The sequence below is a fragment of the Sorex araneus genome, chromosome 5 (assembly GCF_027595985.1).
Source record: "Sorex araneus isolate mSorAra2 chromosome 5, mSorAra2.pri, whole genome shotgun sequence".
Taxonomy (NCBI): domain Eukaryota; kingdom Metazoa; phylum Chordata; class Mammalia; order Eulipotyphla; family Soricidae; genus Sorex; species Sorex araneus.
Window position 1 is genome coordinate 37,692,777 of NC_073306.1, and position 143,703 is coordinate 37,836,479.

At 44.0% G+C, this 143,703-nt stretch overlaps 4 protein-coding genes and 1 pseudogene across 4 annotated transcripts; 4 read left to right on the plus strand and 1 right to left on the minus strand.

Annotated features, from left to right (window-relative positions):
- Positions 1 to 1,154: 1,154 nt before the first annotated feature.
- Positions 1,155 to 20,365, minus strand: LOC129404866 (protein SET-like; annotated as a pseudogene).
- Positions 20,366 to 20,530: 165 nt separating this feature from the next.
- On the plus strand, positions 20,531 to 66,316 carry RHBDL2 (rhomboid like 2). Its single transcript, XM_004614229.2, has 8 exons — positions 20,531 to 20,697; positions 37,777 to 38,034; positions 39,256 to 39,404; positions 45,751 to 45,863; positions 53,998 to 54,098; positions 57,008 to 57,068; positions 63,823 to 63,884; positions 64,684 to 66,316. The coding sequence occupies exons 2-8, from the start codon at positions 37,777 to 37,779 to the stop codon at positions 64,861 to 64,863; spliced, it is 924 nt and encodes a 307-aa protein (XP_004614286.2). The 5' UTR covers positions 20,531 to 20,697; the 3' UTR covers positions 64,864 to 66,316.
- A 3,483-nt stretch (positions 66,317 to 69,799) lies between these two features.
- On the plus strand, positions 69,800 to 72,549 carry GJA9 (gap junction protein alpha 9). The gene has a single exon (XM_004614230.2). The coding sequence runs from the start codon at positions 70,608 to 70,610 to the stop codon at positions 72,126 to 72,128; it is 1,521 nt and encodes a 506-aa protein (XP_004614287.2). The 5' UTR covers positions 69,800 to 70,607; the 3' UTR covers positions 72,129 to 72,549.
- A 1,047-nt stretch (positions 72,550 to 73,596) lies between these two features.
- Positions 73,597 to 81,610, plus strand: MYCBP (MYC binding protein). Its single transcript, XM_004614232.3, has 5 exons — positions 73,597 to 73,995; positions 74,187 to 74,259; positions 77,582 to 77,630; positions 77,879 to 78,008; positions 79,436 to 81,610. The coding sequence occupies exons 1-5, from the start codon at positions 73,912 to 73,914 to the stop codon at positions 79,478 to 79,480; spliced, it is 381 nt and encodes a 126-aa protein (XP_004614289.3). The 5' UTR covers positions 73,597 to 73,911; the 3' UTR covers positions 79,481 to 81,610.
- Positions 81,611 to 83,862: 2,252 nt separating this feature from the next.
- On the plus strand, positions 83,863 to 108,611 carry RRAGC (Ras related GTP binding C). The gene is made up of 7 exons (XM_004614231.2): positions 83,863 to 84,224; positions 85,808 to 86,011; positions 87,259 to 87,458; positions 92,295 to 92,409; positions 94,193 to 94,335; positions 96,965 to 97,113; positions 107,096 to 108,611. The coding sequence occupies exons 1-7, from the start codon at positions 83,988 to 83,990 to the stop codon at positions 107,245 to 107,247; spliced, it is 1,200 nt and encodes a 399-aa protein (XP_004614288.2). The 5' UTR covers positions 83,863 to 83,987; the 3' UTR covers positions 107,248 to 108,611.
- The last annotated feature ends 35,092 nt before the right edge of the window (positions 108,612 to 143,703 follow it).

Below are 143,703 nucleotides of genomic sequence, written 5' to 3' on the forward strand. Positions count from 1 at the left end.
AATCACAATATTTCAACACTTATCCCGTCACCAGTGTACATTTTCTGCCAGCATTGTCCCCAGTTTCCCCCTCACCCCTCCTCCCACCAGCCTGCCTCTATTAAAGACATTTCTCTGTCTGTATCTCTGTCTCTGTCTCTATCTTTCTGTGTGTGTGTGTGTGTGTGTATGTGTGTGTGTGTATGACTCTCCATTTAGGCACTGTGGTTTGAAATACTGTTATTGATAGATTATCATGTGTATTACTTTACCTCCTTTCAGCACTCAGTTCCTGTCCAGAGTGATCATTCCCAACTATCATCATCATTATCACAGTGGTCCCTTCTGTCCCCACAACTTGTGGCAAACTTCCAGCTGTGGGCTAGTCCTCCTGGATTTTGTTTCTGCTGTCTTTGGGTATTATTCTCATACTATTTCAAAATCTGTATCCTGCAAATGAATGTGATCATTCTATGTCAGTCCCTTTCCCTCTGTCTCCTTTCTTTCTTTTTCTTTCTTTCTTTCTTTCTTTCTTTCTTTCTTTCTTTCTTTCTTTCTTTCTTTCTTTCTTTCTTTCTTTCTTTCTTTCTTTCTTCCTTCCTTCCTTCCTTCCTTCCTTCCTTCCTTCCTTCCTTTCTTTCTTTCTTTCTTTCTTTCTTTCTTTCTTTCTTTCTTTATTTCTTTCTCTCTTTCTTAAGTAGAAGAAACTATAAAACATTTTTGTTTTTTGTTGGGACAGGAAGGTATAAAAATGAATTTGGAACAGAAAGGGGTAGAGATTTTTTCCTAATGTATTATGCTCAAGGTCTTTCCCCCTGAATTAAGTTGAGAACCATGGTGAAAAGAGATAAAAGATGCCTCAAAAACAGCACAAGAACACAAGCACGGGGGCAGCGTGGGAGAAGAGGGAGAGTTATGGAACTCGCTCCAAGGAACTGGAGTAAATTAGAAAAGAAAGATCGAAACACTTCCATGTTTCATTCATTAGTCACCTTCTTCCTTCTCTCCTGCCATTTCCTCCTCCTCATCATCCCATCCCTTTCTTCCTCAATATCTTCTAGTTCCTCCTTTCACTATCAACTTCTGTTCCTTCTCCTTCTTCATCATTGCATGTCAGGAATCAGTCACATTATAATACACATGATAATCTATCAATAACAGTATTTCAAACCACATTATAAAGGGTTTGGCCAGTCTTTGAGCATCTCACCTGAGTCATCTGCCACCAGCATCAGAATGGTAGGGAAGCCAGTAAAGATGCTCTCTGCTTCCTCCTGCTGTCTCTTCCTCTTGGTTTTGTTCTGCATTGGACTTGAACGTTTTGTTACATCCTTTGCAGATTTCCATGCACTTTGAAGATGGATCACTGCTCTTATTCAGACAAAATTTAATGGAGAGAGCTTTATTTTTAAAGTAATATAGGTTTTCCATCAAAATGAAAATCTGTTCTATAGCCTGATTTAAGATCTTCAAGTTCTGTCACTTCTGCTCTTGTTAAATAATGCAGTGCCTCTGTGTTCTCCTTCCTCAGCTGGTAGACACTTGTTTGGGGCTGACAAATGTTGTTACCCCAGAATTTGAGATTTAGAGAGCATATTATACCTCTTCTGAATAAAATGGCTCATGGAATTTGTTAGATTTCTGTTCTACTGTCAGAATCTCCTCACTGACTTGTTCATTAAATCTTTCATTTTGTGTGTCATCAGTATGGTAAGTTGCTTCTTGTTGCTCTTTTTCTCCTCCATCTTGGGGTTGTAGGTAGTTTTGATTTCTTCTTCTGAGTCTTGAGCAAGGCCTGACATTTGGGGGCCACACTGGGGGACAAGTTCAGGTTCAAACCCCAAGGGCATGGGAGTGTCTTCCTGGAAGATAAATATATTTGAAAAACTGGATTTGGGTCATACTTGGTAGTACTCAGGGACTACTTCCAGTTCTCTGTTGAAGAGAGGGGGGGGTCTCAGGGGATGTGGTGCTGGGGATCAAATCTGGGCCTCCCTCATGCAAAACATGCTCTCAGGCCGTGGAGCTATCTCTCTAGACCAGAAAAATAAATTTTAAACATTCTACACATGTGTGCGCATGCACAGACACAGCAGAATAAAAAGTGAAGTGATGTATGTTTTAATTCAATGGATTGTGTTAATCAATTCACAGAATATACAGATGTTGAATCATCATACTGTACCTCCTTAAAAATAATGTTCTATTCTCTAAAAAAATAAAAACTTAAGTTGTAACTCATACCCTCATAAAATTGAAAGGGAAAAAATAGACCTTCCCTGGAAAGGTCCCTATATAAATTGAAGATATCTAGAACATTTCAGCAAAATTTAAACATGTTCATATGATTTAAAGGGGAAACACTTAAAAATAAAAGCAACTGGGGCCAAAGAGGTAGTATAGAAGTTGGGCGTTGCTAACCTTGCACATGGTGGCTGGGTTTGATTCCTGGAACCCCATATGATCTCTTGAGCCCACCAGGAGTGATCTCTGAGTGCAAGTCAGGAATAAGCCCTAAGCACCGCTGGTGTGGTCCCAAAACTAAATAAAATAAAATAAAAGCAATTGTTTGGACTATGTATTTTATATTTTATTACTGTTGTGGTTTTGCAGTGTCAGGAAGGCCATACATGCAAAGTAAGTGCTCTCCTACTCTGCTATATTCCTTGTCTCTTGTGTTTATCTTTTTAAAAGGAAGAAAAATGGTTGGGGGGATAAGGTATCCTATAGCAGGTAGAGCGCTTACCTTGCACATGGTTGACCTGGGTTCAGTCCCTGGCATCCCAGATCATCCCCTGAGCACTACCAAGAATAATTCCTGAGTGCAGAGCCAGGAGTAATCCTGAGCATTGTTGGTTGTGACCCCAAAACCCAAAATATAAAAAAATAACAAAAAGAAGGAAAATATAGGAGACCATATGCATAGTCTAGGTATGAGGTAGACCAAGACAGCAAATTCAGCTAGTAGAGAAGAACTCTTTCACAAAAAAAACCTCTAAAATACATTTATAAATTACTAAAAAAACTGTGAGAGGATACAGTAGTGAATAAAGTTAACATTTGTGATATCAGATTCCTTACTCCTGTAAGGGGAGTAAGAACCCAACAGAAAAAAAAAGTGGACAAAGGAGATGAAGCAGCGATTCATAGAAGAACAAATCTGAATAGACAGAAGTACAGTAGGAGTATTCATCTTCACTAACAGCCAAGGAAATACAAATCTAAGTAACAATAAGAGATAATTTCATACAAAGCTTAAAATGATAATAATGTTCATTGCTCCTGGAAATGCTGAGAAAGAGGCATCACTGTATGTTGCTGTGAATTGTTACAGTCTTTTTGGAAAGGTCTAAAAGGTCTAGCGAAAATACAAATAGGGGATTGATGGTATATTTCAGTGTTTGCACATATGCTTCATATGTATAAGGCCCTAGGAGCCATCCTTGGTGGCCTCCAAATAGACAGTCCCCAATAAATGTGCTCATTTATCTACAAATCCCACTTTGGGTCGGCATCCTAGAAAGGAAAAGCAATGATATATCTGCCTAAGACAACACTGGTCACAGTGGCTGAATACTGACCTTAAAAAATAATCACTCAAATAATGGTTGAGTCGGGGCTAAGAGTGATGTGCCGTGGGCAGAGCACTTGCCTTGCATGCTGCCAACTCAGGTTCAATCTCCAGCACCCCATATAACCCGCTGAGCTCTGCCAGAAGTGATCCTTGTGTGCAGAATCAGGAGTAATCTTAGCACAGCCAGGTGTGCCTCCCTCTCCCATGTAATAAATAATGGTTGAGAGTCTGGTACATTGAGTACAGCTATTAAAAAAAATAGATCAAAAGTATGTAAATTTGTATGTTAGGAATTTTAAATGGAAATCAAGGTAAGAGAAATACATGCAATTCATCTAAAATTGCACAGCTTGAAGAAACAGCTGAAAATGTCTGGGTTCACAGTCCATGAAATTATGTGGCTTTTTGCCTGCCATAGAGGCAGGCTGGGGGTGTGTGGGAGATGGGGGTGTTATGGAAGGACAACTAGGGAGACAGGTGCTGGGAAATGTACACTGGTGGAGACATGGGTGTTGGAACACTCTATGACTGAAGCTTAATCATGAACTGCTTTGTAAAGGTCTATCTCACAGTGAGTCAATAAAACAAACAAACAAAAAAAGAGAGAGAGAGAGAAAAAAAAAGTTTAAAAAAAGGAAAGAAATTGTGTGGCTTTTGAGGGTAAGTGACAAAAAACTGGCAGAGAATGACAAGTAAAAGAAAAAGACAAAGGAAGAATTAAACATCTTGTAAGTCAAAGGAGCACGAAGAACAATAGTCATCTGGTGTCAGGAGTTTGTTCCTTGAGACAGGCCAGGACCCTGCGTGGAGGCAACATGGTCTGCACAAGGAGACTCTTCCCAGGCCACCAGGGGTCACCAGCTTTCTCTGTTGGGTCACTGTTGTGTCTAGGCAACAGTGACCACTGTATCTTGGTTTTGGTTTTCTCCTCCCCTTCCCTTCCCGTTTGCAGTGATGAGGGAGGCTCGCTCTCCTGGCCCTTTCTCACAGGGGCTCACACACCTTCCAGTGTCAGTGGTCTCCCATTTGTGCTGCAGTGCTTGGCGCACACCTGAGCTATGCAGCTAGAGTCAGAGATACCCAGATGCTGCACGCTGGAGATCGCACTCTCTACAAGGAGCCGAGAATCCCAGCAGCCTGTCAGCGGGTCACATGCAACATGGGGGGCAGGGGTGGTAGTGGTGGTGCAGGGGATTGAACTCACAAGGTGGATGCTACCAATTGCGCTCTCCCCAGGCTCTTTGGGGTCCTTTTTGGTCAGGACTCCTGGCATTGCTCTTGTATCTTCTCTTGCCTGCATGCAGGCGACCAGGGTTCAATCCTCAGTCCCACATATGATCCTGATTCCCTGAGCACTGCCAGGAGTGATCCCTGAACACAGAGCCAGGGATAAGCCCTGAGCACAGCAGGGTGTGGCTCCCAAACCAAAATAAATAAATAATAGCCCACAAACCTTCCATCAAGAAGATATGAAGCTCACATCTCAGGTCTGTTAATTGGCCACTGTGAGTGTTGGCCTGGGCATCTCACAGTCCCTCAGTTTCCCCACATGTGGAATAAACAGTCACCACAGGTTAGTGAGAATTCACAGGGCTTATGGATCTCAAATTCTTAGCACCACTCTTATTATTAATAAAGCTGGTACATTTTCCTTGGTGCTGGCACTTGTATTCAACTGTTTTTCCTTTCCTTTTCAATTCACAACCTTTCTTCCCATTATTTGCTCTGGGACTCCAGCACAGAAAAAATGCTAGGCAAGGTGCCAACTGCTTTGCTTGTGTAGTCTCTAATCTAAAATGATCATGAAAAAAATTGTGTATCCTTTTCTATAGGGCTAAGTTGAAATAAAAAATTCTCTTTGCAGAATTAAATATTGCAACGGGCAGTATTTTCAGCATATTGAGAAACACCTCCCCCCCCAACATTGTATAGTTATTTTAAAAAGGTAGAGTAGGATCAAAACTTTGGGAAAGAGTCCAGAATGAGAGAGCTGACAACTAAGGGCACCATCTCAGCTAGTGCTTGAATGGTCCCTACAACCATCCCTTGTGATGTCTGAATGAGAGAAACACTGTAGAAAATTGAAAGAAAAGATACTAAAGGGCCAGAGAACTCAATGGATTGAATATTGCTTTTCATGCAAGAGGTTTGATTGCTGGCCCCAGAAGAGCCCCTGAACACCCAGCCAGGAATAGCCCCTGGGCACCACTGTGTATGGCCCCAAAACTGCGGGGGGTGGGAGAGAGAGAGAGAGAGAGAGAGAGAGAGAGAGAGAGACAGAGACAGAGACAGAGACAGACAGACAGAGAAATAGAGAGACAGAGAGACAGAGAGGAAGCCAGGAGCTAGTAGCATCCAGATGAAACCAGGAAGGAATTGGAAGGATAATAGGAGCTCAGCAGAGACAATTGCGGGAGGTAAGAGCAAGGACAGAGACGAACTGTATCAGGAGAACTGAGTGCGGAGGACAGCAATGGATAACCAACAGAGTGGGGCAGGAATGAAGACTGGTGTGTGTGTGTGTGTGTGTGTGTGTGTGTGTGTGTGTGTGTGTGTGTGTGTGTGTACACTAGAGTCGTCACTGTTTCCTAAATAGGAAAGAACAACAGTTCAGTCCCATAAAGCCTGGTTGTAACACAGAGATGATTTTTTATGCTTCTTTTCTGAGAATTTTAATAACAGTGGAACTCTACTCCTAAAGTAAGCTGGAGAGGCCTTCCCCACTTTGAGCTTGAAAAAATTGATAATGCACACATCAGTTCTGAGGAATGGGGTGGCAAGGAGTAGATCCCCAGAGCTTGTAAAGAAGTGAATGTGGCCAGAGTAAGATGGTGAGTGGGAGAACCTGCTTTCTGGGGCTGAAGCTTTTCTAAGACTTTAGAAAAGCTTCTTTACTTTGTTGGGCCTCAGTTTCATTCATAACTGGGATGGATTCAATTCCCATGACTGCTGAAACCAATTAAAATAAACTTGGCTTGCATAATAGGAAATCATTATCTCAGAGTTGGAAAGGCCAGATATCTGAAATCAATTTCACTGGGCTGAAATCAAGATGTTAGCCAGGTTACTCTTTATCCAGATTCTACAGTATAATTTCTTTTCATTTCTTTTTTTTTTTTGGTGGTAGGTGGGCAGGGTATATCCGGAAAGGCTCAGGTGTTACTCCTGGCTTTGTGCTCAGGGATCACTCCTAGTAGACTTCAGGGACCATATGTGATGCTGGGGTTCAAAGCCAGGTCAACTGTATGCAAGGCAAGTGCCCTGCTCGCTATACTATCTTTCAGGCCCCATCTACAGTAGAATCTCTTTGGTGTTTCTTTTTTTTTTTTTGCTTTTTGGGTCACACCCGGTGATGCACAGGGGTTACTTCTGGTTCTACATTCAGGAATTACTCCTGGTGGTGCTCAGGGGACCATATGGGATGCTGGGATTCGAACCCGGGTTGACCGCGTGCAAGGCAAACAAACTCCCTACCCGCTGTGCTATTGCTCCAGCCCCCTGGTGTTTCTTTTGATGGTGGCTTCAATGTTTTATACCCATGTATGCATCACCCCAGTCTCTGTTTTCATATCATAAGGGTATGTCTTTGAATTTAGGGCCCACCTGGATTAGCTTCAGGATTAAACTCTTCCTATAAATTGTGCCACCTTAAGGGAATATTCTGTTTCTAACACAAGTGTACTATAATAAAACCCTAGCACTAACATCTAGAGTTAGCACAACATCCATAAATTAAAGGCCATGGTTCCCCCTGAAGCTGTTCTCAGCTGCCTACTGTATTTCAGTCATTCCCAGGTCACTTACATTTGTAACTGCTATGGATTTGGGGGTTCCCACCACTCCTTTAGGTTTGATAATTTAGTTGGATGATCCGGAAAGTGTTATACTTACATTTAGTTTTATTATAAAGAATACAAGGGGATGGACTTGGCACATGACCAACCTGGGTGCCATCCTTGGCACCACATAGTGTCTCTGAAGCACTGCCAGGAGTGATCCCTGGTCACAGAGCCAGGAGTCAGCCCCGAGCACCACCAGAGTCAAAACAAAATAAAACAGAGAATATAAATCAGGACTACTCAATGAAGAGTCAGAGGGGGCAGTCCTCAGGGATGACTCCCAGCTCTGTGCTCAGGGATCACTCCTGGCCAGCTTGGGGGAACATATGGGGTGCTGGAAATTGAACCTGGGTCAGTCATGTGCAAGGCAAACACCTTATTTGCTGTACTACCTCTTGAACCCCCCCAAATAAATGGATTTTAAAGTAAATTATTTATCGGTCTCAGGGTGCTAACCTTATTTTCTGATGTTCCAATGGGCAGCTTCCAAGCAATGCTCAGGGCAATGGGGGGGGCCACTCCCAGCATTTACTGGCCAGTGTGGTTGAGTGGCCCAAGGATGAGGTACTTGGGCCTTGTAGTGCTGAGACAACCCCTGGTGGTGCAGGGGGGCCTGCGGTGTCAGGATTCAAACTCAGGTCCTGGCACACCAGCTGGATGTTCCTATGTCCCTGACTACTGAATGTTTTCACCAGCTCCTGCCATTCTAATTTTTAAATTTTGCTTCAACCTGGGATACTCTCAGTAACTTGCTGGGCTCTCTGAGTATCCCGCCTGCGCAGCAGAGCCTTGCAAGCTTCCCATGGCGTATTCAATTAAAAAAAACAAACAGTAACAATGATGGGTCTTATACCCCTGACCCTGAACGAGCCTCTAATATGGCACCATTGGAAAGGACAAGTAAGGAGAGGCTGCTAAAATCTCAGGGCTGGGGGGCTGGAGCAATAGCACAGCGGGTAGGGCTTTTGCCTTGCATGAGGCCAACTCAGGTTCTATTCCCAGCATCCCATATGGTCCCCTGAGCACCACCAGGGGTAATTTCTGAGTGCAGAGTCAGGAGTAACCCCTGTGCATTGCCAGGTGTGACCCAAGAAGCAAAAAAAAAAAAAAAAAAAAAAGAAAGAAAAGAAAAGAAAATCTCAGGGCTGGGATGAATGGAGATGTTACTGGCACCTGCTCGAGCAAATTGATGAACAACGGGATGACTGTGATACAGTGTGACCTGGGATTCCTGAACTAAAACTCCCTCCAGCCTTTTTTTTTTTTCTGTAGAGAAAGTAATGGATTAACCTGAACTTCTTACAATTTTTGACCTTATAAACTTGTTCAAATCAAGTCCTCACTATCTTGCCTTCAGGGCCCACATCATCTCTAGTCTTAGATTCATAGATTATGAACTTCTACAAACAGGATACCAGCAGATTCCAATGGAATCTGAATCAGAATTGTTGGTTGCAACAATAGAAGCCCAAAGAGCTTGCAGTATTGGGTGGAAAAGGAATTTACTCAAAAGACAGGATGTATAGAGCAAGGGAAAATAGGAGGGACAGGTGTGGAAATTAGCAGAAAGCCTTCATATAGTCAGAAATAGCTAGACAGCCGTGATCGTATCTCATAAGAAAAGCAGGATCACACCACCACCACTAGGCATTTGTTCCTGCTACTCTTGGCACAGTTGCTACAGCTCTTAATCATCCCACATTGAGTCTTTATAGGATTCCAGTGTCCCAGATGCCAGTGTTTTATTTCTTGGCAAATCCTTTGTTAATTGGTCTGTGACCAATTAGAGTCAGAGGTTACCACTGTTCTTTGGTCTACAGCCCCCTTTTCAGGAATAAAAGAATACTCAGCATCTTCTTAGAAATCTACCTTCTTTAAGTGGACAAAAGGAAAGTATCCCCAACTGTACCCAAAGCTACTACAGTCCCATTAGATTGGCCCAATGCCCCCAAGGCCATGGTATTGCCAACTGTGAAAAAACTGGCCTAGAAGATAAGGAATAGGTAAAGCAGATGGTCCCCTTAAGCTTCTAGGTTTTTTTTGGGGGGGGGTCACACCTGGCGATGCACAGGGGCTACTCCTGGCTCTGCACTCAGGAATTACTCCTGGCGGTGCTCAGGGGACCATATGGGATGCTGGGAATCGAACCCGGGTTGACCGCGTGCAAGGCAAACGCCCTACCCACTGTGCTATTGCTCCAGCCCCAAGCTTCTAGTTTTTGTTTATTGTTGCCACACATGGCTGTGGTCAGGTCTTACTCCTGGCTCTATACTCAGAGGGTACTCCTGGCAGAATTGGGAGAACCATTTGGGGGTGCCAGGATCAAACCTGGGTCTGCCATATGCAAGGCAAAACACCTTACCCACTATACTATCTCTAGCCCCCTCCTTTTAGCTTCTGTAATACAAATTGGTCTTCTTACTTACAATAAGATTCAAAATGGGGATATTTACTCAAAATAAAAAGGGTCTTCTATCTGAGAGAGCCCAGAGCAACAAGTACTTTACAGAAGTGATAATAAAAGAGTAGATGGCATATATTGAGAATAGTCCATATACAAATTGGACTTGAAGTCTCTGAAGTCTGTTCTATTACTCTCCTGATAGCCTAAATAACAGCCCCCAAAGACACCTACTTCCTAATCTCTGGTGCCCATGAATATGATAAAAGGATGAATATTACCTGCTACAGAATAGAGAATTTCAGTGGCCTTTATCTTTTTCATGTGAATTATATCTTAACAGTCTATTAGAGGGGCCAAAGTGATAGTATAGCAGGTAGGGCACTTGTCTAACATGCAGCTGGCCCAGGTTTGACCCTCAGCACCTCATATAGTCCTCTGATCCTGCCAGAAGTAATCCCTGAGTGCAGAGCCAGGAGTAAACCCTGAGCACAGCTGGAGCCCAAAACCGAAAACAAAAACGAACAACAACAACAAAAAAGCCCCCCAAAAAACCAAAACCCAACCAAACAACAACAACAAACCCCAACTTATTTGATTCGTTAAAGCATGGTAGAATTGCAATGGGACATAGAGTTGATTTGACTGAAAGGTGAATCTGTGGTCATTAACTATTCTCAAAACATAATCACAATTTTTTTTTCTTTTTGGGTCACACCCAGTGTTGCTCAGGGGCTACTCCTGGCTCTGCATTCAGGAATTAATTACCTCTGGCGGTGCTCAGGGGACCATATGGGATGCTGGGAATCCAACCCGGTTTGGCCGCATGCAAGGCAAATGCCCTACTCACTGTGCTATCACTCCAGCCCCAATCACAATTTTTTTTTTCGTTTTGTTTTTGGGTCATACAAAGGGATGCACAGGGGTCACTCCTGGCTCATGCACTCAGGAATTACTCCTGGCGGTGCTTGGGGGACCATATGGGATGCTGGGATTCGAACCTGGGTCTGCCGCGTGCAAGGCAAACACCCTACCTGCTGTGCTATCACTCCAGCCCCCTCCAATAACAATTTTTTTAACCAAAAAAGAAAGAATAAAAATTTTTAATTAAAAAAATCAGTATAATAATACATTCTCTCAAGTCTGCTTTGAAAACCCTCCAGGAAAATGCCTACGAACCTGTTTTAAGTTAGTCTTTCTACCCGCAGGTCACAGGGAGACCACAAATCTGTGACTACAAAAGAGGGAGGAGTCTGAGAGAGCCAGCAAGATGGAGAGTATGTCAGAGGAAACAGCAGGATTTGTCTCGAGAAATTTTAGAGTCTAAGAAGAATCTAGGAACTTGAATCTCAAGAGTCTGCTCTTTGAAGCAGCACATTTCCAGGTAAATCAGGCATATGTTTTGTTGATTTTGTGAAGTCTCAGTAGAGACACAAGATTTAAGGCATTAAGTCTGTAGATAGTGATAGCCTTAGAACTTAGAGGGCTGAGAGGAACATGGATGTGATACCCTAGTCAGTGAAGAACTTGCAACAACATGATGAAAGAATCCAAAGCCACAAAGATTATCTTCCCCCCACATATACAAATATACCCGCACAGATGGATAGATGATAGTGTATATAAACAGACCCTCTCTATGTATGCATATATGTATGATATAGAACCTAATACACATGGATACATATATACATTCATACCCACATATATATGTACATGTATATATGCAAAGTATTCCAGATTTTTTAGTTAAAACATTTTCTTGTTGCTTTTGGTTTGGGGACCACACCCAGTAGTGCTCAGGGCTTACTCCTGGCTCTGCGCTCAGGGATCATCACTCTTGCTGAGGATTGGGGGTGAGGATTGGGGGACCCTATGAGGTGCCGAGGATTGAACCCAAGTCAGCAGTATGCCAGGCAAGCTTCCTACCCACTGTCCTATCTCTCCAATCAACTCAGTCCCTGCCCCCGCTGCCTGCTGAAACAATCAGCATTCCTCAGAGGCGTCCAGGGGGTCAAGTATGCTCACAGTGATACTCAGCACAACTGCAAGGAACTGAAGATTCAGTGCTTGAGCTGGGCTGTGCTGGGGATCACCTGGGCCGTAACTGGACTGTAAGTTTCACCCAGTATTTTGTTTTTGTTTGTTTATTTGTTTTGCTTTGGGGCTATACCCAGAAGTGCTCAGGCTACCTGGGGCTGGGTATTCAGGCAACCATGTGGTGCCAGGGATTACACCCATGGGTCTGGCACACAAAGAATGCATATGCTCCTGCCCCTCTTATCTCCTCAGCCCTTCATTTAGTATTGTTATCTTGATATTTTAAAATACATTTTTATTAAGGTACTGTGATTCACAAAGTTGTTCGTAATAGAGATTAAGAGACATATATTCCAACACCAGCCACACTACCAGGGTGAATTTCCTTCTGTATCAATCCTCAGCCCCACAAATTAGATCTGATTTTTATTCTGAAAATATTTATTTATTTTAATGTATCCACATTTATGGGAGATGTGTGCTGAAAGTAGATTAAGGACCAAACATCACAGCTCTCAGTATCTGTATTGCAAACCCTTATGTCCCAAAGTAAAGAGTAAGAAGGAAGGTTCCTGCCACAGAGGCAGGGGGTGGAATGGGATAGAAGTGGCAGGAGGGATAATGGGAACATTGGTGGTGGAAAATGTGCACTGGTGGAGGGATGGGTGTTCGATCATTGTATGACTGAAAATCAATCATGAGAATTTGTAACTATCTCACAGTGATTAAAAAAAAACAGTGTGGAGGGGCTGGAGCGATAGCACAGCGGGTAGGGCGTTTGCCTTGCACTCGGCCGACCTGGGTTCGATCCCCGGCATCCCATATGGTCCCCCAAGCACTGCCAGGAGCAATTCTGAATGCAAAGCCAGGAGTAACCCCCGAGCATCGCTGGGGTGTGACCCAAAAAGCAAATAAATAAAATAAATTAAAAAAACACTGTGGAAATAAATGTATCCACATTTATTCTTTCTTGAATTCCAGACCTTCATTTTAAAATACTGTTGTACAATGCTTAGTGCTATTTTGATCACCAGTGGACAGCATTCACAAAGGTGGAACCAACAGGCTGTGCCTGGATGGTTAGTAGGCTACACCATCTAAGAATATGCAATTACACTCTGACATTTACACAAGCAAGAACTGCCTAACCATGCATTGCTCAGAACACATCCTGCTCATGAGCAGTTTGTACTGTAATTTCCCCTTATTCAGACACAGTCTTCTTTCTTGATTCTTTTCTTTTTCTTTCTTTCTTTTTCTTTTTCTTTTGTTTTGTCACACCCAGCTGTGTTCAGGGGCTACTCCTGCCATTCTACTCAAGGGTTGTTCTTGGTGGTGTTCAGGTGTTGGGATTGAACCCTCATCTGCATGCAAACCACGGGCCTCAGCTTTTTGAGCTTTCTCTGGCCCTGGAGCGAATTCTTTAGAAGTTCTTTTAGTGAGGATCTGTTGCTAGTAAATTCTCTGTCATTGACTGATAGTGATTATATAAGTTATATTATTAATTCACTATCACTGTCACTGTTGTCCTGTTGTTCATTGATTTGCTCAAGTGGGCACCAGTAACATCTCCATTGTGAGACTTCTTGTTACTGTTTTTGGCATATCGAATAGGCCAGGGGTAGCTTGCCAGGCACTGCCGTGTGGGCAAGATACTCTCAATAGCTTTCCGGGCTCTCCAAGAGGGGCGGAGTCAGTCATGTACAAGGCAAATGTTCTACCCGCTGTGCTATGGCTCCATTAATAATAATTATATTATTAATTATCATATAAAAATAAAAGCTATACCTCTTATTTTTAAAAATGCTATTTAAACAGACTTAGATATAAATTCAAGATCATTTTCTCTCAGCACTTACTGTTTGTTCGGGGGGGTTGGCCTCTCAGGCACTGCTCAGGGGCCTGGGGCTCCTCTTGGGGATTCTCAACCAACTGGAAAGTGGTTCAACGTGAGGGCCTGAGAATGTGGCTCTTCTCAGGCCTTGTCGTGCTAGAGATTACCCAGGCCATGCCGCAGTGCTTGAGGAACCATGTGGTACTAGGGGTAGGACCATGCTGGCCACACAAAAGGCATGCCCCATAACCCTGCACGATCTCTCCGGTTCCCTCTTTCAGTACTTTTAAGGAAGAATTTCACTGAGTTCCAGTTTCTGTAGTTGCTGTTAAGAAGCTCTGTAGTTGCTTTTATCTCCCTCCCTTTCAACTTTTTTTTTTTTTTTTTGCTTTTTGGGTCACACCTGGCGATGCACAGGGGTTACTCCTGGCTCTGCACTCAGGAATTACTCCTGGCAGTGCTCAGGGGACCATATGGGATGCTGGGAATTGAAAATCGAACCCGGATCGGCTGCGTGCAAGGCAAATGCCCTATCCGCTGTGCTATCGCTCCAGCCCCCCCTTTCAACCTTTTTAGCTAAAAGAGTGCCGGTGTCTTTTCTCTTAGCTTGATTCTTTTTTTCCCTTTATCATTAATTACTGAAATATCTTTTCTCTCAATTTGGTCTATGGTTATGGTGGTCATGTCATACATAATTTATTTAATGAATTCTGCCTGATGAAATAATAATCTGCCTTATTTTGTTTGGGATTTATACCGGGCATTAGGATTTACTCTTAGTTCTGTGCTCGGGGATTATTCCTGGTGGTGCTCAGAGGGCCATATGCAGAGCTAAGGGTCAAATTGACTACATACAAGGGAAGCACCTGACCTGCTATTCTACCTCTGTGACTTTTTTTTTTTTTAAGGAAGCACTTCCCCATAGAAGTTGAGGCAAACACTGATACAAGAATAATTTCTACAGACGAAAAAAGAAAACTTACTGGGGCCCCAGAGATGTGACTCAGTGCCAGCACACCTGCTTTTCATGTAGGAGACCCTGAGTTCTATCCCCAGCATGCCCACATGCTGAGTGTGCTCCTTGCAATCCCAAATGAGAGTTCCAGCACCCTGTGTGACCCTGTGTGACCCTAGTGTTCCCTACATTTGAGAGCATTGCAGCCAGGTGTGTGACGCCCTCTGCAACTTCTCCTCACGGCAACAACAACTACAAAAGAAATGCTGCTACTCTGATATACTGAAAGTGAATAGGGTGTTGGGGGAAGTAAAGAGCAATGGCCCTGTCGAGACAAATGACAAGGGATTCCAGAAGTCCTAGAGGATTTTCTTTCTTTCTTTTTTTTTTTGCTTTTTGAGTCACACCTGGCGATGCACAGGGGCTACTCCTGGCTCTTCACTCAGGAATTACCCCTGGCGGTGCTCAGGGGACCATATGGGATGCTGGGAATCGAACCCGGGTCAGCTGCGTGCAAGGCAAACGCCCTACCCGCTGTGCTATCACTCCAGCCCCGAGGATTTTCTTTCTTTTCTTCCCTCCCTCCTTCCCTCCCTTCTCTCCCTCCCTCTTTCTTTCTTTCTTTCTTTCTTTCTTTCTTTCTTTCTTTCTTTCTTTCTTTCTTTCTTTCTTTCTTTCTTTCTTTCTTTCTTTGTCACACCCTGCAATGCACAGGGGTCACTCCTGGCTCTGCACTCAGAAATTACCCCTGGCGGTGCTCAGGGGACCATATGGGATGCTGGGAATTGAACCCAGGTTGGCGCATGCAAGGCAAATGCCCTACCTGCTGTGCTGTCACTCCAGTCCCCAGAGTATTTCTTTCCTTGCTCTGTTTCTGCTTGTTAGGGGCTGCCCCATCTTCAACTTGCTGTTCATCCCCAGCCCCAACTCTCACCAAGCTCAGTTAACACCATTTCTTTACCAAGTCCCCAGGTAGGACAAGGACGCTACCAGTTTCCCCTTGGCGCCAGTCCCTGAATAGTCGTCATTCCTCAATTGCTCCTTCACTCTTTCCAGATATACATAAAGAATCTCTTTGTTACTGTTTCTTCAATCCCACCTGGACATGCCTTCTTCCTCGGGGAGCCTGACACTACCCAGATCTCTCCTTAGGCCTACGACTCATTTAGCTAACTAGCTCCTGGCTTGCACATTGCCCTGACACAAATACAGAACAGAATTCTGTCCCCCCAAACTTGCCCCACTGACAATATGACTAGCTGTCCTTCTTGGAAATCTGGGCATTGTCCTAGGCCTTTCCTGCTTGCTCACTCAGGCCTATCAGTGCAGTTCCTCAGTTCTTGAATCTGTCTTTTCCTCTGTGCTATCCTGATTCTGCCCTGGCTTAAGCTTATGTAATCAAATAATCAGAACATTTTGCAGTTTTGTACCAAATAGGCCAGGAAACTAGCTCAAAGGGCTAGGTATAAGCTTTGTATGTGGGATCCCCAGGTTCAACTTCCAGTACCACATGCTTCTTTGAACACTGAGCTGGGAGTAGCCCCCTGAGCACTGAGAAGTACAGAACAAAAATAAAAAAGAGAGGAGAGAAAGCTGGCATACATCAAAAAGAATAAGACCAACCAGTGCTGGCATGAATGTGGGGAGAAAGGGACTCTCTTTCATTGTTGGTGGGAACGCTGACAGGTCCAGCGTTTTGGAAAACAATATGGGCATTCCTTCGAAAACTAGAAATTGAGCTTCCATATGACCCTGCAGTACCACATCTGGGAATATATCCCGAGCGTGCAAAAAAGCACAGTAGAAATGACATCTGTACCTGTATGTTCATTGCAGCACTGTTCACAATAGCCAGAATCTGGAAACAACCCATTCAAATGCCCGACCGAGAACAGATGACTGGTTAAAGTATCTTTGGTACATCTATACAATGGAATACTATGTAGCTGTTAGGAAAGATGAAGTCAAGAAAATTGCTTATAAGTAGATGATCATAGAAAGTATTATGCTAAATGAAATGAGTCAGGAAAAGAGGGACAGACATAGAATGACTGCACTCAATTGTGGAATATAAAATAAACATAATATGAGACTGACACCCAAGGACAGTAGACACAAGGGCCAGGAATATTGCTCTATACTTGGGAGACTATCTCATGAGCTGGGGAAAAGTCAGCTGAAATAAAGAAGTCAATGATGGTTGGAGGGATCATTTGGGATGGGAGATGTGTGCTGAAAGTAGATAAAGGATCAAACGTGATAGCTTCTTAGTATCTATATTGCAAACCATAATACCCCAAAGTAGAGAGAAAGTATGGGGGAAATTGTCTGCTATAGAGGCAGGGGGAGGGTTGATAATGGGTGGGGGATTCTGGGGACATTGGTTGTGGAAAATGTGCACTGGTGGAGTGATGGGCATTTGATCATGGTATGACTGAAACTCAAACATGAAAGCTTTAAAACTGTTTCCCACGGTGATTCAATAAAATAAATAAATAAATTCTGAGGTCAAGGAGTTAAAAAAAAGAAAGGAGAGAGAGACAGAGACAGAGACAGAGACAGAGAGACAGAGAGAGACAGGGTCAAAGACAGAGACTGAGTCAGAGAAAGGCTAAAACAAAATTGGCTTAACTTGCAGTTTGGAGAATACGACAACCCCTCCCTGGGAGAAGCCTCTTTGCTACATCCTTTTGGCGAGTTTTTATGATTTTTGGTTTTGGGCTACACCTGGTGGTGCTAAGAGCTTATCTGATTCTGCACTCAGGAATCACTCTTAACAGTGCTTGGGGGACCATATGGGGTACTGGCAATCAAATCCAGGTCAGCAGTGTGCAAGGCAAACACTTCACCTGCTGTACTATGGCTCCAGACCCAACAGTTTTTTTTTTTTTGCTCTTTGGGTCACACCTGACTATGCACAGGGGTTACTCCTGGCTCATGCACTCAGGAATCATCCTTGGCGGTGCTCAGGGGACCATATGGAATGCTGGGAGTCAAACCCAGGTCGGGCTGCATGCAAGGCAAATGCCCTACCTGCTGTGCTATTGCTCCAGCCCCCAGCTTTTTGGTTCTGATTGGATCAGGATAGAGCCTCATAAATACCTTTGTACTGATAAGGACCCCAGAACCTGGATTGCATAGTACTAGTCAGCAGACACTGGACAATGAAGCCTCCTCAGGCTAAATCACTTTTGTCCTCATCAGTATCCTAAAAACACACCTCTGTTTTTCCACCATTTTCTCTACACATGATGCAAATCCATTATACGTTTCTTATCTGCGCATGCCTATAATTCCCCTCATAAATAAGCATGAGTTTACTGAAAATCAACTAAATGTATCTAGACTATGTCACTCTAACACCAGCCCAGATCTCTTCTTCCCTTCTTTGTTTTTTTTTGCTTGGTTTTGACCCACATTTGTGGTGTTAGGAAGCTACTATTTTTTTTTCTTTTTGGGTCACACCCAGAGATGCACAGAGGTTACTCATGGCTTTGCACTCAGGAATTACTCCTGGCGGTGCTCAGGGCACCATAAAGGATGCTGGGAATCGAACCCAGGTCAGCCACGTGCAAGGCAAATCCCCTACCTGTACTATTGCTCCAGCCCAGGGGAAGCTACTTTTGGCTCTGTGCTTGGGGTTCACTCCTGACAGTGCTGGGGGGCTATCAGGTGCCCAAGATCAGGCAGCATCTTGCTCAACCTCTCTAGCCTCTCTGAAGCTTGCTCTCCAATCTGCGTTAGCTAAACATCTTTCCCCACCTCTCTGTCTGTCTATTTTTTTTTCTTTTTTTTGGGTCACACCTGGTGATGCACAGGGGTTACTCCTGGCTCTGCATCCAGGAATTACTCCTGGCAGTGCTCAGAGGACCATATGGTATGCTGGGAATTGTGGCATGCAAGGCAAACGCCCTACCTGATGTGCTATCACTCCAGCCCCATTTCTGCTTGCTAATTGATATTTTGATTCATTTCATTTTTATAACAAACAAGTTGGGGAGGGAGGTGTTGGGCCAAACCCAGGAGTGCTCAGGGATCACTCCTAGTGGGGTCTGGGGACTATACACCATGCAGGGGTTTGAAAGAGGGTTAGGCACATGAGGACCAGCACTTCCACAGTGGTACCACCTCTCTAGGCCCTGAAAACCAGTTTTTACCCTTTCCCTGCAACCCCACAAATAATTTTTAAATGTTTAATATTTTTCTTGAGCAAGCATAGTTTGTGACAAATAATCAAGTTTACTTTCTTCTTCCTTTTCTTTTTAAACTATAAATCTAAACCACAGACAGGTATAGTGAAGAAGTTTCCTCTCTTGCTGGCATGCCCCTGATTGAGCCTCTTATACTGGCTGAGCAGCAGGTGTGGGTGCAGAAACAGTCTTAGCAGAAAGTAGCTAGCGGTGGGTGAGGAGGGCAGGGGGCTCACTAGGTTGAGGGCTGGCATCTTGATTTCTATTCATATTTGCCTTTTCTCTTCCATAACTTCTGCTTTTCTCTGCAGATTAAACCCACATTCTCTGTGGTCTGGGCTTGCAGTGGCTTGCAAGTTCTGCTTGTTTTCAGCCTGGGTCCCTGCAAGCATTCTTCCCTGCAGGCTCTTGTCATGGAGTTAAGATACAATCAAGTCATGTCTCTGTTGATCGAAACTTTCTGTGGTTGGGCTGGAGAGATAGCACAGTTTGCATGGTTCGATTCCCAGCATCTCATGTGTTTCCCAGAGCACCGCCAGGATTAATTCCCACGCGCAGAGTCAAGAGCAATCCCTGAGAATACCCTGCCATAGTGGCAGGGTGGGTTGGGGGGAGACGGGACTGGGGAGGGGGGGAGGGATGTTGGGTTTACTGGTGGTGGAGAATGGGCACTGGTGAAGGGATGGGTTATCGAACTTTGTATGGGGGAAACATGAGCACAAAGATGTATGGATCTGTAACTGTACCCTCACGATGACTCTCTAATTAAAAATAAACTAATAAAAAAAAAGAGCAATCCTTGAGCATGACGGGGTGTGGTAACCCCTAAACACCTCCCCCCTCAAAAACAATAACAAACAAACAAAAAACCACACCAACTTTCCCCAGCACCGACCTGTCAAAGGTCAAGTCCTTCCCCCTGGCACCCAAGATCCTTATTGCTTTTTTTTTTCTAAGTCACACCTGGCGATGCACAGGGGTTACTCCTGGCTCTGCACTCAGGAATTACTCCTGGTGGTTCTCAGGGGATCATATGGAATGCTGGGAATCGAACCTGGGTCGGCCGCGTGCAAGGCAAGTGCCCTACCCGCTGTGCTATTGCTCCAGCTCCCTCCTTACTGCTTTCTCTCTCACCCACCTCCTCACAATTCTCAACTCCAGGAGCCCCCTAGGAAACGGGCCATGTCCTGCTCTGCAGTGCGGAGTCTCCCGTTCACTTTCTCCTCTCAGGCCATCCCTTCTGGGATTCTCTGCAGAACTCTCCCACCTGGGGCCAACCCGCTGGGGCCATGGGTGAGCAGCTCCAGGGTGGTGCTCATCCTCAGATCCTCAGGGCCTGCGCTGGGCCCGCTATCCTAAGTGCCAGACACTGATATACACCTTCTCAGACCTGTCCCTTCCCCCGGTGCCCAGTGACAGCCTGGCTTCGCCCCAGAGGGCATCAATCCCCGGAAGAAGAGCGCATCCCCCGCGCTCAGAGCCGAGGGCAGGAGACCAGACGGGCCAGCGGGCAGGAAGGTGGGACGCGGCGGCGGCCCGGAGTTCAGGGCCATGCCAGGAGCAGGAGCAGAGGCCGGGCGGCCCCCTGGCTCCGACCCAGGCGGGCGGAGCGCGCCGACTCATTCATCCCGGGCCAGCCCCGAGCGCTCGCCGAGCTGGCTGGCCCGGCCCCGGCCGCTCCGCAGGGCAGGGCAGGGCGGGGAGTTCCCGGCCGCGTCCCCGAGCGCGCGGGCTGGACGCCGCGGGACGGTTCGAGTTCGGGAGCCCCCGGGAGCGCAGCGTCGGCGCGAGCCGCAGGGCGCGGAGGCAGCCGCTGGGCCACGGCGTCGGGGAGCGCGCGAGTAACCGCTAATAGCGTCGGAGCAGCCTGGGCCTGGACCCTCGAGTAAGCGAGGGCGGGAGCGGGGGACAGGGGGCGTGAGGACAGGGAGCGCGCGGGGAGGCACAAGGAGGGGTGGCGGGACCCGCGGGGGCGAGGCCCCGGGAGGGTGCGGGGGGAAGGAGGCGGAGCGGCCGGTGCTCCCGGTTCACCTCCCTTCCGGAGTGCCCTGCGGAGGGGGCGGTTGGGATGCGGAGACTTTCATCTTAAAAGCTGGCAACAAGTTGGGCCCGGACTCCAGGGGCTGCTCTGCCTTTCCCCCAGAGACGTGGCGGCGAGGCCTTTCCCTTTTTCTGCTCTGCCCTGGTCGGCCACTCACCCTCTCCCCTGTTTTCTTCCACTTCTGCGCCAACCCCAGAGTCCTAGGACTCCCGGGTGCCCGCCCTCCTGTCATGGGCACCCCCCCCCCCCATCCTCACCTCCCACTCCTCCCCAGCCAGGCCCTCTGCACAGGGCTCTTGTTTCCTCCTTCCTGTTCTGGGAACTGAGCGGCCTCCTTCATTGATTCCTTCCTGGGTATTGTTCATCGCTGTTTGACACCTCGTGGGTTCTCGAGGGAAAGGCAGGCACCGTTTGTTCTAGCTGGGGATAAGAAGACCGAGTTTCTCTCCCCCCCATTCAATGATGGTCTGTTGGCTGGTGGGCGGCCTGGCATTGTAAGGAGTTATTTTGGGGTTATAAAGACTGTTCACCTCTCCTTTCACATCCTATTTCCTCTCCTGCAAATGGAACTGTGTAGACGGCAGGAGCTGAGACCAGCTTGGCACCAAATGGGGTGCCAGGAAACATCCTAAGTTTCCGTAAACGTCTGGCTCCTCCCCTTCTATGCTTCCCTCCTGCTATATCGGTCTGTGGGTCCCAGCACCCACTCCCCTTCTGTACTAAAGATAAAAAAAAAAAAAGCTTCTGGCTAGCGAGGGAAGGCTGCTGGTTTGAAGGCTGGAACCCAGGATTGTAGGGAGCCGGCCAGAGCAGGCCATCCTGCTGGGCTTCTGAACAGGAACTCACTCGAGGCCAGAAGGGTGCCAATCAATGCCTAAAAATCAACAGACCTGGCCTCAGGGTACAGGCCTTCTTTCATATTAGTCATATGTCTGTTATATTATTCTTTTTGTTTTGTTTTGTTTGGGGGTCACACCCTACAGAGCTCTGGGCTTACTCCTGACTCTGAGCTCAGGAATAGATTTCTGCTCATAGGACTCAGGGGACCATATGGGATGCTGGGAATCCAACCTGGGTTGGCTTTGTGCAAGACAAACACCCTACTTCCTGTACTATCGCTTTGGCCCTTGTTATTTTATTCTTGTCCCCATTTTACAGACTGTGTGGGGAAATGAAACAGGCTAAGAAATTTTCCTTAGTATAATTAATAAGCAATGGTTTCAGAATTTAAATCTAGGCCAGTCTCTAGACTCTAGAATCCATGCTCATTGTTCAACTCCTTGCCTTCTTCCAAGTTTTTCTATATCAGAAAAGATAAAAGGGCATCGTCATTTTCCCAACTGCTGGGACATGATTTCTCCCTTCCTGTCCTGCTTCTGCTCTGGGCTGTGGGCTGCTTGTTTGTTCTCTCTCCCCACCTCACCTCTCCCTCCCTCCCTCTCCCAGTGGTGCTCAGGGCTTACTCCTAGCTTGGTGCTCAGGGATTTCTCCCGGCAGTGCTTGAGGGGACCATATGGGATGCTGAGAATTGAACTCAGTTGACTGTGTGCAAAAAATAGTGCCCTACTTGTTGTCCTATTGCTCTGGCCCCAAGGGCTGCTTTCTTTAAGTAGGGAGGAACATATGTATTCCCTGATTTATTAGTCTATTTATCCTGTCATACATCATCCATATCCAATCAAGGGTTCTGTGGGTCCCCATTGGGATCACATATATTGGGTTACAATTGTATGACAAACGCCTTTATGTCCTTGATACATAAATGTTCAGTGAAACCTTTGTGAGTAAATGAGTGCAGCAAATAATTATAGATGCATCCAGCAGGCCCTAGGGATTCAGAGAAATAAAACAGAAATACAATCTTGCAGCTTTGTGGAGTAGACAGTGAAAATACAAAGAAGACAGTGGTACTCTGAACAGGTGCAGAGGTTGCTGAGGAATCTAAGAGGGATGTGTTTTATCCTAATATATCTGTGTTTTTTTCCATGATATTCTCAGTGTCTACCCCTCCGCCCTACCCTCCTACTGGGATTGAACCCAGGGTTCCACACATATAAGGCAAACTCTCTACCACAGAGCTACATGATTTATAATACTCTAAAAGGTAGGGTTTAATGCATAACACCATTCTCTCTCCCAGAATGTCCCCTTCTTTCCACCATTGTCCCAGAGCCCCCTCCAATCCAAATCCCCCACATTCCCTCTCCATAGTAAGTTTCCTACCATGACAAATTCTCAGTTTGGGGCATTTTTTCCCCTAAACATTAGCACAGCCGGTAGGGCATTTGTCTTGCATGTGGCCAACCCTGGTTCGATTCCTCTGTCCCTCTCAGAGAGCCCGGCAAGCTACTGAGAGTATCCTGCCCACACGGCAGAGCCTGGCAAGCTATTCGTGGCGTATTTGATATGCCAAGAACAGTAACAACAAGTCTCACAATGGAGATGTTACTGGTGTCTTCTTGAGCAGATCGATGAACAATGGGATGACAGTGCTACAGTGCTACAGTGCTTTGTTTCTTTATCCGAGAGAGATAATTTAGTGTCTGTCCTTATCCCTTTGACTAACTCCACTCAAATGATACTCTCCAGATTCATCCATATACCAGCAAATTGCATGTTTATACCGTTTCTTATAGCAGAATAGTATTCCATTGTGTGTATGTACCATAGTTTCTTTATCCAGTCATCTGTTCTTGGGCACTTGGCCTGTTTTCAGAATTTGGCAATTGTTAATAGTGCTGCAATGAACATGGGAGTGAAAATTGTCTTTTCTGAATAGACTTTTGGGGCCATTGGGGTAGATGCCCAGATTTGAAATTGTCAGATCAATTCCTAGTTCTGTGAGGAATGTCCACATTGCTTTTCCAAAAAGCTGAACCAGTCAACAGTCCCACCAGCAGTGAATGAGGGTTCCTTTTCCCCCACATTCTCACCAGCATTTGTTTTTCATTCTTTGTGATGACAATCTCACTGGTGTGAAATGATATCTTATTGTTGTTTTGATTTGCATGTCCCTGATGACAATTGATGTAGAGCATTTTTTTTGTATATCTCTTGGTCATTTGTATTTCTTCTTTGAGGAAGTGTCCATCTGTCCTCACCCCATCCCCATATCGATGTATCACTGTCGTCCCTTTGCTCATTGTAACATCTCCATTAGTCCTTGTGGCATTCAGAGTCAGGGGAATGAACCCCATTATTGTTATTGTTTTTGGCATATTGAATACTCCACAGGTAGCTTGTCAGGCTCTGCTGTGGCTTGCCAGAGTCTGCCATGTCATCCCATATACACACATTAAATTATTTTTTATTCCTGGGAACTTCTACCAATACTTTATATATATTAGACATTAACCCTTTATCCAATGAGTGATGGGAAAATATCCAGTTGGCGGGGTGTCTGTTGACTCTAGTTGTTGTATCTTTTGCACTGCAAAAGCTTCTTAGTTTTCTATAGCCCCATTTATTTATCCTCTATTTGTTTGACCCGTGTCATTGAATCATTGAAGATCTCTCTAGCTTGTCATGGAGTAGTCTACCTATGTTTTCCTCAATATAATTTTTTGATTCAGCTTGGTTTTAAATAGATTTTGACTAGACTTTTGTGCATCATGTTAGAAAGGGGTTTGTCTGCCTGATATTTTTGCATGTGATTCACCAGTTATCCCAGCACTGTTTGTTGAAGAGACTTTCCTTTCTCCACTTCATACTTTTTGATACATTTAAGCTTATTCTTTTGCAGAGAAAGTTCCTTACAAGTTTCACAAGGTCACAGAGCTGCTCAGTGGTGAAACCAAGGTTTACACTCCAGCACTATTCTCTAGAATTTACACTGGTGGAAAGGATGGGAAAGACAGTAATAGAAGGTTAACTTGCCTTGCATCCTGCAGACCAAATTAAATTTCCAGGCACAGCATCTGGCTCCCCAAGCATTTCTAGAGCCATTCCTAAATACGGAGTCAGGAATAGCTCCTGAGCACCCCGAAATTCAAAACGAACAAAGAATTTGTGCTTAACTACTAGATTACTTTGCCTTAACCTTAAGTGGTTTAGCTTTTTATCTTTATTATGTAAAATCAGAGTTACAACCTGAGTTGGTTGTCATGGGGATGCAAATGAACTCCTTTGTCAAAATAATAAAATTGAATTAATTAATTTTTGTTTTTTGGCTACACATGGTGCTACTCAGGGGCTACTCCCAGTTCTGTGCTCTGGGTTTGCTCCCAGCGGGGCATGAAGAACTGCATAACGTGGAATAAAACCTGGGTCTCCTGAATGCAGAGTATGCACTTTCACCAGCTGAGCTCTCTCTGGCCCTAGAAATGATTTGAAATGCAGGTGGATGTGCTTACAGACAGAATCATTCAGATTCGGCTGCTGAATTTGACAGTGAGGATTCCAATCGACAGTGACTCAGACAACTGGGTTCTGTGGTGGATGTTTTCCATAAGTGGAACCAGCTAACACTGTAGTTCCAAGTTTGGGGTAAAAATATAGCTAAAACAGGTCTCTAACGAAGCCTATGCTGGAAAATTCCATCTTGGAACTGATTTTAACGTGTGACAGTCTTAGTGATTAACTTATTTTTTCGTTTTGTTTTGGTTTTGGGCCACACCCAGCGAGGCTCAGGGGTTACTTCTGGCTCTGCAGTCAGGAATCACTAGTGGTGCTTAGGGATCTCATGAGGTGTGTGGGATCAAACCCAGGTCAGCTGCGTGCAAGGCAAGCTCCCTACCCATGGTACTATTGCTCAGGCTTCTTTAAAATGTTGAAAAGCAAAAAGAAAAAATGTGTTGTGGAGCCAGAGAGATAGTACTGGTATTAAGGCACTGGCCTTGTGAAGTGGCCTTTCTTTTCTTTTCTTTTCTTTTCTTTTCTTTTCTTTTCTTTTCTTTTCTTTTCTTTTCTTTTCTTTTCTTTTTTCTTTTCTTTTCTTTTCTCTTCTTTCCTTTCCTTTTCTTTTCTCTCCTTTTCTCTTTTCTTCCTTCCTTCCTTCCTTCCTTCCTTCCTTCCTTCCCTCCTTCCTTCCCTCCTTTCTTTCTTTCTTTCTTTCTTTCTTTCTTTCTTTCTTTCTTTCTTTCTTTCTTTCTTTCTTTCTTTCTTTCTTTCTTTCTTTCTTTCTTTCTTTCTTTCTTTCTTTCTTTCTTTCTCTCTTTCCTGGCACTACTCAGGGCTTACTTCTAACTCTGCACTCAGGAATCACTCCTGGAGGTGCTCAAGGGACCACAGGGGATGCTGGGGATTGAACCCATGGGCCAGCCATGTACAACGCAAATGCAAACACCTACCCACTATACTATTGCTCTGGCCCCTAAGAAGAAGGATTTTCTGACTAATATGATTTTGATGCTTTATTACTTCAATTTATTCCTGCCTTCTGGCTTCACTCATTGAATGTTTATTCAGCAAGCACTTGCACCTATAGGTGGGGTAAAGAATAAATTTAGCTTACCTTTCTGGAGCTTACAGTCTAGTAGGAAATGCAGAAACAAGTGAAGGGACATATTTGGGTAATGATGAGTCTGGAAGCAGAGCCCAGGACTGTGCTTGAACAGGTAGGATGTGTGAAGCTGGGCTGACTTCAGAGAAGGTGGGCGTCATTGTTCTGAACGAGCTGCCCTTGGAGCTCCTGTTGGGGTGTTTGCTGAGGCTTGGAGAGCAGAGGAGAAAGAGATGGAAGGCCTTGGGACAGTCAAGCCCCTGGGGCAGTGTACAGAAGAATCCCCTGGGTGGGGCCTGGAGTTGGCTCCTGCGTTGGCGTGAGGTCATAAGTTTGATCCCTAACACTACCCACATGCTGAGTGCAGGGCTGGTAGCACTGTTGTTTGGAATCCCTGGGGCTGCAACCAGGCTGTGCCAGTACCAGAACTGACGTGTGCAACCCTCAGCAAGCACTGCAGCTATTTGCTGAGGGCCTCAACCAACTGTGTGACCCTGATCATTGCAGCAACAGAAGCAGCAGCAGCAGCAGCAGCAGCAGCAGCAGCAGCAGTAGCAGCAGCAGAATCCCCTAGGGAGCAGTTCAGTAGGTATGCAGATTCCCCGGTATACCTGAAAACAAATCTCTCTACAAGGAGTGCTGAGTCTTGACTGCACATGCAAAATACCATTTCCAGGGGCATCAGAGATAGTACAGGGGGCTAAGGGGCTTGCCTTACAAATGTAGCTGGCCCTGGTTTGAGCCCCAGACTTCATATTGTTCCCCTAAACTCTGCTAGGAGTGACCCTTGAGCACAGAGCCCTGAGTAGCCCCTGAGCATCACCAGGTATAGCCCAACCCCCACCCCTCCAAAAAATAAAATCCAAAACTGCCCCTCACAAAGTAACCCTGCCAATTATAGCTGCTCACTATCAATTTAAGAAACATTGTAGCTGAGTAGTGAAAGAAAAATATCTAATGAAGTTACTTACAAAGATACTTTCATTAGATAGCTACAAATATCTTATGAAGGCAGTGATTGTTTTCCTTCCACAGCCTGAAGCCTGTTCTGAGACTTGCAAACAAACAGTGCCTGCTCTTGAATGAAGGCGTGTCAAGGGTTTTCCTCTAGCCTGGTGTTCTGGTGTTCTAGGTCTGTACACTCAATGAAGTAGTGTCTGTCTCTGGGAATCTTCCAGATTGTATGTCTTAGAGAGCTTTAATGGCGTTGAAAGCCCAACCACCCACTCAACAACCCCTGATGTGTTGGGGATGGCTGAGATACAGGATGAAGGTCTTATGCCCCTACCTCCATGAGTATCTTTACTATTGCTGCTCCTCTTCCAACAGTGCGCAAAAGTTTCTGAAATAGCTCTGTGGGGAGGTGTAGTGGCGTAGTGGGGAGGACTCAGGATCTAGCTCAGAAAAATGGGACTGGGCTGTGGCTTTGCTGTGCCTGGGTGTCTAATCCCAGGTGCTGTTCTTTCCCTTCATCATGCACGTCTATAAAATGGAAGTGAGAATGACATCTTGATTATCAGGGCAGCTGGAGGGTCTGTCATAATATGTCAATGAAAGTGGCCCCATAGATTGCAAGGGGAGGACTCGTGATGGCCTTTGAAGGGGGAGCCATGAAGCAGTTCTGCTGAGAGGCCCTACCTGTGAGGAGTCCCTTTCCCGCCATCCCCCTTCTCAACCACCGTGGAAAGCAACGTCTGGCAGTGCTTAGGGATTACTCCTGGCTTTGTGCTCAAGGATCACTCCTGGCAGGGCTCAGGGGACCACATGATGTTCCAAGGGTTGAACCCAATTTGGCCGTGTGCAAGGCAAGCACCCCACTCGCTGTCCTATGGCTCCTGTCCGTGGAAAGCAGCTTTTGTTTTGTTTTCTGTTTGAGGGCCACACCTGGCAGTGCTCAGGGTTTAACCCCTGGCTCTGTGATCAGGGGTCAGTCTTGGTGGTGCTCAGGGGACCATATGCCGTGCCAGGGATGAGAGCATGGTGGCCGTACTAGCTCTCTTGGAAGGCTGCTTATAACATGGTGTGAACATTCAGCAAGTCAGAAAGCAGAGTCGCCTGCCCTCATTGCCCTCCCAACAAAGAGTAAGCCTGCTCTGCTTTAGAAAGAAGTAAAACCTTGGTGGAGGCTTTCTTTTTTTTTTTTCTTTTCTTTTTTTGGGGGTGGGGGTGGGGGAGGGTTCTTTTAAAATCTGTTGCCTATTCCAGTGTATCCTCAGAGATGGAGCAAAAAAGTAAACAATCATGGCCACAAACCCATAATATTGAAAGCTGGTTTTCAATTTCTGTAGCTAAAAAAGGAGTCTTGCTGGCTAAAACCCCAGAGAGACGGCTGCAGACTCTGGAATGACTGTGACGATGGTTTGCAGGGGGATGAAGGACGCTGTTAATCGTTGCGGTGCAGAAGCCCAATCTGTGGCTTCTCTAATTAGCCCAGTTGCCAAGAAACACCACCGAAAGCCTGCCCACCAGCTGAGCTGGGCAGCAGTCGGGCACGCCCGCCCAGCCTGCTGTCGCCCAGCCTCCTGGATGCTCAGACCACATCTAGGCTAAACTTTGCCTCAGAGGCCTGACTGCCTTGTCCCCGTGAATAGGTAAGACTAGCTATTAAAAGAAAAAAAAAAGAAACAAACCACAGATGTTTAAAATCTGCTTGTTTGAATAAAGCTAGAAACATCGAGAATGACCAGGAAGTTTTTTTCTTTTTTGGCCTTTTGGATATCGCACAGCAATGCACGGGGGTTACTCCTGGCTCTGCACTCAGAAATTATCTCTGGCAGTACTCAGGGGACCATATGGGATGCCGGGAAATCGAGCCTGGGTCGGCCTCGTGCAAGGCAAATGCCCTACCCGCTGTGCTATTGCTCCAACCCTGACCAAGAGTTTCTTTGGAGGAGGCGCTGTCCTCTGGAGGGTGGCCTAGAATAAGGGAAAGGGTCTGATCCAGTCAGGGCCTGATCCAGTCCTTCAGGTTCCCAGTCCTTCAGGTTCTCAGAGGCAAATCTCTTTTCCTTGCCTGGATGCCTGTGTTCTTGCTGACTTGCTGTGACATGGTGGGGAGTAAGGGATGGGTTGGTGGGGGACAATGCTCCCAGTCTCATTCTTAGGGTCAGTGACTTGTCACTTCTAGTGCTCCCATCTGGGGACTCCCAGGGTATAGTAGGGGTCCACTTAGAAGGAGAGAAGAGGGAGAAAAGATAACAAGCAGAAGAACAAGATGAAAATAGGCTTCTGTGCAGAAACCAGCAGGACTCCAGGTCTCTGCAGGCCAAGATCAGAGACTGTACTCCTCTCCCAGCCTGCCTCTCTTTGGTTAATGGTCTTGAGCAAGTTATTTTGGAAGCCCAAGTTTATCGCTTCCTTCTTTCATTTTTATTTTACTTTAATTTTTTTGCTAGAGGTGGAGAAGGAGCAGGGAGAATCTCCCAAGTAGTGTTCAGGGGGTCTGGGGGGCACCCCTAGAGATACTTGGCTTAGTACTGCTCTAGTTCAGTAGTGCTAGGAGCCACCAGGCCACTCAGAGGTGCTCAAGGAGCCAGTTATGCTGCTAGGCCAGAAACTGAGCCCAGGGCCACAGAGCTGGGCAGAAACTGATCTCCCAGGCCCATCCCTGACTTCTCTCTCTCTCTCTCTCTCTCTCTCTCTCTCTCTCTCTCTCTCTCTCACTCTCTCTCTCCCTCCTCTCTCCTCTCCTTCCTTCCTTCCTTCCTTCCTTCCTTCCTTCCTTCCTTCCTTCCTTCCTTCCTTCCTTCCTTCCTTCCTTCCTTCCTTCCATCCTTCCTTCCTTCCTTCCTTCCTTCCATCCTTCCTTCCTTTTTGGGGGGTGGGTTAGGCCATTGATGTTCAGGGGCTATTCCATCAGGGAACCGTGTGGGAGCAGGGAAAGAACCATGGTTGACCACATGCAAGTCAAGTGTCTAACCCTCTGTACTCTCCTCTAGCCCCCTGAGTTTTCTTATTTATAAAATGTGGATCTCAGGGGGTATGGTGCCACCAGCAGGTCAACCTGTACCTGTGGGGCGAGTGCATCAGCAGCCTGATGATGCCTTCAGACTTCCAGATACCCCAAAATTGCTGCTGTGCCTTTGGCCAGACCCCAACAACTTGGGGACAAGTTTACCAAGAAATTAAACGGTCAAAAGTTAGGTATGTAGGAGACACACCCACAAACCACCTCCAACTCAGCTATATAAGCTCATTTATTGGCCTTATTTCAGAGACCAATAAATCTCAAAAGAGATCAAAAGATGCAGTTAGGGCCTGTAGCACAGAGGTAGGTGGGAACACATGACTGAGAGCTCCAGGCCCACTTGGATTGGGACTGGGCCTCCTCCCCCCAGGTCCCCAGTTTGCCAGCAGCTTGGCAGTCACTTCCGCAAACTGCCCCCGGTGCCATGTAATCTCATCAATGGCCAAGACCCAGGGATATAAACTAAAACTCCTGAAAGAGAGTGCCACAGAATGTCCAGGCTGTCTTCATTCGGGCACCCCAGAGGGGGGCAGGTGAGAGCCCTCCCTGCCCCAAGGGACCCAGCTCCAGCAGCCAAAAACCTTCACGACCCAACTGCCGCCACGCTCAAGGCCACTCCCCACATGCTCAGGCCGAACCTCACGCATGCGTGAAGTCCTATGGAACCCAAGTAATGCGAAACTTTGTGACCCTGGACTCTGCGCTCAACGGGACCAGGAGCAGAGATCCTTTGCCTGCTTCCCCTGGTCCCCGGCGACCCAGGGGTCTTGCCCATAAGTCACCTCCTGCCTCCTGCCTGTGCCAGATAATCTTGCCATCGGCCACCGTCCAGATCACATGGCTGCTTTTCCCGAAAGGGAGCATAACATGAGGCCCCATAACCATGCTGCTGGTCTCCGTGCAAGGCTGTTTCATACAGGGCACCCCAGAGGGGGTAGGTGAGAACCCTCCCAGCCCCAAGGGACCCAGCTCTGGCAGCCAAAAACCTCCACAATCCAACTGCCGCATGCTCAAGGCTGCTCTCCATGCTCTGGGCTGAGCCTCACATATGAGTAAACATATTCCTGGACACGTCATAAAACACTCCCTACCCATTCCCCATATTTACCACACCACATTTGATGGGGTTCAGATAGTAGGCAACAAATCATAGAGGGAAAATATATATGCATGTATACATATTTTCAGATATATCTACTAAAGCTCACATCACCCAAACTTTAACAACATGTTAGTGATATCCTATAGAATGTCTTAATGGCTCCTGCCAAAATAGAACAATCTTCGCACTGTTTCTTATATGAACACTTTTTTGTAAGCATGTTCAGCAATTCTTCATAACAGACAATACAAAATATATTGTTTCGGTTGTGTTTTGGGACAGGGATTGGGAAGTGGGATGGAAACTTCCCGAATTTGGTGGTGGAAAGGTGTAGTGGTGGTGGTATTGGTGTTTGAATATTGAATGTAATCAAACATTGTGAACCAACTTAAAATTTAAAAAATTTAAAAAAAGTAATGTAGAGTTCATGCCAAATTCAATCAGCTTGATCGATGGCTGAATAAATAGCAGTGCTCCTACATTATATTAAAAAAATGTGGATCTCATTATCCTCCTAAAAGAGGCTGTTAGGAAAATAACGAGGATGCTCAGAGATGGTTTAGCATAGAGCTGGTAACTGCTCTCTGGTATGGAAACTCATTGTTTCATTTGATTCTTACAATAGCTCTGTAAGATACTAAGCAGAGGACTGGGCTCTATCTGCAGCTAAGGTAACTGTGATCCAATTTGAGTGAAATTGGTGCAGGTGCTGGGAACAGAACTGGGTCATCTTGGGGTTAAGCACAAGGAACACTTCTCAAAGCTGGTTCCAGGCACTTTCACAACATTCATGGCAAGGAGGCTCCATGATGCTCTGTTCTCATAGCTCAGGAATAGCAGAATAATAATTTTCTCCCTCTTTCTGTGGTGTGTGTGCGTGCGTGCGTGCGTGCGCGCATGCCTGCATATATGCATATGTAGGGAAGGATGTTGGGAAGTGCTTTCCAACATAATACTGTCATGTAAGAGTCTTAGTTCATGTGTCAATGGAATTCCTCCCACCTTCTCTTCTTCCTTCCTAACATATGATTTTATTTTATTTATTTACTTTTTTGTTTGGTGGTCACTCGTTGATGGTGCTCTGTGCTTACTCCCAGCTTGAGACTTGAGGATTGCTCCCAGCAGTGTTTGGGGGATAAGCTTTGCTTAGGACCAAACTCTGGCCTCCCGTGAGCAAGGCGGAGCTCATGCTTTTCCCTGCTGAATGAACTGTCCCCTGTTGAACTACTCTCCAGGCCCAACTCTATTATTTTCAAATATTTTAAATTTTGGAATGATTTTCGATTTTCAGAAAAGTTGAAGAGACTGTTTACTCTTCACTCTGGTCTAAGTTTTTTCTAAACATGTCTGTGGCCAGAAACTTTCTGGGCCTAAGGATTACAGCAGTGAAACTGTCTCTGTCTTCTACTATAAGGTTACAGAGTGGGGACAGAGTGGCCTGGGAGACCCTTAGGCAGTGGTCCTCCAGGTACCACGGCCTGCCCCTTAGCAGTGCCTGTTCAGAGATCTGCCCAATGGATCCAGTTCAGTTCTTTGGGGCGGGCAGAAGGGGTGGGTGGGGGGTCCAGGAGCCTGCACGACAAGTACATGTTGAAAAATGAGCACTGGAGGGGATTCTGATGTGGAGCCACTTTGGGAAAATGCTGCTCCACTGCAGACTGGTCACCAAGCAGGTGAGAAAATGGTGCTTCAACAGCGGGTAAGGCGTTTGCCTTGCACGCGGCCGACCCGGGTTCGATCCCCGGCATCCCATATGGTCCCCCAAGCACCACCAGGAATAATTCCTGAGTGCAAAGCCAGGAGTAACCCCTGAGCATCGCTGGGTGTGACCCAAAAAAGGCAAAAAAGAAAAGAAAAGAAAAGAAAATGGTGCTTCAGCACCAGAAGGTGTTTGTTCCAGGTCTCGTAGTCTGGAGGTGGCAGTCTAGACCCCCAAAGAACCCTCCTGGTTCTGTGCTCTCTTTGAGCTGTGTTTCCCAAATGTGGAAAAAGAGTCAAATTTCACTCATATGAAACCCCAGAGAGGGCTTAAAAGAGTTTCTTGGCTATTAAGGTGTCTTAGGTTCTTGGCCGTAAGAGACAGAAGCAGATTCTGATATATTAAATCAGTAAATGACTTTCATGAAAAGGGCTTTGGGGAGTGAAAAAATAAAACTGTTTCTCTACTACAACAGACACTTCTGGCATCTGGTGTGTGGGTTTTCTCTAACAGTTCCATGCAGGGGCTCAGTCCCACAGAGCTCTCCACTTCAGACATCAGCTACGAAGCTGGACATTCAGTACTTCTGACTGGTTGACTATAAACTGGAGTGTCCTAGGACTGGGGACATAGCTCAGAAATCAGAAGTGCATGCCTTGCATGCGTGAGAACCTGAGTTCAGTCCCCAACACTGAATGGGACCCTTAAGCATCACCTAGTATGTAGCCCTGTGTACAAATAAACACAGAGGAATGGGAGCACTGTGATGGGAGTAACCCAAATAAACCTAAACTCCCTGTGGCAAGGCAGAAAAGACAAATTAATGTTATCCTACAGCCTTGGACACCATTAGAATGACACTGGTGCCTCCCCCTGTCCCCCACCCCCTGGCCTCAGAACTGCTGGGTCTAAACAGTTCTGCATGGCCAGGTCCAAGTATAGAATCTCCCCAACTGGCCAAGTATAACCAGTAATAGCCCCTAGACTCCCTGGGCACTGCTGCCGAGTCTCCTCAAATTGCTGCTGGTGGGGTGGCCGCATGACCCGTCTGCAAGTTTAGTAATTTGTGAAAATGACTCACAGCACTAAGGAGAGTGCTTTACTATTGCCAGTTTGTTGTAAAGGATACAGCTCAGGATAGCCAAATGGAAAAACATGCATTTGATAAGGTATGTGAGAAGAAATCTCTCTCTCTCTCTCTCTTTTTTTTTTTGCTTTTGGATTACACCCGGTGTAACCAGTAGTTACTCCTGGCCCTGCACTCAAGAATTACTCCTGGCGGTGCTTGGGGAAACCATATGGGATTCAGGGAATTGAACCCAGGTTGGCCATGTGCAAGGCCTCCCCACTGTACTATAACTCCAACCCTGAAACCTCTCTTTTTCAACAGAAATCTAGGGGCATTCTCACTGTCTACTCCAACTGGCAGAATGGGAATATTTGTGACTGGAGTGATAGCATAGTTGGTAAGGCGTTTGCCTTGCATGCGGCCAACCCGGGTTTGATTCCCAGCATCCCATATGTCCCCCGAGCACCACCAGGAGTAATTCCTGAGTGCATGAGCCAGGAGTAACCCCTGTGCATTGCTGGGTGTGACCCAGAAGAATGGGAATACTCACAGCAGGATGATGCAGTTTTGATGCCTGAGTACGCATGTGTGGTAGCTCGAAAGTAGATTTGTTCCTGAGCTTGTGGGTTCTTGAGAATTGTATGAAAGGTTTGCATACAGAACTCAGATGTTTAAGAAGTCTTTTATTGGACAGTATAAGTCGATGGGTCTGGGTGCCTCCCCAGTATCCAGGCCTCTCCATTTACCATCTATGACGTTCTCTCTTCCACCTCCACAATATCATGTATGATCTGTGTGATTTGATTTGATGTGGGGAGGGGTGTGGTAGGTGTTTTGGGATTCTAGTCCAGGTCCAGTTCAGGGCTTCAGAGATGAAGTGGTTGTAAACCACAGCTTTATTGCACCTGATACCCAGAACCCAGAGGCTCTGTAGGCCATATCCATGCAAGAACACGCACATCCGTGCACAACCATGGGATCTTAGATCAGATTTGCTTTGTGAAGCCCTAGGGAGGAACACCTTGAGCCCAGGAGAAGATTTTAGCCCTTTGTCAGAAAAAACAACTGATTGTTTGAAACAAATAAGCAAACAGACTTGAAACTTGTACAAGTTTCAGGCTGAAATGGGTCTGCACCAACCATTTTTGCAATATAGTTTCGTGTACTTGTTCAGATTTATTATCTAAGGGCTGGATTTCTAGGAGTAGGGTGGTTCTGTGGGGGGGGAGGGCAGATGTGTTTTATATTCTATAGATGGGTAATTATCTAATTGCCTTCTTTAAAAATTGCATCAGCGGCCTCATGGATTTCCTCATAGCCTGCTCAGGATGGATCAGTCTGTTTCATTGGTGCCCATCTGATCAGTAATGTTTCCCAGGGGGTGGTTGTCCTCAGAAATTGAGGTGTGGGAGCAGAAGAGACACGGAAGTGGGAGGAACAGGGAGGGGCAGACCAGAAGAAGCACCTCTGAGCACCAAGCAGGACATGAGAGGAAAGAGGAACTGGAGAGACCCCTGTCCTCTGGGAGCAGGGCCCAGGGGCAGGTGCCAGGGGCAGTCAGAATGGAGAGAGCAGAGGGGATTAAACAGAAATGCCCCAACCACATGCCGGCAGCATGTCTGTTGCAGGAACATGCCTTCAGTTGCTGGAACACGGCAGGTCCCGTGATGCTGCTCGCCCAGGAAGAAGCAGGCACATGATTCTCAGCAACACTGAGCAGTCACAGGAACTGTCTCACTGAGACCTTGGAAACTGGGGCCAGATGTTGTACAGTTTCTGAAAATTTTGAAATCTGGAGAAGAGAGAAAAATTGGGGGGAAATGTAACTCATTTCTTGCTAGCTCCTTTTAGAGCTGTAAATTTGTATTGCCAACAACATGGAATTTTATTTCCTCATAAAATGACCTTATGTATTATTTAAATTTATAATAGAGCTTATGAATATTGGTCATTCCTAATTGAACTAATTCTGTTTTTGTTTTGGGGCCACACCTGGCGGTGCTCAGTGGCTACGCCCAGCTCAGTGCTTGGAAGCCACTCCTGGCTCTGTGTTTTGGAGGGTGGGTGGTCAACCCTCGGGGACCACGTGATGTCAGGGATTAAACTCGGCACCCTCATGCAAAGCATAAGCTTAGCCCATTGAGCTATTTGATTTGAATTAAAATTTTAATGCTTTAATATGTCTGATCCTAAATGTGGTGTCCTGCCAATTTATGAAGTGACAAAACCTATAAAATTATGACTATTCAGGGGGAAACAGGTGAAATAGATATAACTAAGAACTTAATGTCTGACTCTGGGAGATTGGCTGAGTGGGAGGGAGGAAGCTGTAGGGGAGGGAAAAAATCTTTATTTTTGTTTATTGTTGAATTATACTCAGAGGTGCTCTGGAGCTTGGTACTTGGGGGTCACTCCTTTGTGCTCCAGGGATTGGACCCAGGATTCCCATATGCAAAGCATGTAGGCCAAGCCTACGGTATGATCTCCCCAGCCCAGAAGCCTTTCTGGGGGAAAATTTTTCTGGGGAAAAGAACAAAAGGGGAATTCTCTTCTTCTCTACAGTCAATGAGAAGTAGCACTCTAGCCCTTTGAGCTTGTGGGTCCCCCTCTGGAGTGCTTATGGGGACTTCATTCAGAGGCACAGTGACTAGCTCACTGGCCATTAGCAGTTCACAAGCACCCATTCATCCTACCTCCTAGTCCCACTAGTAACATAATGAGAAACACCTTTATTATTCTCTACAGTTAGGAAACAGCAAAACTTTTGAAAGCTGTGAGCCAGAAACTTTGGATGAGAACTGAAAACAAAGGATATATATATGTGTGTATATATAGGATATATATACATAAATATGTAATTAGTATATATATATACTAATTACAGTGATCAATGAGGTTGTACCTGGAGAATCTACCAGGAATGGCCCCCTCAAGGGTACTACAGAATGGGGCTGCAGTGGTAATTTTGCAAAGACAAAGATAATTTTTTTTCTTTTTAGGTCACACCTGGCGATGCACAAGGGTTACTCCTGGATCTGCACTCAGGAATTACTCCTGGCGGTGCTCAGGGGACCATATGGCATGCTAGGAATCAAACCTGGGTTGGCCATGTGCAAGGCAAATGCCCTATCCACTGTGCTATTGCTCCAGCCCCAGACAGAGATAATTTAAAAAGAGAACATGTAGACTTGAATCTTTTGTGCGTGGTGGTGAGAAGCGCAATTCTTAAAATCCATAAGTGGGTCTTTAAGACCTTCTTTCCTGCTTTGTTGGAGAGGTCCCGAGCATCAGTAGAGCTGCAAGTCTCTAGCACAGTGCCTGGTACACCATAGATGTTCAATAAATATTAAGGGGTATGCTAGGGAGTGTGGTCATTTCAGGCTTCCATCTGTTCCCCCCCCACCCCCGTGGTGGCTGAAAACCCTCTCTGTCATTTGGGAAGAGACCCTAGTACTATGGCACAATTAGACTCTAACGAAGAGGACTGGATATGAAGATTAGTGGCATACCAAGTCATTCGCTGCCCTCTATTAGTTCACATTAAATACCTTGGAAAATGGTGATTGTACCAGAGAGCCCAGGAAATAGCCATGGCTGCCAACTCCAGAGTCATCTGGCTTGCCCTTGACCTTCATGTCCCTTTCAGATGGAGAAAAGAACCAGGACAATGGCAGTTAATTCGGATTTGGAGTTGGAGGAGATGGATTTGGGTATAGGAGAAAGTGCTAAAACAATGATGGACGAAGAGAAACCAGGAACGGAAGGCAAACATCCCATCAAGAAGAAAAAAGTCTATAGGGTTGTCTCAAAATGGATGCTTCCTGAAAGCAAACGAGTGGCATATCTTGAGAGAGCCAACTGCGTGCCACCCCCTTTGTTCATTATTCTCATCAGTATAGTGGAGGTAAGTATGTAGGGTGGTGGGCAAGCAACCCTTTCTGCCTATATACATACCCTGAGCCCCTCTCATTCCCCCTGCCCAAGCTCGCCTTCTCCAGAGCTCCCTTACTGCTTAGCCTGGCAATGCTAGGGCCTCAGGGATTTCTTTTCTTTTTTCTTTCTTTCTTTCTTTCTTTCTTTCTTTCTTTCTTTCTTTCTTTCTTTCTTTCTTTCTTTCTTTCTTTCTTTCTTTCTTTCTTTCTTTCTTTCTTTCTCTCTCTTTCTCTCTTTCTCTCTTTCTTCCTTTCTCTTTATTTCTTTCTCTCTATTTCTTTCTCTCTTTCTCTTTCTTTTTTTTATGACAACACAGGTATTAGGGGTATGGGGGAGCATACCCCAGCAGTGAAATGCCCTTCTTACCTCATCACCTCCTGTCAGGGAGTAGGGAGCCCTACCATGAGATATTTCTGGAGATGTTATCCTTCATCACATGAGGAAGGTCAAACTTTTCAGATTTCTCCACTGGGAAGGTCCCGTTGTCCTCTTTCCCTGCCCTATGCTTTGAAAGTCAGCAGTGACACTATTTTATATTAAGCTGTAAGTGAAAGATCAATTGGGGGAAGATGAGGCCAGTGGATTTCAAGAGGGAAAAGGCTTTAGAAAGAGATTTTTAGGGAAAAAAATGGAAATTTTTTATAGTTTGAGTAACATGGTTACAATATTATAGTTAAAAGTTATGGTTTTGATGTACAAAGTCACTGCACCTTCCCTACCATCGAAGTGCCCAAGACCCTGTCACCTCTAATCAACCACTTCATACCCCCTGTTCCCACTCCCTGTAATGTCAGTTTTTCAGTCCCAGATTAAGGGCTAATCATCGTTTGACACTGTCTATTCCCCTGTGTTTTTTGTTTGTTTTTATACCACAGATAAGTGAGATCATCTGGTTTTGTTCTCCTCACTCTGACTTTCTTCATCTAGCGTGATGCTCTCCAGCTCCATCCACGTTGCAGTGAACTGCCAGCTTCCACCTTCAGAAAGAGTCTTTACAGTTTGGTCTAGGGCTTTCCTTTTCCCAGGAGGAAGTAGGCAATGATGACAGATGCATATGTGTGATAGGAATGTTCATTTCTGTCCTAGAACGTGCCATGGAGTGGCCACTGGAGAGCTAATCATCTGGCACTGATAGGGCCACTCTGATCAGTATTCAAGGTGTGGCTCACCTTCATGACTGTCCCCTTGTCAGCTGGCAGTGTTTGTTTACTATGCTGTGTGGAAGCCCCAGAATCAATGGATCACCTTGGACCTGAGCATCTTGGAGAGTCCCTTCACCTACAACCCTTACAGGAGGCAGGAAGCCTGGAGATTTATCTCATACATGCTGGTACACGCTGGGTAAGATACAGCAGTGAAGTCACTGTTGGTAGAGGTGATGATAAAGAATGGAAACTCTTGGGACCATAGATGTAGCTCAGTGGTAGAGCATTTATTATTATTATTATTATTATTATTTTATTGAATCACAATGAGATACACAGTTACAAAGTTATTCATGATTGGATTTCAGTCTTATAATGTTCCAACACCCATCCCTTCACTACTTCACTGGTGTACATTCCCCACCACCAGTATCCCCAGTTTCCCTCCCGCCTCCTGACCCCCTGCCTGACTGTATGACAGGCACTTTTCTTCTCTCTCTCTCTCTCTCTCTCTCTCTCTCTCTCTCTTTCAGTGATAGAGCACTTGCCTTGATGTAGGAGGGCCTGGGTTTGACCCCAGGTACTGGAGAAAGAAAAAAAGGAATTATAGCACCTCATTTACTTGGTGTTCTATTGTTGCTGAAGAACTTTCATATCCACAGTCTTATCTGATTCTCACAGCAACCTAGGAGGCAGGTGCTACCCAGCTGCTTTATGTCTGAGACTTAGGATATCATCACTGTACCTCGTCATATAGCTCCATTGCAAAAATAGGATTTCAGCTCATTAGTGTTAACTCTAAGTCTGGTGTATTGCATTATAGCTGCCATCATACTGGTCTTTAAATAGATTACTAGTGAGAAGAGACCCAATCGCTACCAAACCTAAAGAATATTTTTCTAGCTGGGTTTTAGTGTGTGTGATACTGAAGATTGAGCCCAGGACCCTGAATACACTCCAGATACATATTCTACTATTGAATCATATCTTGGCCCTCCTCTAATGGTTTAAAGCTGATAAAGATATGAACCTTTAGTCTTCCCTCCCCACTCAACTCTCTTTTTCCCTTCCTTCCTTCCTTCCTTCCTTCCTTCCTTCCTTCCTTCCTTCCTTCCTTCCTTCCTTCCTTCCTTCCTTCCTTCCTTCCTTCCTTCCTTCCTTCCTTCCTTCCTTCCTTCCTTCCTTCCTGCCTTCCTGTCTTCCACATGCCTGGTCTAAATCTTTTCAGCAGTAGGAGATGCGGTGTCTGCTGTTGGTTTTCCTGTTGGTCTCTTACATGCCAATGGTCTGCTTGTTATAGCCTTGCTTAGAATCCTACTTCACCACACCTGCTACTGTGAGCAGCTCCCTGAAGACACCACCTCTATGTTGTACTCCAGGGGGTTTCAGTGGGGCCAACTTTATCTCTGTGACCTGCCCAGTCTGGACCTTAAAGAATGACAAGTTTGACCCATGGCCATTTATGGCAGGACACAGGACTCAGAGATTTCACAAGCCAAGGACAAAATGGCCAATAGTCCAGTTTCTATTGCAATTCCACACTTTGATTTTGATTGAACAGATCTGTCCTGAGAAAATATGGCTTCTGTACTCAAGGCCTTACAACTTACAAAGGAGGGCCTGGGGAGACTGGAGGGCATGCTTTGTATGTGGGAGCACCCTGTTCATGGTCTCTTAAGTTCCACTATGAGGGACCTCTGAGCACCCAGACTGAGAGTAGCTCCTGAGACCTACTGGGTGCTTCCCTAAAACAAAAAATTAATTAAACGAATAAAATTATAAGAAAAAACAATTAGTTAAGTAAAAATGGAAGGTAGTATGACAGTCTAAAATAGTGTCATGATACCTCATCTTCATGCCTCAGTTTCCACAACTGAGGCTTAATTGTACTTACCTCATAAGGTTGCTCAATTAATTGAAATGATGATTATACTCTGTTTTTTATTTTTACTAACAAATTTTATTTTTTGGACTATACCCAACAGTTCTCAGGGGCTTCTCTTGTCTCTGTGCTCTGTGGATTGAACCATGGTTGACTGCATGTAAGACAAGTACCTTAATCCCTGTACTATCTTTCTAGTCCTCTTTAAATGTTTAAGTTGAAATTATATTGCCTTATAGCATTATATAGGTTCAAGTGTGCAGCAGTTGCAAGTCTGCATTGTATAGCATTGTAACCTTCAGTTATACCCTGACAGTCCAATTCTATCCTTTTCCCTTTTGTCCTGATTTGTAAGACTGTGTAGGACTTGTCACTTTATGGGGCTGTAAAAGTAAGGAACACTTTTGGATGCAAGTAATGAAAAAATTTAACAAGGGTTTAAACAGCAAGGAATTAATCTCCCTCCCCCACCGTCAACCCCCAAGGAAGCCCAAAGAGACTTCATCAGTTCAGTGAAGTCAGGACTTTTGGTTCTATGCTGACATTCTGCTTATCCCACACCTGTCTCTCCTGGTTCCAAGTTTGTCCTCACTACACTCAGTGCGGCAGTGGGCTGAGGTTGTACAAGCACTGGGGACATGCATCCCTTTTGCCAAGACTGAAGCTTACTCTTGAATAACATTGTTGCTCATATTCACGTCATCATTGACTGGAAGCATGGCCCTGCGCCCCTATTCAGAGAGGGTGAGAAAGCCAACATCAGTCCTCAGCCTTACTGAAGGAGCCACACCAGGGGCAAAGGAAATGGATACATGATTAACTTCAGTGATTTAAATGGGAAGACGGAGAGAGCAGAATAGCAGTCTCTTCCCAGTAAACTGGATTTAAGCCAGACCTAGAAAGGCGGATAAAATTTGGTTGAAAAAGTTAGAATATCCACTTGGGTCATATCTTTGTGCCACATTTGTGCTTGTGAGCAGCAGAAGAGTGCTCAGGTGATGGCTACCAGTCATCTTGTCCACAAGCTATTCCCAGAGGACTCGGTGAAATGGTTTTCTCTGACTTTGTTCAAATTCACAAGATGTACATTTCTCCAATATCTTTATGTCTGAAGACTCCATGAGGCTAATAGTCCATGAGACTAGTTCTGCTACACTGTACTCTATTAAAAAAAAGTGTGTGTTTTGGGTCACACCCAGCTGTGGTCAGGGCTTATTTCTGGCTTTTTGCTCAGGGATCATTCCCTTTGAGGCGCAGGAGACCATGTGGGGTGCTGGGGATTGAACCTAGGTCAGCTGAGTGCAAGGCAAGTGCATACCTGCTCTACTGTTGCTCTCCTAAGCCCTTCACTGTATCATACTGTACCACTGTCATCCAGTTGCTCATCGATTTGCTCGAGTGTGCACCAGTAATGTCTCCATTGTGAGACTTGTTACTTTTTTTGGCGTATTGAATATGCCATGGGTAGCTTGCCAGGCTCTGCCATGTGGATACTCTCGGTAGCTTGCTGGGCTCTCTGAGAGGGGCAGAGGAATTGAACCTGGGTCAACTGTGTGCAAGGCAAATGCCATACCTGCTGTCCTAAGCCCTTATTTAAAATTTTTAAAAAATTGAATTGCTACGAGATAGACCCTTACAAAGCTGTACATGACATGATTAGGTTCAGTCATAGTGTTCCAACACCCATCCTCAACCAGTGTACATTACCCAGCACCAGTGTCTCCAGTTTCCCTCCCATTACCACCTCCCCACACCCATCACAGCCTGCATCTATGGCAGGTGCTTTCTCTCTTTCTTTCTCTCTCTCTCTCCCCCTCCTTCTTGGACATTTTGGTTTGCAATACAAATACTGAAAGCTTATCAGGTATATCTCTTTTCCTACTTTTAACACTTAGTTCTTGTCCAACGTGATAATTTCCAGCTTTATTGTCATACTGGTCCATTCTCTGTCTTACCTCATCTTACCTCTGCCCTCCACATACTTGTGTTGATTCCAGCCATTGACCACTCCTCCTAGCTCCTGTTTTCCCTGGCCATGTATATTAATCTTCTACTATATCTATATTTTATATGTTACAAAAGAATGTAGTCATTCTGTATCTGTCCCTCTCCTTCTGACTCATTTCACTTGGCATGATATTCTTCATGTCCATCCATTTACAGGCAAATTCTATGACTTCATTTTTCTTAACAGCTGTGTAGTACTCCATCGTGTAGATGTGCTGTAGTTTCTCTATCCATTAGTCTGTTTTAGGCACTCAGGTTGTTTTCAGACTCATACATCTTTAAAGATGGCTTGGAATATGGTAGTTGTGCCCAGATAAGCATGTGACTATATAAAAAAATGTGACTATAAAATGTAATGGTAAGTAATCCACTGGGGAGCTGTGGAGATGATAACTTAAATATGTATAAATCAATTGTAATAGATGGGACATACCCACTTTAGCTATGTTATTGGGTAAGCTTTATTGAGCGGGTGCAATGGTCCATAGATGGTGAGTTTGAGGGCTACCCCTGCCAGGCTCAATGTTCACATGTTCTCCAGCTCTTTGATCTATCTCTCCACCCTGCCCCCAGGTGAACATTTTAAAAAGTTTTCTAGTGTTATACTGGGCATGAAATTTCTCTTGATATTTCTATTTTATTTAATTTTTTCCTGAGATTTCAAGACATCTTGTTTTAAATCTTCTTAAAATTAAACTCAGTACAGGTAAATTAGGATTTTCTCAATACTTTGTAGCCAAAACAAAACAGATACTGGGTCAGGGAGACAGAATTCAGTGGTAATCTGTGTGTCTCACTTTTATGAACTCAGTGTCTCACTGAGTTCAGTCTCTGGAACCATACAGACGGGAAAGGGGCAAAAAAGGAAAGCAGAAAAAGAGAACAAATGTGTGTATGTGTGTGTGTGTGTGTGTGTTTAAACACTTTATATGGTCCCCTGAGCTGTATCAGGGGTGACCTCTGAGCACAGAGCCAGCTCTAAGCATTACTGGATGTGGTCTCCATTCTCACTCTAAGGAAAAAGAAAGAAAAAAGAAACAAAGAAAACAAAAGAATCAGATGCTGAGGCTGGTGTGAGATTGGCAACATCATCCAAAAACCTCATATGTGAAATTCATGTCCAACCTCATTGCTCTGTGTGATGTGGGGTTTTTATAAAGTAAATACATGCCTCAACATACAATTTTATTCAAGCTCCATGTGAGATTTTATTTCTGAAAAAGTTACTTCTAAAAATAGGGGAGAGAGACAGAGAGAGAGAGGGAGAGAGAGAGAGAGAGAGAGAGGGAGGAGAAAAGTGCCTGCCACTTCCCAATACTCCTGGAAGCACTGGCAGCCACGCCCCCCCCCCCCCATGAACCAACTTCAGCACCACCATGTAAGCTCTAATGCCAGCTTTGCTTCATTCAGAGACCCATAAATAAATCTTTTTTTTTTTTGGCTTTTTGGGTCAAACCCGGCAATGCACAGGGGTCACTCCTGGCTTTTCATTCAGGAATTACTCTTGGTAGTGCTCAGGGGACCATATGGGATGCTGGAAATTGGACCCGGGTTGGCCGCGTGCAAGGTAAATGCCCTACCCACTGTACTATCGCTCCAGCCCCTAGAGACCCATAAAGAAATCTTGAAAGAGATCAAAAGCCGCAGTTAATCTTGGACCCGCACAAGGCTGAACAGACTGGGGTAAATCGGAGGTGTGTGGGTCAGCCTGGTTCCTGCCCAAACAGAACCCCCAGCAGCTGCTTGCTCCCACAGTCCAAAATCGCCGCCGTATCCCTGGCCTGACTACATCACCTCAGGACGGATCTCACCCAGACATAACCTGCTGAAAATTCTGTTATATGGATTTTGTGACTTAAATATCTAGGCTTTCTCGAGGTTGGAATGGGCTACCTTCCCCCCACATCACTGTACTTCCAGAAGCCTCAGCAGTCACATCCACACCCACGCTGCCACCCAATTGAAAAGCTACTTCAGCCTTATGTCCTGATAAAAATATTGAATGCCCTGAACAAACACCATGACCTCTTAGCACTATATTGCAAACCATAATGCACAAAAGGAAAAGGAGAGAGAGAGAGAGAGAGAGAGAGAGAGAGAGAGAGAGAGAGAGAGAGAGAGAGAGAGAGAGCATGCAAGAAGGAAAGTGCCTTCATAGAGAGAGGCTGGGGGTGGGGTGGGGGTGTTGGGGGATGGTGGGAGGGAAACAGGGGACATTGGTGGAGGGATAGGTGCTGGATTATTGTTTGACTAAAACCTAATTATGAAGAGCTTTGTAATAGTCTATCTCATGGATATTCAATTTAAAAAATTTTTTAAAAAAGTAATGTGGAGTTCATGCTCAATTCAATCAGCATAATCAATGGTTGAATAAATAGCAGTATTCCTACATTATAAAAGAAAAGAAAAGAAAAGTGCCTGTCACAGAGGCAGGCTGTGGGTGGGGTTGGGGGATTGGGGTGGTGGCGGGAGGGAATCTGGGGACATTGGTGGTGAGAAATGAACTCTGGTGAAGAAATAGGTATTGAAAAAAATATGAGGAAATTTTATTTGAATTAAGGAAGGCCATAACTAGACAACAGTACGTTAATCTCTTATGGAAGTAACTGCCTGACTTTGTCATGAAATTTAACAACTGTGTTTATCTCTGCAGAATTCAGCACATCTTAGGGAATCTTATCATGCAGCTCCTTTTGGGCATCCCCTTGGAAATGGTCCACAAAGGCCTCCGGGTGGGGCTGGTGTACCTGGCGGGAGTGCTTGCAGGTTAGTGTTTGAAGGGTCACACAGAATTAACACCTTTGAACTCTAAGATTAAAAGCAAAGGTAATAAAAGGTTTATAATGGACTTCTTACTAGAGCAAAGACTGATTGCATCCCTAATTTTGCTGGAGAATGGGATCAACATTAGAGGTAAGTATGAGATAAGTATATGGGGTTAAATTATTATGTGGGTCCCCAGGTTATCTCAGTCAGAGCTCTATGCAGCTAGAAGCTTCAAATAATTTCTATCCAGGTATGTACCATACTGAATAAATGCCCAGTGCTAGATCATAAAGGCCACTGTGTGCCAAACTAATGATTTTGAGAACTAACATGACCAGATTCACCTTTTAGAGCATCACTGGGTATGAGCCCCACCCCTCAAAAAAAAAAATGATAACCTGAGCACTTTTCCTGAAACACTACTATCCCTAGCTCTTCTTCAGTGAAGTGTGTTTTATCTTCTCTCCCTATTTTTTGAAGAGTTTAGAGTTTTTTTATTTAGCTATTTATCTGATGTACGCTGAACAATTGTTTTCTCCTATTCAGTAGGGTATCCTTTTATTTTAACTGTAGCTTATTTTGCCATGCAAAATCTTTTTGGTTTGATATAGTCCCATTTTTTTAACTAGTCTTATTTATCTGTTTTTGTTTCTGTTTGGGGGGCCACCCAGTGGTGGCCAGGGGCTACTCCCACTGTGTTGCTGCTAAGACGGTTCTGCGTGGGATTTGTGCTGTGCTGGGAATCCAACCTGAGCCTTCTGCTCTGCGCATCAATGCTTTGAGTTATCCCCCAGCCCCTAACTGCATTTTAACAACTGCACATTTTAAGTCTTCTTCCTAGTACTTTATTGAATATGTAGTTTATAGATATTTTATCTCAGTTTATAGCTTGTTTTTCATCATCTTGACAATTATCTTAAAAAACTTGAAATACCATGATTTACAAAGTTATTCATAATACAGTTGTTATGGGCTTTTGATGTTCCAACACCAATCCCATCATGTGAGTGACCTTCTCTCCATCATTGTCCTCATTTTTCCAGCCACCTTCTAAGCCTGCCCTTTAGCAGGCACACAATAATTTAACAATGGTCTTGTATAGAACAAAAGCTTTTATATTTTTGGGCCATACCTGGCAATGCTTAGGAGTTAGTGCTTTCTCTGTGCTCAGGGGTCAGTCCTGTTGGGACTCAGGAAACCATATTTGGTGGTGGAGATTGAACCCAGTTTGGTCACGTGTAGGGTAGATGCCCTACTTGTACTTTCCCAAACCCCAAAAAGTTTTCATTTCAACTACCATTAATAGTATTATAAATCATGGTACCTCAATAAGGGGGGAGGGAGAAAAATAGTCTTTTTTAAAAAAAATTTTTTATGAGTCACCATGTGGAAAGTTACAAAGTTTTCAGGTTTAAATCTCAGTTATACAATGCTCGAATACCCATCCCTTCACCAGTGCTCATATTCCACCACCAAGAATCCCATTATAGCTCCACCCCGCCCCCTCACACCCCTAACCCCCCCCACGCCCCTAGCCCCCCCACCCTAAGCCCCCCCCCCGCCTGTGTAACTAATAAATTTCACTTTACTTTCACTTTGATTGCATACAATATTTCAACAAAACTCACTGTTATTGTTTGGAGAGTCTCTCCCCTACAGTCAGACCTGCTGAAAAGGAAGCATTAGATAATTTGTTTTCCATTGCTGAGGATGAAGAGGTATGAGGTCGAGTGACCACACTTAGCGGCCTCTCAGTTTTGGGTTTCTGTAATTTAGTATTTTAGTAACTAAGTCCAGAGAGATATCTGCCAGAAGTTGCATCGTTGCCAACTTGTACTTCTCAGTTACATTATATTCCACATATGAGTGCAATCTTTCTATGTCTGTCTCTTTCTTTCTGACTCATTTCACACAACATGATACTTTCCATGTTGATCCATTTATATGCAAATTTCATGACTTCATGAAAAATAGTCTTTTTTTAAACTAAATTTTTTAATTAATTTTTTTGGTTTTTTATCCATTTATCTTTTTGTAAACCAGAAAACCAAAATCAAACCCTAGAAGTTTTTACTTTTGATGAAATTTAATATTATTAATATCTCTTCTTTTGAATCTTGCATTATGTATCTTATCTAGGAATTCTTTACTGAGTCCCAGATCTTAAAAGATTTTCTCTAGTTATTTTGTAATTTGTAGTTTTGCACTTTATACTTAAATATGAAATCCCTGGAGCTGGGGGTATAGATCAGTAATGTAGTTCATTCTCATGTATGAAGTCCTGGGTTCAATGTCCAGAACACACACACACATTAAATGTGTCATCCACTTTGATTTATTTATTTTAATTTTTCATACAGTATGAGCTTTAAGATAAGGGTGTTTTTTTCTACTTTGGATAGCCAATTACTCCATAATAATCTGTAATAAAGACTGTTTTTTCTTCATTGGCTTGCTTTTGCACTTTTGTCAAAAGGTTGACTTATTTGTATGTGATTATTTTGGGGTTTCTTTTTGTTCCATTGACTCAAATGTCTACTTCTCTCCTGATGTCATTTGCCAATACCACTATAGCTGTATAAAGTCTCTAAATCATCAGTTTATCTCATTTTTGGCTCATAGTTGAGATTTATTTTTGTATTTTTCTCACAAATTAATGGTGTCTTATCTTTCTTCCCCTCTGACAATAAGAAGCTTTGATGGGATGCTACCTAACAGATGCAGGAAAAAGAAACATGAATTATGTTCCTTTGAGGCAGAATAGCATGTTTTCCCCCAAAGTCTAGAATGTGGATCTCCTTTCCCAAAATTCTCATTCTTGAAAAGGGCATTTTGAGGGGCTGGAGAGATAGCACAGCGGGTAGGGCGTTTGCCTTGCACACGGCCAACCCGGGTTCGATTCCCAGCATCCCTGAGCACCGCCAGGGGTAATTCCTGAGTGCAGAGCCAGGAGTGGCCCCTGTACATTGCCAGGTGTGAGTCAAAAAAAGCCAAAAAAAAAAAAAAGAAAGAAAAGGGCATTTTGAGAATTGTTGATTGGAGATGATACCACCCTGAGGGGAGTTTGCTGATGGAATGTTTAACTACTCTGAGGTTTTTTTTTTTTTTTGTATTTTTTTGGTGGACACAGTTTGGGTGACCATAAAATTGTGCTGGGGATTGATTGGGACCGACTGCATACAATGCAAGAAACTTAACCCCTGTATTATTTCTCTGGCTGTAACCACTCTTCTATTTTTTATGTTAGATTATTTTTTGTTTTGGGGTCACACCTGGGGTTCTAAGGGCTTAATTCTGACTCTGCTCAGGGAAAACTTCTGGCAATGCATGGGAAACCATACACAGTACATTGAACCAGGGTCGGCCACATTTAAGACAAGATCTATCCACTGTGCTGTCTCTCCAGCCTGCCCATAAGCACTCTTAAAATCATACTTAAAAGCTAGGATGCACTTTCCTATTATTTTAAATTTCTCAGGAGTTTTAGGGATTTTGAACTTATTGTAATATTCTCTTTTTAGTTACAAGAACAAATGACTAACGTTAGGGTTATTGGAAATAAAAGTCTAATTACTATAAAATATTCACATAATTGAAGTAAGCACAGCCCATGAAGCAATTCTTCCACTGTAAATATATATGATTTGTTTAATTTATATCTTGGATATTTAAAATTAATATTAAAATGATTAGAGAAAATATCTGTGGAAAACAACTGAACTAAACAGTATGTTTTTGAATTTCTTTATCATGATATTTGACCAGAACTTAAGAAGTGATTAAACTTAATAACACTGATCACTGAAAAATTAAAGATACATTTAAAGGGATATTTCAGGTTCACAAGAGGAAGAAGCATAGGTTTCCCTTCTATCAGGGCCTCCCACACAGGCACGACTTCCTTGGTTAGCAGTACCCCAGCTAAGCGGTACATTTGTTATGATTGCTCGGTCTATACTGACACGTCATGTTGCCCAGATTCATAGAAATTAGGGTTCACTCCTGTTTTCCATTCTATGCTTTCAGGCAAATGAATAAAGATGGGTGCAGAGTTGAAAGATAGCTCAAATTTCTGGAGTGCCTGCTTTGTATGTGAGAGGTTCTGGGGTTGATCCTGGGTGCTACATGGTCCCTGAGCACTATGGGTGTAGCCCCAAAACTAACAACCCACCCAAACTTAACCCCCCATCCCCCCAAACAGACATATACTACCCATCACTATAGTAGCAAAGAGAGTATTTACTTTGAAAAGTCCTCTGTCCTTTGGGTGGGCACTGATGAACCCGCCCTCACTCCAGCAGCGCCAGGTGCCCAAAGCACCACTAAGCATGGCCCCAGTGACAAAGATAATGACCAAATCAAATCCTTGGTCGGAGAGCTAGCTCAGCAGACTGTCTGCAGGAGGCTTGTGTTGGTTTCCTGGCACTGTATGACTCCTGAGCACCATCAAGAATAACCCCTCTCCTCAGCAACAAGCTGGGAGTAGACCCTCAGCACCGAGTGCATCTCCCCTAACAAAACCAAAAAATAAACCCATCAAATGAAACCAAAACTCTCTGTTCTCTGTCTTTTCCTCCCTCCTCCCCCAGCTGCTGGTAGCACCTTATCTTTCTCATGTCTCCATTGTTGAGCTTTTGTATGTAGGTGCCACAGAGGAAGCCTCATGCTATGTACCCTTTCCAGACTGGCTTCTTTTACTTACATTTCCTCCACATAGTTCCATTGCTTGATAAGATTTTTTACTTGTTTTATTTACTTATAATTTTGATTTCTCAGCCACACCTCATGAAGTCAGGACTGCCTCTCATTCACTGTTTGGGGGTTGTTCCTAGGGATCATAAGGCGCTGGGTTTCAAACATGGGTGTCTTTGAGCTCTTTGACCCTGCTTTGTGAGATTTTTTTTTCCTTCCCAGATGCCTTCCCAAAGATTCTCAGCCAACTGGGTCAGTGGTTCAATGCATGGACCCGAGGATATGATGCAGCTTGAACCCTGTGGTGCTGGGTACTATTTGGGCCACACTCAGTATTTCTTAAGGGTCTCCATTGCTGCACCTAGCAATGCTCAGGGGACTGTGTGATGCTGGGGACAGACAGAACTGCATACAGGCATTTAGCCTACCTCTCTGCTATCTCTCCAGCTGCCCCCCCACCCAATTTGGTAGGACTTTGTATGTTATTGAGAAGTAGAACTATTTTTAAATGTTTTTCAGTCAGTATGTCTCTGTAGGACAAGGACAAGTAAAGAGAGGCTTCTAAAATCTCAGGGTTAGGACGAATTGGAGACGTTACTGAGGCTACTCGAGAAATTCGATGATCAACGGGATGATGATGATGATGATGATGATGTCTCTTTTTTATTTTTTAGTACTTCTCATTTAAAATTCTATTTTTGTATTTATTAAAATTTATTGGTCTAGGGGCTGGAATAATAGCACAGCGGGTAGGGTGTTTGCTTTGCACATGGCCGACCCAGGTTCGATTCCCAGCATCCCATATGGTCCCCTGAGCACCGCCTGGAGTAATTTCTGAGTGCATGAACCAGGAATAACCCTTGTGCATCACCGGGTGTGACCCAAAAAGCCAAAAAAAAAAAAAAACACCAAAAACCAAAACCAAAACAAAACCTATTGGCCTAGTAGTACAGATACATGTTAACTTACAAGTAATAGATAACCCATAGTGCACTGGATGTTCATATTAGGTTTCTCTAGCTGTCATGACTAAGACAAACTGGGTTACTTAAAATGACAGAACTGCATTACTTTAGCTGTTCTGAAAGTTTTGAGTCTACCATCTATGCTTGAGTAGGGCCAAGTTCCCTTTGCAGCCAATGGGGAACTTCAGCCTGCCTCTTTTGAGCTGCTGATAGTGGTGGTCATCATCTTGGGCGTTCCTTGGCTCACAGTTGTCATCTCTAGCTCTGCAATCATTACCACATGGTGTTCTCCTTTTGTGTCCCCTCTTCTAAGGAGAAATTAAGAGCAAGGAGCATTCATGCGTTACGGAGATGGAATCGACAAGCTTTAGTGACACATTCCCCAGCCTACCTCCTTCCTCCTTTTGTGGATCCTGTTTTTCTGCTTTCTGTGTCTGTTCCTGTACACACCTGTTTTTCCGGCCCTGGAAATCCTTTTGTCATGGTCAGGTGCTGCCTGACTCTGGCATCTATACCCCTGCTTCTCCTGTAGCTTGAGTCCAATCTGTGCAGGTCAGTTTCAGACCCAGTCTTCTGATCCAGATTCAGATCAGAAGGAGAGGTTGTGAAGAACCCATTCATGTTTTGTGCAATAGCTTCTTGGTAGGCATCACTGTCATTTCTATTCTTTACACTGACTGCCTGGATCACTGTCCTCAAACAAAAATGTGATCATATTATATCCTTCCTAACACATCTACAGTGGCCAAAAGAGAGTTGACTGGAGCTGGAGAGATTGTAAAGTAGGTAGGACACTTGCCTTGCATGGGGCTGATCCAGATTCCAGCCCTGGCATCCCATAAGGTCTCCAGGAGTGATCTCTGAGCACAGGGCCAGGAGTATGGCCCCAAACCCAAACCCAAACCCAACTGAACAATGAAACCTGACCAAGATTTCTCTCCAGAATTACTCTCCACAGCCTGCTCTATTTCTTCTTCTTCTTCTCTCTCTCTCTCTCTTAAAGGAAACATAGTTCAAAAAAAGAAGCTGCACATGGTTCCTGGAGCATCACCAGAACACTATTGGGTATTATGCATCTCAAGCACTGTAGCACTGTAGCACTGTCATCCTGTTGTTCATAGATTTGCTGGAGCGGGCACCAGTAACGTCTCCATTGTGAGACTTGTTACTGTTTTTGGCATATCAAATATGCCACGGGTAGTTTGCCAGCCTCTGCCGTGAGGGTGGGATATACTCTCGATAGCTTGCTAGGCTCTCCAAGAGGGACAGAGGAATAGAACCCGGGTTGGCCACGTGCAAGGCAAACGCCCTACTCACTGTGCTATGGCTCCAGTCCTCAAAATTATGCACCTCAAAACAACACAAAATAAAATAAATTTCTCAGGCCTTGAGCATCATGCTAGGGGGTAACTAGTGTGTACCCCCACAAAAAATACATTTCTCATATGACTAAGGAGCAACCACCCAGCCCTAGTCTATTTGAGAATATTTGTGAATCACTGCTTTTATCCTGTGGAACTTCTTATCTTTGATCTTCCATCATCCACACCCCTTTGTCCTATGCCTTTGCTATTCCAGCTCCTCTTTGTGTTCCCTTTCCAAGTTTTAAGGATTCTCTACCCTTTACTAAGAAGGCTTTCTCCTCCTTCTAGGCCAAGGGGACTCCTGTGAAGAAAGGTCTTATTTTCTAAGTGCCCCAGTAACTCATTCATTACTTAGTTTTTTTTTTAAATCATATAGTTGCTGAAATTTGCACTATAATGGTAGTTATTTGTTCATTTGTTAATAAGACTGTTAACAGACACTTTATCTTTTTGTACAAAATAGTTGTATCCTAAGGGATGAAGGTAGGGGCTTGAAAGCACAGCAAAGCAAGAAGCAGTACAGAAAGTCTATGTTAGAATTTGTAGGAGTTGGTTTTAGGGCTCATTTTTTGGGGAAGGGCATGTTGCTTGATGAACCTGGCTGAATAGTTAACTGAGGACTCTGAATGCATGAGAAAGTTAGCTACTAGATGTTAAAATGTTCACATCTCTGATACTTTGAGAGTTTGGCTAAACTGTGGGAAATTTAAAAACAATGGCTAATATGTACATGGCACATTCAAGCATCTCTCATATATCTACTAAACTCGCTAGCACCACCATTCACTGAGGACAATTAAGTTCAGATCTCTGTTATGGAGAGGGAAAATAAGGCACAGATAGGTTAACACATCTGTTTAAATCACACTGCTAGTGATTCTGATTGTGGAGTTTTTGTTCTTCACTGTTACACTGGTTGATGGTGAATATTAAATATTTTAGAAAAATGGAGATAGTTATTAGCTTGTATAGCTATACTTCTATAGCTGGAAGGGACAAAGAGAACTTGTTCCAAATATGACTATGATCCAAACCATCAAATTTTACTTTATGTAGATTTACCATTGGTGATCCCAGTATTTATGTTTGATCCTTTGTGTTTTATTTCTCTAGGATCTCTTGCCAGCTCCATCTTTGACCCGCTCAAGTTTCTAGTGGGTGCGTCAGGAGGAGTCTATGCCCTCATGGGAGGCTATTTTATGAACGTTTTAGTGGTAAGAACCTTGGGAATGGAGCGTAGGGATCTTAAAAAAAAAATTGGTGTTTGGTTCAATAAATGTTCATTTTTTCCATATATGCTAAGAACTCCTATTCTTTTGGAGAAACACAGGGCTACCAAAGTTTTGCTTTTATATTTTATACTTGCTTCCCCTGCCCCCCCTCTCAAAAGTACTAAATATTAGATAAACTTTAATTTTTAGTTTAGAGCATTATGTAGGGTTCAAGTGTACATTATCGTTCTATATCTTTATATGCTACATTATGATGATTACCAAAATAAAAATTTAAATTTAACAATAAAAGTGATAATATTTATTTAGTAGTTTGGTATATTTCCTTTCAGGATTTTTTTCCCTTATGTGTATTTAAAATCCTACCAATATTAGTATTACAGAAACAGAACCAGCCTTACATGTTACATTCCCAGACCTACTCTGTGTGTCATAACATAAAGTGTTCTGACCAGCCATTTATGTCGGTACTCAGACAGAAACCTCACCTCAGTTTGTTCAAGTGCTTCATCAGCACCCTCAATACACCCTCAATACAAGATTTATTTAATTCTTTATTGAAACAAACTAGGCGTGGTTTCCAGCTTTTCACACAAATAATGCTATAGGAATGATCTTTCACACATTTGCATTTTGGGGGGATGGGAGAGGGGGTAGGATAATACCTCGAAGGGAATTTACTGGATGAAGGGTTTAAATTGTCATAGATTATGCCAAATTGTCCTCCATAGTTGGCATACCATTTTATACTCCCAAGGTATAATATGTGAGAATGCCAACTGCTTTTTGAAACAGACTAGGTATTGGAAAGATAGCAGGGAAATAGGTAAAGCATTTGCCTTGCATGTGGCTAATCTGGTACAGTTTTTCAGACATCATATGATCCCCTGAACACTTCGAGGAGTGACCCCTGAGCACAGAACCGGTAGTTGCCCCTGAGAACACTACCAGGTGTGACCCCAACCCCTTCCCCCTAAATAAAACAGGCTAAAATCCAGACTAATTGAAATTCTTTATATTTTTGGTGTGGGGAGAGGGGCCACACTTCGCATTGCTCAGGGCTCTGCTCTGGATGAGTTCACGGGACCATGTGCCCAGAGGTTACTCCTGGTTCTGTGCCTGGATCAAACCCAGGGCTATCCAGCGTCCAACCTACTATATTACCATTTGGGTGCCTAGTTTTAACTTCTTTAACCATGAAGAGGTACTTTAAAAATACTGTGAAAAATTATAAAGCTGTCAAAATATAGAAGTAACTCAGACAAATGTTTTTCAAACTTTGGCTTGTAACCGATTAGTGCTTATTACTCATTTTAAGGCACTGTTACCAAAAATTAAACAAAAAGAATGGAAAATTCAGTATGCATCATTAGATGAGTTAAATGGTTTCATTTACATACACTGATTATCATGCTAATTGCTTTTTATACTATAGGTTCAGATTGAAACAACTTGAGAATCTATGATTTACAGTAATCATAGTTAGGACGGGGGATGTGGCTCAGTAATAGATCATATGTCTTGAGTGTGTGAGATCTTAGTTTTGATTCTGGCACCAGAAAAATAAATCTGCTAAACAAACAAACAAACAAACAGTATTGGGAATGAGAGATAGTTTGGGGGTAGGGCACTTGCCTTGCATGTGGCTCACCTCAATCCTCAGCACCCCATATGGTCCTGAGTTCATCAGGAGTAATTCCTGAGCACAGAACCAGGAGTAACCCCTGAGCATCACCAGGTATGGCCCCAAAGCAAAAGCCAGCAAAATAAAAACAAAACAAAACAAACAAACAAAACCCCACAACCTCCCTAACCCCCACCTCAACAAACCCAAAACAACAACAAAAAAAACCTCTAAAAAACAAAACAAACAAAACCAATATCTGTACTAGAGAGATAGTACTTAGGCTAAGGCACTTGCCTTGCATGTGGCTGACCTGGTTTGATCTCTGGCATCACATATGATCCCACATCACAGTTAAAGGTGTTCCCTGAGCATAAAGCCAGGTATAAGCTCTGAGTACAGATGGGTATAGCCCTCTCTAAAGAACCAATAAAGTAAACATGGCTATTTTAATATCATTACTCCCTTGGAAAGAGAGTAAACGATTTGAAAGGGAAGAAAGAAGCAATTCAATAAATTCTAGAATAAGTGCCTTTCTGATCCATTGTTTTCTACCAACAATTGCCCCTCACTACCGGCAGGCAAAGATTCTTCAAAGCTCAACTCAATATGGTTATTTTTTTATAACTAATATTTTTAGGTTTTTTTTTTTCTTTTTGGGTCACACTCAGCAATGCTCAGGAATCACTCCTGGCTCATGCACTCAGGAATTACCCCTGGCCGTGCTCAAGGGACCATATGGGATGCTGGGAATTGAACCAGGTCGACCACGTGCAAGGCAAACGCCCTATCTGCTGTGCTATCACTCCAGCCCCATATTTTTATTTTTTAAAACAATTATCTCCCCAAAAGGGTGGTACTCAAATTTAAGTCTTTTCTAATTCCTACACAGAAATGGAATAGTCTTATCAAATGAATATGGATCAAAAATAACTCTTCAGAAATATTTCATTATAATTCCTCAGAAATATTTCATTAGGCTTATTTTGAAAACACCTATCTTCCCATTAACATTCTATGTATTGATTTAATATTGCTTATATTTAGACTATTTTATGATAATAGTTTTGATCATGAAATTAAGGATTATGGCTCCATTGGGTCTCCAGAGTACACCAGCATTATACTTTCCCCAAACATTTGAAGTATTTGTTACATCAATGATTTGTCTCGCAAATATTTGCTACTGAAATTCTACTTAAACAAAGAAGCAGGTAAAGTTGGCCAGTTGTGTTTGCTAATAGTTTATATCATTTTTCTTTTCAAGAATTTTCGAGAAATGATTCCTGCCTTTGGAATTTTCAGACTACTGATCATCACGTTTATAAGTAGGTTTGTTTGGGGGACACTTCACACAGTCAATTCAATTTTCAGAAAACTCTCTCTTCCTAAGACTAACATATAGGATGATTGCTGTCCTAGAGTCAAAAGGAATTATGGACTCCTTAGCTCTAAGCAGAAAGGTGTCAATGGAGGAGTTGTTATAGACCCTCCTGGGTGATTCGAGAGGTGCCTCGGTAACCTGTCTTTTTTGTTTGTTCATTTCTTTGTCCTTTTGGTTCTTGGGCCATGCCCAGTGGTGCTCAGGGCTTACTCCTGGATCTGTGCTCTGGAAGGACCATATATGGTGTCCAGCATTAAAACAGCGCCCGCTGAGTGCAAGGCAAATACACTCTCTCTTTGTATTATTCCTGCACTGTTTCTCCAGCCCTGCTCTTTGTTTCTCTCCAGAGTAAAGGAATCTGAAGAAAGTAGAGTGTTGGGTACTCCTTCCACTTCAACTATAGTAGAAACAGTAATATTCACACAGGATTGCTTTCTTTCAGTCATGCATTTCATTCTATAAATGGGTTGATCTGGAAGGAAAACATTTGAGAGCCATTAATAAAAATCTATGTTTCTCTCAATGTCTCACATTTCAGGATATAAGCATGGGGCAGTAGCTGGGATGGAAGATGAGAGCAGAGAGAAGGAACGGAGAGACCAGGAAACAAGGAAGAGGACTAATGTGGTTTTGGACATCTTTAAGCACAGGAGAATTACAGGGTCCTGTTGTTGAGAAGAATGTTGATTCTCGGGGGAGATGGTTTAGCTGGGTCTAAAAGTCTGTGCAGATTTTAGGAGGTGACAGGAGACAGACAGAGTCAGGGCTGGTGACGTGTTTTCCTACTTGCTCCTGCCTAAGTAGACCCACATGGAGGGAGAGAAGAGACGGCAGATTTTGGGATTGCACTCCCAGTCAGACTGGGAGGCCACCACAGAGCTGACACGTGATAAAGCCTACGTCTTTGGTTTTATTTGGGGAGGGGATGTTTAGGCCATGTCTGTGTTATTCAGGGCCTGTGTGATGCTGGGGATTAAATCTGGTTCTTCCACATACAAAGTATGCCTAGCCCTTTCAGCAAACTCCCCGAAGCCCTAAAGTCTAAGATTTTTATTGTTTCCATGGTAATAAATACTGATTCTGCCATTCAGTAACAGTTTTTATTATACACAATGGACTGGAGTGATAGCACAGCAGGTAGGGCGTTTGCCTTGCATGCGGCCGACCCGGGTTCAATTCCTCTGTCCCTCTCAGACAGCCCAGCGAACTACTGAGAGTATATTCCACCTGCACGGCAGAGCCTGACAAGCTACCTGTGGTGTATTCGATATACCAAAAACAGTAACAACAAGTCTCACAATGGAGACATTACTGGTGCCCACTCGAGCTAATCGATGAACAATGGGAGGACAGTGCTACAGTGTTATAGCACTATTATATACACAATATGTCTTTATGGCAATAGTCCCAAATAAAATAGGGACTAAATTTCATTCACAAACATTTCAACTGTTAAGGTTTTTCTTTGTTTTCAGTTTTTGGCTCAGTGATAGAGCTCATGCCTCTTCTGTGATTGAGACCACTAAGCAAACAGTATTGTACTCTCAGAGGAAAGAAGCCATTTGTTTATAGTTTATACCACTGTACATCATCTTTCTTCCCAAATAAAATCCCCAAAGTCAGGGAACATTGTGAACTGCAAGAGGAGAGTATGGGTGAGAGAATTAGCTAAGAGAATTGCTGTGGGCCTAAGACAGTACAGCGGGACACCATTCTTGCCTTGCACCTGGGCACCGGGGTTCCAACCTTGCACTGCACATGGTCTCCTGAGCACTACCAGTAGTGATCCCTGAGCATCACCATGGAGTGTGATCCCGGAATACACTCCCCACCCAGAAATCAATCAATCAATCAATCAATCAATCAATCAATCAATGAGACAGAGAATTTCTGTGATCCAGAACTGCCACTTGGGTTGTCACTACCAGAACTTAGGGACCAAGTTTTCTGGCTGAAAAATATTGTCTCACAAGTTACCTGGGCCTTTAGTCAGATTGTTTCTTGTAATTAATTACTGACTTTGTAAAAAAAACCTCAAACCCTTGATGGGAAAATTGTTTCAATACTGTTTAATATTCTTAACTTTATAATAAAAGTCACTTCTTCAGATACAGGGAACATCCAAAAGATAGTTTCTGTAGGGCTGGAGAAAGAGCTCAAAGTGTGAGCCCATGCTCTGCTTGCCGGTGTCCCAGGTTTGATCCCCAGCACACATGAGCCCTTGAGCATGTGTTGGGAGTAGCACCCAGGTGTGGCTCATGAAAAAAAAAACAAACAAAAGATAGTTTGTACAACATCATGTTATCATTGAGTTAAATACCGAGTCCCTGAAAGATTATATTCCACAACACCCACCTTGCAGATCAGAGTACGGCGCCTAGCCTTCTCCATTCTCGGCACAAGTCCTTTCTGAAAGTTCTTGGCCTGGTTTGTTTACTATTCAAAGTGAAAAAAGTTACAATACATTCCAGATGTATAAAATACAATGTTTTAGCTTTAAACACATCTCCTTGGGAAAATGTACACACACACATACACACACATGTATATATACGTATATATATATATATATATATATATATTTGTAATGGTAAATATTATTTTGGGGCAGAGGAAGCCCATGTTCTGAGATACTCAGGGGCCATGTGGTATGGGGGATGGGTCAGACCCAGGCCTCTAACATGGAAAGCATGCACTCTGACCCACTGAGTTGTCTTCCTGATCCAAATTTTATTGGAGATCTGGGGGGGAGGTGTACTGTGCTATACCTGGCTAGTCCTGTACCAGGGACTATTCCTGACTTTGTGCTCAGGAGTGACCCCTGGCAGTACTAGGAGGTGGGGACCATGTATGGTACAGGGCATTTGAACCATGGGGTCAAGGCTGCTGTAGCTACATGCAAGGCAAATATTTTACTGGACTATCATATTGACCCCTAAGAATTTTTCTTTTCTTTTTTTTTTTTTTTTTGCTTTTTGGGTCGAACCTGGCTATGTACAGGGGTCACTCCTGGCTCTGCACTCAGGAACCACCCCTGGCGGGGCTCAGGGGACCATATGGGATACTGGGAATCGAACCCGGGTCGGCCGAGTGCAAGGCAAACGCCCTACCCACTGTGCTAGCGCTCCAGCCCCAGAATTTTTCTTAATTATGAAGGACAACTGGCTTTAAGGACCTCCTCTCATTTAAGCATTATTTGTTAAATATGTTTTCTAACAAAGCAACTGAGTTTCCCTTTTGGGAAAGATTATGGAAATGTCACTCGTTCAATCTTTGAAATATCAACACAAAGATAATTGTTCTTAAAATATAAACATTTTTTAGTGAGGACACTAAAAAAGTTATTTGGTGTATTGCAATAAGGACTTTTTTTTAAAGTTAGTAAGAGAGGTCTTTGTTTAAAGATGTAGACGCAAACTCCTAGAATCAGGATAAGCCAGGCAGATCTCTGGGGTAGGGGACAAGATCAGAGAGAAATGGAATGGAGAACTGATATATTGAGGCTATAAGGGCTTTTCAAGAGCAGGTCTCCATTGTGGAAGACTAAACCACAGGGTTGTCTGTAGCCAGTCCTCTTCCTAAACTCCTCCAGTCCTTTTCTGCACATACTGGAGCTGGAAATGTAAATGCAAAATTCCACAGAGCCACAGAAGTCATGTACAGCAAACTTGTCATATATAACTTGACCTTAATTCCTGCCCTGTAACTTCAGTGTCAATACTGTATTGAAGCTAATCAGGACACACAGACCCACAGCAGTTCTCCCCCTCGGGGAAGGCCTGTCTGGGTCTTTTCCACTCCTAGGACATTGTACTCACTAAGAGGCATCCAGGGAACTGGGGGATGGTGCGGAATGTGACAGCTGCACTAGAGCTTTCCAAGTGCTGGCACATGCAGGGCAGAGTTCTTTGAGGCAAAGAAGCTCCAGAACTGATGCGATTTATTTGGAGAATGCCTAGGTTCTGGCTCTCATCGTTCCACTGGAGAATGTGCATTATTCCCTTTCCTGGCCCATCTTCAGGACTTTCAGTAACAAGGCAATCCATGTGGTGGGTAATGGGGAATCTCCCCACGCCTGACTGCTTACAGCTCAAAATATGTCTCTGACGTTGAACTCTGTGAACCTTAACCTCTGTGTCTTGTGTTATGTCTAAAACACTGCTATCCTCATTTCTTATGAGTATAGTTGTACTAAGATTAGCAATCTTCACTAGAATTGCTGGTCTAGTTCAGTCTTGTAGATCTCTCTGCTCTGATCCTTGCTTTCATAATGTCTATTTCCTATAAAGCATCCAGAAGGATCTTTTAAAACATAGGTTAGCTCATGTTAAGTATGGCCTCCAAGGTATTCTGAGGGGTTCGCAGTAAAAATCATGTAGCCGGGTGGGGAGGGGAACCAACTGGTAGGTTAGATGCCACAGGAAGTGCAGTTGGTGGGCCCCCATGGGTGACTTATGTGAAGTGGAGATGAGAGAGATGACCACTTTCTCCAGAACCACCTCTGCCACCTTGGGAAGACTGGAGGGGAAGGCTAGGACCGATAAAATAGCCAGTCATAGGTCTTAACCCAGGCTTCCAAGTCCTTGTCTTTCTCACAGAAAAGAATTTCAGAATGAGATGAGCGAGCACTAAGGTAAAAACAGATTTGGAGACTTTTTGAGGAATGGGAAGAAGGGAGAGAGAGAGATAGAATATTGCGCTTGAGAGAACACAGGCTTCTCCAAAGGTGGAGCATGTCCCAGTACACATCTCAAGAGGGGAGATGCAGGCAATGCATGTGCTCGGGCACTACATGTGCTTGGTCATGTGGACACAGGCAGCACATGGGTTCAGACAGTATGTGTTCACACTTCCTTTGTTCAGGTTGCTTTTATAGGGTTTTTCTTAAGCTGCCCCACGGCGGGCTTTCTAGCTAGATATGAGTCTGTTGCTGGGGTGGTTGCCAAAGGGGTAGAGTTGGAAGTGGTTGATGATCTTTAAAATTCTTTTTCTTGGGGTGCAGCCTTCTCTGGGTGTGTTGGAGCCAAATGAAGTCTTATCAGATCTTAGTTCCTGTATCTGCAAGGTGGGATTTTTGCAGTCTTGGTTATTGATTAGGAATTCCATTGCCCTGGGGGCCCTTTCCTATCAACCTGCCTACATCAGGAAATAAACAAGGTCAGAGGGGACCAGGGTTGGAAAAAAGTTAGAAAAACTAACTTAGATGATGTAACTCCCAAAGACTTTCCCACCCCCATGTCCTACCCCCAGTCTCCTCCCAGAGGCCTAGAAGGGTTCCACACAAACTGTCTTCTGCAACCTGGTCTATCACTTTATCCCTAACTTGGGTCACAGTCACCTCAGGGTCTTCTTAAACTCCTGAGCTCCACTTCAAGTGCTTTTGGTTTACTGAGTGTGGACTGGACCTGAGAATTTTGATTTCTTAATAAGCTTACAGGTGATAATTCTGCGGCGGCTGCTTTTTTTTTTTTTTTTTTTTTGCTTTTTGGGTCACACCTGGCGATGCACAGGGGTTACTCCTGGCTCTGCACTCAGGAATTACCCCAGGCTGTGCACAGGGGACCATATGGGATGCTGGGATTTGAACCCGGGCCGGCCGCGTGCAAGGCAAACGCCCTACCCGCTGTGCTATCTCTCCAGCCCCTGCTTTTTTTCTTATGGGAGAAGAGAGACAGTGGCAGGGATTATGCTTTGAAAATCACTGATCTAGCTGGAACAATCGCTTTGTTTTTCTCAAAACACACCAGGAATTTTCCTGCTTGAGGAACTTGTAACTTGCTCCTCTTTCTGCCTGCACTAGTGATTCCATGTTAATTTGGCTTATAGCTTTATCTCTATCAAATATCTTGTTCTCAGTGAGATACTCCCTAACTCTAGTAAACTTATACCTACTCCCAGCATACCCCATTTTCTTTAGCATCATTTGTTTGATGTGCTGTATGTTTTATTTATCTTCCCAAACTCTGCCCCCATAATGCAGAGTTGTGTGATCTATTCACTCCTAGGACCTTCACAACCAGTTTTATTAAAATACGTATCTTAAACATGTAAATTATATATACACTGAATAAAAATTTAAAATCTCATTATAAGAGAACTAAACAAGCAAATATTTTTTAACGATCAAAATGCAAAGTTTGCAAAGATTTATAAGACCTAATTTGGCAAAAATTAAGGAATTGTTGCTCTTAAATACTGTCAGTAAGAAAATGGATAGAAGGACAGAGAGATAGTACAGGGACTAGGGCACTGCCCTGCATGGCTCAGCTCAGCCCTATTTGAGCACAAAGCCAGGAGTAGCCCCAAGCACCCTCAGGTATTTTCCAAACACTCCCCCAATGGAGGAAAATACAGACTTTCAAGTAATTATCCATCTTTAAAACCTACCCTTCTTAGACAAATTACTTGATTTTTTTTGTCTTGGGGACCATACCTGGCAGTGCTCACTTTGGGACCATACGTGTCTGGCATGGAAAAAACTAAACACTTTTTGGATGAATAAATCTTCAAAATGGGAGATTGATGATACCTGGTTGCTCAGGTCTTTGTGAGGATGAACAATACAAGGTTAATACATGTAAAGCTCTTAGTAGAGCATCAATCAGCGTGAGCTGCTACCGTGATTAGAGGGGAACTGAAACCATTTGGCACCCTGTTGGGAAGATCCTGGGACTTCATCAGGCTGTTTTTCCTTGCAGTCATGTCAGATATGGGATTCGCTCTCTATAGAAGGTTCTTTATTTCTGGAAAGGAGTCACCGGTAAGTTCAGTTTATCATTTTTAATGAAAATGTGTTTACCTATGATATCAATAGCTGAAAAAGGTTGTTGAATGGGACAACAGTTTTTAAATTCTAGGCAGTGATTTCCATTCAGAAATTTGTTCCTGAGAAACTCAGGAATTTGGATTGACCCCTTTACTTATTGTTCTGACCATTGGCTCGGCTTCTCTGCAGCTGCCATACTGGAAGCTTTTCCAGAGTAATAGAGGAGGGATTTCACTGCTTACAGACAATAAAATGCATACTGGAAACAGCAATGAATTTTTGAGTTCAGAAAAATTTGCAATGTAAATTAAACTAACATTTCCAATTTTATTGGCATTAGTCTTTGAATTTGGCTGTTTCTATTTGAGCATTTATGCATGATGTTTTAATTATGATATTACTTAATGTGGGATCATAATGTGTTTCTACAGAGATCCATTTTGGGAACTCGCAACTCTTACTCCTCTTGATTGAACTATATAGAACCATTCTAAAGATGATGGTGATCAAGAATGAGAGACAATGGCTCCTGTTGTTTGTTCTCAGTTGTACTGAGAACTGAGTACAATTATACTCAGAACCTATGACATAAGATTCTTTTAAGCTTTGCATATGTTTTAGAACATTTTCCTTTTTTTGTGGATATGGAGTTTTCTGTCTCTTGCCTTACTTCCTTGTACTTCAGACTTGTAGGACTTAGGTTGGCTGTGATATTTTTTTAGTAATAGATGAAACTAAGTATGTGGTTAATATACCTATCACTTATTTCCATTTCCCCCTCTTTTCTATACAGGTATCTTTTGCAGCTCACATTGCAGGAGGATTTGCTGGAATGTCCATAGGTTATACTGTATTTAGCTGCTTTGATAAAGCACTGCTGAGAGATCCAAGATTTTGGATAGCAATTGCAGCTTATTTAGCTTTTACTGTATTTGCTGTGTTTTTCAATATTTTTTTATCTCCAGCAAACTGACCTGCTCCTACATAAACCAATGGATTAAAAAGAGCCATCTGAGAGAAAACAATAAAGAACTGAAACAATCTACAAAGAGACAGAAGACCCAGCAAATGCTAGCAATTTTGTAAACAGACAAAATGGTACTGAAACCATCAGTGCTTAAGAGGCTGAAGGAAGTAGCTTCTGGATGCAAAGCAAGGGAAGAACTAAGAAGTGAGAAGTGAAAACCAGACGTTGGGTCTTTCCCAGGTCTATGGTATGCGCTTATGTACAGGTCTGGAAATATTGTTCTCCCTGGAGAATCTGATAGAAATTTCTTGATAGAACCCATGAATTGTACTATTCTGGTAATAAAAACTTTTCATACATTGTGTCAGACTGTTGATAGTCACTTTTGACAACTGTTCCCCAAAATAGAACATTGTTTGAGATGCTTTATATAGTTTATTGCTAATCTTTTTTTAATAACTCAGAAAGGTAGCTATTATTTTATGCTTTAGAGAGCAGGACTTGGAAACTCTTGTCAAAAAATTAAATAACTTGGGGGTCTGGAGCAACAGCACAGTGGGTAGGGCATTTGCCTTGTACGCTGCCGACCCGGGTTTGATTCCCAGCATCCCATATGCTCCCCCGAGCACTGCCAGGGGTAATTCCTGAGTGTATGAGCCAGGAGTAACCCCTGTGCAAAGCCGGGTGTGACCCAAAATGCAAATATAAATAAATAACTTAGGGGCCAGAGAGATAGTATAGGGGTGGTTAAGGCACTTGCTTTACATGTGGCCAACCTGTGATTGATCCTGGGCTCCACGTATGGTCCCCAAATGAGCACAGCCAGGTATGGTCCCCAAAACAAAAAACTTTATCTAGGAAGGGCAGATTCTATAGATGGATAATTACTTGAAAGTCTGTATTCTCCTCCACTGGGGGAGTGTTTAGAAAATACCTGAGGGTGCTTGGGGCTACTCCTGGCTCTGTGCTCAAACAGGGCTGAGCTGAGCCATGCAGGGCAGTGCCTTAGTCCCTGTACTATCTCTCTGTCCTTCTATCCATTTTCTTACTGACAGTATTTAAGAGCAACAATTCCTTACTAAATCTTTGCAAACTTTGCATTTTGATCGTTAAAAAATATTTGCTTGTTTAGTTCTCTTATAATGAGATTTAAAATTTTTATTCAGTGTATGTGTAATTTACATGTTCCAGATATGTGCTTTAATAAAACTGTTTTTTTTTTTCGGGTGGAACACCTGGTGATGCTGAGGTTATTCCTACTCTGTGCTTAGGAATTACTCCTGGCGGTGCATGGGGAACCATAAGGGTTGCTGGGGGTCAAAAGTGGGTTGGCCATATGCAAGGCAAGAGCACTACTCGCAATGCTATCGCTCTGGCCCCAATAAAACTATTTTTTATATAAAATTTGAATAGATGTACAATTTTTAAATAATGAATGCTAATGATTGTCACTGTCACTGTCATCCCGTTGCTCATTGATTTGTTCAAGTGGGCACCAGTAACGTCTAGCATTGTGAGATTTATTGTTACTGTCTTTGGCATATCCAATATGCCACGGGTAGCTTGCCAGGCTCTGCCGTGCGGGCTAGATACCCTCAGTAGCTTGCCGGGCTCTCGAGAGGGGCGGAGGAATCGAACACGGGTCGGTCGCGTGAAAGGCGAATGCCCTATCGCTGTGCTATTGCTACAGCCCAATGATTAATTAACCTGATTAATTAAAGTTGGCAAAAAGGTCCAAGGGAGAAATATTTTTCTGCCAGCTCAGCAGGTTACTGTCACCAAATAGTGAACTTAATGACCATAAGGGCAGTGCAATTATTAATTACAGAAAACTAGACAATCAGGGTTCACTTAATTTTAGATGAAACATAACCTCTACATTATTAAGACTGATGACTAAAGTTATCATTTAGCAAGAAAGCCTATTTGCTACTAGAAATGTTATCCACATCATCAAAAACAATAACCAGGGAAAAATACCATTAATAACCACACAAACATCTGGTGTTTTAAATTTGACATCTCTGAATTACAGAAGAAACATTCATTCAACTCAACTGAATAAATGTAAGTGGTCCTGTACTATCAGAAATATTGAAGTATTCCACCAGTGTTGTTCAATAAAATGGCCACCAGGCAAAAATAGCTGTTAAATATTAATTGATTAAATAAAATTAGAAACTTTGTTCCCCTGTTACATAAGCCACATCACCAGCACTCGATAGCTCTTACGTGGCTACTGGCTTCCTTATTGGGATGTATATGTACCCTCCATATCAACAGCACTGCTAGAAGCAGGAATGAGCAGAATGGGAAGTGGACTTCAGCTGATGGCTGACTCACACTACTGATCTGAACCAAATCTGCTCTGCACCTGCAAAGGGACCCAGAGAACAAGCTAAACAAGTTGACAATGATAGTGTAACTTCTGCACTATTTGCTTCTGATCTACTTAATGAAGAAAGGTTTGTGTCAGTCTCTTTGCTTCTTTATCTAATCACGAGAGTTGTTTGAAATGATTTTACCTTTTGCTTTTGAATTTTCTGGTACTGTATCTGAAGAATACTAATATTCATGTCATTTGCATGGGAGCTTAGAACCTAAGATGAGTAGGTAAATAATAGTGCTGCTTTCAGAAAATATTAAGTAATATCTTTTAAGAAAAAATATTTTTATGTCTATATTTCTATTGTAACTATTACCCGTAGATAATCATAATTAATAGTTTGATAAAGTCTTCTAGGCCTTTTTTTAAACACATCTATTACCAATATATTGACAAGAAGGGGGCATAATGCTCAGTTTATAACCTGGATATCATTGAAGCAATATATGACATACCTTTATATTAGCATATAATTTCATGATAATTATTATTTTGATTTCTGGGCTGCATCCAGCTGTGCTTGGGAATCATTTCTAGTGGTACTTGGGGGACCATGTGGTGCCAGGGATCCAACCTGGGGTTTCTGCATATAGGGCCTGCATTATAACCTTTTGCACTATCTCCCTGGTTCAAAATCACTGTCACTGTCATCCCATTGCTCATCGATTTGTTCAAGTGGGCACCAGTAACGTCTCTCATTGTGAGACTTATTGTTACTGTTTTTGACACATCCAATACTTCACGGGTAGCTTGCCAGGCTCTGCCGTGTGGGCACGATACTCTTGGTAGCTTGCCAGGCTCTCCAAGAGGGGCGGAGGAATCGAACACGGGTCGGCTGCATGAAAGGCATAAAGATCAAAATATTATCTCAGGAATACAACTACATTTTATAAATTGGGCACTTTTTCAAATATTTCCAACTATTAAGTTTTTGAAAAAGAAACAAAGGGCCAGAGAGATAGTATAGTGGGCAGGGTGCTTTCTTTGCACACAGTGGACTGGGGTTTGGTAGCCTATGTGATCCCCTGAGTAACACCAAGAGTGATCCCAAAACATAGAGCCAAGAGTAATCCCTGAGCACTACTGGGTGTGGTCCCAAAGCCAAAGTAAATAAATAAAATAAAAAAGGAACTAAAGGGTTGGGGTAATGACTCAAAGGCTGGAGGGCATGCTTTATCTATAGAAGGTCTGAGTTCTGTCTCTGACCCTGTATGGTTTCCCAAGCACTTCCAAAAGTGGCCCTTGAGCACAGCTTGGTGGCTGACCCCGTCTCCCAAAAGGTGAATCTTACTGAATTAATAAATGAAAAATACCATTTTCCCTTGTGTTTAAATAAGACTTAAAAATAATTGAATTTGAGTCTCATGTTTATATAATCTTAATAGATTCATAAGAGCAAGTCAGTAGTTTAAGGAAATTTCCCAAAAGTTGTTTTAAAAAGTAACATTTTATCTCTTCATTCTCATCAGTGGAAAACTTATTATCAAATATTTCCTTGTTAATAGAGCTGTATTCTTGGGGGATAAATTCCAACAAAAATAGTGAGTCTGTTTTGAAACTCCAACAATAGTGAGTTGTGTGTTGAAATCTGGAATGTAATCAAGGTAAAGAGAAAAGGAAGTGAAATTATCAGTCACGCACGGGGGGGGGGGTTGGGGGGTGAGGGGTGGGATGTATACTGGTTTTTTTGTTTTTGTTTTTGTTTTTATTGGTGGTGGAATATGGGCACTGGTGAAGGGATGGGTGTTTGAGCATTGTATAACTGAGGTATAAGCCTGAGAACTTTGTAACTTTCCACTTGGTGATTCAATAAAATAAATTTTAAAAAAAAGTAACAAATTGGGGCTGGAGTGATAGCACAGCAGATAGGGCGTTTGCCTTGCACGTGGCCGACCTGATTTCCATTCCCAGCATCTCATATAGTCCCCCGAGCACCACCAGGAGTAATTCCTGAGTGCAGAGTCAGGAGTAACCTCTGAACATGACCGGGTGAGACCCAAAAGAAGCAAACAAACAAACAAAAAACAGTAACAAATTTGGGCTGGTGTGACAGTACAGTGGGTAAGTTATTTGTTTTGCACACAACTGACCTGGGTTTAATTACTGGCATCCTCTATGATACCCAGCACTGCCAGAAGTGATTCCTGAGTGCAGAGCCAGGAGTAAGCCCTAAGCATAGCTGGGTGTGGGCTACCCCTGCCTCCCCCTCAAAAAAAAAACACAGATTTCTTCCCTGTGTTTTGGGTCACACCCAGTGATACTCAGGCTCTCCCTGAGATCAGGGGTCAGTCCTGATGGAGCTTAGGGACTATATGTGATGCTGGGGATTCAAACCAGGGTGGACAGCATGCAAAACAAATGCCCCAACTTTTGTACTTGTAGTATCTCTGGTTCCCTAAAATTATTATTATTAAGGTAACATCACAGTAGTGTTAATGTTTATGCTTTTATTGTATAAAAGTATTTTCCTTCCATCACCACCAAAGTGCCCAGGATCCTCAACCATTGTCCTTATGTCCTTTCTAGTCATTCTTCTGTCCTTTGGGTCTCTGTAACCTCAGTTCTGTTGTCAGTTCACAGGCCTGTTTTCATATGCCATTGTCTATTCCCTTTGTTTCTTTATGTATCCCATATGAGTGGGATCATCTGGCATCTTGTCCTTCTCCACCTGATTTATCTTGCTTAACAAGACAAACTCTGATTCCATCCAAGTTGTAGCAAAAGGCAATCATTTCATTGTGTATTTATAACACAAGTGCTTTACCCATTCATCTGTTGTTGATCACTTGTGTTGTTTATAGATCTTTGCTATTTTAAATAGTGCAGCAATGAACAGAGTTGTGCATCTGTTCAAATTAATGTTTTTGTGTTCTTGGGAGGTATGCCAATAGAGGAAATCACTGGGTCATGTGGAAGCTCCATTCTTAATTTTTTGAGAAATTTCCATACTGCTTTCTGTAGAAGCTGAACTAGACAACATTCTCACCATGATTTTTTTCCCTGAATGCTATGATTTAAATATTAATTTAAATATTTTCCAGATATTATATTTTTACTTTACTGAGATCTAAATATGATTTTAAATTTCTAACAATATGTAGTTCCCAGTGGTGCTTGGGGGGCCATGTGCTCAAGGGACCATGTGGTGGTGCAAAGCATTGAGCCGTCTCTTGACCCTTATATTACAGGTAATAGGTTATCACAACTCTCAGAAGGAAAAGTAGAAGAATCAGCTGAACTGAAAGCGATGATTTGTTCATATTTAACCACAGGTTTGCTTGAAGAAATAACACAGCTTTCAGAATGGAGAAATTCATCTGTCCCTCTCTTGGGGTTCAAAGCTAAGATGATGAACTAAATAAATATGGGGAATTGGAATTTCCTTGGAGGCATTCTGGAAGAAGTTCACATCCACTCCACCACGATTGGAAAGATCTGGCTTACCATTTTGTTCATATTTAGAATGCTTGTTCTGGGTGTAGCAGCAGAAGATGTCTGGAACGATGAGCAGACTGGCTTCCTCTGTAACACAGAACAACCTGGCTGCAGAAACGTGTGCTATGACCAGGCTTTTCCTATCTCACTCATTAGATACTGGGTTTTGCAGGTGATATTTGTATCTTCACCATCCCTGGTTTACATGGGCCATGCTTTATATCGCCTGAGCATTTTGGAGAAAGAGAGGCAGAGGAAGAAAGCTCGAATAAGAGCAGAACTGGAGGGAGGAAAGTTCGAAACACCTGGAGAAGAGAGGAAATTGGGGCAAGAAATTTGTCTGCTGAGGGAAGAGAAACTAAATAAAGCTCCCCTGAGAGGAACCTTGCTTTGTACTTATGTGATACACATTTTCACTCTCTCTGTAGTTGAAGTTGGGTTTATGGTTGGACAATATCTTTTATATGGATTTCACCTGCGGCCTTTATTTAGATGTCATGGCTATCCATGTCCAAATATAATTGATTGCTTCATCTCCAGACCAACTGAAAAGACAGTATTCCTGTTATTTATGCAATCCATAGCTGCTGCTTCACTTTTCTTAAATGTTCTAGAAATTTTCTATCTAGGTTTAAAGAAGATTAAAAGAGGGCTCTGGGGACAATATAAATTGAAAGATGGACATAACAAATTCTACCTGAACAAGTCAAAACAAATTTCTGCCAAGTATTCTACACATGCAAGTTCACTGAAGCAACTCTCTTATGTATCTGATTATGGTCAGTTAATGGAAATACAAACACACACAGCAATATCCACTAGTTTGAATTTGCCTGCATTTCAGCCAGATTCTGACAAACATAGTGCAACTGGTAAGAAATGCATTATGAAAGAACAAGAAACGGTAGTGTTTAATGAGAGGTGCACATTTAGTACTAATCTTTCTCAGCATACTGACTCCAGTAATAAAGACAGCACTCATAAAATGTTTGGAATAGAAGGTAACGAGTTTAGGAGAAAAAGGGCAGTTGATGGCAACGACAACAAAAGGAGGCACTACACTAGAGGTTACTGGTCTATGTCAGCAGTTCCTAGAGATCTGGACAAACCTCTGATGCAGTCATCCCAGACTGTTTTCTCTCTGCCCCCTCAGTGCACCTGGAAACCAGAGTGGCTTCCTGCCTCTACAGAACACGAAAACCAGGTGTCTCCTCCTAAAGATAATGCGAAGGGCCAGTTCAGAGAGGGCATGTTCGGAGCACTTCCTCCTTCACAGGTGCATTTCCAACCACTTGATATTCCAGAAACGCCAAATTCTTTGAGAGAATTGTCTTTTGAACCTCAGTTGGTCAGAACCTGCAGGGATTCTACTGCTAACCTTCCAAACCACTTAGCATTGCTGACAAAGAACCATATTGGTAGGCGGGCTCCCTCCGACCTTCAGATCTGAACATCTGTTGACTTTTTGACATTGGGAGACTATTATCATAGAAGCAGGATAGTGGAGCATAGTCAAAGAAGAGTTCTAGGAACTTGTAATTTTTAGGAGGTGGGGGAAAGGGCTATATCCAGCTATGTTCAGGAGCTACTTTCAGCTTGGAGTTGCAGGGGATGTGCATGTGTCAGTAGAGTTATCCAGATGAAATTCCAACCCTCCCTCAGGCAAAGCATGCCTCTGGCCCTTTGAACTATTTCCACCACCTAGGACCAACTGTTAAGAAGAGAGCAAAAGTATTTGAAAAGGGATGAAAAAAGTTTTGATTTCAAACTGTGACAGGGTAGTTGTTTTTTTTTTTTTGGGGGGGGGTCATATCTGGCAATGCACAGGGGTTACTTCTGGCTCTGAACTCTGGAATCACCTCTGGCAGTGCTCAGACGACCATATGGGATGCTGGGAATTGAACCCCAGTCGGCGGCGTGCAAGGCAAATGCCCTACCCGCTGTACTATTGCTCCAGCCCCAAGCGGTAGTTTTTTTTTTTAAAAATAATTTTTAAAGAATCACCGTGAGATACATAGTTACAAAACTTTCAGGATCAGGTTTCAGTCATACAATGTTCCAACATCCATCCCCTGGCCAGTGTAAATTTCTTACCGCCAGTAACCCTTGCCCCTCCCCCCCATGAGAGGCACTTTTCCTCTCTCTCCTTCTTCACCCTCTCTCCTCTCTTCCCTTTGGGTATTATGATGTGCAATACAGATAATGAGAGGCTGTCATGTTTGGTCCTTGAGACAAGGTAGTTTTAATTTAAAAGATACAAACATACCAAATAATACCAGATTACTTCTTTTAGAGTTCCTTCAGAATTCATGAAAACTGATTTTGGAAAAATCACATTCAGAATCGTGGCTAATAGCTTGGAATAAGGTTTTCCTTTGAAAGGACCAAATAATTTAACATTCATGATTCATATAATTTCTGTTTTTAGTTGCTGAGCTTATTTCTGGACACAATTTTGTTTCTGGGATTTAATTTAGGTTTCCTTACAGACAGCAACTAATGTCTATTGATTAGTTTATCTAGTAAATAAAATCTTAAATGACTAATGACTTTATTATTTTATTGTTCCGCGATTTAGTGCCCAGACTGGAGTCTTGAGGCTCTGCAACTCACTGGCCACCCAAGCCGGCCACTTTCCTTATAGTCCCGCCTTTGCTAGGACGGTCTTTCAGAAACGTGTTTCATACAGTGCCTGGCATACTACAAGTATTCAAATGTGCTGTTAACAATCCGGAACCGAATAAGGATGGAGCTCGCCCTCCGGAGGCCCAAATCACAAAACAAGGAGACTCCAAGAGTAAAAGCTGGCCCCAAAGACCACACGTTTTAAACATTCTCCTCAAGCCCTCGAGTCCAGACGGCCGCTCACTTATCACGACTCATGCCCACGTCCCCAGGCAGGACCGGTGGCCCGTCTCCCAACAGGCAGCCCAGCCCTTCGGCCTCTGCAGGCCGAGTCCCCAGGCACCACGCCCACCGCTGGCTCCACGTGAAGCCAATGTTGGGCCCTAAGCTTCTCCCGAGATCCCGAAAGCTCGCCCCAGATCGCGGCGGGGACCGGAAGAGGAAGGATGTTCGCTGTCGCGGGCGCTCGGGGGCGGGCCTACGCAGCCTCCCTCGGGTCGGCCTTCCATGGGGCATTCTGAGCGTCCTGGGAACCATGGAAACAGGCCACACCCCTGCGATTTCGGCCCGAGGCTAGGCAGTGCGCAGGCGCATGCGCCCTTCTGCGCATGAGCAGTGTTGCCCTAAGTCCTCCAGCCACGGTCTCGGGCGCCAGCTCCGCGGCTGCCGCTGTCACTATGGCCCATTACAAAGTGAGGGGGGCGCGGCGTGGCTCGGGGGCTTGCGGGGGGTAGCCAGGCGCTGGGCGGCTCTGAGCGGGGGTGGGCACGCGCGCGCAGGTTTTGGGGGGGCTCAGGCAACGAGGCGAAGGCGGGTGGCCGGATTCCAGCGCCTTCCTGCTCCCGCACCCGGCTTCGACCACTGACCCGCCGTATCTCCCCAGGCCGCAGACTCGAAGCGCGAGCAGTTCCGGAGGTATTTGGAGAAGTCGGGGGTGCTGGACACGCTGACCAAGGGTGAGCATGGGCTAGGAGACAGTTCCTCGTGTCCTCGTCGTGCCACTCGGCGCTGTTTCCCTGACGGGGTCATGGCAGGGGGACGAAAGGGAAACAGGTGGGACCTGTCGCGGGGTTCTTGAAAGGTGGGTGGGCTCTGGGTTTTGAGGGACCCACGGACGTCTGGCTGCTGGTCGCCGCCTGTGTCAGGGGCCACGCTCTTAATGCTAGACTCCTGGCGAGAGTGAAACTTGTAGCTGTTGCAGTCTAACTTCCGTTGCTGCGCCTCTAGCAGCCGGCAGTGGGCAGGTTTGCTAAAGACCCCAGGATCCCAGGTCCACTCGCTTTAATTTTTGTGACGTTTTTCAAAGCCCTGCTAATAGTTTCCCTAGAGCTAAGGGGAAGTTGGAAAAAATGACCAAATTCAGATAGCTAAGTCAGATAAGTGGTTCGTAATCAATTTGTATGGGGCTTTTAACCTCCTTTGGTAGTCTATATAAATTTCTACTTTGTAGATTTTAAAATAAAGTGGAATTCCAGCTTTTAAGAGTTAAAAGGAACTCAAAGTGGTTATATTTTCATTGCTCTTCCACAGGGTTTAATATCTAGATAGATTAATAAGGTGCTTCAAATTGAAGACTTCCAACAGATTGTGATATATTTCATTAGCTCAGCAGCAATAATTTGAATGTTTTGATCATGCCACACACTGTCTGGGACTTTCAGAGGTGTAGAACAGAAGAATTTTGAGGGATGGTGATCTGGGTCCATAGAGGCTTGTTAAGTGTTTGGGAAATAATTGGGCAGCTGCTCTTGGGCCAAACCACAGGTTAAGTGGAAACTGTGGAAGAATAATTCTGGGTCCTAGAAAAGCAGAGCTTTCAGTTTTCAAGCACAAGCTGTTGATTTTAAAATGCTACTTACTTTGGGGAGGGAGTGATAGTACAGCAGGCTTGTAAGTTGCTGACCAGGGTTTGGTCCCACCAGGAATCATCCCTGAGTGCAGAGCAAGGAGTGAGCACAGCTGGTATAGCCCCAAAAACAAGTCCACGAGATCATTTATGAAAAAAGAACCCAACAACTATGATTCAGTTTTCTACCTAGGATAGCAACAGGGTGAATAAAAATTTTTGCTCTACAAGTTTGTACCTTAATTGGGGGAGACATAATAGTTTATGAGCTAGAGGTAACTTATGAATAAAACATAGCCAGGTAAGTGGTGAAGCAGTAAAGAGCTGTGCGTATGCCTTGTATATAGGGTGTGCAGGAAGGACACTCACATGTTACATATGAGTGGAAATTGGAAGAAGTACTCAGTGTTGTCAAGAATTCCAGGAACTGTAGGATAGAGACTGGAGGGTGTGGGTGAAGAAAGATGGAATGTGAAAGGGCAGAGAACTGACACAGTTGTAGGAGGTAAATGAAAATATGTAGCTCTGTGGATATAGGTAGAGGAATCTGTTGGATGCCACTTTTCCCTTGCTCACATCCACTGGTAATTCCTCAATCCTCTTCGATTTCCAGTCTCCTAAATAACATCAGGAGACAACCTTTGAGGTGTTCTATTTAAAATATCATTATTATGGGGCTAGAGAAATAATATAGTGAGTAGGGCGCTTGCTTTGCATGCTGTTGACTTGGGTTTCCCTGACTGCCCATATGTTCTCTGAGCCCCACCAGGAGTGATCCCCGAGGACAGAGCGAGGAGTAATCCCTGAGCATCACCTGGTGTGACCCTCTTTGCTCCCTCCCAAAAATAACCAAAAAAAGTCATTATCGGCCTCAAACATATGTACTTTACATATGATTATAATTTTATTGTTTATTTTACCTTGGGGAGCGGGGTATCTTGAGGATCACTGGCTTTGATACTTAACCAAGCAGGATGGTTCAATGCTAGGGCCCAGTGGTGCTGGGGAAGGTTTATAACTTCTATCTAGTTTTTTTTTCTTTGTTCTTTTTGGTCACACCTGGCAATGCTCAGGGTTTACTCCTAGCTCCCCACTCAGGAATCGCTCCTGGCAGTGCTTAGGGTACCATATGGGATGCTGGAGATGGAACCCTGGTCGGCCTGTGCACGGAGAGTGCCTTACCTGCTGTACTCTCTCTTGACTCATCCATTTAACTTCTGATAACTTAGTTCGGCTTATTTTAGCTTATTTCCAAGAGGATTTGAAATTATTTCTAATATATTCTGTCATAGAGTGTTTTGTTTGCTTTGGTTTGTTTTGGCTGTGCTGTGCTTTCTGGTTGCCTCCTGGCTCTGCACAAGGATCACTTCCTTTTCTTCCCCCTCAAACTGTTTATTTTACTGAATCACAGTGACAAGCCTGGCAAGCTCCCCATGGCGTATTACCAAATACAGTAACAGTAACAGGTCTCATTCCCTTGACCCTGAAAGAGCCTCCAGTCGTTGGGAAAGATGAGTAAGGAGAGGCTGCTAAAATCTCAGAGCTGGGACTAATGCAGACATTACTAGCATCTGCTTGAGTAAATCTATGAACAATAGTATTACAGTGATACAGTGAATCACAGTGAGATATACAGTTACAAAGTTATTCATACAATGTTTCAGTTATACAGTGTTCCAATACTCACCTCTTCACCAGCATACATTTCTCACCACCAATGCCCCCAGTTTCCTTCCCATCACATACGTGTAATTCTTTTGATCAAAGAAATGCAGGTACTCAATTTATGGTGAAGGCCCAGTGAGGGCCTTCAGGGATCACTTCCTCATGGACTTGGGGGACCCTTGGGGTTGCCAGGAATTGAACTGTGGTCGGGCTGCATGCAAGACGATGCTCTACCTGCTGCACTATCACTCTGGCAAACTTTTTAGTTATTTTGAATGCTGTATCAACCTTGGAAAGTCCTTGCTAAGGCAGAAAGGAGAGCACTGAGTATACAGTTCTTACCTGATTTAAAGAAAATATGTTTCACCTACAGGAAAGCACAGGAAACTTGATATTTACAGTATTATGTTTCTACTTTATCAATCTCATAAGTACCAATCACAGAAATTTAGGTGCTTCAAGAGAAGGGGGGCTGAGGAAAGAGTAACTAAGGTAAGAGCTGGCCACTCAGTTATAATCTGAGGCTACAACTACCCCCACTATCCCCGTCATTTCACTTCCCAAGGGAACAGTATTTCCCACTTCAGGAAATACTGTGCAGTAAAGTTCCTTGCAAACAGAGCTCCTACTCTCAGTTTACCATTATATGGACAAGGCCTAGCAATGTGCTTGATGTAAATCAAGCACTTAATATTTGATTTAGGCAATATAATTTCAGTCGTTCATATCAAGATTTTAATTGTTTTTTTCTGCCTTTTGATTTGCAGTGTTGGTAGCCTTATATGAAGAACCAGAGAAACCTAATAGTGCTTTGGAGTATCCTTCTAATTTTTCTCTTAAGTCAGAAAAAGGCCTTCTTATTTTTATCTTTTATTGTTTCACATAGATAATAGCCTTTAAGAAAAGTTTTATTGTTGAAAAAGTTACTTTCTTTTGACTTTTGAATGATGGTCTCTGAGTAAATGCTGGGGGTAGGGTGGTGTGGTTCCGATTGGTGAGATTGTTGCTATTCTGGCTATTGTTTCATTCAGCTCTAAGGAGTAAATTCTTAACTTTAAAAATAGCTTTTTAAAGCATCACTTAGGAGCTGCTACCCCAGAAAATCCAGAAATAGAGCTGCTTCGTCTAGAATTGGCAGAAACGAAAGAGAAATATGAAGCTATTGTAGAAGAAAACAAAAAACTGAAAACAAAGGTAAAGTTCTTAAGAGAATTCATTAAACATCTTTAATGATTCTATAAGTAAAACCTAAATAAGAGGGACAGTAGAGGAGGGAGAAGGGTGAATATTAATCCTGATTTTGTGAGACAGAACTGATACCTACTTAGAAATTCCACAGACAAATTCTAAATAGGACAAGCAAACTGGTCAAGAACACAGAGATGCAGCTTGTAAGTTAATGGTTCCAAGTTTAAAGTCTGGGGCAGCTGGTATAAGAAGGTTAGTATAGGGCCATGGCTTTCTGAGTGGTATTAGTGCCTTTGTAGAGTTGAGCAGTGCCAAGTATGTTTATAGTTTTATATGGTAGCCCTGAGTTAAATGTAGCTCTGTAAATTAGTTTGCACTTCATTTTGTCCAGTGCTGAAGTTTTTCTTCAAACCTTTGTGAGAATTTTAATGAACTTCAAATTAGTCAGGTCTGTGTTGGTGGTTTTACCACATGTTGAATCATATGACGTGTTCTACGTTACTAAAGGCATTTCTCATGTGTTTTATCTTCTCAGGAGCATTGTGAGATAAGTGAAACTGTTTTATAAGTGAAGAAACTAAAAATCATGAAGTCTAATTAGTTTCTTAAATCCAGAGTTGATTGGAAAGGCTTAATCTTAGCGTTGTGTTCTTGCAGGGATGCATGTCACTGTCACTGTCATCCCGTTGCTCAACGATTTCCTTGAGCGGGCACCAGTAACGTTTCCATTGTGAGACTTGTTGTTACTATTTTTGGCATATTGAATATGCCACGGGTAGCTTGCCAGGCTCTGCCGTATGGGCGAGATACTCTCGGTAGCTTGCTAGGCTCTCCGAGAGGGGCGGAAGAATCAGACCCAGGTTGGCCTCATGCAAGTCTAACGCCCTATCCGCTGCGCTATCGCTCCAGCCCTGAGCAGAGATACATAACTTAGCATAAAAGAAAGTGAGCTGTGTGCATGAGGTCCTGGCTTCAATTCCTCCTTTGATACCACAAAAAGCAGTATCTTAGGGATTTCCACAGTGTTCAAGTCCAGTAATCTCTTTGGGACTTTAACATCAAAGACATTAGCTGCTAGATAAACAGGTTGCATAATTTTTCCCCCCTACTTTTTAGAAAATTCAGTAAAGCCATGGCATTTTTTTTGGAAGATAAGATTATTATAGATGAAGTTTCTGAGCAGTACACTCTTGAATTGGCATTAAATTCTGGTTTCCCATTAAGTTTAAACGTTTATGTGAAAAGAGCTTTTATGGGTTTGGTTGTATTATGCCTTAAAGCATGAATGGTTTAAGAAGGATAGGATTTAATAAAATACTGATTCAGTGATTAAAATGAATCTTAATAGTTATGTAGTTTCATAACTTTTAAGTATTTTTTTTAGCCCAGTTTAGAATACAATTCACCTTAACTCCTCTGTCTTTGCCCCATAGCTTGCTCAGTATGAACCACCTCAGGAGGAGAAGCGTGCTGAATAGAATTCTTCTCACTTGAAAAGACAATGAAAAATGGTTTTGTATGACTTGAATAGTTTGTATAGTGTATAATCTTTTCTGAACAGATGCTATAGAACTCTTTTAATATGTTAAAAAAAATCACCTATCACACTTTAACTGTTCAAACACATATTTAGAATCACCAATAAAAACTCAATATAACTTTCTTTGGGTCTTAAAAGCAGAAGAATCCAAAGTGAATCCTGAAAAAATAATCTAAACAGCTATTTAATTCATCACCCTAAAGACATTCTGTTTATCAGTATGATGAAGAATGATGGTTCTGGTAATATTTTAGCCAAGGAAGTTTAAGATGGAGTATTTCTTGGATTAGTTTAGGATACAAGCACAGGTATAATCATTTTCGGAAGGAAAGTGACACTGTGTTTCTATTCTATAGGCAGCTGGACAGGTGTGTGTGAGATAAGATGCTTCTGCAGGGGTTCCTACAAACCTTCTGCTCGTTTATGTAACGGAACAGATCTCTCCTCTTTTCCACCACTTGCCTTAGACAACTGTGTGTGTGTGTGTGTGTGTGCCAGTGTGAACTCTGACACCACTCTTTCCTTCTATGCAATCATGCCCTACTTGATAAAGTCGCCTTGCTTTACTCTGTGTCAGTGGGTCTGAATTGCACATTGGCCTTTCTTTGTTACTTTTCAATTTGCTATAATTGTAGTTACCCTGATTGTCATTTATATAACTTTAAACAGGATCGTACTCTTCCCCTGCCTTACTTAGTCGCTTAGTTGAGCACAGAACAGAGGCAATATAAGACTCTGGATTCATGCACAAGCTGGAAGGAGAAGGGCACCGAGCCAGATATCACGGGAAAATATAGTTTGTGGGTATAATAAAATAGTGCTTTTCCCCCTCAAAGTAGCCTTGGATTCATTTGATCTTCATTAACCCTGTGAAGTAGGTAGGGCAAGTATAAGGGGAGGTTGTGTGCTGAATTTTTACGCCAAAGACTGATATTAATACTTTTTTTTTTCCTTATTAACTGTAGAATCTTGGGCACACCAGTCAGCTGCTCTGAGACTCATTTTCCCATCTGTTAAATGAAAAGGTACTATCCGTGCTGCCTACCTCACAGGGTTGTTGTGAGGTCACATGAGAATGTATATGAAAGATTTGTAAATGGTAAAGCACTATATTCTTGTTCGTTAGTCTTTTCTTCTTTCTTTTTGAAGCTCTATAGTCAGATGTTTAGTTTTATTGATCACTTATTTTCTGTATTAATTGACATTATTAAGTAGTTTTATGTATTCTCTTCCTGTTGTGGGAAATTTTTTGATCAAAACACACATGAAAAAACGCTCCTGTGACAGCCAATTTAATAAGCAAAAACCTAAGCACCAGCAGGACATTGGGACCAAGTCAATTATAAGGACGTTTTAATCAGTCATGTTGGCATGAATATGGCATTGGTCTGTGCCTCCTAATCACAAGTGTGGCTTTGGAAGGGAGCCAGATAATGTTGAAATAACATTCACTTGAATTAGTCTGTGTTTTACCAATGCAAGTGCCTCCCTACATGGACAGCAGCGGGCTGGGTGTAATAAAGATGAATAACAGGAAGTTAGCTGTAAGACATGTACATAAGCAATTACATACAATGTGGTATATAGGATGTGCTAAACTATAATAATAATAAAACGTGATCCTTATGGGGATTTTGAAGGAGAGGGAGACCTGTCTTTAAGCAGTTAATATGACAGTCCCTTTGTGGATATAGACAAGTAGAAATTTTCCAGGGAGCCAATCCTCAGTTGTGCTCTCTACCTCTCATGGAACTAGTATTAATGTCAGGTGACTCTTTTGTGCCATCCTTTTGGACATAATGATAATGTGGGTTGTGTAATTATACTCTCGGTGGAACTGGTCAGTGCTATGTAAGAATCCAGGTCAGCCTGGCCTCTGGAGGTCCTTTTCAACATTTCTGTCAAGGATTTGGATATAGGAAGATGCTCAATGGAGTAGAAAAAAGATCCCATCCATTTCTTTCTTGCTCTGCTTTTTGCTTCAGACGCCTTAAACATGAAGTGATTTTTAAAATCTTGCATAAAAGGTTGTTGTGAAGATCAAATTAAATACCATGGGTATAAAACCACCTTGTACATTGTAAAGGACTACATGTGGGCCAGGTGGTGGTAATACCAAATCTGTAACTAACACAAGGTTGAAAGAGCTGGTTGGTTAACTATATTGAATTAAACTAGAATGATTAACTTTTGAGTATTTAAACTATTGGGCCTAAGCCAAAAAGTTGAAATAATAAGTCTTGTAATACTTAGGTTAGATAATGAGTTATCTAACTCATTATCTGAGTTAATTCAATGGGCTGGAGTACATGCTTTGCATGTGAGAAGCCTCGTTTAATCCTTAGCACTACATATTCCCTCCAGCACCAGCAAGCACCATTAGATGCCTGGTGCATCTAAACATCAACGAAAACATCAAAACAAAAAAAAAAACCCACACTTATAATGTTTAGGAAGTAGATTGTTTACCAAGTACTAGTCCCATTGATTACCAGTGTGAACCACTTTTACTTTGGGTATTTAAGAAATTATTATATCCTGGGAATAATTTATAGAAGTATTGGCCCAGATGCTAAACAGTTATCCTCAAGGCTATCCTGTAAATATTGCATTGGAGATGCCAGACATCTGAAGGATGCTGAGAGCGTGAATGCTCTCAACATCCTAAAGAGACTAATAGGGAGAGGGCATTTAGTGCTGCGTGTGCACTTGCCTTTGGAGTGATCATCAAAGTTTTGCCACTATGAAAAGAAATTAACTGCACTTTGAGGAAGTTCTTCAATTTCCCATAGGCACCAACTACTAAAGTATAAGCTGCTTATCAATCTTGAGGTGAGAGGTTGAACTAATGACTTTTGATAGTTTTTAGTTTGGGGGCCACATCCAGCGATGCTCAGGAGTTACTCCTGGCTCTGTGCTTAGGAATTCACTTCTGGCAGGAATTACTGCTGGTGGTGGACTGGGGACCATGGGGTAAGGCGGGGCAGTGATCAAAACCAGGTGGGCTCTGTGCAAGGGAAGCACCCAATACCCACTATACTAGCTCTCTGGCCCCTGAACTAAATGATTTTAAAGAACATATACTACCTTTGACTTGCAGACTCAGATATACTCAAGACCCAGACCTGCATGCAAAGAATTTCCTTTCAGAATCCTGACATAGTATTCTTTAAGACCCACCTTCAAGATCCTCTGGTCAAATTCCCAATCTTAGAGTACAAGTGAAAACTCCAGCTTCCTCAAACAGTGATAAACATCTGATTTAGTTTCATCATTCCTTTGGTCACTGACAAGCCCATAAAAGATGCAATGTTCCTAAGGGACGAGGGATGAATGGAATTACTGGAGGAGTGGATGTCCACTGTATGGGAGAAGGGGGAAATGGAATCCTCTTGAATTTGAAGTGGCAGCAGTCCTCACTGTCAGTGACTTGCTGAAGAAACAATGTTCTGGCTTGATATTATTTGCTTTCCTATGAGGGCCTGGCTACCTGCTAGAACAACCTCAAACTCACCCATGGCAACTTTGGTTGAGGTTTTGCCTTCAATCCAGCTGAGTCTCCCATACTTGTCTATCCCCACTATAACCACCCATCTAGGCTTGCTCAGATGCCAGCTCATTAAAGACTTCCAAATCCTCCCAACCATTTTTATTTTGGGGGGGAAACATCCGGTGGTACTGGAGGGCACCCAGCGGTACTCCAGGGACAAGGCGGTGGCGGGGATCAAACAAACCGGAGCGCTGCTCCAGCCCTTGGAGGCATTTCTCCAGCTCTTATCTGTAACTTGGACCTTTCCATTTAATATCTCGTGCCGAGGGTACTTACGCAGAAATCCGATCACTATTAATCTTCCAGCAACTTGATGGCATGGCAGGCAGAGTCCGAGACGGTTCCAGTTTTGTGCTCCCAGGATATCGCGGGCATCGATAATTTATTGGTTGGGCGAGTGCAAATACAGGAGGACAATTATTGCCTCCCCACCCCCCCCAAATGTCCAGAGAGCATCTTTTACCGCCGTGGCCCCTGGAACTTCAACGAAGGCGGGGAAACTTAGCGAGGAACAAAGCGAGAGGCTGAAGCACCACCTCAGCGCGCGCCGGGGAGGAGGGCAGAGGGCTCGGCCCGGCCGGGCCAGTCTCCTCGTGACTCCTCCTCCCCCCGCTTCCACCGCTCCGAGTCAGGTGATTCCGGGCACGTGACGGGCACCACCTACCCTGCTGCTCCAGAGTGGCAGCTGGAGCGGCCAATGAGAGCCTGGGTCCCGGCGCAGAGCCAATGGGAGCCGGGCTCGGCGAGGCGGACCTCACGGTGGTGGCGGCTGCCGGGGGCGGCGGCGGCGGCGGCGGCGGCGGAGCGGGGAGGCGGCGGCCTGGCTCGGCCTGGCCTGGCCTGTCAGGGCGCGGGCGGCAGCGGCGGCGGCGGCGGCGGCGGCGGCTCCGGCACCATGTCCCTGCAGTACGGGGCGGAGGAGCCGCCTCTCGCCGGCAGTTACGGCGCGGCGGATTCGTTCCCCAAGGACTTCGGCTACGGCGTGGAAGAGGAGGAAGAGGAGGCGGCGGCGGCGGGCGCTGGGGTCGGGGCGGGGGCCGGCGGCGGCTGTGGCCCGGGCGGCGCTGACAGCTCCAAGCCCCGGATTCTGCTCATGGGGCTCCGGCGCAGCGGCAAGTCGTCCATCCAGAAGGTGAGCGGGGTCGCGGCGCCGGGCAGGCCCCGACCTCGGGGCCCACGCCCCAGTCAGCTGAGGCCGAGGCGCTCCCGCCTGGCCTCGCAGGTGCCCCTGGGCAGCGCCCGGGACCTCCGCCTCCTGGGACCGGGTCCCACCGCGGAGACCCCTCCGCCCCCAACTCGCAGAACTCGATCGATTCCCCGCCCGGCCCCGGATCCGGGGGGCGCAGGGCCGGGGTGGGGGGAGGGAGTCGTCTGTCTCCAGGGGACCTGGGCGTGCGGGGCTTCCCAGGTGAGCCCCCGGGGAGCAGCGTCTGAAGCTCCTGGCCACGTTCCTGCCGGGGAACTTGCCGGGGAACTCGCCGTGGCGTTTCGGGGGGCCCGGGGGTGCTTGGTCGCCTGGCCTGGTGCTTGGCAGCCAGTGAGCGCGTTTAACGGGGACTTGGACCCCCGCAGGCGTGTGCGGTCACTGAACTCCGACACCTGGACAGCCTTGGCGGACTGTGTGCCTTCAGTTAGGGGCCGACAGGCCGTGTTCCCCCGTACGCACCGAGCGAGCCGCTGGGAGGAGAATGCCAGCTTCCCGGGGTTCGCCCTTTCCACCCTGCTGCAAAGGTCTCTCCGGAGTCCCTTCTGTTTGGGTAGACCTGGGACTTGGTGAAAAGCAGCTGATTGTTACTTGCTCTTATTTTGCCTTTCAACTCTGTCTGGTAGGGTTTTAGCAAATTGATTTGACGTCTTTTCACTCCTTACTGAGTAACTCTGGGGAATAGCTATCCGTTTTTCTCTTCCAGAAAGTGACAGAGGCTACTTCGTTTTATGTTCGCACACCCCCCCCCCTTTTTTTTTAATTTATGTTTTATATTTGCGTTGTGCGGATTGTGATTCTAGTACCATTTCTTGTCAGGACTGTTTTTGCCCCCAAACAGTTGTCCCTGTCTCTCATCCTCTCTCCCCTTTACCACCTATGTTTGATATAATTACTTTTTTTCCTATCTATTGCACACGACTGCAAATTCAGTGAAGGCCTGGCAGGGCCCAATTACTTGCATTTCTGATTTTTCCTCAGAACTTGAAGTAGGTTATTCCTGTTTCTCAGTGAAAAAAAACTTCTTAAACTTCAGCTCTTAGCTTTCATAATCTTAAGGCAGATTTTGGCAGAATTCATGCAATAAATAAAATACAAATAAAGGTCAATGGAGATAAGAGACAATGTACTACTAGTTCTGCATGTGATGCCAGAAAACAGCAAAAAGTTTCAGCTTCAGAAAGCCTTAGAGGAAAGTAATCTGTTGTCTTTTCTCTAGGAGATACGATAGTTCATCTTGTTCTAAAATTTTTGCTATGGAAACAAATTCCTTGAATTATATAAGGTGTAAAGTTGAATGTTATTTTTATTTGTTTTGGTTTTTGAGTGACACCTGGCTGTGTTCAGGGATCACCACGACAATACTTGGGGGACCACATCACGTGCTGGGAATCAAACCAGGAGTGAGTGCATGCATACTTTAACCTGTCAAACGGTCTCTTTGGATAGGAAATTTGAACTTTAAATACTGAAGTTGAAGAGTCATAAAATTGTTTTCTTTCTTTTAATAGGTGGTGTTTCATAAAATGTCACCCAACGAGACCCTATTTCTGGAAAGCACCAACAAGATTTATAAAGATGACATTTCCAATAGCTCCTTTGTGAACTTCCAAATCTGGGATTTCCCTGGGCAGATGGACTTTTTTGACCCAACTTTTGACTATGAGATGATCTTCAGAGGAACTGGAGCATTGATATATGTTATTGATGCACAGGTAGTTAGAAATAATAATGTTTACTTCGGTGATGGTGAAAGGTGCAGAAAAGGGAAAGTTATTTATCTTCTTTGTCATGCTTCTTATAGCTTATTTCTTTGTTGGTTCGTTCCAGGCAGAAAATCTGGGTGCAAATACCGAGTGCAAGAAGATTAAGAGATGCTTTTTCCTTCCTTGAGTTCTAGTTACTGAGCAACTTTGCAGTTTTATTGGTTAAGAGTAGATATTGCTGAACTTAATAAAATTTTTTGATAGTCATATCACTTATTGAAAAGGTCTCATCAGTTCCTATAATATAAGGAGGAATATGAGAACTTAATCAGTAAATGCTACGGTGAATTCTTTCTTTAATTGTTCATATTGAGTTTAGCCCAATGTTTAATGAGGGCCTAACATGTAGTAGACACTCAGGTAAATGGGACCTGCCCCTATCTTTAAGAAGTTTACTTTTTGTAAGCTTGAAAATTATTAAGGAGTGATTTCTGAGTGATAGCTTTGTAATGAAATTTTCACACACACCATGTAATTTTTTCTTCATAATATTGTGAGGTAGGTGCTGCAGATCTAATTTGACATATGAATAAACTGACAGAGCAGCCTGTTTAAATTCACACAATAATTGTCTTACTGGGATTACTTAAAAAAAATTCTGTTAAGGCCAGTGAAGTAGTTCTATGGGAAAGCACTTGCCCTGCATCTATGAGGCTCTGGGTTTGATCCCTGACATAGGGAAAAAACACGATGATACTCTGCTGAGAAATGTTTATTTCTGTATTTCTTTTTTGTTTCTTTTTTATATTTTATAATGTAGGAGCACTGCTGTTTATTCAGCCATTGATTAAACTGATTGAGTTGGGCATGAACTCCACTACTTCTGTATTTCTTTATATTATTAGTATTAACAATTACAAGTTTTCACTTGGTAATGCATTTATTTATGAGATCTCTTTTGGTATACAGTAATGTACTTGAAAACTTGAATATTTGTGAAGTTAAGTTAATAACATTTTGTTTTTGTCTTTGGACCACACCTGGCAGTACTTAGTGGCTATTCCAGACTGTTCTCAGCGGTTGCTCCTGGTGATGCTGGGAGATCATGTAGTGCTGAAGAGCAAACCCAGACTTCTTGATTTGCAAAATATGTGATCAGTCCAAGAGAACTTTGTTTTTGGTTGGGGGATGGGGGTGCTTATTGCTTGGCTTGATTGAGATTTCTTTTGACACAGTGATTTTGATTTCACTTACAGGATGACTACATGGAAGCTTTAACAAGACTACACATTACTGTTTCAAAAGCCTACAAAGTTAACCCAGACATGAATTTTGAGGTTTTTATTCACAAAGTTGATGGTCTATCTGATGATCACAAAATAGAAACACAGAGAGACATCCATCAAAGAGCCAATGATGACCTTGCAGATGCCGGGCTAGAAAAACTCCATCTTAGGTAACAACATTTGTGTTTGATATGTGAACCCTGAAAAGTTGTGTTCTCATCTCTGTTGTAGTACACGATAGCTTTTGTTACTGGTATACCCTTTCCAGACTCAGAAGGTTTTCAATCTCCTTTGGGCCCAAATTTAAGCAGTTTGGGGAGCCTGCTACTATAAAGAAGTTACTTCCTCCTTTTCCCCTTTTCCTGGAGGTGAGGTCATGTGAAGTTTTTCTGTTGGTCCTTTTGCAATTTCATCCACTGGTGAATTTGCTGTGGGACTCCCTTCCCTCTCTTGATGTTGTCTTTTTTTCCCCTTTTGTCTCAACTAAAGAAATCTCTGCCACATTTGAGACAGAGTTGTAGAACTCTGTATTTTGTCTTGCATCTTTTATATTTTGAGTTTTGACAGCATCTTTCTCAACGAGAAAAGTACAAGGGTATAGGGTTAGGTCTAGAGTCTAATATATTTTGTGTGTATTTTTTTAAAACTTCATGTTTTTATGAATCTTAAAATTTGAATCTTTTTTTTGTTTTTGTTTTTTGGGCCACACCCGCTGATGCTCAGGGGCTACTCCTGGCTCGTTGCTCAGGTGACCATATGGTGCTGGGAATTGAATCCAGGGCTTCCCAGCCCGTTGATCTCTCTCTTCAGCCCCTAAAGTTTGAACCTTAATCTTAAGTCTTCTAGGTGAGTTTATACTATAAACTACTTAGGGTCACTGTTAAGTTTTTGTTGTTGTTTTTGGGCCATACTGACAGTGCTTGGTATCGCTTGTGGTATTCATGGTACCTTGAAGTTCTGGGGATCAAATTGGGAGCTCCAGTGTGCAAAGCATATGCTCTTGGACCTTTGAGCCATCTCCCTTGACCCATGCTGTTATATTTAAAGGGCTGCTAATTTATAATTATGTGATTAAGAAATATTATTAAAGGGCACCATTAAGACAAGATCAATGATTTCTGTACTTGAATTCTAAAAGTGTATGAAGAATGTTTCTTACGTCTAAAGTTTTGTATTTATGTGTGGTATAGGTAGAAATGAGTAATAGGAAGTTCCCAAGAAAGTGTTCTCTTGATAAAAGCATCTTAAAGAGGAAGCAGAGAGAGAGACACAAGCAAGCTATTTCCTTATCCCTGTTCTGATTCATTGACTTCCTTAAAAGTTCAACCCAATCCCAACTCTACCCCTAATGTTCTCTGAGGCCTCAGGTTCCTATCAGTTACTCTAAGAAACCACATTAAAAATATTTTTATTATTATTATTTGGAACCCTGGGCCCAGGTGCTGAGGACCCCAAAGAGTCTCACCAAGAAGCTGATGTTTTAACTGGAGAGTCTGTCAGATGAGAAAATCACCCGATGAAGGAGAGAACCAGGCTTCCTAGGCTAGAAGCAGACACTTGGGGCTGTACCAAGAGAAGGATCTAAAGGCCTCCGTCTCATGGCCTGGTCTTCAAGACCAAACTGAGGCATCTTTCTGCCTGAGTGTTTAATCAACTAGGGATTCAAAACTTCAATCCACAAGTCTGTAGGCTAAACTGTGCTATGGCAGGAATACCAGGATGGGGCCAGAAACTAAATTACTGAAGCTAAATTATTGCAATACAGATACTGAAAGGTTATTATGTATATCCCTTTACCTACTTTCAACACTCAGTTCTTGTCCAGAGTGATCATTTCTATTATTGTCATACTGGTCCTTTCTCTAATCTAACTGCCCTTTGACTCCCACCATTTGTGGAAGCTTCCAACTGTTGTCCAGTCCTTCTGGCCCCTGTTTTTTCTGACCTCATTCTTAGTCTCTTAGTATTTTTTTTTTTTATATCCCACAGATGAGTGCAGTCATTCTATGTCTGCCCCTTTCCTTCTGACTCCGTTCACTCAGCATGATACTCTCCATGACTTCATTCTTCCTAACAGCTGCATGATATTCCATTGTATAGATGTACCATAGTTTATCCAGTTGTCTATTCTTGGGCACTTGGGTTGTTTCCAGATTCTGGCAATTGCGAATAGTGCTGCAATGAACATAAAAGTGCCGGTGGTGTTTCTCCTGTCTGTTTATATATTTCCCAGAATATACACTGGAAGTGACTATGTTTAAAATAAAAATCTCATTGACATCCAGTTTGCTTGGATTTAAAATTTTAAACATGTTACACATGTTTTTAAAAAATTAATATTTGTAAGAAAAAGTAAGGTGCCTCAAAATTCTCTGTTTTACCTAATGGGAATCCACTCTCAATAGATTTTATTATTTTTGTTTGCTTGTTTTTTGGATCACCCTCAGCAGTGCTCAGGGCTTATTCTTGTTGTTTCTTGGGACCTTTTGTGTTGGGGAGTTGAACCCTGGTTGGCCATGTGCAAAGCAAGCACCGTAACTGCTATACTATTGCTCCAGCCCTTTAATAATGGGTTTTAAACCCTATTGACCTGCATTCCTTTATGCCCTTGGGAATCCTGATTTTTACATTATGTCTGTGTTTCTTTTTTAGGGCATCTCATTCCAGGAGTAACACATCAGCTTTTTCCTTGGTTCTTTGGTTCTTTGTTAGGGCCCCAGCCCTAATTGTCCTCATAGAATTTGATTCAGGCTTTTCTGACCAGTTGTGTTTGGTAGTCTGCGCTTGATTTCAAGGTTTTAGAAACTCACCTTACTAAGATGCCCTCTGCCTGGCAGATTTTCTCTGTTCCCATTCACCATCAAAAAATCATAGTCCTGCAGGATCTTATGTGACTCTCCTTTTTGCCTAGAGGAAACACTGAAAATACTCCTTTGTTCCTAGTTCCTTTTGGGAGTTGTCTTGGCCTCGCCTGTTTTCGTGTTCCAACAGAGTTCCATCTCAGGAGGGGTTAGGATCTTAGGTTAGCTCTTTGAAAATGTCTTTAAATTACCTGTTAACTGTGGCATACACAGTTCTCTGTCTCTGATTTTGTAATATGTACCTGTAAATGTGCCCTGAATGGTGAAGAATATGCTTTCTGAGGAAAAAGCAGACAGAATTGTTCTGTGTTTCAGTTGTGAATGGCTGGTTAGATAGATCACAGTTGCCAGAGTGCATGCTATGTGTGCAGGAAGCTTGGGTTTGATTCTTGGCATCACTTATTGTCCCTTGAGAGCTGCTAGGAGTGACTTCTGAGTACTGAGCTGGGAAAAGCCTCTGAACAGTACCAGGTGTGGGTCCCACTTCCCCCAAATTCTCAATACCTCTGTCTGTGTTTTGTTAATTCTGTGTGCTGCTTCTCTACCATACAACTTTTTAGGCACCTAGATTTCTGTTCAATGTCTATAGGGGCCGTCTCATCCTCCTTCATACATTATTTATATGTGTTCTAAGCACTGGTTCTTTTAGTTTATTTGTTTCTTCAATAGATGTTTATGAGCACTGTTCAGGTTTGTGGGATTCTAGCTACAAACAAGAACTGACAATCTACTCTCTCCTCAATTAATTTACATTCTGATGACTGAAGTAGCTCAGAAATACTTGAATGTGATATTGTAATTTTGAGGGCTGGAGCGATAGCACAGCGGTTGGGCTTTCCCCTTTCACTCGGCCGACCCGAGTTTGATTCCTCTGCCCCTCTCGGAGAGCCTGGCAAGCTACTGAGAGTATCGAGCCCGAGTGGCAGAGCCTGGCAAGTACCCGTGCGTATTGGATATGCCAAAAACAGTAATAATAAGTCTCTCAATGAGAGACATTACTGGTGCCTGCTCAAACAAATCAATGAGCAACGGGATGACAGTGATGACAGTGATTGTAATTTTGACTATTTATCAGTGCTATTAAGAAAAAAATAGGATAGATAATGGGTAGATAAGAGGTGATATAAACAGCTTTCTGAAGAAGGGCCATTTTGCAAGAGACTGGAATTGTGTTCTTGTTTCGTAAATGTCACTTATCTTCTTTAGCTTTCTGTTGGCTTATTTGTTTGTTTTTGTTTTTTGGCTACATTCAGTGATGCTCAGGGATTACTCCTTGCTCTGTGCTCAGGAATTACTTCTGGTGGTGATCAGGGGACCATATGCGATGCCTGGGATTGAACCTGGGTTGGCTGTGTGCAATGCAAATGCCCTACCCACTGGACTATCTGGCCCCAACTTTAAAAAAAAAGTACTTTTCGTTTTGTTTTGAGGCCACACCCAGTGATGCTTAGGGGAAAACTCCTGACTTCTTAAAAATCAACTCCTAGCAGTGCTCAGGGAACTGTATGGAATGCTGTGGATTGAACCCTGGTCAAGATGTATGCAATACAAATGTCCTACCCGCTATATTATCACTGCAGCCCCTATATGGGTTCTTAACCTTATTTTTGTGAATTAAGAGCTTAAGAAAATGGGGGCTAAAAAAAAAAAAAAAGAAACTGGGGGCTAGAGAGATATCACAGTTGGTAAGACCTCTGCCTTGCATCAGCCAACCTGGGTTTGATCCCTTATACCCCACATGGTACCTGAGCCCACCAGGAGTGATTCCTGAGTGCTGAGCAAGGAACAAGGAGTAAACCCTCAGCACCTCTGGGTGTGGCCCCAAAACAAAAACAAAAGACAAAGAAAAACCTTGAGAAACCAAAACTCTTTGAATCAGGTTAAGAAGAATTAGGTGAACATTTATTTATTTATTTATTTTTTAATGTATCTAAAAATTGTTTTGGGTTACTACCTCAGTTATCTTCTGAGTAAACATGGTAAAGGAATGGATAGTGAGTCAGGTAGGAAAATTGCATCTGTCAAGAAACTTTATTAGGATAATTGTCACTCAGTTTAAGAGCTTTTTCCAGGTAAATCTACTGTTATTTTTTTCCCAATTTAAGGGATTTTCCAGTTAAATCTACCATGTTTTTTTCCCCCCAGCTTTTATTTGACTAGTATCTATGACCATTCAATATTTGAAGCCTTTAGTAAGGTGGTACAGAAACTCATCCCTCAACTACCAACCTTGGAAAATTTATTAAATATCTTTATATCGGTAAGTGAATAATTTAATCCACTATTATTTCCGATTTCATTTTCATTGAATATATTGGTGTTATCACAAAACATGGATTGAATTAGTCTGAATTAGACTTAAAGATTAATGATACGCTTAACAAGTAATAAAAAGCATAATAAAGAATAAGTAAAATAATAGCACTGTGATAGCACTGTTGTCCCTTTGTTCATTGATTTGCTTGAGTGGGCAACAGTAACATCCCCCTTGTGAGACTTGTTACTGTTTTTGGCATATTGAATATGCTTGCCAGGCTCTGCCGTGCGGGTGAGATACTCTCGGTAGCTTGCTGGGCTCTCCGAGAGGGACGGAGGAATCGAACCCAGGTCGGCCACGTGCAAGACAAATGCCCTACCTGCTGTGCTATCACTCCAGTAAAATAATATAGGCATTAAATGACTTGTTATTTTTGAGTTATTTCTATATTGGTCACCATTTTTAAAATGTAAAATGAAAAAATTTTTCTCATATTTTGATTTAAAATATCTCTATGAGTAGCTGGAGAGCTAGCTCAAAGGACTGGAGCATATGCTTTGCATGTAGGAGCCCTCGATTTGATTCCCAGCACCACATGGTCCCCTGAGCACTGCTGGCAGCAGCCATGAGCACTATACCGATAACCTCTAAGCACTGCCATATGTGGGTGCTCCCCTGCCCGCTCCCTCAAACACACACACACACACACACACACACACACACACACACACACACACACACACACACACACACACACACATATATCTTCATTATGTCTTTCCTGAAGGAAGAGTAGTAACTTGGAAAGATAAAGATTTTGGGAATTATTGGAAGTCACACCAAAATGTTGTTCTTTTGCAACCTATCCTCAGTATGTATTTCACATTCTTATTTTAAGAATTAAGCTTACTATGGAGGTTTTTTTTCTTTTTTGGGGGGTCACACCGGCAATGCATAGGGATTACTCCTAGCTCATGCACTCAGGAATTACTCCTGGCAGTGCTTGGGGGGGGACCATATGGGATGCTGGGAATCTTAAACCTGGGTCGGCCGTGTGCAAGGCAAACGCCCTACCCCCTGTGCTGTTCTCCAGCTCCTTATTATGAAGGTTTGTTCTTCTGATAAATTTAGTGTTCAGTTGTATTTTCCAAAATGTTACTTTGAAAGACTCAAGTGATCCCCAATTCTTTTGGGCCTTTGGGTCATTGTAGATACTGATATCAAACTAATTCTTTCATGTTTTTCCAATTGCTAAAATCTTTTCTGGCAGCAGGGCTATTCTGATGGGAAAATGAATTATTAAATAAGAATTATTGAGGCCTAGGGAGATAGCTCAGAGGGCTGAGCACATGATCTGCATGCAGGAATCCTGGGTTCAGTCAGTAGCACTTTATGGACCCCCCAATCACCACCAGGAGCAACCCTGAGCACTACAGGTTGTAGACCAAAAACTCTTCTACTCCTGAACCAAAAAGTTTATTGAAAGTGGAGCATGACTTGATTTTTGGGGCATTTACATTTTTTTTTTGCTGATGTATTACAGAATAATTTTGAAGTAAAGAGAAGAAAAAACATTTTCCTGATAATTGTCAGTTAATCAACACAGAGAAATAAATGCACTTTTATTCTTTGGGTAATAGAACTGTCAGCCAAATACAGTTTGTTTTTCTGGTATTGAGTTACTTAAGAAAAATTGTCCTTGGATATTATTAATTCAAGAACTTTGATAAATTACAAACTGATTCTTTAAAAAAGCTGAACATTTCCTCAATTTTGTTTTTCTAAGAATTCAGGTATTGAAAAAGCATTTCTCTTTGATGTTGTCAGCAAAATCTACATTGCAACAGACAGTTCTCCTGTGGATATGCAGTCTTACGAACTTTGCTGTGACATGATTGATGTTGTAATTGATGTGTCTTGTATATATGGGTAAGTTACAGTTATATTCCTTCAAGATTTCAGACAAGAGGAAACTACTATTTCAGTTTGTCAGGGGAATTAACTTTGGGGATTTCTAGCAAGTACTGTATAAAGTAGAATTGTTCTGTCTATGGTCCTTCAACTTGGAGCATGTAGGTGGGCTACTGAGTCTGGCTGCTATGGAGAAGAGAGAGAAAAGCAGTTGAAAAGCAGTTGAAATGTGGCTAGTGCCAGACTTAACAAAGTACTTCTTGTTTTTTGTTTTTTTTTGCTTTTTGGGTCACACCCGGCGATGCACAGGGGTTACTCCTGGCTCATGCACTCAGGAATTAACTCCTAGTGGTGCTCAGGGGACCATATGGGATGCTGGGAATTGAACCCGGGTCAACCGCATGCAAGGCAGACGTCCTACCCTCTGTGCTATCGCTCCAGCCCCACAAAGTACTTGTTCTTAATTTGATCTTAGACTTTGTGGGATAAACATTCCATCAGTATTTCAGGGAACTGAGAAACAAGGAAATCAGGACTCAGAATCATCAAAATCTCTAAATCGTGATCTCTCAATGTAATTTCATCAAATTCTACACAGAAAATTTATGAAAAAAATCAGCAAAGACTAATTCAGGATGAGAGAAAACTTTTGAAGATTTATTGATATTTGAAAAGCCAGTGAGTCTGGAAAGATAGGATAGTGGTTAAGGCACTTGCCCTGCATGTGGCCACTTGTTCGGTCCGTGACATTGTATCTGGTCTTCCTGAGCACCTCCAGTAGTGATTCCTGAGCATTGGTGGCTGTGGGCGTTCTCCCTTCAACACCCCCAAAAGACCCCCAAATTTATGAATTTGTCATCTTTGATAATCCTGCTATACCTAATAAGTTAATATCAGTACGCCTAAGACATTATTTGATGCTCTAATATTATTCCCAGGCTTTATTATCTTCTTTGTTCTAAACTCTCATATCTCTATCACTATCATTTTCTTGGTATCTCTGCCTAATTTGTCCATGTCTTTCTTCAGCTGCCTCTTGAGCAGGAGAATGCGTTTGCCTTACCCATTTGTTTTTGGTGGGGCAGGGGGTGGTTTGGTGCTATACCCTTAGTGGCCAGGGTCTGTTCTTGCTCTGTAGCTCAGGGGTCATTTCTGGCATTGCTAGGTATTGAATTTGGGTCAGTTGTATGCAAGGAAAGCATCCCCTGTGCTGTTTCTCTGGCTCCTGTCCTACCCATTCCTTTTTGGTGGAGGTGGGGTTTGGGAACACACCTGGGGCTATAAACAGGGCTTACTCCTGACTCTGTGTTCAGGGGTTACTCCTGGAGGTGCTCAGTAAACCATCTGGGGTGCCAGGGATTGGCCATGTGTAAGTGCCATAACCCCTGTGCTTTCTCTCCTGTCTCGTCCTATCCATTCCCTACCTGTCGTGTTCCATTTCAGTTTGCATTTCACTTTTTTAGTAATACTCTCCATTGTTTTTTTTTTTTTTACATAATGAAAATGGGATGACTATTATATAACTTGGTGGAGTATTCTCTTCCCATTTTTAAAAATGGAGAACAGGGGCCAGAGACAGTCCAGTGAATAGGGCAGTGCTTTACACATGGCTGACCTGGGTTCGGTTCCCTGGCATCCCATATGTCTCCTTAGCCCTGCCAGGAAGGATCGTGGTGTGCAGAGCCAGGAGTAAGCCCTGAGCACAACTCGGTGTAGCCCCTCCCCGCACCCCTCCCCAAGTAAAATAAAACGAAGAACATTTTTTTCTTTACAAAAATTTAAAAACCCAAAAAATTTATGAAACAAATTTTTATCATTAAATAAGTCTAAGTGGTACTGGAGTGATAGTACAGTACATAGGGCATTTGCCTTTTACGCAGCTGACTCAGGTTTAATCCCTGGCATCTCATATGTCGTCTGAGCACTGCCAGGACTAATTCCTGAGCGCAGAGCTGGGAGTAAGCACTGCCAGGTGTCATCCAAAACAAACCAAAAAGAAACAAATTTACATTTATTTTTAGAATAAGTTACATACTAAAATATATTATACCTTAAAGAGTATATTAGTAAAAGAAATATCCATTATCTCATCATTCTTAACATAGTTTATGCGTATTTTTTGGCCTTATCATAGTTGAATTTACTTAATTCTCAATTTGCTCTTTTTGAAGGGGGACTACATTTAATTCTGACAATTCTAATTTGCTAAATGAAATAGCTTACAGACCTAGTAAAGCTAGAATGCATTCATAAGGATTCCATAGTATCCTTGATAGACCAAAAATATTTTAATTTTTATACATTTTGCTACTAGTTTTAATATATGAGGACCTGTCTTTGCATATTGTCGGTGAAGCATAGTTTGGGAAGAGACTTGAAGCTTGCTGTAATTTCATGTATCTTGGGTAATAAACAAGATGTGCTTAGCATACTGCATTGATATCTGGGAGCTTTCTACCTGAGTGACAATTTCACTTCCCAAATTATTTAACCTAGTATTCTTTCTCAGAAGACATTCAGGAAAATGAATGGAATATATATGTATGAATATGTGTAAATATAATTTATATATGTCATTGTGCAAATTAAATGTGACAGCCTACCAAATTGGGAACCCTAGTATGAGCAGTACTTTCTCTTAAAACAGGTTAAAGGAAGATGGAAGTGGAAGTGCCTATGACAAAGAATCTATGGCGATTATCAAGCTGAATAATACAACTGTCCTTTATTTAAAGGAAGTGACTAAATTTTTGGCACTGGTCTGCATACTTAGGGAAGAAAGTTTTGAACGAAAAGGTAATTTTTCTCAAGTATCATTTTCTTTTGTATTATTGAAGTAACATTGCCTTATAGATAAATAGCAGGTATGCATTGTTAAATATCTAATGTGATATGTATCAAGTTCAGAACCAAAGATTCAAGTCTGTCCATCATATAATTGTCCTCTTTCACGTGATTCCCCTTTCCTCCTTTTTATTCTGGAAACCATTAATTGCTTTTTAACCAATTAATTTAGCCATTAATATAGTTTAAAAGCTTACTTTTGATTTATTCACTTTGTTCATCTAATTCTTTCTATACACCTCATATGAGTGAGATCATATGGCATTTACTTTTTTGACTTTGCAAAGTATAATGCTGTCTAGGTCTGTTAGTAATGGCATTATTAACAAACTGGGCTTTTAAGTTTGGTTGGTTGGATAGTCCACTCCTGGTGATACTCAGCCCTACTGTGCAGGCCTGTTAATTCAGTGCTTGGGCCCAGCTATGCAGTGTTGTTTGAACCCAGATAGTGCTCAGGCCCTACCAGGACCACACCTGGCCATGCTTTGGGGGGTCATGCAATGCTGAGGATTAAAACTGGGTGCACGCAAGACAAGTCCTCCAGCTCATTCAGGTATTTCTCTGTCCCAAAAAAGCTGTCTTCATGTTTTGTCTTTTACCGTAATTATTTGTGGATCAGGTGCTCAGGAGGCCCAGCACCTCTCCCAATGATTCATATTCCACAGGGTCCATAGACATGGTGCCGCTCAGCCTTGCACTTAGAGGACTGCACGGTGCTGGGAGTCAAACTGGGGTGGCTGCATTTGACTTAAGCCTTGTATTCCCTCTCTGCCCTTCTCTGTTTGTCTGTTCGTCCATCCTTCCTTCCTCCCTCCCCTCCCCTTCCCTCCCCTCCCCTCCTCTCCCTGCTCAGGAGTTATTCCAGTTCTGCATTCAGTAGTCAGTCCTGGCATTGCTCAGGGGACCGCATGGGATGATGGGAATTAAACCCAGGTCAGCCATGTGCAAGGCAAACGCCCGTCTGCTATACTGTTGTTCTGGCCCCTGTCATCATTTCTTTTTTTTTTTTTTTTATTAAATTTATTTATTTTTAATTAGAGAATCACCGTGAGGGTACAGTTACAGATTTATACACTTTTGTGCTCATACTTCCCTCATACCAAGTTTGGGAACCCAACCCTCCACCAGTGCCCATTCTCCACCACCCGTAAACCCAGTGTCCCTCCCACCCTCCCCAATCCCATCTCCCCCCCACCCCAATACGAATGGCCAAAAGGCACATGAAAAAGTGCTCTGCATCACTAATCATCAGAGAGATGCAGATCAAAACAACTTTGAGATACCACCTCACACCACAGAGACTAGCACACATCCAAAAGAACAAAAGCAACCGCTGTTGGAGAGGATGTGGGGAGAAAGGGACCCTTCTTCACTGCTGGTGGGAATGCCGACTGGTTCAGCCCTTCTGGAAAACAATTTGGACGACTCCCTGTCATCATTTCTTAAGCTCTTTTTTTTGTTTTTGTTTTGGGCCACACCTGTTGTACTCAGAACTGTCCTGGCTCTGCATTCAGGAATCACTCCTGGCATGGTTCGGGGGACCATAGAGGATGCCAGGATAGAACTCGGGTCTGCTGAATGCAAGGCAAGCATCCTACTACTGTAGTTTCGTTCCAGTCTTTGTCATAATTTCTTAGGTTCTTGAAAAGGAGAAAATAATATTGTAATATTAAACAGTTTTCGGACTGGAGTGATAACACAGTGGGTAGGGCGTCTGCCTTGCATGTGGCTGACCTGATCTGGGTTTGATTCCTCTGTCCCTATCGGAGAGCCCGGCAAGCTACCTAGAGTATCCTGCCCACACAGCATAGCCTGGCAAGCTACCCATGGCATATACGATATGCCAAAAAAATTAACAAGTCTCACAATGGAGACGTTACTGGTGCCCACTTGAGCAAATTGATGAACAATGGAATGACAGTGCTACAGTGCTAAACAGTTCTCAGCTCAGCTACTTTTGTCCTCTTCATATATATAATTCAGATTTTTTTCCTTTTCTTTTTCATTTTGAATTTAAATTTGGCCCCCTTCTGTTCCCTTTGTTGCTACTGTGATGATTGTCTGGATCACACAGGCTTGCATGCAGTGCTTGTATACTTGGCATCAGTGCTTGCTGGGGGTGGCACGCCTAGCTGCAACCTTGCATGTCTTGTGACGCTCACACACACCTGGCTGTGTGCTGGAGATTGTTGACCTCTGGGCATTTGGACAGCACCAGGGACCGAACACATCTCATGCTTGCAAGGCATGTGCTTTTAGTCACCTAGTCATTCTCCCACCTCACTCTTGATCATTTATTTCTGATTCTTTTTTTCTGATCCTTTCATTACTTTCTTCACTCCTGCAGTTTGGTTTCCACCTGTACTTTCTGCTGAAACTTTTTGAGAGGTGACCATAGTACCTTCTTGTTGCATTCTTCTTTTTTTCATTCTGTCCTCTTAAGGCTTCTGAAACATTTGGCCCTGCCAGTTCCTTCTTTCTTTCCTTTTTTTTTTTTTTTTTTGCTTTTTGGGTCACACCCGGTGATGCACAGGGGTCACTCCTGGCTCTGCACTCAGGAATCACCCCTGGCGGTGCTCAGGGGACCATATGGGATGCTGGGATTCGAACCCGGGTCGGTCGCGTGCAAGGCAAACGCCCTACCCGCTGTGCTATCACTCCAGCCCCTCCAGTTCCTTCTTTCTGGAAGCTTTCTTTTCTCTTTGCTTCCTTAAAACTGATCTCTGGGTTATTTTAATGCATTTATTTCTCTGGCAGTAGAAACCTCTACTGTTTTCTTCTGTTCTCTATTTTCTCAGTTCTGAATGTTCTGAAAGTTGTGTCTTTCTGCTCACTTTATAATCTCCTGATCAGCTCCTGCAGTCCCTGACTTAGTTAATCTTCATAGATTGATTGAAAAATTCACCTCTCCAGCTCTGACTTGGGGCCATGCGCCACCCTCATGTTTTGAGCTATTAGTAAGACATATTCCTTTACATATTTGCTTGTAACCTTGTGTGGGTATAAGAACTGATGGCTGTTCCCCTGTCTCTATTTCCTGTCTGTCCTGGCTGCCCTGCCTTTCTCTTACTGATTAAATCATTTTCCTGGTTTGCACACTTAGCTCTGTTTCAGTCAGATCTGAAGAAAGTCTTGCAGATCATTTCACTATAGACAATTGATGTTCTTCTTTTTCCGTTCTTTTCCTGGGGAGTCCTGATAGTCCTCAGCACAAGTTGGGAGAGACCTCCCCAACCTTATTCTTCTGTCTGAGCTTTTTTATTAATAATACCAAATCAATTAACACTATCAGTGATAATACTAAGAAAATAATTCATATATAATTTATTTGATATAATTGATCAGAAATAAATATATAATTTATTTCTTGTTTTATATCACAAGAGCCTGTGCATTCATCATAGAGCTAAAAAACTAAAGTAGCATATACATCACTGTCACTGTATCACTGTCATCCTGTTGCTCATCGATTTGCTCGAGTGGGCACCAGTAACCTCTCCATTGTGAGACTTGTTAGTTTTTTTTGCATATTGGATATGCCAAGGTAGCTTGCTAGGCTCTTCTGTGCAGGTGAGATACTCTTGGTAGCTTGCTGGGCTCTCCGAGAGGAGTGGAGGAATCGATTCCGGGTTGGCTGCATGCAAGGCAAATGCCCTACCCGCTGTGCTATTGCTACAGCCCAGCAAATACATACTTATGTGTATTCTCAGGTTGAAACCACCTCTTTTGTGCTATGTTAGATGTACTTTGTTTGGTTTTGGGTCATACCCAGCATGGTCAGGGACTATTCTGGACTCTGCACTCAGGAATTACTCCTGGTGAGCTTGGGGGACTATAAAGTGTTCCAGGGGACCATATGGGGTGCTAGGGATTGAACCCGGATCAGACTCGTGTAGTACTTTTATTTTTTATTTTTTTGTTTTTTTGGTCACACCCGGCGATGCACAGGGGTTATTCCTGGCTCTTCACTCAGGAATTACCCCTGGCGGTGCTCAGGGGACCATATGGGATGCTGGGATTAGAACCCGGGTCGGCCGAGTACAAGGCAAACGCCCTACCCGCTGTGCTATCGCTCCAGCCCCCAAGTGTAGTACTTTTAAATTTTTTTTATTTTTTGGGGTCTACACTCACTGGTGTTCAGGGGCTACTCCTGGGACATTGCTTTTGGTCACTCCTGGTAGTGATGGGGACCATGCAGTGCTAGGGAGGGAACCGTGCCTCCTATGTGCAAAGCATGTGCAGTCACCCTTTGAGCTATCTCCCAGTAATATGCATTTTAAAGGCAATGTGTATAGAGTATTGTGAATCTCTTTGTGATATAAAATAATAGTCTTCTGCAACTTGTTTCTCTCAATTCAATGATTTTTTTTTTGAGATTTATTCATCTTGATAACATGTGACTAGTTTATGTTCCCTCTCATAGTAGTTCATGGGTTAAAAATACTACAATTAATATTTTTGTTGCTGGACATTCGGGGGTATGTGTGTGTGGGGAGGGTGTGTGTGTGTGTGTGTGTGTGTGTGTGTGTGTGTGTGTGGTGGTGTCAGTAGTCAGGGGATGTCTGTACATTTGGTGCTGGGATTGAACCTGGACCTCCTACGTGCTAATCATGTGTTCTATCCCTTAGAGCTATCTACCTAGTCTACATTCAGGTTGTTTTTTTGTTTTTTTTTTTTAATTTAAATTTTATTGAATCACCATGTGGAGGGTTACAAAGTTCTCATGATTATGTCAGTTATACAGTACTCAAACACCCTTCCCTTCACCCGTGCCCATATTCCATCACCAACCACCCCATTATACCTCCCGCCCCCTCCCACCCCCCCAGTCCCCGCCCTTGTAAGTGATAAGTTTCACTTCGTTTACGCTTTATCTTGGTTACAGTCCCATGTTTCAACACATAATTCACTATTGTTGCTAGGGTTTCCCCCCAAAAAAGAGAAGACAGTCCCACTGTCAAGGAAGCATTTGATGGCTCTCCATTGCTGAGAATGTAGAGATATTAAGTCCCGCTGTTTGTTACATAACTTTTCTATTTTTTTCCCCCCTCGTCCCGCGCCACCGAGATCACGCCTGTTTAGTAATCACCACGCTGCCTGACAAAGGGAAAACAAACCAAAAGAGATGGTTATTTCTCGTCATCAGCCGGCGTGGGGCTCTAGCTTAGTTGATAGTCTGGTATAATGTCTGCAAGCAGTTTCTGGAACCAAAAGTAATACGCTGGTATCGGCCCCGGCTCAAGATTCCACCAGCGTCCCGCTGTTCCAAGTACATAATAATTTATTCCCTTGCATCCGGTTCCCACGCCACCAGGTCCGTGTCAGCTTAATGGACATCATACTATGGTTAACGCCACGCCGCGTTTTTTCCCGAGAAAGAAGGATATTTCTTCTCAGCCGGCGTGGGGATATGGCTTAGTTCAGTCTATAGAGATGGCTACCACTTTGGTGGCCTTCAATATTTCAGCAAAAGACTTACTATTCTTGTTAGGATTTCCCACCAAAGTCCGACCCGTTAAAGTCCAGGGAAAATTCTGCCTAAAATTCTATCGCTACAATGTTTTACCCTTTAACAAAAAACTTAGTACTATTGTTTGGAGTTTCCCCCCACGTTAAGCCCTGCCAAAAAGGAACATTTACACGTTGCTGACAATCAAGAGATATTAGGTTTTGGATATGAAGTCCAAGGAAAATTCTTTTGGTAATTGCATTGCTCGCTGGCAGCACCTGGGCCAGAAGCTCCCAGCACACAGTTTGGAGGCATTTTGGGGGCGCCGCTCGTGTCCAAAGTGGTTCAGTTGCCTCCGGGGTCGATCTCGCGCGGGGCCGCAAAGGCCATTCAGGTTGTTTTTTAAGATTATAGTTTTGTAACAATACTCATGAACGAGTTTGCTTTTTCAGTGAATGAAAAATTTCTCTGGAGAGGCATTTAGGAGTATGATTTACAGAAGGAATACAAACTCCACCTTATTAGACATAACCACGTGGCTCTCCTAAGTGCCTTTCCCTTTTTCACCCTTGATAGTATGGTTGCAGTTCTATCCCCTCATGTCCTTGATAATGCTTGATATGGTTAGAACACTGTTTAACTCTTGTCTTCCTGTGGCTGTGAAATGGCATTTTATTTAGTTTCTGATTTTTACTTTAATCACTAGTTGAACAAACATCTTTTTCATGACAATCATGTTTTTATGTTTGTTCACATTTCTTCTTCAGTAATTTTCCTGTTTGTTTACTTTTTACCTTTTACTGGTTGTGGGTGGGATGTGGTGGTCCCAAGCAGTTCTCACGAGGACTGGGACCAGTCCTGGTTGGCTTACTTAGCCCACTGGGCCAGATAGTTTTTTGTTTGGACCTGGCATGGGAGTGCTGCTTTGTCATGGCTGCTGGACCCCCTAAAGTAACTGTTGAAGCCAGGGGCACCAGTGGTGCTGGGGTGTAAATCCGGGATCTGGTCCATTTCAGGCATTCATCCTGGCTACCGAGCTATCTGCCTGGCCCTACTTTATCTTGTTTGTACTAAATTTTGAGAGTTTGTTATTTTTTTCTATTCCTGTCTTTGATTTTTTAAAAAACTTTTGGCTATGGATTTTGTTTTAAATACAGAACTGACCCAGCACAGTGGATTCATGTAGCCACTTTACTACTTTAGCAATCAACATATGGTTATTTTAAGTCCTGTATGTCATATCTGCAACAAAGTTGGTATTAGCTTTTACTATGTATGTGTGTGTACATTGTCAAGCATAAAAGTGTAGAGAAAGTAATATGAAGGACTCCTTTTTTACCACTTAGATCAAACATTTATCAAAATTAGCAAAATAGCAAATATTATTTGTGTCTTTCCTTACTAGATTTTTTTTTAATTAAGTTCTTGACATCAGGTCATTTATTTTTATTTTGTTTTGCTTTTTGGGTCACACCCAGCAATGCTCAGGGGTTACTCCTGACTCTGCACTCAGGAATTACTCCTGGCAGTGCTTGGGGGAGCACATGGGGTGCTGGGAATTGAACCCGGGCTGGCTACATGCAAGGCAAATGCCCTACCCTTCGTCCTATCACTCCAGCCCGATATCAGGTCATTTTAGCAGATAGATTTTATTTATTTATTTATTTATTTATTTTTGGGTCACACCTGGCGATGCACAGGGGTTACTCCTGGCTCTGTACTCAGGAATTACCCCTGGCCATCCTCGGGACCATATGGGATGCTGGGATTTGAACCCGGGTCGGCCGCGTGCAAGGCAAACGCCCTACCCGCTGTGCTATCTCTCCAGCCCGATTTTAGTAGATATTTTTAAGAGGTAGTGCTCTTTTTAAAATCATAACAGTATTGTTACTAGTGAGCATAAATTCTTTGACTGCAGTGTCATATTAAATATCTGAAAAAGAGTCATTAATTTGTTTATCTTACTTACTCGGATTTGTTTATTAAAATTAAAAAATTTTTATTATAGTTTTGATAACATGGGTAATAGTGTTAATGTTCATGGTTTTGATGTACAAATTTACTGGACCTCACTACCACCAAAGTTCCCACATCCTTCACTATCTTTATGTTACCTCTTACCCACATTTTCTTCCCTCCTCCAAGCCAGGAGTAAGGGTTTGTCATTATTCAATACTATCTAGTCCCTTGTTTTATCTCTTTATGTCACATATGAGTGAGATCATCTGGTATTTTTCCTTCTCCCTATTAATTTGCCTAATATGATGCTCTCTAGCTTCATCCAAGTTGCATCAAACTACAGGAGTTCATCTTCTCTTACAGCTCCATAGTATTCCATTGTGTATATATACCACAGTTTCTTTATCCATTCAGCTGTCATTGGACATTTGGATTATTTCCATATTCTGGTGGTTGTACTAACTACCGCAATGAATGTGCATGTATCTTTCTTAATGTTTTCATGTTTTGGGGGTAGATGCCAACAAGTGGAATTGTTGGGTCACTATTTTTATTTATATTTTTAGAAACTCCATACTGCTTTCCTTAGGAGTTGAACCAAACAACTTTCCAACTAGTAGTGAAGGAGGGCTCCTTTCTCAGCACATCCCCACAGACACTGTCTTTCTGTTATGTGTCATTCTCACTGGTGTGAGGTGGTACCTCATCATTATTTTTATTTGCATTTCCCTAATATACAGTTATTTTAAGTCCTATATGTCATACCTGCAACAAATTAGTTTGCATACACTTTTTTATATGTGCGTTAGCAATCCTGTGCTCCTTTGGTGGAAGTATCTGTTCATTTCTCCCCACTTTTTGGTGGGGTTACACTGGTTTGTTGTTGAGCTTGGTGAATATACTCTATCTTGGGTGTTAGCTCTTTATCTGATCTGTGGTATGCAGATACTTTTTCCTGTTCAGTCTACTGTTTTTTTATTTTAACTCCGATTTCTCTTGTTGTGCAAAACCATTTAAATTTGATGTAGTTTCATTATTTTTGTTTTCGTTGCCCTTGCCAAATCATTGAAGATACTAAGACTTACTTTTTTGTTGTTGGGAGGTAGTGTTGAGGATTGAACCCAGGGCTTCACATTTGGAAGATAAGCGCAGTATCACTGAGCAGCATCCTCAGCCCTTTATTCAGATTTGTGATCCACTGCTTCTTCTCTGATCCCTCTCCGGTCAGACCAGTTTCTTTCACATCTCCCACCTGTGCTGTTCTCATTACTTGCTGTTTCCATGTGGATTTGTTTCTCTAGCTTGCCTAATTCTTGTCTCATGAAATTTTATCTTATCCTGAAGCTTTCATTGGCTGTTTTTACACTGTGTTTGGCTTTTCCATGTTTGGATTTCTTCTACATTGTCAGTTCGGTAGACTCCAGATTGTTTTGGTTTTTTTCTTTTGTGTTATTTTTGTGTGTCAACATTGCTGAGGGTATAGATGCCTCTTCCTTCTGTCATTGTTAATGCTGACTTCTCATTACAAGGTCACCACATGTCTTCAAGGGCTTCTGGAATCTCACCCGTATTCTGCACATTAAAGGGGAACAGAGCAAAGGAAGACTACATTCTCTTCCTTTTAAGGAGATTTCTTTTCTCTCTTTTGTGTCAGAGATGGAACACCCCCCCTGTCCCCGCCCCATACATGGGAAGTGTGTGTTCTGCTGCTGAGCTACATTCCTGGCCTTTTGGGAGGTTTCATAGAAAGTCGCACATAACTTGCCCATATTTCAGTGATCAAGTGGTAGTGACTATTGCTAACTTTAAGGGCGAGCAATATTTTAGTTGAACACCTATGTTCTCATCCAGAATTGGTATTCTGTTTCTGGGGAAGAAGGGGAAATAAGGACATTTGGTAGGAAATTAGCCATTTCTATTTCAACTGAATTCTTCCCTGGAAGCCATAAAGCTTGTGAAGGAGCTGTCATGCCTGAAGATGTAGACACATTCTCTAAGGCTGCGCTACTGGCCCTCTCTGTCACTGCAGGGCTCTGTGGAGCAGTTTGCCAGACTATTACTCTTCCTGTTTTCTTTAACACGTCACTGGCTGCCTCGGGAACTTGTAAAAGAAGAATCTTGATAATTTAAAACTATTTTACTTTGTATTTTATTGTAAATTTTCTTGGTAAACTTCCTTTTAATAGAGTTTTTCCTGGTGGTGCTTGGGGCCACCAGAGTCACAGCTGTCAGTGTTCATGGGGGCCGTGGGGTATTGGGAATTGAACTTGGGGCTTTGTGCACACTAGGCATGTGCCCTGCCACTTGATCTGTAAATTCAGCCCCTAAATAGTTGTTTATTTAAGAAAGATTTCTTGGTGGTGTCAGGGAGTGAATTTAGGGTCTCACACATGGTTGTGCTACTGAGGTACATCCTGGCCCTCAATATTTTTTAATGCTGGTCAGCCTTTTGGGGGTCACTGAATATTTCCAGGTCATTTCACAATTGACATTTAATATGCCTGATCTTCTCTTTCTCTTTTGCAGGTTTAATAGACTACAACTTCCACTGTTTCAGGAAAGCTATTCATGAGGTTTTTGAGGTGGGCGTGACTTCTCACAGGAGCTGTGGTCATCAGACCAGTGCCCCCAGCCTGAAAGCATTGACACACAACGGCACGCCGAGAAATGCCATGTAGCATGAATTCCAGTGGCTGGGGCTCTGTGCCAGCTCACTCTTCACTCCAGGGTCAGATAGCACGTGCTACAGGACATGGGAGTTGCCGCTTGTGGGAGTCTGATGCCTGTCCCACTAAGAACAAGGGATCGAATTTCCTACTTGGATGAAAACCCCTGTGGTGTGCAACCGAAGCTATCTCTTCTTTAAAAAAACAAAAACAAAAGCAAAACCCCCGGCAAAAACGAATTCTAGAGACCTCAGAATGTGGGTGTTTTTCTCCTCTGAGGGGTCCTACATGAGGTCATTGGGATATTTTGGACCTGGAGATTACAACCACCTGCCCATCCTTACCAGGGAATGTTGCTAGTCAGTTACCAGTCAAAAATAATAGAACTGAATTTTTATATGCTTCCTTTAGGTTTTTATTTGAGTAGTCTCTAAACATCCTGCCTTGCTTCAGTTCTAACACTGCCTCTCAGATTTCTATTTTGGACATTGCACACCTGAGACCTGAGGCTTTTGCTTGCCAACTTGGAAGATATGTCATCTGACTGCAAAAATACGTTCTTGTATTTGTTGCTGAAGAAATGAGAAAATTTTATGCTGCATTGAGAGCAGGGCTTAACAGTGGCTACAGCATTAGTTCCCACAGAGTATCAAGGAAAAAACTTTAAAACAAGAAAAAATTTGCACTTGGCTTTTGGGATACCAGAAATCTGGGTTCTTTCTCCTGCATTAGATAATAATCATGATCAGTGTAACAATGGAATTTGAGAAAATATGTTTTCCCCAATCTCCTCCATCTTTGGAGAAATACAGTGTAACATTTAGTTCACATTTTTTGAAAACTTGATAGTGGCTGCTCCATTCTTTCCTGCTAAGTGCTCTAGACTTTCTCAGAAGTGCTGTTGGGTTGACCAGGGATGACTCTAGGCACAGGGGCACTGCTCGCTTCCTGGAGGCCGGGGAGAGCACACAGTGCCACAGCATGTGGGTCAGATATCCTCGCCTCCGTATTCTGACACCAAGTGTCTACTGTGCTACTTCTCTGCCTACTATATTAAATCATAATTATTTCTTTTTTTGTTGATGGTTGATACTCTTTTCATTGATTTAAACTTACACATTATTTTTATTCCACATGCCCAGTAGTCATATTCCAAAGCCACTGGACCACTTGAGTACATATGAGCCACTGTTGAATGAAATATGTATATTCAGGTCTGTAACCTAACAGTGTGACTTGGAGTGCTTCCTGCAGATGATTCTGACTGTTGAGTATTTACATGGACCATGGTGATATCCAAAAGAAAAATGCTTTTATATTTATAGATTTCATTGAACTATATAAAGTGGGTATCAATAAATGTATTTACTCCAAAATCACTGTTTGTCTAAGATATGTGTGGATGGAATGGGATGAGGGAACATTGGGTTGTGCCATGTATCATTTTATCGTCTCAATGGTTAAAATACCTATTTTAACCATTTGAAGTTAAAGTTAAAAATCTTTGAAGATTTCATATTTTTTAAAGTTAAAGTTAAAAATCTTTGAAGATTTCATATTTTTTCCTAATATGGGAAGTTCATGCCTAGTTTCCATACCTCTCTTTTGGTCTCTATCTGCATATGGTGGTAGGTATCAGCCTAAGTGAAGAAAATATTTTGGGTTGTATTTTATGCTCAACTAATCTCTTGCATAGTGGGGACTGGACAAACCTGGCATAAATAATACCCTATATCCAGGCTGGGAGAGAATAAGGTGATGAGTTAGGCTGAACACCATGTAAAAACTCGAGCAATTTCAGCTTGCCCATTTCTTTTAGTTTCTGAAATGCTCACTATCACTATTAAATGTCAGTTAGTATGGTTTGGTTGAACCTAAGTCAATTGGATTGAAATTGTTCATAGAAGGGAGGGAGGGAAATGTTGATGTGCTCGACTTCATAATTGGGCTGCTTTCCAACTTCAGTTTTAACACTGAAATAGAAATCACAAAAACATTGGTGGGGGGAGGACAGTTCTTAAAATGTTGCCTAAATCTTTATCTTTTTCAAATTATGAAAATAGAAGTACAGAGGAGTAAAATACCTTTTCCGGACTTGTAGAGAAGATGAGCATGTATCTTCAGGTTATTGTTCAGCCTGGAGCTGGTGCCATTAGTCACAGGAGAAGAGCAGCACCCCCACTAGATCCAGGGACAAGCAGTGAGCTGAGGGGTGGGCCTCTGTGGCCCCTGTGGCAGCCTCATTGGTTAAGTGGAGATAACAGTTGGGCAGGAGTGTGCTTTGGCATATAAGTATCCCAAATCTTATCATGGAAAGATTAAAGTGAAAAATGGTGAAATAGAGTGAATGGGGGAAACACACAGCTTAAAAAAAAAGTGGAAGCGTCAAACTCTCCATGAAATATTTTGTATCCTGGTGGAAATATTTTGTATTATCTGCTGGATAAATGATGGACAGTTATATACTTCAAAGCAAGGAAGGATGCATGGTTTAAAAAATTATTTTTGAATATTTGTAGCAGGACTTTCAGCTGCATGGCATACCTCTCGCAAATTCACAAGTGTGCACATATACAGGCACATATACATAATGCCTTTATAGAATGTGGGTGGTATTGTGAAGGGCCTAATTTACCTTCTACACAATGAATTCTGTGCTTACGCCAAGAAACAGTTTAAATGATAGTTACAAGCTTTGTAGTTTGGGTAAGCATGTCAATTTTGTAGAATTTGGTTAGACTAGTATTGTTTTGCAAGTATAAGTTCTTCCAATTCTTCAAAATAATTATTCCAAATAGTGACCACCTTAATCTATTTCCATTAAATTAATCAATTGTTATTTTTTAGTTTGGGGGCCATAATACCCCAGTGGTACCTAAGGGATATACCAGACAATGCTTAGGGGACATAAGTGGTGCCCAGATGCAAAACCAGGGTCATGGTCACAGTTGCATGCTAGCAAGTGCCTTGACCTTTGTCCTTTCCCTCTGGCCCAGTAAATAGTTTTAAGCACTTCTCCCCCTTCCCCCTAGAGACACCAAGGGAATGTGGGCAGCAGCTGGGCATAAACGGAATGTGTTTCTGTTAATAGTATCTTTCCTGTTCTGCTCTTACAGAATTTGGAGTCTGTGGCCAGAAAGAGCATCCAGGAAGGATGACTTGAAGGGATAGCAGATACAGTTGACTCTTGAACAATGCAGGAGTTATGGGTTTCTGCTTCCACTGACGTTGGGCAGTCAAAAATTCATGATTAACTTTGACTTCCCTAAAATTTAACTGCTGATAACCTGCTGTTGACTGATAGGCTATGATAACTCAGCTGATGAACATTTAAAATGTACCGTGTATTTATACAAATTCTTACAGTAAGGTAATAGATTAAATGTTAAATCATAAGGAAAATACAGTATCAATTTGTCTTTTTATAGGGAAATTTATGAGTAAGTTTATGAATAAGGATCTGCAAAGTCCAAACTCAATTATTTAAGTGTCAACTGTACTCATAGTTCTTTCAGGTGTTTTGTATATATATTACTTCATGCAGTCTTCATAAATGACTTGAGAGCTTAGTATTCTTATTTAGAGGGATACAGGCGTAGAGAAGGTCAGTTGGGGACTAGTGGAGTTAGAATTAAAATCTATATAGTTTGATTTGAAAACCTGTATCCTTAAATTACTATTTCACCTCGCAGGAAACAAGTCTTTGCTCATGGGGTGTTTTATAGAAATATAGTAGAATATATGTAGTAGAAATAGTTATTAAGCAAGAGAGATAGTACAGAATGTAAAGAACTTGCCTTGTATGCATTCGACCCTGGTTTGAGTCCCCAGCACTGTATGTGATCCCCTGAACACTGCCAGGTGTCACTTTCAAGCAAGATCCAGCAATAGCTCGAGTACTGCTGGGTGTAGCCCCAAATCCCCCTCATGCTTCCCCGCAAAGAAGAAATACAGCTCTACTAGTTAAAATTTTGAAAGGTGCTGCAATTTATTCCTAGCAATTTACTATGTATAGTCAAATACTGAGATCTCTGAAAAGTCTTATAATTGAAAAAACCTGTTTCCTGGGGGCCCTGATAGTACAACGGGCAGATTCTTGCCTTGCACACACCTGACCCACGTTTCATCCTTGGCATTCCATATGGTCCACCAAGCATCGATGGGTGTGACTCCAAAGGAAAGAAATCCCCCAAACCTAAACACCCTATACTGCCCCCCCACCTCCCCCACCAAAATCACCCAAATTTGTTTTCCTTAATTGCTAGCTATCCACATTCCTGTGTTTATTTTTTCTTTTTTGCTGGTGGGGGTGTGAGAGGAGAGGTGGGTTTCTATTTGGTTGCCCTGGATATGCTCTGAGCTTACTCCTAGCTCTGAACTCGGGGATTATTCCTGTCAGGGTTTGGGCACCGTATTGGGTGTTGGGGATTGAACATGGGTTGGCCACATCTAAGGCAACTGTTCTGCTCACTGTACTATCACTCTGACCCCTGTTCCTAAGTTTGTTTGACCCTGTAAGAAATGCCTGTTCAGAATCAGAAAGATGGTACAGGGGGTAAGGTGTTTGCCTTGCATGCATCTGATTTGGGTTTAGTCCCCAGTACCACAAATGGTCCTCTGAGCACAGAGCCAGGAGTAAGCTGTGAACACAGGTGGCATGACCCCCAAACAAAAACCCCACTCTGGCTTATATAAAAAAGACTGGAAGCAACCAGTGTTGGTGGAGATGTGGTGAAAACCTTCATTCATTGTTGGAATAGAGTTGCTTCAATCTATGGGAAATAGTATGGAGACTTCTCAAAAAGTAATAGTAGAACGCTAGTGATTCCATTTCCTGGAATCTACCCCCCAAAACACAGAAACACTTTTTTTTTCCTTTTTGGGTCACTCCTGGCGATGCTCAGGGGTTACTTCTGGCTTTGAAATCAGGAATTACTCCTGGCTGTGCTCAGAGGACCATATGGGATGCTGGGAATCGAACCCAGGTTGACCGCATGCAAGGCAAACGCCCTATCCGCTATGCTATCGCTCCAGCCCCAGAAACACTAATTTGAAAAGATAGTCATTCCCTATGTTTATTGTAGCACTTAGTATAATAGCCAGGATATGGAAACAACAGGACATGTCTGGATAAAGAAGTTTTGGGATGTGTACACAATGGAATATTATGCAGCTGTAGGAAGAAGAAATCTTTTTTTTTTTCTTTCTAGGAGTAATTTTATTGTTTCTATGCACAAAGAATTCAAAACTTTTGTTAATCCACAGCATGTCCCTGATGTGACTCAAGCCCAGGCAAGAAGAGATTCCCAGACCCTCTTGTCAGATATTTTTTAAAAAAAAAATTTTTTTAATTAATCACCGTGAGATACAGTTCCAGACTTACAAACTTTTGTGCTTACATTTTAGTCATACAATGATCGAGTACCCATTCCTCCACCAGTGCCCATTCTCCACCAATGTTTGCAGCACCCCTCCCCCCCACTGCCCCCACTACCCCGTCCACCTCTGTGGTGGGCGGATTCCTTTTTACACATACTCTCTCTCTCTCTCTCTCTCTCTCTCTCTCTCTCTCTCTCCTTTAGGGTGTTGTGGTTTGCAATGCAGGTATTAAGTGGCCATCATGTTCGGTCTATAGTCTACTTTCAGTATCTCCCATCCCACCTCCAAGCACCCTTTACTTGGTGGTCTCTTCTCTATCTGAGCTGCCTTTTCCCCCATCATGTGAGGCCAGCTTCCAAGCCGTGAAGCAATTCTCCTGGTCCTTATCTCTACTATTCTTGGGTTTTAGTCTCCCATTTTGTTACTTTATATTCCACAAATGAGTGCAGTCCTTCTATGTCTGTCCCTCTCTCTGACTCATTTCACTCAGCCTGATACTGTCCAATGTTAATCCACTTATATGCAAATTTCCTGACTTCATCTTTTCTAACAGGTGCTTAGTATCCCATTGTGTAGATGTACCAGTTTCTTTAGCCAGTCATCTCTTCTTGGGCACTCTCGTTTTTTTGCAGATTCTGGCTATTGAAAATAGTGCTACAATGAACATACAAGTGCAGATTTCATTTCTACTATACTTTTTTGCATCTCCCGGGTATATTTCCAGAAGTGGTATTGCTGGGTCAAATGGGAGCTCAATTTCTAATTTTTTGAGAATGGTCCATGTTTTCCAAAAGGGCTGAACCAGTTGGCCTTCCCACCAGTAGTGAAGGAGAGTCCCTGTCTCCCCTCATCCACGGCAGCACCGGTTGCTTTTGTTCTTTTGGATGTGGGCAAGTCTCTGTGGTGTGAGATGATATCTCATTGTTATTTTGATCAGCATCTCCCTGATGATTAGTGATGTAGAGCATTTTCTCATGTGCCTTTTAGCCATTCGTATTTCTTCTTTGAGAAAGTTTGTTCATTTCATCGCCCCATTTTCTGATGGGGTTGGGTGTTTTCTGGAAGAAGAAACCTTGCAGTTCACTGCAACATGGATGAAACTGGAGGCATCTTGTTAAGTGAAAGGACTCAGAATTTAGTATGGTACTCAGGGCTTACTCTGCTCTGTGTTCAGGGATCACTCCTGGTGCGGGTCAGGGCTAAAACACCTTCAGGAGTAGTCACCAAGCAATGATGGGTATGATCCAATAACAACAGAATGAACCTGTTGAAGCATCATATATTAAATACACTGAAAGGCATTTTACTAGAACATTTTTATTCAGAGGAATTGAAAGTACAACGTTATAACATTTTCTTTTTTTTTTTTTTTTTTTGCTTTTTTGGGTCACACCCAGCGATGCTCAGGGGTTACTCCTGGCTTTGCACTCAGGAATTACTCCTGGCGGTGCTTGGGGGACCATATGGGATGCCGGGGATCGAACCCGGGTTGGCCGCGTGCAAGGCAAACGCCCTACCCGCTGTGCTATCGCTCCGGCCCCCGTTATAACATTTTCTAAATGATTCTAAATTAGAGCAAAACCTGGGCATGCTCACAGTGTAGTTTCTAACTCCAGTCTCCAGCTTAGAATCTCACCCTGTTCATCCTGTAAACTCAGATTAAATCCAACTCTCCACAAACCCTCGAAGCATGCCCTTTTCCGGTCCTTCCTCGAGCCACACCCACTTTGCCATACATGGATCTATTCTCTGCCGATTTCTTGGTGACTTGTTCTACACCCTGTCATCGTCGCCCCCCCTACCCCCCCCCCCGCCGCCCGGACCCCTTTTATTTCCCCAGTTGGTGTTCAGTTAGTGTTCAGGGACCTTGGAACCAGCTCTGGCATTTCCTTTTGTAGTTAATAATAAGGGAGGTATATTTTGTTATTCTAGCATTTTCATATCCCGTATGTTGAGGAAAACCCTAATTTGATTAAACCATCTCATTGGAGACTCGACTTGAGTGGCCAGTAGCTCCGCTCGCAGTTTAACTCAGTTTGGCTGTCGAGTCCATGTGATGTCGTCTGTGAGCTCTAGGTGGCGATGTTGTATTAGTTAAACATGGTCACCAACTTCTCTCTGTGGCAGGTAGGCTCTGTTCTGAAGTTTAAATTGCCCGTATCACTCAAGCACCCAAGTGCCAAACTTGGAGATCCAAGGAATTGCTGAGTTTATTTCCCCTGAAATTCAGGACTGACTTAGACATTCTATTGGAAGTGGAGCTATTTGTGATTTTCACCTTTTGTATTGTTAACAGCTTTTTAACAAGGGGGGCTTGGAGATGAAGTACATAACATCGTTTGCTTCTTGGATGATAGACTACAAGGGGCCTTAAGAAGACCCTTTCTCTGTATTTCTCTATATCAGACATAATGACTTTCTCCCTAAGCCATCTGCTGTAGCTCCTGAAGACTCCCAGGGAAGGAAGTGCTACATATTTGAATGAAAATATCTGCTTTCATCACTTTCCTTTGACTTGAGTGAGATTTGTTGTAATTACATCACACTTGAGAGCTAAAATACTGCGAAGGAAAAGGCTGCAACACATTATCTTTCTCTGGGCATTTGTTTTTCTTTCTTCTGGAGCCGTATCATTTTTCCACAATCCCCAGCTGTGACTTTGTTCTGCAAAGGCAAATTTTAATGTAAAAAGAACTAGACACATCAAATGCATTTTCAGAACTGTTTAAAATATAGTTGGGAAAATTGCAAAAGGACAGTTGTAACAAGGAGCTGAATGGAAGGAAATGCATCGTGTCCTCCTGCCCCGGTTCCTGTCCAGGTTCTGGAAGAGCTGCAGCTACCGTGGAGCTTCTTGCACTTTAAAAAGCATCATTTGAGCTAAAGTGATTAAATGTCAGAAGGTGCATGACATGACTGATTTAATACAATATAGGCTGCTGAACACACAGAAACTTGAGTTATAAGAATGTAATATTAATTATCTACAAATGTTTTTGTCCTTCCTAGTTTCCTCTATCCCCCGACCCCTCCATTATGTGTGTGTGGGGGGAGGGATTGGGCCACATCTGAGGCTGCTCAGGGGATATTCCTGGCTCTGCGCTCAGAGATCACTCCTGGCACTGCTATGGGGACCATATGCAGTGCCAGTGATGGAATCAGGCTGTGTGCAAGGCAAGTGCTTTAATCTCTCCAGTTGGGACTGATTTTGGTGGAGAGGAGTACACCTGGTGGGACTTAGGGATAATTCCTGGCTTTGTGCTCATAATGGTATTTAAGGGGGCATGTTTGTGCTGGGGTTCTTTTTTAAAAATTAAGGCAAATTGGTTTTCAAGAGTGTAAATGATACATTTTAGGAATACAGTATTGCCACACCACACTTCCTGCCAGAATATCAGTATCTCTCCATCACTGCCCATGACCATTCCAGTTTATTACTTCTCACCCTCACTCCCCAGTCTTGGTAATCTCAGTTCTATGGTCAGAGTCCAGGTGTTTGTTTTTATTGTACATTTTCTGTTTCCTTGTTTAGTTTACCACATATGACTGAGATATCTGGTATTTGCATCTCCTTCTGACTTACTTCATTTACTTAGAATGACCCTTTCTGGTTCCATCCATGTTGTAGCAGAATTCAAGATTTAATCTTTTCTTATAGTTGAGTAATAATTCCATTGCATAGGCAGACCACAACTCCTTTATCCAGTTATCTGTTGTTGAGCACTTGGGTTGCTGTTAATCTTGGCCATTGTAGAGCTGCAATGAACAGACATAAGCATTTATCTTTTCCAATTTGTGCTTTTGTGTTCTTGGGATAAATATCTAGGAGGGGAATTTCTAGATCATGTGGTAGTCCTATTTTTAATATTTGGAGAAATCTCCACACTTTTTCACAGAGGCTGAACCTGTGTACAGATTCCCACCAGTAGTGACTGGGAGTTTCTTTTTCTATGTTGCTTTATTGTTTGTTTATATATTTGATTTTTGGGGGCCACACCTGGTGGTTCTCAGTGATTACTCCTGGCTCTGCATTCAGGAATCACTCTTGGCGGGCTTGGGATTGAACCCAAGTCAGCTGCCTGCTAGGCAAGTGCCCTAACCACTATACTATCTCTCCAGCTCCAGTCCTCCTCCATTGCTTTTTAAAAAGATGCTGACACATTCATTTAGATAAGTCACAACTATCCCTTCACGGGCATGTCCTCTTGTATCTCTTGTCAAACTGACATGCATCCTTCGGGTTTCAGGGAATGAGTAGGTTAAGAAAGAAATTTCAATTTATTTGAGCATCTTATTATTTGAACTCATTTTATTTGTAAAAGCAGTATAAGTACTTGCTTTTGTCCCAGAATTAACATTGGCTTTACAGCTTTGGAAGGTGAACTGGGAAATAAGCTTATAACCTTACTATTTTCTTATCACCTACCTGTCTTGGCTTTGGAGACGGAGTTCTTGGCCATTTCTGTGCTTGGAGGATGCTTCTTTGTTGCACAGGAGCCCTTCCTGGTGCAACAGGAGGTTATCTGGGCATTGGTTCCTTGTCACATGACCCCTGTGGCAGATTATTGACACACATGGGCTAATGGGGAAGGGTATGCTATTGGACAAAGAGGGACTTGTTTAGGTATCAGTGGTTACAGGATCTGAGCTGCAGTCTTCTCTGGCCTGCTAGAGTGTGGAGGCTGGAGGCAGGAGAGATGGCGGATCTGAAGCTTGAGTGCGTGCATGAGGAGGGAAATCAAGGTTAGTGAGTGGAAGACAGAGCCAGAAAGCAGGCATCACTGTCCTTGGAGTGAGCAGAAACCAGGGGAGGGGAGTGAAGGGGACAGATCAAGGACAAGGACAAGGACAGGTGACACATGTACCTGAAGACCTAGAGCAAGGATGCTACTTATAGTTTGCCTGGGAAGGACCCTAACTGGACTGTGTTATTAAATGTTTTTGTTTGTTTGTGTTTTGGGGTGACATCCAGCAGTGCTCAGGGCTTTCTCCTGCCTCTGCTTAGGATCACTCCTGCTGGGGCTCCAGGAACCATATGTGGTGCCAGGGATCAAGCCCACTGAATTATCACTCCAGCCCATGGTAGGAAATATATATTCTTGAGTTCTTTCAGATCCAGGATACAAGTTATAAAAATAATTAATGGGCATAATTTTTTATTTTATGCCATGTCAGACCCTGCTATTTTATCTTGTTTCTCACAGGATCCTCTGTGCTTGTATCTTAGCTTCTTTTCTTCACTTTTAATATCTGGACAGGTCTGTAATATAATAATATTATTGTATTATTATATACATTATTATGATAATGTATAGTGATTATTCATTATAACTATTTTTGTGATAATGAATAATAGAAGTAATGTTGGTATGATGATTTTTGAGTGGTTCCAACGTGTTAGCCTTGGTGCTAAGTAAGACCCTCTCTTGTGACTTTGCAAACAATCCACCTAATGCCATGAGGTTAGATTTGCTATTGGTAGCCTATTTTTTTCTAAGTATTTTATTATTTAAAAAATTTTTGTAAATTGAATCACCATGAGATAGACCATTACAAAGCTGTTCATGATTGGTTTTCAGTCATAGTGTACCAACACTCATCCCTTCTCCAGTGTACATTTCCACCACCAATGTCCCCAGTTTCTCTCCCACCATCCTCCATGACTCCCCCCATCCCCGCCCAGCCTGCCTCTATGGCAGGCACTTGCTCCCTTCCTCTCTCTCTCTCTCTCTCTCTCTCTCTCTCTCTCTCTCTCTCTCTTTATTTTTTGGGCATTATGGTTTGCAATACAGGTACTGAAAGGTTATCATGTATATCTCTTTACCTCCTTTCAACACTCAGTTCTTGTCCAGAGTGGTCATTTCCAACTATTATTGTCATTCTGGTCCCTTCTCTACCTTACCTACTTTCCACCCCACACACATTTGTGGTAGATTCCAACCACTGACCAGTCTTCCTGGTCCCTGTTTTCCCTGGCCTTGGATATTAATCTCATATTACTATTTTTATATACTACAAGTGAATGCATTCATTCTGTATCTGTCCCTTTCCTTCTGACTCATTTCACTCAGTATGACACTCTCCATGTCCACCCATGTATAGGCAAATTTCGTCACTTCATTTTTACTAATAGCTGCATAGTATTTCATTATGTCAATGTACCATAGTTTCTTTTTTTTTTTTTTTTTGCTTTTTGGGTCACACCCGGCGATGCACAGGGGTTACTCCTGGTTCTACACTCAGGAATTACTCCTGATGATGCTCAGGGGACCATATGGGATGCTGGGATTCGAACCTGGGTTGGCCGCGCGCAAGGCAAATGCCCTACCTGCTATGCTATTGCTCCAGCCCTGTACCATAGTTTCTTTATCCAGTCATCTGTTCTTGGGCACTCAGGTTGTTTTCCAGATTCTGGCTATTGTGAATAGTGTGGCAATGAACATAGAGGTGTAGATGGTATTTCTGTTGAGTGTTTTTTGGTCCCCCAGGCTATATTCCCAGTGGAGGTATTGCTGAGACAAATGGCCATTTCACAGATGAGAAAACTAAAGCCCAGAGAGGCTAAGGAACTTGCAAAATGTGTTGCCAGCCTTGATGGTCTTGCACTTGAAGTCTTCCCTGTCCGATGCTGGTGTATAATTTTGCTTTCTTGGTGGCAGAGACTTCTTTGGAGGTAGAGTCTAAAGTGGAGGGGGATTCTGAACTGCTTGCCCCAGAGCTCTCCAGAATAGAGGTTGGCCCCACCGTGACATGATGGGGGCAGGATACCTGTTCACCAAGCGAGCTTTCTCCCCTTGGACATAGGAATACCACTTCCAGCCTCCCTTGTAATTAGGGATAGTTAGATAATTGCAATCTAGCCTCTCACATCCTCTTATGCCTGATCTCCCATGCTCTTTCTCCTTCCACCAGTTCGCTACCCATAATGCCATCTTGACATGGAACACACTTGGATTTCTGGGCCATACTGGGGAAGGTTGATCTGCTGACCTGGACAGGTCTGTAAGCTTCACTGGTCTTTGGGACTGGGGCTTTGGCTATTACAGTGTTCCCTTCACTTGGACATTTATACACCATGCGGCTCATGGTTCCTGACAAGGACCGTAGGCAGATTGTAAAGGAGGAAATCATTTCTGGAAAAGAGTGAATGAGACAGATATAACTTTTGTGGTCAGTTTCAAATTGCCAAAAAAATTAATGCTTTCCGTGATTGTTTTCATTCTAAAAGGGCACGCAGCAAGGTGCCCGGAGGTTCAGCTTGCTGAGCAGGTGCTTGTGCCCAGCTGCTGCACATGACAGGGGATATGCGTGGGGTGGTGACAAGAGCAGAAGAGGCACAGTAGGCTTTTTTGGTTTTGGGGTTGTAGCTGGACGTACTCAGGGCTTACTCCTGGCACTAACTCAAGGATTACTCCTAGCGGGGCTTGGGTGGGCCATATCCTCGCTGTGCGATCTTTCCAACGCTGAAAGCTTTTCCACTTCAAAATGTAATATGAGTGGAGCAAGGAAAGCCTCTTTAACAAATGGTGCTGGCACAACTGGACAACCACATGCAAAAAAATGGGCTTAGAACTCCACCGGACACCATGCACAAAAGTCAGATCAAAATGGATTTAAAGACCTCAACATCAGACCACAAACCATAAGGTATATTGAAGACAAGGTCAGCACAACCCTCCACGATATTTCAGATAAAGGTATCTTCAAAGATGACATGGAACTAAGCAATCTAGTAGAAACAGAGATCAACAAATGGGACTACATTAAACTAAAAAGCTTCTGCACCGCAAAAGATACAGTGACCAGAATACAAAGACTATCTACAGAATGGGAAAGGATATTTACACAATACCCATCAGATAAGGGGTTGATATAAATGGTATATAAAGCACTGGTTGAACTCTACAAGAAAACATCCAACCCCATCAAAAAATGGGGCGAAGAAATGAACAGAAACTTTACCAAGGAAGAGATACGAATGGCCAAAAGGCACATGAAAAAGTGCTCTACATCACTAATCATCAGAGAGATGCAGTTCAAAACAACCACGAGATACCACCTCACACCACAGAGACTAGCACACATCCAAAAGAACAAAAGCAACCGCTGTTGGAGAGGATGTGGGGAGAAAGGGACCCTTCTACACTGCTGGTGGGAATGCCGACTAGTTCAGCCCTTTTGGAAAACAATATGGACGATTCTCAAAAAACTAGAGGTTGAGCTCCCATTTGACCCAGCAATACCACTGCTGGGAATATATCCCAGAAAAGCCAAAAAGTATAGTCGAAATGACATCTGCACTTATATGTTCATCGCAGCACTGTTTACAATAGCCAGAATCTGGAAAAAACCCGAGTGCCCTAGAACAGATGACTGGTTGAAGAAACTCTGGTACATCTATACAATGGAATACTATGCAGCTGTTAGAAAAAATGAGGTCATGACGTTTGCATACAAGTGGATCAGCATGGAAAGTATCATGCTAAGTGAAATGAGTCAGAAAGAGAGAGACAGACATAGAAAAATTGCACTCATCTGTGGAATATAGAATAATAGACTATAAGACTAACACCCAAGAATAGTAGAAATAAGTACCAGAAGGCTGTCTCTATGGCTTGGAGGCTGGTCTCTCATTCTGGGCAACTCAGAGAAGGGAACACCAAGTAAAATGTGGTCGGAGGTCATGTGGGGGGTGATCTGGGCCGAATATAGACTAGAGACTGAACACACTGGCCACTCAACACCTTTATTGCAAACCACAACACCTAATCAGAGAGAGAGAACAAAAGGGAATACCCTGCCTTAGTGGCAGTGTGGAGTGGGGGGAGATGGGACTGGGGAGGGTGGGAGGGATGTTGGGTTTACTGGTGGTGGAGAATGGGCACTGGTGAAGGGATGGGTTCTCAAACTTTGTATGGGGGAAACATGAGCACAAAAATGTATAAATCTGTAACTGTACCCTCATGTTGACTCACTAATTAAAAATAAACTATTAAAAAAACAATAAAAAATAAAGTATATAGAAGATTGAAAAAAAATGTAATATGAGAAAAAGCAACAGAAACCAGGGAATATGTTTGCTAACAGATAATAGTTAATATTCCCTTATTTTTTTTAAGCTTTGGTTTTGGACCACACCCCACGGTGCTCAGGAGTTCAGTCCTGGCTCTGGTCCAGACTCTCTCCCAGAGGTGCTCCAAGGAGGATGAAGTTGGGAATCACACTGGGCCTCCCGCATGCAAAGCATGTGCCGAAGCCTGTTGAGCTAATTTTTCTTAATATTATTTTACAAATTAGTGAGAAACACATTCCAAAATAAAATGCAGAAAATACCTCAGGGTGTGTGACAGGCTCAGACAAATGAAGAGAGACCTGAATCCTGACAAACGATTATGCCTCCCAGGAATAGAACAACTTTTTTTTTCCCCAAATGTGTGTTGGTTAAAATGATGGCACTCAATGTTGATGAAAGATAAGAACAGAATCCTTTTATTCCCCTTCTCTTGGTAGGGGTGGGGATAATATTGGGGCCACCTCTGCTCGTTACTCCTGGCTCTCTACTTGGAGGTCACTCCTGGTGGTGCCACAGATCGGGGATAGGGTCGGTTGCAGGCAAGGCCATTGCCTTCACCCCTGTACTGTCCTTTCAGGCCAAGTGTAAGATCTTTCCGATATGTTAGCAATCAAGTTTAGGATATTTGAAACTAGATGGATTGACTCTTGGACCTCTTTGAAATAATAGATTTGAAAAGTCTTACTCCCCGCCCCCCACCTAATTAAAAATGTTTTCTAGTTTTCCTACAATGAATGCATATCCTTTAAAATATCAACACATGTGTAATTGTGGGGGGGTTAATTTTGATTTTTGGGCCCCACCTGGCTGTGCTCAGGCTTACCTCTTGGCTCTGAGCTCAGGGATCACTCCTTGGAGGCTCAGAGGACCATATGGGGTGCCGGGGATTGAACCCAGGTCGACCGTGTGCAAGCCAAGCACCTTATCACTTTGGCCTCCACATGTGAATTTTTTTAATCCTATAAAAAATTAAAGGAAACAGCAAGATATTATGCCTAATGCTCTCTCCCTCTCTGTCTCTCTGTCTCTCTCTGTGGTACCAAGGATTTAACCCAGGGCTTTACACATGTAAGGCATGTGCTCTTTCACTGAGCCACATCCCAGCCCCTGTCTGTTGGTTTTCCACCTGCAATAAAGCATGATCCTAGACTCAGAGCAGGACTCATATTTATCGTCTGGAGTTTCTAGAGTGTCTTACTGCACCCTGTGCATCGCTACTCAGCCCCTCTGAGCTTCCCCTTGATGCCTGGTCACACAGCCCTTGCTAGAATTGCTTAGGAAGAATTTTTTTTTTCTTTTTGGGTAACACCTGATGATGCACAGGGGTTATTCCTGGCTCTGCACTCAGGAATTACTCCCGGAAGTGCTCAGGGGATCATATGGGATGCTGGGAATCGAACCCAGGTCAGCTGCATGCAAGGCAAAAGCCTTACCTGCTGTGCTATCGCTCCAGCCCCAGTAAGAATTTTTTTAAATTTATTTTTAAAATTTTTTATTAATTCCCATGAGGTACAGTAACAAAAATTTCATGTTTGAACTTCGATCGTATGGTCATCAAACACCCATCCCTTCACCAGTGCACATTTTCCACCACCCAAATTCCCAGTATCCCCTCCCCGCCCCCACACCCCATTCCACAGCTCCCCCTGCCTGTGTGGCAGAGAATTTGCAAAATATTCTTTCTCTACTTTAGTTACCTTCGGTATTTCGAGACCAGTCCTACCACTCCTCATACCTGCCGAAAATGCAATTGCTAGACAATGTGTTTTGTATTGCTTGTTATGGATATAATATAATGTCACACGGCCACAGGAGTAGCCACACACCCTAGGAATTCTAAGAGTTTAATAATTAGGGCCTGAAGAATCGTTGCTGCAGGTTGCTCGGGTTTGAGATTCATTTGTGTGTCTCTGGGTCGTGGCCATGTGGGAGCTTAAGTAGACAGTGGGCGGATGCGGCTTCATATCCGCATCCCATCGGGGCAGGAGGAAGGAGGACCCACTCCTCCCCTGTTCCGTGAGACTTGGGATTTACTGTCAACATAACTCGTACCTGGTGCTTCTTGCTGGCTTCTAGAAAATGGCGACTTCTGGAGCTCTGAAAGGGCAGGTGGAGGGACAATACCTGCCCCCGTCTGGAGAGGCCCAGAGAAGGCCTATTGCAAAGTCCCAGGTTGCTTGGGTCTGAGATTCATTTGTATGTCTCAATTTTTTTTTAAGGCGATACCAGATCCATCCCAAACCTATTAAATCAGGGTGTTCCCATGTGCCCTAGTGCCATTTAATACTCTTGAGGACCCGCACTCGATGCTGAGGCCAACTACTTGGTATTACATTCTATGTCTCAGTCCAGGTAGTATGACATAATTGAGACTGTAGAATTAGCTCCCCCAGCTTACCAAGCACAAAGAATTCCCCACTCTGGTTGCTCCCTTAAAAAAAATTATGATAAACCAACGTGTCGACAGAGACCCACATGGATCTCAGATCTGTTAGCTAGAAACCAGCCAACCTTCCTTCCTTCCTTCCTTCCTTCCTTCCTTCCTTCCTTCCTTCCTTCCTTCCTTCCTTCCTTCCTTCCTTCCTTCCTTCCTTCCTTCCTTCCTTCCCTCCTCCCTCCTTCCACTCCCTCCCTTCACTCCCTCCCTCTGTCCTTCTCTCCCTCTCTTCTTTCTTTCTTTCTTTCTTTCTTTCTTTCTTTCTTTCTTTCTTTCTTTCTTTCTTTCTTTCTTTCTTTCTTTCTTTCTTTCTTTCTTTCTTTCTTTCTTTCTTTCTTTCTTTCTTTCTTTCTTTCTTTCTTTCTTTCTTTCTTTCTTTCTTTCTTTCTTTCTTTCTTTCTTTCTTTCTTTCTTTCTTTCTTTCTTTCTTTCTTTCTTTCTTTCTTTCTTTCTTTCTTTCTTTCTCTCTCTCTCTCTCTTTCTTTCTTTCTTTCTCTCTCTCTCTTTCTTTCTTTCTCTCTTTCTCTCTCTTTCCTTCTTTCTCTCTCTCCTTCTTTCTCTCTCTCCTTCTTTCTCTCTCTCTTTCTTCTCTCTCTTTCTTTCTTTCTTTCTTTCTTTCTTTCTTTCTTTCTTTCTTTCTTTCTTTCTTTCTTTCTTTCTTTCTTTCTTTCTTTCTTTCTTTCTTTCTTTCTTTCTTTCTTTCTTTCTTTCTTTCTTTCTTTCTTTCTTTCCTTTCTTCCCTTTCCTTCCTTTCCTCTAGAAACTCCTTAATTATGAGAGTTCAGAGTACCTGCAGTGAGTGTCAGATTTATTGTAAAAATTTTAAAGCAAGGTGCATTTGACTCACTTGGTTAAACAATGAAATATGTTGCATCGCCCTATTTGAAAGCAAGCTGTCCCCATGAGGTGATTCCTGTACTTATCTGCCTCTGGCACTTGGTAGATACTCAAAAAGTAACAGATGAATGAAGGAATGACAATATTAAAGCCTGGGAGATGACTAGGGTCTCTGATTTTACATTTCTCTCCTCTAAGGGTCTTTTGGTCCTTTCAACTACTATTCCACCTCTCACCACTCATTTTCATTTGGGATCTCACTTGAAAAATCACTGTCTGGTGGTGTTTTACCCAAACAGTTTGTGAGTACTTAATAATCTAAGCAAACCAACTCAGGTCTAGGACAGTGTTCAAAAACATTTGTTCTAGGACCTGGGCGCCTGCAGCCTGTCATTTTCTCAAATTGCAGCATTTGCTCTCTCACAAAATTACCTCTCCTCTCCCTTAAACCAAAGGTTCTCCAGCCCAGGTGGGAGGGTCCCCAAACTTCTCTGGTTGCATCTTCCGTTAGTGCCGTGAGAGCACGTCATTTAAGACATCCTTTTAAAAAAAATTTCAATTTCATCATTTCACAGAAGAATAGATCAATATTTCTACAGTTAAGAGTTTAGTTAAAAACCCTGCTGTGCCATGAAATAATGCATCTGCTATTGGCGCAGAGCGACTGGGATGTTAATTCCCTGGTTTTGTGTCAGTTAAGGGCAAATTAGCCTTCCAGCACCAGTCATGACTCATTATGTCATTATGTAGAAGGCACTTACTGTACCTCCACTACTATGCAATTTAGATCCAATAAAAATTGTGACAGCGTTTTTATCCACTTCATTAAGCTACTAATTTCTTGTAAAAAAATGTACATTAATCTTTTTATAGCTTCATGCAGAGTGGCATATTTTTAGACTCTAACATTGATTAGGTCCTGGTTAAGAATAATTTTCACAGTACTTTTAAGAAATGTAAATAAAGTTACAATAATTTAATTTTTCAACATAGTTATGACAGTATTGATCTTAAAATGAACATGTTGGCTGAATTAAATGGGTAGCCCAAATGAAATACAGACTGAATCTTTAAACATGCAACAAATTACAAAGCCTGGCTTAACAATACCCTGCAAACAGAATGAAGAGAGGGAGCGTGAACCGCCATGGAAAATATTAATTGCTCATATTTTAAAAGATGAAAATGGGGATTTTCTTGACATCTGACTTTTCTTACCCAAATGTTTAAAAAATACAGTATCCTCCTTTGATTTTTCATTCCTGTGAAGTATTAATGACTCTTCTGCCAGAATGCATTAGGGAACAGTAGAAAGGGGGAAAGTTCCCTCTCCAGGGCTGCAGTATTAGTAGGCTGGAGTTAGGGAAGGTTTTCAGAGGGGCGTGTGGGCGGTCGAGAGAGGGTGTCGGCAGCAGGGTGCTTAGCGGCAGGCGGGGCTCTACTTATCCCAAGCACCCACCCTTCCTTAAACAGGACTGACCACGCCATGAGTCATGTTCTCATCAGCCTCAAGGTGCTGCTCTCCAGAGCCGGTTGGCATCTGATGTCATGGCACCGACTTCCCATTGGATCCACGCTTTCCCAGCAAAGCCTGTCCCCTGGCTCAGAACTCTGCTCTCAGTTTTGACTTTCTCTGATGGCGGTGTCTTTTGCTTTCTGAGACCAGGGAACCCCACTTCTGCCCCATGTTCCAAATCTTCCTCATTCTGTTCCATTGGCAAGGGTCAGCACTCCACCCCGCCCCCACTCCCCAGTCAGTCCGCGACCCCGTGTAGGATGTTGCACAGAGTTGCTCAGAGTATGAACCGTGTCGAGTGAGAACTTTGATTCTCCCGGGAGTTAACTGTGTCCGTCTCCTGGAAGAGGATTCTGTGCTGAGTGATTACTAGGGGCTGCTCCAAGCCCTCAGTGCTGGGACAAGCCCTCCCGTGTGATGCAGGAATTCCTCCTGGGGAGGTTCCTCGTGGACTTCTCTGTGGTTCTTTCTGATGCTGGGAAATTTCTGCTATTTCTCAAATGTTTTGAGTTCTGCCGTTGTCATGAAAGATTTTAAGTGGGATGTGGAAGCACTTCCTCCCTGTTGAATTCTCCACTTCAGAGGTCCCTGCAAGTCTGAGCTACTGAGCACTGCTCCCAGCCAGATGGGTCTCAGAATGAAGGAGTGCAGCCTCTCTCAAGGCCACTGTCACTTGGTCCTGATGGTTGAGGTCCATGGATCTGGGACTCCCTGGTTGTTCCCAAATAAGCTTGTGTGAAGCCAAAGTTCTGTGGACGGAGGGTGCACCCTGGAGAACCTACAGTTGCTGCAAAGGGTAGTCTGCTTTGAGAGCCCCAGACGTTGGGCTGGGTCTCTTTTCCTTGGGCCACTCCTTTTGGGGTATTGCTGCCACTTTCCAGCTGCTTCATGCTGCTCTGTTCACATGTGCTGTCCCATGCTGTTCCATGTTCCTCAGTGCATGTTCCATTGTGTTCCATGTTCCATGCTGCTCTATACATGTTCCATCATGTTCCACCATGTTCAAAGCCTCACCTGCTACTCCATATGCATGTGCATGTTTGCATGGCAGCTCCATGTGGTTCCCAAGATCAAAGCTGCCCGTGATTGCTACTTTCCACTTTGCCGAGTAAGAAGAGCCATCAGTCAGACTTAGCTCTTGCAAGAGCATCACCAGGCAGATAAATTGAAATCCAGAGAGGTAAAGTGATTAACCCAAGATCACACAGCTAGGGAGTCGTGGAGCCGGGAATAGAACTCTGGCTTTCTAACTCTAAATCCTGTGCCCAGCCTATCAGAGCTGATACAATGCTTTTGGCTAATTTTCTCTTTGTGTGTTTATTTGTTTTGAGCCACACCTGACACTATTTGGGAGGAAGCTCCTGGTTCAGTGCTCAGGGTTTGATTCTGGTGGTGCCCAAGGGTTAGTGGGTGTCAGGGTCAAATGCACTGCATTCACTTCAGCCTTTTGAGACATCTACAAAAATGTTATTTCCTATTGGAGCCAGAGAGATAGTGTAGGGGTCAAGGCCCGTGCCTTGCACAAGACTGACCCTTGATTGATCTCTGGTACCCCATATGGTCCCTTGAACACCACCAGGAGTGATCCCTGAGCACAGAGCCAGGAGTTAGCCCTGAGCACAGCTAGGTATGGCACAACCCACCCCCCAAATCAAAAGCTTTTGTTCGGGGAGCAGCACTGATTCAGCACAGAGCTGGGATTGGGCTCCAGCTCTAGTTCTCCCACTGACCAATTTAGTTATCTCAGGTGAATCAATTTCTCTCTCATCCTCAGTTTCATCTTGTATGCAATGGGGATAAATATTTGTAAACATTGCCTCATTGTGGTGAGGATTAAATGAGATAAAACGTGCTGTTCTCCATCTAGTTCCTGGCACACATTAAAGTCAACCAACGGTAGCTGGTATTATTATCGCTGTCTTATCATTGCTACCACTTCCTTCCATTCTCACCATAACCCCGTGTGGCAGGAATCCATCTCTATTCCTCTATGGATATTTATAATTGCAAGAGCTAAACTCGGCAGAGGGGAAAGGAGGTGCGGCATGCATTGTTAGGTTCTCCTTGAAGCTGCTGTGGGAAAGCTCTGCCTGTGCCAGCACCACCTCACCCCCAGGCCCCAGGCTCCCGCCTTCTCCCATCCTCCCACGTACTCAGGCTTAGGGATGCTGGATCTCTTGGCGGGATGACCTCTGCTCCGCGGGAGGCCAGACGAGTGACACGGATGCAGTGGCTGGGGAGGCAGGATCCAGGCTGGAGGAGGAGCTGAGCTGAACCCCCAGAGCACCCTGCCTCCCTCTCTAGGCAGAACGAGTGTTCGGGGTCACGTAATTACTCCCCGCAGAAAGCTCTTTCAACTTAAGTATAGGGTTCTGTGTGTGACGCTGTCTGCAAGGCAAGCCCGGGGACTGACGGGAGGTTAAGTTCTGTTTCTCTTCAAAACAATGATTCCTTGGAGGTTTATATAAATACTCAATCAGTTTCCTATTATGACAATGTGAAGGAGCAGTTGGTTGCGTCTTCATAATTAAGACTTGAAGAAAAGTCAGTGACAGTGAATAAATTAGACGTGTTTTTGTGCCCTCCCTGTCCTTTTCCCTATATTTGTCCCTTCATCTCCTCCCAGGAGCACCCGGTGGGTCTGACTCTGGGCTGTGAGGCAGATGGGACCCCTCAGGTCCTCAGGCTCAGCCAGGCAGGGGCTGGGGGCCACGGCTCTCTCCCCACTAGGCTGTGGAGTCCCCACCTGGGAGGGGCTTCGAGCCGGCTCCTTTGCCAGATGGCGTTGATTCGAATATTGATGTTAATGGCGTTTGGATAATGACACTGTTTGTGGCAGGGGCTTTATTACTGTTCCGCCTGCCCGGTACAGTCCTGGAGGGAGGCATTTCGAGTAGTTACCTTTGTGTGAGTGCTGCCAACGCATAGCCGCGATCTGGAGCCACCCATCTAGGCTCTGAGAATCTGGGGGATTTGGGCCTTTCCGGGACCCCCCAGGCAGTTCAACACCATCCCTGGAGCTCAGGCACCTTGGAGGCTGCAAGGGGTTCCGCTGGAGATCACTCACTTTGCCCACTCACCCCGATTTTTCTCGTGCTCTCCAGTTAGACTTTCCCATTCTCAGGGCTTGGGGTGGGGGGTGGGGGGCGGTCTGCTTTGTTGCAACCTCTCCATGCCAGATACATCAAAACCCCACCTTTTACACTTCCTGGGGGAGTTTGAGCTTCTTCCTAGTAAAAATGAATAATAAAATCCTCCGCTTTCATCCTAATGGGGTTAGTGGGAGGTGTTTAGCTTTTTATAGCTACCTAGATGATCGAAAGAGGCAGATGAAGCCATCACAAAATTAAGGAAGAGGTCATCATTCGAAGGCCAGGGATGGGAGTCTTTTAAAAGCATTTCTGGTCTTAATTCAAAGCGCCTCTCTGGAGAGCTTCAGCGAGCAGAGGCCGTGGGTCGCCTCTGCTGGAACCAAAGCTTTGGCAAGGTGGCGATGTGTGGCAGGCTTCCCTGCAAATCCCGCGGAAGGACAGTCTCTTCAGAGCGAACTTGACACTTTCAAGATGGATTTTCTGGCGAGAGTGTGGCCGGCTCTTGGCATCTGGCAAAGCCTCCTGCCCTTGTGAGAATGTTTGCAGAGGCCAGTGGGAGCTCAGGTGTTTCTGGGGCCTGGAAAACAGCTTCAGAGGCTCAGGTTGGTGGTTGCTAGTACCAAATCCTCCAGGGATCTTAGATCTCAGGCAAAATGGGAAATCAGGAGGCCAAGCTGAACTTCTGGAAGCAGCAACCAAATGGATTGCACTATATGCTCCCCGCGCAGCTCTGAATCTGAATACAAAATAGAGAAGATGCTCTTTTGCTCCTTTCAGACTAATGATTTTGTCCTTTTTCCCTCTCCTCCTCGTTTTATTTCTTCATCTATAACATCTGCAAGAGGGCAGCCAGACTAATAAAACTGCGCTCAGCTCGCCTAATGCCAGCCATTGATTCAAGGGTGGGACCCGATTAATCAATGGGTTCTTAGCGGTGTTCGTCCCCAAGGGACAGCTGGTCTAAAGGCAGCTCCAGCCCACACAGAGGAGGAGCCTGAGAAAACGTGGCACTGTGTCCTGTCTGTGCTTTCTGAGACGGGTGTCCCTCCCCTCTTCTCCCCCTCCCCCCAAACCCCATCTCTCAGCACAGTCTTTGGAGCAGTTCCAGCTCAGTCTACAGGGGTTGGGTGACCTGGCTTTTGGGGGTTCACTTGCTCTGCAAATGACATTACTGAAGACTTGCTGAACTGAAGGGCTGGGGTGGGGAGAGGGAAAAGGGGTTTGTAGAGGAGAGAAAACTTCACTTAGTGCGCAGGGCATATCTCTAGGACAACCTGGGAACTGGCCTTTGGCTGAGTTTATAGTACGGGAGATGGAGGTCCAGGGAGGAAAAGGACTTGCCCAAGGTCCAGCAGGGACTTAGGGACATGGCTGAATTAGCCTTCTGGCCTCCTTGGCCAACCCCACTACCTTTCTGCTTTTCTACAGGAATGAGTAGGGATTGGAGACAGTTACATGAGAGGGACTGCAAATGATTTCTATGAGCAGTGAGAGAGAATCCAGGTGAGCTGGAGACACCTAACCTGAGGAATTCAGTTTGAAAAAATGATAATACATGTTGGAATTAGGCAGTGCTATTCTTCTCTTTTTTTCTCTTGAACGTGTGTGTGTGTGTGTGTGTGTATGTAAGCTATCAGCAAAATAGAAAAGTACTTAACACTCAAGATACAATTTGAAAAAAAATGTAAGGCAAACACCTTTGCAGCCAACTCATCCAGGGCAAGAAACAGATTCTTGTCTGTCCTCCTGAAATCCATTCTATTTCTCTCCCTTAACTCCCTCCCTCCTGGAAGAAATCCCTTTCTTGGCTTTTTATAATGACTCCTTCCTTGTGGTTTTTTATCTTTCCCCACCCAAATTGCATAGAGCTACCTGTTTTCACATTTTCCATGTATAGAAACAGAATCGTCTCAAATGTGTGTGCTCTTTCATATCTCGTTTCTTTGATCCACCATAGAGAGCTATCCATGGTGTAGCCAGTAGCTGAATTTCATTCATTTTCACTGCTAGTACTTTTTTTTGGCATAGAAACAATCTTTAAGAACCCTCCTTAGAACTTTGTGCCATGAAGTAAGGTGGGTTTCTTCACGTAGTGAATTACTCATAGTGAAGAACTAGAATTCACACCCAGACCTAGTGGGGCGAGTGTTGGGATGAGTGCCCAAAAGAGACTGGTTTGGGGGACTTTGCTTCTCGCTGTTCTGACCAAATATTAATGCATTTTTATAGCTTTAGCACCTTTTTAGTTTCATTGATTCCCTTAAAATTATACTGATTCAATGGACACTGAATTGTGCTGGAGGTCTAATTCTATGTAGCGAGGCAGTTGGGGAGGGAATCTAAAATTCTTTGCTTTATAAAAAAAGAGGCAGTGAACTTTGACTGAGTGCCCCACTAGAGGCAGATGTTTTATGTCTCATACCCCCAAGGCTCAGTATAGAGTCATTCCATAGCAGGGTAAACAATAGTCTTGAACAAAAGAACAAAGGTCACCCAGTATGGCCCTCTGCTGGACACCTGAGTTTTCTTTTCTTCTTCTTTTCTGAGTTTTCGGGCAACACCACTGTGCTCAGGGCTTACTCCTGCCTCTGTGCTTAGGGATCACTTCTGACAGGTCTCAGGGGATTATATGCTGGGATCAAACCCAGTTCAGCTGTGTGCAAGGCAAGCAACGTGACTGCTGCTGTACTATCTCTCTGGTCCTCTTTTTCTATTTGAGGAGGGGGGGTTACAACTAGCAGTGCTAAGGGACTGCTCCTGGCTCAGTGTTGGCGTACTCTGCAGTGCCAGGGAAGAACTTCACCTCCTGCATGCAAAGCATATCCCACAGCCCCTTGAGCCACCTCCCTGGCTCCTGAATTTTCTAGAGTACTAAAATCTGTGATGAAATGAACTCGATGCTGGAGACCATCAGATGCAAAGCCCAGTCTATTATAGATGGAGGCAGGGAGCTCGATCATCCGAAGTACATTTGTGTTTTACATTCAAAGGAACCTGAGAAAGGTCACTATCAACCAGGCACTCAGCAGTTTGCAAGAAATAACTTAAAAGGGAGTGTTACCATTTAGCAAGAAATTACAGAGAAGAAGATATGGGAAAGAGAAGCTCTGATTAAGAACAAGGCTGGTAGACGGCTCATTTGCAGGGAGCTGCTAGAGGACCAGTAGGGGCAGCACCAGGTGACCTGCTCTGAGGTCTGGGGCTGCGAGGCCCCTGCATTTACTCTGGATTGGGGGAAGCAGCTGGAGGCCTGCTGCTGTGCAGGTGGGATGGGCTTGTGTTTCCCACCTCTACTTGGTTCTGACCTTATCCAGCCAAGTCCTCACCAGAGCTGGGCCACTGTGGAAACTGCAGGTACAAACACATGTCCCTAAATATGAAAGTATTTAGGACACTCAAGGCTGACTGAAACACGGGATCACCAAGTTGTTGGAGGCCTCCGGAATTTTCAGGACCCTCATCCTGAAAGATGAAAATCCATGCTTTTTAATTTTTTTTTTTGCGGGTGGGGTGGGGGCGTAGGTGCTTCCTGTAAGTTGTTAAATATTTATTTGTGGGATTGATTAAGTCAGCCTTGCCCACCAGCCGTGAAGTGCACAGGTCATCCCATCTCTAGCGATCAGCCGGCGGGGTAGCAGAGAGTTGATGTTGAGCAAGTGCTGGCTGAGCTGCCTTCGGACTGTGGGCTGCAGGGAAAACCACCGACGACTCCTGCACCCACTCCAGCCGGGGCTCCGAGAAGGACGAGCCAGGCGCGCCTCACGGAGTGCTGCTCGAAGCCCCTCCGGAGCCCGGGAAGACACTGCGGGGAGGCCCGCCTTCCTGGAAAGCCTCGCTTCGAATTGTCTTCAAAAGCTGCGACACAGCCCCCGGAGTTTGAGCACGAATAAATCATTAGCATTTTATTTACAATTCTGGGTTTACAATTCCTAGAAAAGGATCCTGCTGTTCAGTGCGGATTCCTGCTTTGCTGGCTTTCCGCAGCGATCCCCTCTTCATCCGCCTTCGGGGCACTGGGCTGGCTTAAACTCTTAAACACTGGGGTGGGGACCGGAGTGGGGCAGGGGTGGGCGCGGAGCGCGGACTGCAGAGGGGTGACCTCCAGGGCGTGTGCGCGCCACTCGCCGAGACGCCGTATCTTCTCCGTTTTGAACCCGGGAAAGGAGATTGGGTGTAGCAGGCCAGGGGCTTGATGACTAAGTCGCTCAGCTCCGGATGCAGTTTGCACACCCGCGTGCTCCAAGCCTCGCGCGCTGCTGCAGACCCGGGGCCCTCTCCGCCCCCGGCCGCGCTCCGGACACCGACGGCCCTGCCCGCCGCGCCCGCTAGATGGCAGCCTTGGTCTCCGCCGCGCCCGGGCGCAGCCGCCGCGCTCCCGAGGCTCGGCCCGACACCCGCCGACCGCTCGGCGCGGTGCCGCCTTGCCCCCCGGACCCGGGATCTCAGAGTCCAAGTGACCAAGGGCAGGGAGTTGTGGGAATCAGCCCAGGCTCTGGGGCCTAGGACGTACCAGGGTGGCGGTGAGGTGTCGGGGAACGGGGGACTGTTCTCCGCTTCCACGCAGACCCGGAGTGGCACAGAGACCCCTTCCTGCTCCCTCGTCACCTTTGAGGTGCAGCATTGATGCCCCTCTGAGGCTGGCAGCCCAGGGTCGGCAAAGAGGCCCAACAACTGGCCCAGTGCGCTGACCTGAGTCACTGGCATATGTGATGCGATTTAGTGCATTTCTTGATTCGTTTCTTTCCTTTACTTCGAAGTCGCCGTCGCTGCCTTTTCCTGGTCTGGCATGACCGCTGGGAGCAGCCTCCTGGGCCAATGAGGTCCAGCACTCCTGTCCCCCAATCTTATTCTTTCCTTTTTCTTGGGAGTTGGCTTCTCTTATTTGGGGGCTGGAGGGGGGGGTGTAGGGGCTCCAGAACTTGGCCAGGCCTGCAGGCATCTTCCTTCACTGGGCAGAGACAGATCTGGGCCCCTTCTGTGTTGGAAAGATCCGGGCTGGCCATGACCTCGGCAGGGCAAGGGGAGGAAAAGCCTGTGCCAAGGTCACTGGGGCTCGCCGGGACCCGTTCAAGGACTCGGGCTGCTTCAAATTCTGCGCAAAAGCCCTTTTCCACGTTGGAGCTGCAAGTTCTGACAAGGCAGTGCACTTGCATTGATTCGGAGTTGCTGAGGCTTTGACCCAGAGTGCAGCAGGCACGCTAGACAGCCCGGGGGGAATAGGGAGAAGGGGTCAGAGTTGAAAGTGCAGCCCCCCTGCAAGGTGAGTCTTGAAGCCCTGCTGGTAGGACCAAAAGGAGGGCCGACCTGCGGATTTGGGGGACATTCACGGACTTATGAGTTCTTCTGTTCACCCACCGCTCCCCACCCCCCGCCCCCAAGCGCCTGGCAGGCGGTGTAGGAAGGTGCGCTTAATTGGTACCCACCTCATGCCCCTCTGTTAAGATCGCAATTTCCATGACAGAGCCGCTCTCTAATGGAGCCTGTCAACTCGGCTTAGGCCGCAATGGCTCAGAGCACACCCGCTTGGGAATGTGGGATCCGAGGCGTTAACCCGTGCCGCGGCCCGGTGACGCAGAGGGCGGTGGAATTCTATTTCCAGGGCGACTCGGACCTGGCCCCTATCGGACCCGCCATCAGATTACTCGGTAATTATTCCGCGCCGGCCGTGCAATCGGCCGGGGTCTCCGGGGAGCTCGCCAGCCGGCGGAGGGGGGGGGGGCAGGTGACGGTCCCCGGAGGCCCCGGCGCGCGCGCTGGGTGGAGAGGGCATCGCGGAGCCCGCGGGTCTGGCTCCCTGTGACCGCCGGCGAGGGCCTGGAGCCGTCTTTATTGGCAGCCTCAGAGGCTGTTTGAGGAAATGGAAAAACTTGTGTCGGCGGCGTCAGTCTCGCGAAGGGGTAGCCAAGCAGCTCGCGGCGCGTTCTGCTCCTCGCGCTGCCGCCACCGCCTCGGCTGCTCAGAGCCTGCTGGGGAGCCGAGAGGAGGAGGAGAAGGAGGAGGAGGAGGTGAGCGAGTTCACGTCCCAGCCGGGGCCGCCGCAGCGGTGATGGACAGCGGGGGCGCGCCGGCACAGCGCCCTCTGCAGCCCGCGCCGCCCACTCGCCCACACCGCCGCTGCGGGTCCTGCTTGCTCCCCGGATGCTGGGGACTGAGTGTGGGCTGCAGGCGCCTAGCTTGACCTGGTGTTCTGCATTAATAATGCCCTCCTGGTCTTTGGCATCTCGCACCGCATCCATCACCTCCTCTAGGTCGCACCTGTCCAACCTTTCCCTACAGACCCACCCAAGGTTCCAGAGGGACCAGGACTGACTTGAGTTTTGGAGTGCCATTTTTTTTTTTTTTTGGTGGCTTAAGGGACCACTGACTCCTGGCAGGATAGCAATCAGAGAAAGTGGGGAGCAGTTCGCTCTGTATCTCAAAGTGTATTGAAACATTTCACTCAATGAAGGTTTTGGTGAATGAGCTCCTTGCAGGAGTCAGCTTCCACTTTGCTTTCTCACTCACCCCAGAATGTCCTTGGTTAGTGTTCTTTAGCTGGGAGTTATGAAATCAGAACCAAGCTAGGACAGTTGTGAGGGGGATGAAGATTGGGAAACAGGATCTTGGCGGAGAAATTCTTCCTACTAGAAAGAGCCTTTACTTCACAGTTTGCCTCATGTCAGGGGACCTCTGGGTTGAGTTCAAAAATAAAATTCCAGTTGCGATTCAGGGCAGGAAGCAGAGATGCTTCTGATTGTAGGGGCCAAGATGCTTTAAAACGACCCCTAGCCACCACAATGGCGAAAGGCCTAATATACCAGGGCACCACCGTTTCTAGGGCAACTGACATTTTCAGGTACTGTCCACCTAATCGCCACAATTTTAGTCCCTCTTTAGGACAGTCCTACAGCGTGGATGCGATTGTCAGTCCTGTTCTGCCGCGGAGGAGGCCAAGCTCAGAGAGCCGAATTAGCTTAAGATGACACCGATGGCAAGAAGCAGCGTCAGCCCAAGTCCTTCTGATCTCAAAGCCCCTCCGCTCTTTCATTACAGTCACTTGCAGTTCTCTTGTGCAAAGCGTTTTTGTACGTTGGGAAATACCCTTGACATTATTGAACAGTCTCGCAATGAATGGACATTCAGTTTTGCTGTGCTCTTTCTCTTTTTCCAAATAGAGCACCCCCCTTGCCCTACCCAGCCTGTCTCAGTTTCCCGCGTGCTAGTCAGATCACGGGAAGAAGAAGCTGCTGGATTTCATTGCTGCCTTAGGATTATTTGTTTAAAAAATGAGTCACCGGGGTAAGGAATACTTGATGCATTTCCTTGGGAGTCAGTTGGAAGGTCTTCTTGGTGCCGCTCTGCCCTCTTCCCCCTGTGCCCTAGAGCCCGCATGGAGCAGGACTGTTACTCCCCCCTTGGTGCTCCCTCCCCTCCACCCACCTGCCTTTCCCTGTCTGTGAGCGTGGAAAGAGGGTGACTAACCAGAAAACCAGAACACTCTTGGCATTGGTCGGGAGTTGGCCCAGAGCCACGGAGAGTGAAAAACTTTCACATTTCAAAACTGCCCTGGGCCAATTTAATAAACTTCTACCTCTTCCATCTTCTCCACATTTTTGAATTCTCAAAAATTCGCTTCCATCTAAGATGTGTACTAGAGTGGAAGGATTTTTGGAATGTTAATAATGCAGAGTTTTACAGCACAGCAAGGTGAATTCTCAGGGGGTAATGGTTAACATCTGCTTTCTCTTTTCCTAAGATAGCAGTGGAGGAGACCTGTGCCCTACGTGTGTGCGCACACATACACACACGCACACACTCACACACACACACAGCCAGGGTGTGGGAGCAGAGCTCTTTCCCCCAACTTCCCTCTGTAAAGAGGTAAATTGTTCACAAATCTGACACTGGAAACAATAACCAGAAAACTCAGATGTGGAAAGTGACAATTAAAAAACACCCCACAGGGGCCGGAGCGATAGCACAGCGGGTAGGGCGTTTGCCTTGCACACGGCTGATCCGGGTTCGATCCTCGGCATCCCATGTGGTCCCCCAAGCACCGCCAGGAGTAATTCCTGAGTGCAAAGCCAGGAGTAACTCCTGAGCATCGCTGGGTGTGACCCAAAAAGCAAAAAAAAAAAACACCCCACAAACCACTTCCCCCCTAAAAAAAACAATCTCTCCACAAAACAATTTTCTCAGAAGGTGGGATTTTTCTGGGCTGTGAACAAGATCCTTTCTTCCAGGGGGTCTGGAGGACACCCTGAAGCTGTCTGCTTCCTCCCAGCAGGGCAGTACTTAGTGTCAGCATCAGAGGATGGTCCTGACAAGTCCCCTGCAAGGCAGCAGGCCACTCTGCATCAGGAGACAAAAAAGGTGAGCCCTCAGAGTGAGTCCCCCAGTTTGGAGTCTGCTGGGGACTGTGCTTGTCTCTTGGAGGGTCTCCGTGCTTCTGCCATCAGATTGGCGCCCCATGGTAAAATCCAGTGGCTACCAGTCCAAGATCTGTGGCTGTGTGACCTCCAGTTGGTGACCTCACTGAACCTTAGCTTCTCATTGGTCAAACAGGGGTAATGTTGGTCTTGTGTTCTTAGTCCACTTAGCACTGTGTGTCTCAGTACAGTGCTGCTGAACCCTCTCCATCCCCTACTTCCTTCGGGGTAGGCTGGATGTTTTCTAGACTGGTTTTCTAAGACCGATTTCACATCTTTTAAACTGTTTAGTTTAGGAATTAAGATATTCTGTAAGTTGGAACCTGGTGACCTCAAATATCATTTCTGATCTTGTCCTGCCCTCCAGATGCATTGGAAAGGGTCTATGGCAACAATCCAGGTTCAGACCAAGGTTGGTTAGTTTCACTGGTTAAAAACAAATGACCCAGAGTTATTTTTCAAAATGCCAGGTGCCAACCTTGTGCGTGCAGCTACCTAGAGTTATTTTATCATGGGGCTTGGGGACTGAAATGATGCTATAGCCACCTCTTGTGGCTGAGAAATATGAAGAAATGACCAAGCTGATAAACTGCAGTCTGCGCTGAATATTCGAAGCCCATTGGTAGCCCTGAACTGGTGCACCAGCTTCCCTGTCTCTCTTGCATAATGCAATTTAAATCCCTTGTTAATTTCCAGGTCGAGTTTCATTCATGAGGATAATCTTTAATTGATGTTAAATATAGGGATCAAGTTAAGTGCATTATTTCTTTTTTACAAAGTGCTAATTGTTCATGTTCTCATAAATTATTTTCTCTTCTCATGTAGCAGGTTTTATGAAAGAACTTTTCAGCCAGTGCTTTTAACCTCATTGTATGAATATTATCCTGTAATCAGCAGGTCGTTCAGATCCTGCCTGTGCTGATGATCTCTGTGTCACCCTTCAGAGCAGAAAGGAGAAGAAAAATGAGTTCCTTTTGAGCATATATATGTTCGGATAGGCTCTCAGGCTTGAAAAAAAATTATTCCCTAAACATTTTAAATTTTAAGCATATGTTTCATATGTTTTTTCAGTTCTGAACTCAAGGAATATGGCAAAAACAAAAAATTAAAGGTCCTAACAAATTATTTTATTTTACTAAAATGTTTTAATTGTGGCAAAATATATGTGCCATAAAATGTACCACCAACTATTTTTCAGGTGTATAATTCTGTAATGCAAAGCACATTCACAGACTGTTTTTTGTGTAGCAAAACTGAGACTGTCCCCATTCAACAATAGCTCCCCTGCTCCTCCCTCCCCCCTGCCCCTGGAGACCACCAATCCACTTCTGTTGCTATGAGTTTGACTTGCCTAGGTAGCACAGAGAACTGGAATCACAGAATATGTTTTTGTGTATGACCGCCTCACTTCACTTGGCATAATAGTCTCAACAATTCATCCACATGCCAGAATCTCCTTCATTTTTGGTGGCGAGGTGTGTGTGTGTGTGTGTGTGTGTGTGTGTGTGTGTGTGTAGCACACCTACATTGTTCAAGGACTACTCCTGGCTCTCTGCTCAGGAGTGACCCACGACTGTTCTTGGGGGGGGACCATGTTTGGATCTATGTCAGCTGCCTGAAAGGAGTGACCCATGACTGTTCTTTGGGGGGGACCAAATTTGGATTAATATCAGCTGCCTGAAAGGCAAGTATCTGAACACCTGTACTATCTTTTTTGCCACCTCATCCTTTTTAAGGCTGAATAATATTCTATGTTATGTATATACCCCTATTTTTGTATATCTGCATATCATGTTTGGTTTTTTTTGTTGTTGTTGTTTGTTTGGGGCCATACCCAGCCGATGCTCAGGCTTACTCCTGGCTCTGCACTCTGGGATCACTCCTGGTAGGTCTTAGAGAACCTTTTGGGATGCCCAAGATTGACCTGTGTCAGCTGTGTGTAAGGCACCCCACCCACTGTACTATTGCTCCAGCCCTGTATCTCTTCGTCTACTGATGGACACTTGAGTTGTTTCTTCCTTTTGGATGATATGAATAATGTGGCTGTAACATAGACCTGTAGCCTAAGGCTACGCCTGTAGGTTTCATTGATCCTGGAAAAGTTAGATCCCATTCAGGAAGGATCCTGAGTTAACCTTCTGTGAGGAGATGAGGAAGATGCTGTATCTGCCCTCAAAGAGATTTCATGAAAAGAAAGAGAAAACAATGAGAGGAGGATCTGTGCGGTCCTTGGGAGAAGCTGTGTGACATGAGTTTATCCCTGAGGAAAGTGAGGTTGGGACCTATTAAGTTACTTGCCCAAGACCATCATAGTCAGGGGAATTACGATTTGATCCTGGTCTTATCATTTCAAAACCTGCACCCTTAACCCAAGCAATGCTATGCCCCTGCCAGGGCCTAAGCCCCTGGAGAGAGCCGGTGTGCCATGTCCCTTAGGAATGCAACAGCTGCTGTGCTGGAAGGACCAGTGGTCACGAGGTGGCTTCTGCTCAGGACAGGAGCAGGCTGCTTGGATGGGGTGGTGCTGGGCTGGACCAGAGAGCACGAGAAGGACTTGGGGGGCTGAGAAGGGCGGGAAGGTTTTTCAGGAAGGGGTGCTGTGGGCAGGCCCTGAGGTTTGGGCAGTGCCCAAAGGAGGGTGTAGGGGGATGAGGCTGGAGCCACCTGAGCTAGAAGGACTGGAACTGTGTAAAAGGGAAGCCAAGATTCCAGGGGGGAAATCAGAGTGGTACACGGCAGGTGGGGGGCAGATGGGAAGGCACTACAGATGGCAGAGGGGAGGAAGCATGGTGTGGTTTGGATGCCTGCCTGTTCAACCTTATTTTGACCTAGGGGGCCCTGGCTGGAGGTGGGGTGTGATAGCCCAGATCTCTCTCTCTCTCTCTCTCTCTCTCTCTCTCTCTCTCTCTCTCTCTCTCTTTCTCTCTCTCTCTCTCTCTCTCAGACACAGACACAGACAGACAGACAGACAGACACAGAAGTGCACATACACTGTTCTGTTTTTGTCTGTTGAGTGGACAGGGCAGTCTCCACCCTAGACTCCCACTGGAAGCCTGTACTTATGTCCCACCAGAGACACTGAGTGAGCCTTTTCCACTGTGATTCCATTTCCAGACTTTCTATTCCAAGCAGGAGGATGCGCTGGGGTGGCTGGAACACAGGCTTTGGTGCCCGACAGGTCAGGGCTGCAACCCCTCTCCCTGAACTGCAGTTTTCTCAGTGGGAAAGGAAGGTGTGGCCTGGTGGTCCTGCAGATTAAATGCAGAAATGTGGGGAGAGAGCATAGGGCCTGGCCCTACAAAGCGCTGGTTTGGCCTTGGGGCTATGGACATCCTCAAGATGACTCTGGAAAATGCATTTCCTGGGGAGTAGCCTATCAGCACAGTAAGCACTGGAGCTGCAGATTTCACCCGTGATCTAGAACAAGGTAATGGAAAGAGGACCCAATGGCTAATTTCAAGTGTCAAGCATCTTATTTTTGAACCTTTGATGCTCCCGGTTAAGTCAGAAAAACATGCTCCTTGGCACAGAAGAAGTCCAACTTTTCTTTGCTCTCAGCCATTCCACAAGGGATGATTGGCTAATGGGTTATGAGGTGGGATTTTCCCAAGTGATGTCTAGATGTGGAGGAAACTGAAGCCTCACGAGGCCTGGGACAAGGCATTGTGGAACTCTGACCCAAGGCACAGCCCTTCACCATCTATCAGAGCTCTTTTTTTTTTCTTTCTTTTTGGGTCACACCCGGCAATGCACAGGGGTCACTCCTGGCTCTCTACTCAGGAATTACCCCTGGCGGTGCTCAAGGGACCATATGGGATGTTAGGAATCGAACCCGGGCTGGCTGCGTGCAAGGCAAACGCCCTACCCGCTGTGCTATCACTCCAGCCCCATATCAGAGCTCTTTGTTGCAGGCATGTGGTGGGATCTATTTTTGACATCTGAATACGTCTGCATTTCTCTGTTCCTCAATCCTGATGACTCCAAGTCAGTAGTTTGACCCTTCAAGTTCCTCTGCCTCAGGGATTCTTGTGGGGAACAAAGCAGGAGTTGACCGAAGAGACGGGTTCTGGGTTGAACCAAAGTTTCTTCAATCAATGATGCTGATGTCTTAGAGTGCAGGTAGTTCCTTGAAAGCATCAAAAGAGCATCTGCCAGGATCTGGACCAGGAAAGGTGCTCAGGGCAGACAGAGGGGGACTCCCGTTCCCTGTGTCTCAGGAGGGAAACATGCCGCAGGAGACAGACCAAGGAGGTAGTGGGGTGTCTAGCCAGAGGGGCCGGGGTTAGGGCATGTCCTTGGGAATAAATAAGGCAGAGGACTGTCAGGGACCAAGTGTCCTCTCTGAGCCTCTGGCAACCCTGGGGCAGGAAGAGCCTGACAGTGACCGACTTTCTTGACCCTTGGGTGCTGGTGAAAGCAAAGCAAATATTCCTTGGCCACTTAAGTTTGCAGGCTGGATCAAGCACCTGCCGTGCCTTCTCCCTGTCAGCTGGCCAGTCCTGAGAGGGGAGAGGGTGAAGGCATGTTCGCGGGGGACTGTTAGGAGCAAGCTCACCCAGCTGGGATGGGGAGCTTGGCTTTCACTACCCTGCCATTCTATTTTAGTGCTGGGAGGGACATGGATAGGGGCTTCTTGTGTCTAGCGATGTGTGCCAGGGGCCCAGAGGTATGTGGCACTGCTGGGAAGGGCTGACACACCAAAGGCCAGAGCTGGCGCTGAAACGCCCATCAGGAGTCTGTTTCTGAAGGCAGCATCCTTTCACCGTCCCACCAGCCACTCCTTCAGTGCAGGCACCGGAAGCTGACTGCAGGTCTGGAGTGTGTGTGAGGGACACGGGGACGGAGCCCCAGGCCAGGCCCACCTCCTGGGCCAAAGCTGGGGAGAGGGAGCCTGAGTTGGAGCATCCTAGTGTGCTTCTGCAGTGCCTGCTTCCCTGTGGAGAGAACGCCGCTTCCGCACCCAGCCCACAGCTCCCTTCCCGATGGGCAGCTGCAGGGTTAGGCCCCTGGGCCCCTGACCAACCCTGACCGACCCAGCCCTCAGACACTTCCAGAATGTTCCCCTGCCCTGCCCCTCTGCATCTCTTCTCTTGCTGACAGATATTTGATTTGTTCTTTGGTTTGCCTGGAACTTACTGCCTTCTTGTCCCCCAACCCACTGAACTTAAAAACATTTTTTTTTCTGGAGATTGGAGAGATAGTACAGTGGACAGGCCAAACCAGGTTTGATCCCTGGCACCCCATTTGGCTCTCTGAGCCCTGCCAGGAGTGATCCCTGAGCACAGAGCCAGGAGTAAGCCAGAGCACAGAGGGGAGTGGCCCCTAAACGTGAAGATCATCTTTACCCCACCCCAGGAGCCAGAGAGATAGGTCAAAGGGCTGCTTTACCTGTGGAAGCTTCAGGTCAGACCCACACATTTCATGTCCCCTGAGCAATGCAGGGGAGTGACTCATGAGCACAGTGCTCGGAGTGGTCCCTAAGCAAAAAAGTAAAATGAACTGTTTGTTACAGGCACAAGTAATGCATAAGCCAATCTCACTTTTCTTGGTAATAATATTTTATTTAGATATAATTCACATACTATAACATTCACTCTTTCATCCAATTCAGTGTTTTTTTTTTTATTGAATCACTGTGAGATACAGCTACAAAGCTTTCATGAATGAGTTTCAGTCATATAATGATCGAACACCGATCCCTCCACCAGTGTACGTTTCCACCACCA

What these genes read in the sequence shown, in the direction of transcription:
- RHBDL2 (XM_004614229.2), top strand. Translation starts at nt 37,777, where the DNA reads ATGGAGAAAAGAACCAGGACAATGGCAGTTAATTCGGATTTGGAGTTG. An exon ending in TACATGCTGGTACACGCTGG is followed by an intron (nt 39,405 to 45,750) that starts GTAAGATACAGC and finishes TTATCTCTGCAG; the next exon opens with AATTCAGCACATCTTAGGGA. An exon ending in ACTGATCATCACGTTTATAA is followed by an intron (nt 57,069 to 63,822) that starts GTAGGTTTGTTT and finishes TTTTCCTTGCAG; the next exon opens with TCATGTCAGATATGGGATTC.
- GJA9 (XM_004614230.2), top strand. Translation starts at nt 70,608, where the DNA reads ATGGGGAATTGGAATTTCCTTGGAGGCATTCTGGAAGAAGTTCACATC.
- MYCBP (XM_004614232.3), top strand. Translation starts at nt 73,912, where the DNA reads ATGAGCAGTGTTGCCCTAAGTCCTCCAGCCACGGTCTCGGGCGCCAGC. An exon ending in AAACCTAATAGTGCTTTGGA is followed by an intron (nt 77,631 to 77,878) that starts GTATCCTTCTAA and finishes CTTTAAAAATAG; the next exon opens with CTTTTTAAAGCATCACTTAG. An exon ending in ACAAAAAACTGAAAACAAAG is followed by an intron (nt 78,009 to 79,435) that starts GTAAAGTTCTTA and finishes TTTGCCCCATAG; the next exon opens with CTTGCTCAGTATGAACCACC.
- RRAGC (XM_004614231.2), top strand. Translation starts at nt 83,988, where the DNA reads ATGTCCCTGCAGTACGGGGCGGAGGAGCCGCCTCTCGCCGGCAGTTAC. An exon ending in TATTAAATATCTTTATATCG is followed by an intron (nt 92,410 to 94,192) that starts GTAAGTGAATAA and finishes TGTTTTTCTAAG; the next exon opens with AATTCAGGTATTGAAAAAGC. An exon ending in GATGTGTCTTGTATATATGG is followed by an intron (nt 94,336 to 96,964) that starts GTAAGTTACAGT and finishes CTCTTAAAACAG; the next exon opens with GTTAAAGGAAGATGGAAGTG.